The sequence below is a fragment of the Typopeltis vanoorti genome, chromosome 9, assembly GCF_054136105.1.
Source record: "Typopeltis vanoorti isolate ZY-2024b chromosome 9, IOZ_Tvanoo_1.0, whole genome shotgun sequence".
NCBI classification, from domain to species: domain Eukaryota; kingdom Metazoa; phylum Arthropoda; class Arachnida; order Uropygi; family Thelyphonidae; genus Typopeltis; species Typopeltis vanoorti.
The window spans coordinates 105,002,705-105,116,513 of record NC_143557.1 but is presented as its reverse complement, the minus strand read 5'-3'; the positions used below and the strand labels follow the sequence as shown (position 1 = coordinate 105,116,513).

General features: G+C 35.1%; 1 protein-coding gene across 1 annotated transcript; it reads right to left on the bottom strand.

Annotated features, from left to right (window-relative positions):
* Nucleotides 1–24,878: 24,878 nt before the first annotated feature.
* On the bottom strand, nucleotides 24,879–98,991 carry LOC150103375 (DLG-associated protein 5-like). Its single transcript, XM_090398234.1, has 6 exons — nucleotides 98,856–98,991; nucleotides 92,208–92,361; nucleotides 69,176–69,336; nucleotides 43,649–43,762; nucleotides 35,114–35,342; nucleotides 24,879–25,288 (listed from the first exon to the last, which is right to left on the bottom strand). The coding sequence occupies exons 2-6, from the start codon at nucleotides 92,323–92,325 to the stop codon at nucleotides 25,149–25,151; spliced, it is 762 nt and encodes a 253-aa protein (XP_090254360.1). The 5' UTR covers nucleotides 92,326–92,361; nucleotides 98,856–98,991; the 3' UTR covers nucleotides 24,879–25,148.
* Nucleotides 98,992–113,809: the final 14,818 nt, after the last annotated feature.

Sequence of the window (113,809 nt, the reverse complement as noted above, 5' to 3'; positions counted from 1 at the left end):
GATAATCTTGACACTGCGTTAGATCGCGGTGCATTTGTTTCATAATTTAAAGCGTTAATCGAACAATTCCAATTATTAACTACCCAATCAATGTCAAAACATAAGCTGCAACCTTGAACATGTATTGCATTTATATAATGTAAGCATTGTTATTATTTATATAAACAATTTTATTTTTTCGTTTTTTTTTCTTGGTGGCGCTGCAGTGCTTATGTACAAGCAGTCGTGGCTGTTCACCCAGCAACTGAAATCGTAAATCTTTAGCACATTTTTTTCCCCTCCTGGAAACTCTGCAACTTTTAAAAAAAAAAAAAAATCGGCTTGTAGCTCTATTGTCTGAAATAGTGTTATTGTTAAGGACAATGAGATGGCAGAAGTTGCCGACATACTATTCTCTCGATGCCTATTGAAATCATTGGTCTTCGACCAGTTATCTGTGAATGACTAAGAGACAAGCTGCCTTTCGTGTTACATAAGATAAGTCTACTCTCCTTTGGATAACAGTGTTAGCAGAATTGTTGATATATAACTTTTATCTGTCATATTTTTACATAGATTTATCTTGCACTTGCACTTGTTAAAAAGAAAAGCTATTATTTCCCATGATTGTAAACTTCGTCCTTTTTTTTCTTGCAAAAAATGTTCTTCCAATCTTTTGAGCACACGACAAAATAATGTATCTTCTTGTGGCGTCTGCACACCATGGCTCTTGGCTGCATGAAGGAAGACTTGGTTTCGAGTCTAGTCAGCGACTAGAGGAAATTTTTCTAAGCCTTTTTTTTTTCGACCGGTTCCCGAGTTAGTCGATCTCTGGCACAGGCAAGCGGGTTTTTCGTCCTGTTAACTCAAGAAAATCGACCGTAGAACCCACAGTATTTCAGACATTAAATATTGTGTTAGGGACCACGAGATGGCGGCACTTGTTGAGCCATTCTCTTCACTGCATGCCGCTTAAATAGTGATAGCCTTGGGCCAGCTATCTTTGATTGGGTACCAGTGGCGATTGAGCTGCCCACTCAGTCTCCAAAAGTTAGATAGGGCTAAGAACCAGCCTCGCCTACTCCCTATACGGGAATAAAAAGGCGTTAGCAGATTTTATTTTTTCAGTTTATCCCATCCAGTCGTTTGACATAAACATCACAAATATTGCCCATGCAGCTAATAAAAAACAGGTTTCCTTAATGTAACGACTATTAATACTATATAAATCACAAATCTTTCGATTTATTAAATACTGATTTCGCATTTTCGTTACTTTTTCCCCCTAAGTGCAAGTACTTGACTATACCTGAGCTACAGAAGAGAACAGATTGATTAATGCCCATATCTTACCAATGCACTATTGCATTTTCCCAGATTTAGTTATTGCTCATCAGAATAGGCATCGATAATTCCCTTTCTCTTTTATATAAAGATATAACATGCGTGAGCATTCGATACCGAGGACTGTCGTAAATCGAGCAACTGAAGCGATGCCTAGAGGTGGCAAAAACAGACTTAAATTAATAATTGGATATATTTGATTATTTTATTTCTTATTTTAAACATTCATATTGGTTTAATAAAACAATCGTTATAATAGACTCTCGAGAGAGTGAGAGTGTATTGATCATTCGAATAAGTTTATTTTCCCACAATAGTTTAGGATAATATATTTATTGAGGGACTTTGCAAGCCGTCACTAACATTTGTACTTAATGAGTAATATGATGTTTGTGTATGATATCCAGTGCCTGCTCTAGGGGTCCTAGCACCTCGATGCAATTTTAAGTTGAGTGCCCCTTACTTTTTTTAAATATATAGTCAAAAATTTAAAGGTTAAAAAAATCAAACCATTTTAATGTAAATTTGCGTACCTTGAAAAATACATATTCACCTCCTAAATGGCCAGGACGCCTATATAGGTCCAGCGAAATCTGGATTTGATGCATGCTATCTGTTGAAAGAACATGAATAAGAAGTGCAATTTGGTTTAGAATGTCCATTAGTAGCTGCCATAACCGTTTAAGCTGAGGAGAACACTTAACCAGATTAACTCGTGATCATGCCTGAGTCTCAGTTGCCTATAACAAGAAACCTCCATAGCTCAGTTGGCATAGACTTTGGTCGGAAAGACCTGGGTTCGATTCCCGTCAAAGACGTGAAGAACTTTTATCTGGTCTCTTTCGACTAAAGGTAAGTTAACTGGTTTTATACGGGGATAGGGTATTTTTTACGCAGAAACTCGGGATTTTCGTTCCCCAGAACAGACAAACCTCCTCAGTGAACACACATGTATATACAGTCATAAAATACATCCCTCATTGGGAGAGCTCAATCCATCCAAAGGGATGGGGGATGAACCCCAAACGCAATAACAAGAAACGCAGTTCCTTGTTCTATGCTGGATAATGGACTTTTAGTCCTGTTGGATTCACTAAAAATATAGAAATGTTTTTAGTTTTCCTTTTATTGTGCAATTTTCAATACCAGGACGAAATAAAGAGACTTGAATACTTTCTTCACTTAAATATTGCATTACCTTGGAGAACCAATGTAAGTTTTAATTTTTTTTCTGACAATTTTTTCTAATTGCTTAGTCGACAGTACATACATTTTATTTGTTCTCGAAGAACTTAATTCAAGATAATTAATTGAAATATTTTGGAAAAAAAAAGTGCCGACATTCCAGATTGTTATTTTATTTTTTGTTCAAAATCAAATTTCGTAGAATACTTCACAAATTGCTTGGAGGACGCGCTTTGCTTTATTATAGATAATGATTTGAAAATATTTAATCGTATCAAATGTGAAGTGTGCATACTGTGAAAAGTATGAAATACGAAATTGGAAGAAAGTAGATATTTATTATTACATGACACCTTCAGGGAGTCGAGGGAGGGCGCCTACTCTACAACTCTCCATTGCCATTCAATCCACCAATTACAACTACTTTCATCATCTACCGCCTACCACCACTGCCACTAGTATTTTCACAGACAATCACAAATATCTATGTCCACAGCGGGATTCAAACCCTCAGCCTTTTGGGTGGAGAGCGGATACGTTAACTACTCGGCTTAACTAGGCCGGCAACATCAAGGGGAGAATCATAATTCCATGACTATGAGCGGTCGTGGCAGCGGAAGGGGTTAGGAAACGTCTCAGATAATTTCATTATCATCATATATCTACTCTATATACAGTATATAAAAAAATAAGCCGGAATTTGAAACGTTTTTATGTCGCGTTTTTGTCTTACCAGCCCGGAACTCGGGGTGGGGGAGTGAGCTCCTCCCCCCTTTTTGTTGTTTACACCCACGAAAGTTATTTCACAACTGTAAAGAAACCGTTTCCATTTCATTATTATTGAAATGAGAACACTACAAATGACAATAATTAGTTTCGTTTCACAACTGCGAGTTTATTTCAAGTACTACTGAATATAATTTTGCGATACTTTAAAATTAGCCGTGAAATAATGCACTTGAACGTGTCTTGTTCATAAAAAAAGTTTCTCAAAACAGCAGCAGTATATCTTAATCTGTAAGCATAACAACGTGACATGCATATTTCCATATATACATCTGTAGTAGTGCAAGGTAAATTAAAAACTAATGTTCAAATCTTATTTGTTGCAATAAATTTTGCTTCATAGCATTTTTTCCCAAAATATTTTAAAACAATTTTTTTAACACGCGCGAAAATAATTGCCACAGTATTTTCTGTAACACATCTTCCACAATGAATATATATGCATAATATGTCTTAGAAACAACCCAAATGTTGATAGGGAATTTCCTAATGGAGGAAACTCCAGATAACACAGGTTCACTCGTCGAAGTCGAGAGGTTATAATCGTTACAAATCCGCTACTGTTAGTCATTCTCATTATTTCCGATATTCAGTTGACAAAAATAGCAAGAAAATAATCACGTGCACTTTCTTTTCAAAGAAAACAAAGAAAGTACGTTAAAAATCGCACTTGATGATGAAATTTCACTCAATGAAAAAGAAAATACTACAGATTTTTATTCTTATAAATAAATCAGCTAATGCCTGTTATTCCTAATAGGGAGTAGGCCAGGCTTTTATACCCAATCTAGCTTTTGGAGAGTGAGTGGGCAATTCAATCTCCAACGGTAGCCAATCAGAGATAGCTGGCCCATGTCTATCACTAATTATTGGCGGCTACTGATGAAGAGACCAACAAACAAGTGATGCCATCTCTTGGTGGCATCACTTGTTTGTTGACTAACCCTAACAGGATATGTTACTGTCTGAAATAATGTGGGTACTACGGTCGATTTTCTTGAGTTTACCGGACGAAAGACCCGAGTTTCCTGGAGGAAAAACCCGCTTGCCCGTACCAGAGATCGACTAACTTGGGAACCGGTCGAAGATATGCTTAGAAAAGTTCTCTAGTCGGCGACTAGGAAAAGACATTTACGCTAGTTTAGACAGGTGAAAAAGCAGCTTTACTTTTACTACAATTTTACATTAAAATGTATGAGTATGCTCCCCAAATGATTTATGTTTGTAACAAATCTTGTGAACGGTTTCACCCTGCTGATGTTTTGAAAAATTATTTCAAACATCAGCAGGATGAATGGGTGAGTGGTCTCTTCCCCTCTCTCCTCCCCACAAAAAAAATAAAAAGAAAAAAGCTGAACGCTTATGCAACACATGCACTTATTATTTTTTAATTCAAATCTTTCTTGAACTGCATCAAATAATTTATAAGTGTTCGATAAAAGTGAAATTGTGATTATTATAAATTAAGAAATTATTTTGACATAAATATTGTATCAGACTATTTAGGATATAATTGAAAAAGGAAAAGCAAGACAGTGCTGATGTATTATGTACTGCTGCTTGAGGATCTGTAGTGTGACTTCTGAAGAAGTGCTCTTTCTTTCTCAGTAGCACAGATTAATCTAAGCTTTTAGACTTTACCTCCAGCTGAGAAAATTATCGTCTAGTATTTCTAAGACAAAAGTTATTTCCAAAAGCAGTAAAAGTCATCATATTTAGAATTTTTTAAGAAAATAGAACTAACATTACTGAACTTTCTTTTTTTGTTGCATACATGTAACGGTTTTTATATGAGCTCGACTAACTCTGGAAAGTTATTTCCAAAAGCAGCAAAAGTCGTCATATTTAGAATTTTTTAAGAAAATAGAACTAACATTACTGAACTTTCTTTTTTTGTTGCATACATGTAACGGTTTTTATATGGTGAAAATATACAAAAGAATTTCTAAACCTTAGAAAAATGTCAACAGATATCTGAACAAATTATTGTAGATTACAAACAAATAGTCCGGAATTAGAAGTATCTGCTTCGGCAGATACAACAATATTATTGGCTTACTTCTTTTATCAAATAAAACGAAGTAATAGATATTGAATACTGTCTGTGAAAAACCAGAAGAAAATTAGATTTATAATTCAGTTCCAGGAGTTTCATTCTGAAATAAAAAATCGATTGAACAAAAAATTTAGTAAGACATAAAAGAAATGCATAATTTTTTTCTTTGATTTGTAAAGCCTTAGGTTGAATTTTGCATCTACTTAACTCAGTGCGAATCAACTGCACATTCACTGTGTGTTTAGCAATCAACAATTCGATGATTTACAAACAATGCCCAAATATCACTTCATAATAGTGTTTAAGCCTGGTACTCGTTCGCCTCAAGTCGAAACTGGCGAATGCGTGCTGCATGTTTAAAAAAAAAAAGTCGGTAGTAAGGACGAACCCTGTAACTCGACGCCCCGGGAGAACGCCCGTTTTGTCTAGTGTTTCCCTAGCTCTATACTACACTTAGCTAAAAACAACTTGCAGTTTTTGCTAAATGTTATTAAAAGTCGCAGTATTTATTACAATACATTTAGTGTATATCCATATTTAATGAACGCTAATGTTTTTTTTTTTCTGCTCACTTCAGCGCCCCTTGAAGAAGATACCCCGATGCAACGCGTCGTTTGGTTATCGGCCCTGATGATATCCTCTTGGCTACAGTCGAGCCTGTGTAGTTTAGTAGAAATCGTATGTGCATCCAACAGCTTACTTTTTTTTCAAGTCAGGTCCGGTGTTATTGATCTCTGGCACGAGCAAGCTGGTTTTCCTTTCCACAAACTCGGGTTTTTCGTCACGTAAACTCAAGAATATCTACCTAGAAAAACCACACTATTTCAGACAATATAGTGTTAGAAACCATGAGATGGCGACACTTTTCAGTCGCTTGTCTTTGTCTTGGACCAGCTATCTCTGACTACTGGTGGAGATTAATCTGCCTCTTACTCCTTATAAAATGCGTTAGCAGATTTATATACAACTACAAAATCCCTAGCCTCATCAGTCTCTTATAGTATTATCCCACTAATATAACAAGCGTTTGAAAATCTCATGTCGTCAAACTGCTAGCCTAATTGCTTATCTTCGCAACATCAACAACCGAACATGTCAGATCTTTCACAATGTGAATGACTAAGCAACAGTGGATTAAGGTTCATACCATAAAAATCATATGGAAGTCTCACACATCTTGTTCTAATGCTTAAGATGTCCTCTGATTTTGTATCCTGTATAAAAAATACTTTGTCGGGAAATGGCAGGAGTGTCTATAGGTAACTTTTACATACAGGTAATAATGCAACAGAAATCTTTTAGTGTTTATATTGTGAATAGCAAAATCATAACTCGGATAAAAACACATTAATTCATTTTTGAAATGAAAAAACTGTGCTATTTGTAATCAACATGACAAAATAATTTTCTTCGTGGGCAGCAAAAAAAAAAAAAAATAAAGGTGAGCCAATGTTATGTTTGGATTTTTTTCAAATATCAGCCTAGATTTGATCATCTACAAACTTGACCAAACCACTCATTTCTCTTGCTTATGAATGATAGAACAGTGAGTGTGTGAAACAGATTTCTAGTTCTGCATGTCTTCATGCAAATAGCCGACAAAATTTTTCTCAATACTTTTTCATATAAAAGTGATGCTTTTTATTATCTCTCTTTGCTGGCGACTATGTTCAACAACTATCAAATTCTGATGAGTCTCCATGGATGACAGTGTCATCAGCATGATGACACTGTCATCCAATGTGGTGACTTTACAGTTGCTGATGTTACAGAGATGCATATCAACATTGGGGAAGATAAACAGGAGGGGTTCAACATATTAAAAAACATGAATGTGGAGACAGCAGTGAAATTGGATAACATATCAGCCCGTGTACTGCGTGAATGTGCAAGAGAACCGTCATTGACGCTGACGAAGTTGGTCAATCTAAGTCTCAGCTCTTGCAGGGTTCCAAGGGAGTAGAATGAGGGTAAGATATTGGAAGTTTTTCCACTTGGTTATACTATAAATTAAAGATACCAAGAAATTATATACTTGATTTAATCCTTTATCGAAGTAATCAAACAAGTTTGCACCTGAACTATTTTCTGGAGTAGGCAATTCGTGTAAAGAGGCTAATGACTTCACATTACTTGCCTTAGTATCCCATTGCATATTACACTTAGATAAAGGATTAAACCAAGTGTATAATTTCTTGGTATCTTTAATTTATAGTATAACCAAGTGGAAAAATTTCCAATATCTTACCCTCTTTTTACTCCCTTGGAACCCTGCCAGAGTCGAGACATAGATTGAACAACCTCGTCACTTGCACATTCACATGGTAGCTACTCTCAAGCAATCTCTGACCACTTGCCATTCACTATTTATATTCTTTCATTGTAGCTTCTCAAGTCAAGACACTTCCAAAATGACTACTGAGTCTCTCAGGAGTCATTTTGGTTGAACATAAACTCCTTGACAGAGCACTCCAAGTTTGGCGACTTCCCAGAACATGCCCACATGGCCCAGTTCGAGACAGAGTGTCTACCTTGGTTATGGATACATCTGCTGATGCTGTTATCAGATCCAATACCCTCAGACCCCTTGCCTCTTCTAACATGTTTCATGTAATTATGCCTTCGCGACTGTATATATCCCACTTCCATCTTTTCCTGCCCTCTTTCCTCCCTCTAATCGTTGTCCCACCATAGTTAAACTCTCCCATGTAATTGTTGGGCCTACACTCATTCTGTTAATCTGCCAATACATGGCATCTACATCTTCCTGTTAATCCCCTGGTCTACAGTAGCACCTAACAACGTATTTGTCCTATTTGCCTCTATCTTACACCAGACAGCCTCAAATGAGCCATCTCTTTCAGACCAAATATGCTCTTTAACTTCTAATTTTTTGGTTGTAATCAGTGCTTTTTTTTGGAAAAAAGTGCTGGTACTCACCATGATGTTATTACAGCAACTGCCACACTTTTAACATATTCTCCGATATACCCTCATTGTCTGTAGATCGCTTTTTGCTTTTGGTGTCAACTGCAGAATGACGACCTCGGAGCAGCCATGAGTCCATATATTTGCTAGGGTTGAACTGAGTGAGAGGAGGTCCTAGTATCCTGATGAACATCTGTGCAGAAGTTGTCCGTACAAGCAGAGATGACCTAAATGAATTTACTATGAGATTCATCTGAGAGAAGCCCCTTTCACATTCACTGGAAGATATTGCAATTGTGCCCACAGTGTGCTTTACAGAAAGTAGTATGTCCGGGATTTATTTTCTTGAAGATATTCACGGAAACCACGAACTTCTCTTTCATTTAAGCGAAATTTGCGTCCTGACTTTTTAATTTCAGCTTCACCAAATATCAGATGCTTCCCAGAATTTTCTGGCTAATACTTGGAATCTAAAATCTTAGCACATTCGGGCAAATCAGCATCATTTCCTTGATGCTTTCCAACAGCTTCTTTCACTTTTATAGAAAGCAGATGAACTTACTGCAGAACTGTCTTTCATTTTTGTGGAGCTCTATCCCTTTAAACTTCATGTTCTTCTGACTTTGAAGAGAAATACTGTAGTATGGACCATGATTTTCAATTCTTTCTTCAAAAAGTTGAACTGTATTCTGTATTTTCCTGTCTGCTTTGCACAAGTCAATATTTCTCTCTTGCAAATCTTGACTAGTTCACTAAGTTCTTGGAGAGCATCACACACCCAAATCAAGAACAATCTCGCAAGACGTTATTTTTCTTAAAAGGACCTCATAAAGAAAGCGATCTGTTTTGCTTCTTCTGCTGTCTTCTTATGCCTCCAGAAGGTGATGGACGAGGGCTTCAAAGCCTTGTCACACTGCAAAAACAGTGCGAAAGCTGGATGTAACCCAGCGAGTGCTTAAAATTCTGCCAATTTTAAGAAGTTGAAGTTCTAGAGTCGCTGCACATTCCTGTAGTACCCTAACATTCTTAGGTGAAGCATGATAAGTCACATAAAGTTTGTCCATGAAATTTTTAAAGCGATTCACTCTTGCGCATTGTTCACTGTGTCACTAACAGTTCAAGGCGATGGCTAGCAGAATGCCAGAAAATAACACTAGGAAACTTCTCTTGCTTTAGCTTCCTTACACCATTACGCACAACAAAAAACATGGCTGCACCATCACAAGTTACAGACAATAAATACTCCTTTAAGTAATCTTCAGATAATCTTAAACATTCAACATGACTCATTAAAGAATTTAGAATTCCTGTAATAATTACATCTGATAATTCGATTAAATCTAGGAAAATACAGGAGCCGAAAGTTCAGGAAGAACTACACGAACAATAACAATTAATGTTGTGTTACTCACAGTTGTCGATCCATCAATAAGTAACGATATTTTGTTCTTGGAGTTCACTATATTGTCTATTACTATTTTTCTCATTTCATTTGCAATATGGATTCCAATGTTAATGCAAGCATTTGCAGAATGAAGAATATATCCGATGTCTGGGCCATTATGTTCTAGTAAATTTATTTCGTCTTCCAAGTTGTTAAGTGATTGATTTTTCCTCGCAACTTTGTAAGTGGTTCAAACACTTTTCCTGTTACATCTTTATTATGAGACAAAATATTTAGGAAAACTTTCTCTAATGTTACGTTTTTTTGCTTCAGATTTTCTTTTTTTGGCACACTTTGTGTGCTGCCCTCTGCTGATCGTAAATATTTTTTCTTAATCACATTAGCTGTTGATTAGATTCTCCAAAATGACTGATTTTACCATTTGCCCACTCTGCTGAAATTTTCGTTCCTATGTGTTTATAGACGGCAAGACTTCCGACATCACGACACGCTTTACAGCCCAACATTTTATTTTAGCCACTCGTTTCTCTCGCAGATGTCAATTTTCTGCAAGTGTCCAACATTCGAGCCAATCATCAGATTATGCTTCCTTTTGACCACGTGGATCTTCGGTCTTGGTTTCGTGATCCTCTTCAAGTGTATTTTCTGTGCTAGTTCTCTGTTTTACAAGTAGATTCAACAATTTCTGCTTCTTCAGCCTTCCTTTTTTACTCATTGGCATAAAGTAACTACTCATTTTGCACAACGATTGCACTGATTTAACTTCGATTAATTCAAAACTCAAGTGAACACCTGCCTGTTGCCGAGTGAATATAGAACTGATATTGGAAACAATCGGAAGTGAACACAACTTCCTGTTTCCGGTTGCGTACCAACCTATGAAACAGGAAAGCAGGGTACCAATTTATGAGTAATCAGAACTGAAAATTCAGTTCGTGAACACAGTACCATTTACCGGAATATTTATCATACATTTTGCCGTCAATAAATCGCAAATTTTTAAAAACTTAAGAAAAAAAATGGTGCTGGTACAGTGTAATACCGCCAGAAAAAAAAGCACTGGTTGCAATTCTTCAGCTATCATCAGCAATATCTCATCACCTATTCTATTCCTTCTATCCTCCCTATAAATACATAAATACAATATCCTTTGCATTCTATCTCTGTAACTATATCATTTTCAGTCAACCAGATGTCACTGATAATTTAGGTACTTTTGTTTCCGATTAGTAAATTTAAATGTATTAATCCCTTAACATACAAAGATGTCTGTGACACGTATTTTGTTAATGCACCAAAATTGATTTTGAATTTTGGTTTCACATATAAATACAACCGAATATACACGCTAGACAATCTTGTCTTGTGCTTATTTCCTTTCAGCCGAGAAAAGTTGCCAACGGCGTGTATCGGCTATTTTGTTTGCGTTTACACAAATTCATTATTTTTCAAATAATGATGAATTTGATCCAGCAAATCACCCTCGCCCAAAAAATTGGCAGAAAAACGACCGCTTTCTGATTTTTAATTGGTACGTTAAGATCTCGAATTTTTTTTTCTCGAGACAAGGAACATTAGAAACTTCTTGGGATAGAAACCCTAACTGCAACTGAACAAACTCAGCACGTATATAGGGTATCGATAAAGAGCCTATGTGCAACAGAGGCAGGGGCGTTTGCACTCCTGAGCACTAGGTCGCCTGAAGAAAGGGCGTTTCAAGTCCGATTCTAGTCAGACTGGAAGAATTTTTGTTAAGCCTGTCAACGACCAGTTCCCGAATTAGTCGATCTCTGCCTCGGGACAAACAGGTTTTTCGTCTGGTAAACTAAATTCTTCTTCCATTTAATGCTGTGGGGCAGAATAGTCTGCAGACTTATCATAACAGATAATTGAAAATGTAGTTATGTCCTTCAAGGTGGATGTTAACAGATCTACCAGCGTGTCCAAATAAGAGTTGGGCACAAGGAACTTTACACACTACAGAATTTGTAAGAAGAGTATGAAACTTATCGTTTAGAGCAGTGTATCTAAAGTGTGGTACACGTACCCCCCGGGGGTACGCGAAAGGTCGTTCGGGGGTACGTGGCAATTTTCGGCTATGCATAATTAAAGGAGTCGTATTTTTCAACAAACAGTGCAATTAGAGACAACCGGGATAAAACGGCACTAATGAATCGCATCCCCTCTCCAACAGAAACTGCCAAGTAAAACCATATGTTCCACCGGCAACATATGGTTTTGCTTGACAATTCCCGTCGTTAACGTGTTAAAACTAATAAATATATAGTGAATGTGTTTCAGATATTATTCAATTCGGTTGAAGGGAATTAGCATTTCAACTCAACTGTTGAAATGCTAATTGAGCTTCTTGGTAAGTCGCACCATTTTCATTTTTTTCCCGAAAACTTTAGTTTCCGAAAATTCCCGCACGTATCTCGCAACACGATTTTTTAGCTTTAATTTGGGAAAAAAGTTATATTCGAGTAAATAGGGTATTTTTTTTTTTAACTTTCAAATTCTTATGTATGGATCATTGATTAAAGATTGGATTTATAAAACCCCCAAAACAGAGCAATATAGCAAATATAAGTAGCTGTAAGCAACAAGAAAACGTTTATTTTGCATCTAGATCAAATGAAATTGATGAGTGTCATCTGACATCTCTAGAGAACCAAAATTTAAAAATAAATATTTTTTGTTTACATGAACATATAAATTCAAATAAAATAGATATTTAATTTTAATTATTTTAAATTAATTTATTAATTAATCAATGAATTTATTTTTAATTAATTAGGGGGTACTTGGTAATAATGAAACTTTAACAAGGGGTACGTGGATATCTGAAGTTTGAGAAATACTGTTTTAGAGAATAGATGAAGGTTGCTAACTGGATATGTAATTTGAAAGTGTCTTGGAGATTATGTGTGAAGAATTAGCTATTTTTCAGATGTATCCCAGATAGAAATGAACAGTTTTGCTGTAACATTGTGTTTTATGGGAGGGATACAAGTACAGAAAGTATTTTGTATATTTTAAAAGGATTATAGTCACTGGCTAAAAAGCATTGTAAAAAGTATCAGATTTCAGTAGTAAGAGCAGTGTCATTTGAACAAACGGCACTGGATCCATATGTGCTTTGAGAATGCTGTACTGTTAGGATGGATGATTGTGTACTTGCATATTTAAATACTTCCAGTATTGTGTCCAGGAAAGGTAGACAACTATTAATTTTTTTTTCCCCCTCTAGTGAAGTGTATTTCTGAATGTTGGTTGTTTAAATGCACTTGAACATATTAATTGTTCTATTCTTTGTATTTGGCATATTTTGGATATCATTTTTTTTTTTTAAATTAATAAAAACTTCTACTTAATTCAACTTGTTATAAAATGACAGCAGTGTAATATAGCAATGCACATGCAAAACTGAACTTTTTTTTAAAACCAAACTGATATTGCACTGAGCACTTGGGGTGGCCTCTAAATTAATATAATATGATAGTGTGCTAGCCATTGAACAATGGATAAGGATGAAATGCCAAACATAGAAAAGGATAGATCAATAATAGCAGTTGATTTTTAAACATTGCATTTGATCTTATTAAGCCATATATATATGGTGTCATTGAGCCTTTTTGTAAAGTGTTTAGGTGCCTATACTTGAAGCACTGCTGCTGCTGCATTTCCCCTATTCCTGAAGAAAAACTCACAAGCAAGGCATGTTTCACGCAATGAATGTGCACATTCATTCAATCGTCTTGTTCCTCTGTTTTTTATTATTATTACACCCTCCATGGAGTCGACAGATTCATCGTGGGAGGTTCATTCAACTTACAACATATTTATCATATAGAATCTTAAAATCCTTAACACTCCTTGCATTAACAACATATTCTGGTAATGCATTCCATTCATTTACAATTCTCTATGTAAAAAATCTACCCCTCTTCACCACTTTTATATAACTTCCAGGAATGACCTCTGGTTCTTCCCCCCTCACCTTCTACTCTTTTTATAATCCCCTCTGAATTAATCTGATAAAATCCTCTCACTAACTTAAATGTCTCTATCATATCACCTCTCTTCTTCCTATCCACCAAAACTCTGAAATCCACCTTTCTTCCTCTCCATAGCCAGCATTCGAAAGTCCTGACATCGTCTTAATAAAATAAAATAAAATAAACTATTATTTAGGTTACAGCAAAACTATGATATAAAACTAGCATTTAAAAAAGGTTTCCAGCATTAATTAACGATGAATCTCTAAGTTTCATAAGTGTCGTCAAATTAGACAGTCGCTAAGTTGACATTATATCACATTTGGTTCGCTAAATAGCCATTGTGGGAAAGAGAAACTTCAACTGCTGGGAAATAGCCAAGGTCATCTGTCATTACATCTGAAATTATGCATTTGAGATGGAAAGTACATGGCAAATTTTAATCCATAACGTGATTGTCATTTAACCAATTCTCATGTGTGTGTGTGTATATATATATATATATACACACACACACACACACACACTGAACATTCTGGATAGTATATGTTTGTCAGTGGAAGATATGATATGCTACTCACTGGAAGGAGGGGGAGAGGAAGCAAACTCTGAAAGAGCAGAGCCTGATTTAGTAACGAAGCTCACTGGTTGGCTAAGTGCTAAGCATATTTGCTTTCCAGCAGCATTGAGCAACTGATTCAACCCTCACTATCCTCATTTAATGGTCTACTATAGTGTCCTTTAATCAGTATATGATGTTGCATGCATAAAATAAACAAACAACACATATGTATAATGGTCTGTGATTAGAACAATGGTCATGTAAACCAGAAGTCATAAATTTCATCACAACCGGAGACTAATACTCTAGCTGAATTCCTCAGACTATCAGGATTGCTACAATAGTTCATAATTCAATACTGGGAAAGTTAACAGAGGTTCTATGAAATTGAAGATTAAAACTATACAATCATGGTTTTAATCTTCAGTTTCAACTTTCTTGCAGAAAAAGAAAAATGAGTTCTTTTATTGTTGAAATTTAGGATTAGGTATATTCATGATAATCATCCTAATTAGACAATTTTTTTTCTGCAATTAAGCAAAAAGCAGTAAAGACCCTTTATAATCACACTATAGAATCATATACTATTTGATATAAAGTAGGAAAACAATGTTGAAAATAATCTCCTCTCTTTTCTGAACTTAATAAAAAGAAAAAAATATTGCAATCATTTTTGGACAAGTAGCATATTGTTGCATTTATCAATTTTTTTTTCCTCATCTCTCTCTCTCAATCAGTGAGCATGCATCTATTTATTAAGAAAAAATGATGCATTCAGAAAAATGAACTCGTGGATGAATAAAAGAAAGTCTCTTGAACTGTACTTTTGTTTGAAATGTGAAATATTAGCTTTCTAAAATTAGTATAGAAAGCTTATATTTTAAAACAAATACACAAAAAAAAAACAGTAGAATAGTGTAGTTTTTGGCACCATTAACTTAAAAATTCACAGCTGTGCACTTTTGTGTGACAATTTTGATAACTGGCAAAACATCCAGTCAGTGGTGACTTCAGCAACTATCTGCCTCCCAATGCTATAATGTTCCTACACTGCTGCAAAGGAAACTGGGGGCCAAAAAACATAGATTTCATCTTCTTGCATTTAGTGAAGTGATAACAAACCAAAGTTTGCACTATGAAATGGGAAAATTTTCTCCCGATAGCACAACAATTACCACTGCCCACTCTGTATTTGTGCAGATGATGAAAACTTATAAAATGTAGTTCTGAAAACTACATAATCAAATACCTAATACATATCTTCAGAGGGTGCATAGGATAATTATGATAGTACTAAATGAAAAGTTACTCCATCACTAACAATTTCCCTCCAAATTAATCTGTTATCTGTGAGTCATATTTACACCTAATACCAAAGGAAGACATATTTCTTTTCCAAAATGCTAGGACTTTTTGCTTTTTTTATACTAAGTCATGCTTTTTCTTTTCATGATTTCTTCTTTAATTTTTTGTTTATCCCTTTATGACCGCTGATAAAGACAAATATAAAAATATATAAAAATTAATAACTTTTGTTTAAATGAAATTCACGATGCAGTGAAGGGCACTAGTATTGTGATAATGAAATTCAAATATCTGACACTGACACATGACCATGCTACTTTAGCATATGCTTGCATCATGAGAAAGTAACATTCCAAGGACTGCTAATATGTAGAAAATTCTACTATCTGAAGATGTCATTTCCCAGGCTATTCACATAACACAGAGTTCACTGTATTCTCCTCATGTCAACTCTAACTTACTTCCAAACTTTCTTAATGTAACTTGTAACTCCCTCACTGGACACACTCAAAATTAGTAGTACTTTTAAGCAGCTTCATAGCAACACAAAAAATGAGAATAATGCAACTCAAACCGTTAAAAAAATCAGCTAACGCCTTTTTATTCCCTTATAGGGAGTAGGAGAGATTGTTTCAGCCCTATCTAATTTTTGGAGACTGAGTGGGCAGTTCATTCTCTACTGGTACCCAATCAGAGATAGCTGGCCCAAGGCTATCACTAATTAAGCAGTACGCAGTGAAGAGAGACGGCTTAACAAGTGCCTCCATCTCGTGGTCCCTAACCCTAACACAATATATTTAATGTCTGAAATAATGTGGGTTCTATAGTCGATTTTCTTGAGTTTACAGGACAAAAAACCAGAGTTTCCGGGAGAAAAAACCTGCTTGCCCATGCCAGAGATTGACTAACTCGGGAACTGGTCGAAAAAAGACTTAGAAAAATTTCTTCTAGCCGCCAACTAGATTCGAAACAAAGACTTCCTTCGTGCAGTCAAGTGCTGTGGTGTGCAAACCACATCCAGTGAGCTACACAGGCTCTTACAGTTATATTCTGAAAACCTCACATAAATGCTATTCAAGAAATAAATATTTAAATTCTTTAAAAAAATAATTATAACACAAGAGGAAAACTCACATAAAATACTTTATTAATACAGAATTTTTGTCTAAGTATTATAGGCATCAGTACAACACAAAATGGCAACTGAGCATTACCTAAGTAGCTAATGTAAAATTAAAATGTCAGTAAATTTCCTATTTAAAAAAAAAACAACTATATATATTTAGACAAAATAAAGTTAAGAAATATTAGCTGATTTAAAAAGTACTATCTCACACAAAGGAGTTAGACATAGACTATCAGATCTGTTTAAATTAGAAAAAGTAAAATTTCACACGTTTCTTTATAAAGCCATTCTGATGAACTATGCTTAGCGTTGATAGCATGCTCTGCAAGTTCAGACTCATGATATTTATTTTAATTATTATTACATAACACCTTCAGGGAGTTCAAAGACTCATCTAGGGAGGGCACCTACTCTACAGCTCTCTGTTTCCACCAACTACCATTATCATCTACCACCCATCACCACCACTAGTATTTTCACAGACAATCACAAACATCCATGTCAAAGTGGGATTCAAACCCACAGCCTTTTGGCTGGAGGGTGGATACGCTGACCACTCGGCCAACCAGGCAGGCATTATTTAATGCCTGGTTGGTTGTGACCTGTGTTCTTCTAGCTCAAAAAAAAAAAAAAGCAGACCTTCCTGTTTGTCCGAAATAAAATAACCTACTGGAGCAAGGAATCTAGTAGATTCCTGGATAATTGAGAAGCGAGAAATGTGGAGATATATTTGATGGGGCAAAACGCAACAAAAACATTCAGTGGTTTTAAAACTTTTGCTATGAGCCTGAACAGTCTGAACTTGCAGAGAATGCTATCAACACTAAACACAGAGTTCAGTGGAACAAGACAAGAGTTCTTCATAAAATTCAGTTCCACATAGAAAGCTTCATAAAGAAACGAGTGAAACTTTACTTCGCTCTCCTAACTTTAACAGATCCAATAGTCTATGTCTATCCCCTTTGTGAGCGATTTTAAATCAGTTTAAATTTAAACTTTTTAAATCAGCTAATCTTTCCTAACTTTATGCTAGGAAATTCGTTGACCTTTTTAGTTATCTTATATTAGCTACATAGGTGGTGCTTTTTAAAATTGTCCATTAATGTTCAATTGCCATTTTGTGTTCTTGTACTGATGCCTATGATACTGAGACAAAAATTCTACACTAATAAAGTAATTTATGCGAGTTTTCCTCTGGTATTATATTTTAAACATGCCAATTCATGGTAATTCATTATCGAAACAAATATTCAAATTCTTTAGTTTACAGGAAAGTATCTTAAGTACATAGCATAGTGACTCTGTACGCTAATTCAACAGGGGAGAAACTTTATTACTTTATGCTCTGATGTTCAATATTTCCATGTACCTTTTTGATCAATCAGTTTTCCAGGTCATTGTGTGCATTTCTTGGATGAAGTGACACTATATTTCCATCAACTGCTAATTTTGCTTACAAGTGATGATTTAGTCTTTTACCAACATCATGAATGGACAGGCACTCTATCAGAAAATCCCTTAAAAATCTAAGTTCTACATAACATGTACAGTATACAAATGATTCTAGAGGGATGTTTGTTTGCCTTAATATATATATATATATACACACTCGGATCTCTTTTTATGCGGTTTTGAAGTTATGTGGTGCATATTTCATGCAAATTTGGGGTTTCCCCGTTGTACATAATGAAAAAAGTGTTGCAGCACATCCTGAGTAACATGTAAGCAGTGAGTGTCCGTGAAGTTTAATTTTGCATGTAAGTGTTTGTCTTTTCATTATCGTAAGTCTAAATTTTGCTAATTTTTATTTGAAAGATTTCATTTGGCCCAGTGGAGAAAAAAAAGCACCAAAGAAAAGCAATTTCTTTGGAAATGAAAATTGCAATTTTAGATTGCTTAGCAAAAAGAGAGGAATCTGCGGCGATTGGTAAACATTTTAATTTAGGCAAATCTACTACAAGAGCAATTAAAAAGAATGAAGTCGCAATAAGAAAATCTGTCATTTCTAGCACAAATCTAAGTGCCAAATTATCATCGTACTTAAGAGATGCTTTATTAGAAAAAAAGGGATGAGTGCTCGTAATTTGGATTGAAGAATTAACTCAAATTCCTATAAGTGGTTATTTAATTAAACAAAAAGCTCTTCGGTTTTATAATAGATGAAGCAATTGGCGCCATCTACTTCCGCTTCCCAGGCTGATAAAGAATTTTAGACTAGCAAAGGATGGCTAACAGGGTTTTTAAAAAGGAATGCACTTCATAACGTGAAAATTAAAGGAGGGTGCCGCAACAGCAGCAGATGAAGTAGCCAAAAATTTTGAAGAAAAGTTAGCCGAATTTATTGAAGATGGTGGATATTGTCCTGATTAAGTGTTTAACGTTCACAAAACAGGATTCTTTTAGAAGAAAATGCCTAGTCAAACTTACATTGCAAAGTCTTCGTTGGAAGTTTATTTTTTTTCCACTTGGTTAGACTATAATAAATTTAGTTTAATCCTTTATCCAAGTGTATGCAAACAAAATTTGCACCTGAAGTATCTTCAGGACTGAGGCAACTCACAGTAAAGGTGGACCAAGCTCTCATCACTCTTTGTCTCAGTATCTCCCATAATGCAAAGCACATCTCCTTGCAGACATGTATAATGCTATGCATTAAGGGAAGGGCCACTACCCAGACCAGTTTCGACCTTTATTGAGGTCTCGTCAGTGGGAGCCAAACCAGAATTGTTGATACTAGGCAGAAGCAATGTGCTTTGCATTATGGGAGATACTGAGACAAGGGGTGATGAGAGCTTGTTCCACCTGTACTATGATTTGCCTGAGTCCTGAAGATACTTCAGGCGCAAACTTTGTTTGCATACACTTGGATAAAGGATTAAACTAAATTTATTATTATTGCAAAGTCTGAAAAAAAAGCAAGTGGGTTTAAAGCAAGCAAAGATCGAGTAACGTTGTTACTTTGTAGCAGTGCATCAGGGGATCGAATGTTGAAACTCCTCCTACTAAATTGATCTCTAAGACCACGGGCTCTAAAAGGCAAAGATCTAAAACAGCTGCCGGTACATTGGATGGCTAATGCAAAGGCCTGGGTAACACTGCTGTATTTACTGAATGGTTCAATAACTGCTTTCTACCAGAAGTGGAAACCGACATGAAGCAAAAAGCTCTCGATTTTAAAGTTGTTTTATTAATTGTTGACATTGCACCAATCCACATTTAGATCATTGAAATGTGCAGGTAGTGTTTTTTTCATCCAATACAACAAGCATTATTCAGCCATTAGATCAAAGCATAAGTGCTATTTTTAAAAAATATTATATTAAGCACACATTTTAAATTTATATTGGATAAACCAGAAAATGAATTATTAACAGTACCTAATGTTTGGAAAAAAATTTCTATTTTGGACTGCTTAAATCATGTTGCGTCTGCTATTGCTGAAATAAGACCATAAACTTTAAATGCCTGCTGGAAAGCACTTGGCCTGGATGTGTTGCAAACTGTAACCATTCAAACATCTACATTATCAGCTGAAATCATTAGTTTGGCACATGAAATTGGTGGAGAAGGTTTTGATACTTTAGCCAGAATGATGTAGATGAATTGCTTGTGGATAAATGCCTTAAGTGACGATGATATTATTGGATATTGATTAACTTTAGATATCGTCGAAGATCGAGAAAACGATAGTGAAGCAGAAGAAAAAACATGTCCCCCTCACTGTAAATATAATTCAAGGTCTTGAACTGTGCAATAAATTGGAAAATCATCTTCAAATTCTGACCAAGCTTTTAAATTCCAACGTGAGCTGAAGAACTGTGTCTGGATATTGTGAGCTGTATAAAAATTTAGTAAAATCATCACCGCAAAGATGATGATTTTAGTAAAATCACTGATTACATTGTCAGAAGAAAAAAATCAGCACAGAACAAGGGTCAAGCTAATTCTGTTTGTGAAGAACCATTGCCCTTACCATACAGATCTGATGCATGGATTATCTCTTCTGGTGGTGAGTGATTTCGCACCAGTTCGCAAATGTTGCTGAATATTATCTAATAGCAACAATAATTCTGACGAAAAAATGTAAAAAAATTGTTACTTTTTGATAAAATTAAATGAATAAAGCTTTAAAACAAACTTAGACACTCTTATTTTCCTGAATTTCTATAAACTTTTTGATGACAACAGGAATACATCTATCAGTACGTTTTGCTCTGAAACAAAGAAGAAATCAACTTAAACTGACATACTATATATGAAACAACACTAGTTATTCTGATATCTTTTTTTGCCTGTGAAGTTTGAACATTAATCTTAATCCTGTAACATAATTTTGTTTATATTTAAGCTTGAGTACCTATTATCTGAGCTATGATCTTGCTTTTCCTTCTCCATGTACCTTCAATCCCACAAATGTTCTGCTTTAATGCATGCCTATTTTTTAGCTAATGAACAGAAAATGTGTAAACTAAAAAAATTACCTAATTTCCAAATTTTACATTTCTTTGCAAAAGCTGTATTTTTGAAATTGTAACATTTATTTTTCGATATATATTTTTTTTTTGACCAGTTCCAAAGTTAGTCGATCTCTAGCACAATCAAGTGGATTTTTTTCTCCCCTTTTTGGAAACTCGAGTCTTTTGTACCATAAACTCAAGAAAACTGACCCTAGAACTCTATTTCAGGCAACAAATAGTCATCCCTCGACTAGGCTTGCCAGAAGTCCTGTATTTTAACGAAAAGATAAAATTATAAATATTATTTTAAGCAATTATATTTTTCAATATTCTTTTTGAATAATCCAACTTAAAAACTGATTTGTAAGCCATAAAAACCTGACAATTCAAGGAAATTAATTGTGTTTGTAGTTTACGGCAGCGACAGTCCCTTCCATTGGTCACTTATTATTTAGTATAAGTATTTTATTTATAATTCTGTACAGATATATTGCATTTACTTATTCTCAAACAGTTCTTATGTGGACATTGTGCAATGCAGTATCGGTACAATACGTGGTTTTAATAATTATTGAAATGTTATTTCAATAATTATTAAAAAATAATATCTTGCCTATTTCGAATGTGCGATATTTGGTTAATACATAAAATATATAATTAAAGGTAAATTAATTTTCTTTATTAATTATACAAAGGTAAATTAAAATTTATTTCTTTCCTTAAGCCCTTAACAATGCGAAAACAAAAGTGCATTTTTAATGATTATTTGAAAGAATGGAATTTTATTGCAAAAAGAAAACATAACGACAAAGTTGAATGCAAAATCTGTAGACGAATGTTTAGTATTGTACATGGGGAACGATCGGATATCACACAACATATTAACATGTAAAATTCGATGCAGCGAAAATTTTCAAGGCTATTTGCATCGACTTTTACAGAGGTCACATCTAGAAAGCTTACAAAAATAACTTTTTTTGTTACTGTAAATATAATATTTTTTACTAAGTAATTTAAAGAAATTACAACGTCACTAGGATATACATTAAAATAAATTTTAATATACTTCAATATTTCCGCACCGTCACGTTGCCATTTTCAAGAAACTTAAGAACAAGATACGTGCACACAGGTACAACAAACAGTAAATGAGGAAGAAGCAGGAAGCTATTATTTCTCCTAAAGTCCTGATGGCGCCCCCTAGCGGGCAATGTTGGTATTCTTGGGCGATTGGGCTGAAGGTAGGGGGCACCATCAGGACTTTAGGAGAAATAATAGCTTCCTGCTTCTTCCTCATTTACTATTTGTTGTGCCCGCATGCACGTGTCTTGTTCTTAAGTTTCTTGAAAATGGCAATGTGACGTTGCCGAAATATTGAAGTATATTAAAATTTATTTTAATGTATATCCTAGTGACATTGTAATTTCCTTAAATTACTTAGTAAAAAATGCACAAGAATGTAAATATAATACTGAAAGGCTATGTATAAAGCCCAAAGGGAATTTGCTTACTCACTTGTATAAACAAAGGATGTCTAAATGTTAAAGCCAAGGGCAATGTCTATGCCATTGGAATATTATTTGATGTTAGTGCTCTGATTGAAGTATAAGAGAACTCTTTTGTTTATATGATCAGTCTAAGACTACCTTCAAGATCAGTGGTAAAAATGGCGGCGTGAATCAAACATAGTTCCGCAGTCCGGTAAAACGGATTAAAGATGCACTTAAGGGGAGAAAGAGAAGTCGGTGATAATAGAAGATCAAGAGAATCACGAGGAAATGTTCGGGGATCTCAATCATTAATCCAGGGTTCTGTGGAAGGATGAATATATGGCATGGATCTTCAACCACCGAGATCGACAATTTTCAGCTAGGACACACGGAGATCGGAAGGAGGCAAAGAGAAGGAAGTCGATTCACCGCAAGTCGTCCAAATCAGATGACGTTGTGACGGATGGTCACCAGAAGCGATTAGCCACGGAGGGAGTAGCTGTGCTGGACCAGAATGCTTTGCTGCTTAGACGAATCTGCACATGCTCCGATTGTTGAATCCTTCACCCGAAGTTCAAGATGCCGGAAACTTGCGTTACAGACCCCGCCAACCATTCTAAATGAGTACTCCGAGATCCTCTGAGGAGAAATCCAAAACCCAAGATGGAGAAGAAACTAAGGAATCTGAGATGAACCGTGAAGAAGTGCACCAAAGGGATAACGAACTCATGTGAGTTAATTGTTACATGTCATTTTGTATATAATGTAAGAGAACTATCTTAAATGGACTGCTAAGTTTATAGATAAGATATATGTAGTGTAAGAGTAATATGATACAAGTGAATAGTTGGAATTTGTAGGTGTATAGATCAGAGCATAATAATTTTCCAAGTTATTATTATTATTGATAACAGTGAATTCTAAAGCTTTATGTTGCATAGTTGCAGGAAATTGCTAAAGAGAGTTTTGTTCTATAATAGTTAGCTTAAACTAGGAGTTACATATTTTTGTTGCAGTGAATTTTGTAAGATCTGTTGCATAATTGCAGGAAATTGACTATAGAAGTTTTGTCATATAGAGCACAGCTTAATCTAAAGTTAGAAGAAGCAATTTCCCTATTGTATGAGTTGTCAGCCTTAGTAATTAATAAACATGTTATATATATATATATATATATATATTCAAGGGGTCTGATCTGATCTTTAATATGCAATGCACTGTTTCCAAATAAGCTCGATCGTGTAAGCGGGGAGTCTAAAATTAGCTACGACTGATTAGTGTTAATAAGGGACTAAGAGGGAGTTTAATAATAGCTATGATAAAGAGTGTATAAAGACCACGACTGTATATTAGTTGAGAAAGGATTAATGTTAGATAGAAACCTACTGGAAGTATTACTATTTCTTATACCATGATGGGACAATTGGTGGTGCAGCCGTTAATGAAAACAAATTTCTAGTGCTCTCAGATATAAGAAATAAAGAATTATTATTCCTTATAATTAAGGGACATGTTACACAAAATATCACGAAATATTTTTGAGTCATTCATGACTTCTTATTGCTCTGAAAATGAACTGAAGAGTATGCTTCTTAATGCTTCCTAAAATACACAAATAACATATTTCTCAAACAAAAAATCAACAAAGGAACTGTTGAAGACATGTGCTGATTGCCGACGGAGGTTACCACTGCACATGATGAATTGTTGCAATTCACTCGTGTTAATTGGTGTTAATTGTTAACTCGTGTTAAAAAAGGTTTCTATTTACTAAATAGAAACCTTTTTTACTTTACTCTAGCTGGCATCTTGTTCGAAAGTATAGTAGAAAATGTTTATTCCTTTATAGGATCACGGACGTATCGTTGAGTGGACATAAGTCGTGGGATGACTGTATAGTGTTAGGATTAGAGACCATTAAATGGAGGTGGCTGACTATTGTACAATTAGTTAGTATTATAACCAGCTATCTCTGATTGGCTATCAGGGAAGACCGAATTGCCCAATCAGTCTCCAAACGTTAGATATGACTAAACGGTCTCAGCAGACAGTGGAGTGGATCTTTCGTACTGCAGTTGTATACTTTTTTCAGTAACAGTACATGACTGTAACATGCACAAGTATCTTTACTTAATTCAGACAAGGGTTTGTATTATATAATTAGTATTTAAATTAATTGATAAAAAAGGAATAATTTAAAATTTTCACAGAAGTACAAAATCTATTATAAATCTTTTTTTTTATTTGTCAAATAAGTTTCAATATAAAATTGAGATGAAAAAATTTACATACATGCATACTTTTCATTTAAGATAGAAAATGCTAAAAGCATGTCAAAATACTGATATTTATCGAAGGATGTTTCGGATAATACTGTTTTCTAGAATCCAAAATTATAAATAGTACTTTATATAAAATTACTAAAACACTACTAATACTATTTTAAAACACTCGATTAATACATAAATAATTCAAAAAAAAAATACTGATAGTAAAATTAATAAATGTTCATCAATATACAGAAAGATTAATACTGTGCATTAATACTGGCAGAAAGTGCTCTTTTTGCAGACCGTGTTACACATGCCAGAGGAATATAGTTTTTTGAAGAAGAGTATTTTTTCCTTAAGTTTTTCCCATTCTGCAATTGATCTCGCTGCAGATTACCTAAAAGAATTATAAGCCAAGTTTGAATAATAATTTACCAACTTCAATCAATTTTAACTAAAAGAAATTTTCTATTACATCTACCCCACCCCCTCCCATTAGTATATCATTGTTTAAACAAAGTGGCATGAATAATACATAATGGGTATGCAGGAAAACTGAGTGTGACAGATGGAACGAACATTATAAAATTAATGGTTTGAGATGCTAAAAGAAAAACTGCACGGATAAATACCCCCAATTACCCAAGAATGGCAATTTATGAAGTTTTAATATGCTACTTCCTACAAATTAGATACTACTAAAAGTTTCCAACTTCTAGGAATTTCTGATACAGTAATCTCTCAATTATCTGACCTTTGAAATGACCAAACTTTTAAGTAACCAATGCTTAAATGGGTCAGTATGTTGTGATAGCACCTTCAATTACTTAGCTGGCAAACTGCTTTCTTCAATTATCTTTTCAGATCATTATTTAGTTTAATTCTGAATAATGCCTACAATCTCATATAATTTATTTTTACAATAACAAAGACATTGCCTGCTTAAATCACTTTTTATGACATGTGCCAAATTCTTCTACAGAATCTTCTTTCACTATGCGTTATTCCCGCTTCCTATGCAGGGTCCGTGTGTTACTTAGATGAGATTACTTGTTAGTACCACTCCCAACCGACCTGTCACCTAGTCTGCTGCTGGGGGAGGGGGGGTATATTTTTGGCTGTAGAAGCATATATTCACGGGGTCGGTTTGCCTGCTTGCGGGATGAAAAACGCCAGATAAACTGGCGAAAAAACCTTACTGCCAGTGCCCAAGATTGGCTAACTTGGCTATGCCTGAGGAAGATCCTCAAGTTCCTCACGTCTTTGATGGGAATTGAACCTGGGACACTCCTTCTCCAGGCATATGGTTACAAAGCGCAAAGCCATTAGACTAACCGCATGGACTAAATTCTTCAACAGAATATTATCAGTTATTTAATATCAAGGAATGAATACAAACAATACTTTCAATGTAACTGAAATTCTGAACATGAAGTGCTAAATGATGACAATACATCCTTATAAGTACACCACTGCCGCCACCCCAGTAATAGTTTCCAAAAAGAACTGGTTAAGGATCAAAGCTAACTAGGATCACATATTCACAACGCTTGTAAGGTGTGCAGAAAATCACATAGTCTTCTGACTCAATATTCAATGCTCACTTTCTTGTGGTTCACACAATTATAAGGTATCCACCTGGATACTAAAAAAATAAATGAGGTTGGGTTGGCAAGAGTGGGACTTAGCCAGACCAAGCTATATTCTGTACTAGCTTGACTTACATATAAAAACAGTATTACAATGGGGCACTGCCAAGTTAAATAAATCACCTGCTACTTTTCTAGCAGGTGATTTCAGAATCAAAGCAAACAGTGAAAAGCTGGCTACTGGAACAAACACATCCCCAGCAGAACTAAGACAGGTACCAAAAATCAAGATGTATCACTGAGAAAGAAGAATTCACAGAAGAATTAGAAAAGTTACTAAACATAATCAGTGCTATTTAAACAAAGAATAAAACAGGTAATATTCTACTAAAATAAGATGTTATATTCAGGCTAAATCAGGAGAAGGAAGGAAGGAATAGCTGTGGTATTTAATACTAAATACGAAGATAAATTTAGATAAAAACTTCAACTTAAATGTGTTTCTGCTATGGTCCCACAGAAGGTTCTACCCAGGAAGAAGTAGAGGAGTTTTTTGAGAGGACAGCTGACAAAAAAAAAAAAAAATTGTGTTTGATATCTAAACAGCAGAGTAGGAAATAAATTATATTCTTGTTTGCTCATAAAATATCTTCATAACGAAGTTATTTAAATATAAGAGATTGTTGACCTGACACATCAGATTGATGTTTAATTTTCACTTGAAAAATTTCACTAGGCAATTGCATGCATCCAAGTGTCACTGCAAAAAAAGATACAAGAACAAGGAGTACTTTGCTATAGTAAATATAATACTTATGCTATGAAGCATTAGCCAGGACATTTTTGATAAGCTGTTATATATTAGGTGAGTGCACCATAATGGAGTTTGCTATAATGAGAGTAGCTCTAGTACTGCTTTATATCATCATTGTCAAATTCCTGCTGTACCCTCAAAGGGTGTAGAGGATATGATAGTACTACATGAAAAATTTACATCATTACTAACTTCTTATCTACAATTTTCCTCCAGATCAGTCTGTTATTTGTCAAGACTCCAATATTATCAGATCTTATGTTTCTGTCGTCTAAGGCAGTTTTTACCGTATCAAACCACCTATATCTTGGTCTTCCTCTGGGTCTTTTTCCTGCCAACCTGGCAGAGAACACTTGTTTTGCTAACCTTTCCTCGCCTATTCTGTTTAAATGACCATACCACATGAGATTAGATCTGCTAACACATTCCTGGATGCTGACAATGTCAAGTTCTTTCCTAATATCCTCATTTTTTTTTATGATATTGCCATTGATGCCATCTATTCTTTCTCAGGACTCATATCTGCAGCCTCTAGTCTTTAGTCAAGTGTTTTACTTCTAAGCCAGCTCTCAGATCCATAAGTTAAAACTGGTTTGAACACTGTCTTATATACAGCTAATTTAGTGTTCTGACTAATTTCTCTCTTATTCCAAATGAATTTATTCAATTGACTTCATACCATACCAGCTTTATTGATTCTATTGTCTATTTCCATATTTAATTTACAATCTTCACTAAAAATCGTGCGCCTAAGTAGGTGAAATGTTTTACTTGTTCTACATTCAAAACACAGCTGACATTTTCAACGATTCTACCTATTTTCATTATCTTTGTCATTTTATTGCTGACCTTCATACCATATCTATTACAACAGTTATTCAATTTAGTCAGAGAATCTTGCAAACTTGTAGCAGATTTATTTAGAAGTATAACATCGTCCGCATAAAGCAAAGAGCTGACATTAACATCTCCAATTTTGATATCATGTTTAATAATACTTTCCTTCATAATGTGATCCATATAGATAATGAATAACAGAGGGGATAATGTACATCCTTGTCTCACATCAGATTTAACATTAAACCATCTTCCTGTACTTCCTTCAATTCTAACTGCTGATTTACAACTCAAATAAAGACTAAGTATTGTTTGAAATAATGTCCCATTGACATCATATAACTGTAGCTTATTGAATAGCTTCTCTCTTGGTACCTTGTCATATGCCTTTTCCAGATCGACAAAACTTAAATACAGATCTTTGTTATATTCCCATGCTTTCTCAACTATTTGTCGTAAAGTGAAGTTCTGATCCTGACAGCCTCTATTTAGCCTGAATCCAGCTTGTTCTTCACCAAGCTTTTCTTCCACAATTCTTCTCAACCGTTTCTGAAGTATATTTGCATATATCTTACCAGGAACACTCAGTAGAGAAATACCTCTGTAATTCTCACATTCAATTTTATTTCCCTTTTTATATATGGGTACTATGAGAGCTCTACTCCAATCAACGGGAATTCGTCCCTCTGTCCAGGCCTTCTGAACTATGCAGTGCAGCCACTGCAAGACTTTTATACCACTGCACTTCAGCATTTCTGGTCGAATATCATCTACTCCTGCTGCCTTTCCACATTTCAGACTTTTGATGGCTTTTTCTACTTCAAGTATGGATATGTATTCCTGACTGCATGCCTGGTCAGTGTTTTTTAGCACAGTGCTATCACTGCTTGTTTCATTTAGCAATTTTTTGAAGTAATTACTCCATACTTCAAGGATATCTTTTTCTCCTGTTTTCATGTCACCATTATCATCTCTAACTCCTTTTACAGCACTGTTTCCTCCATTTCTGAGCTTCTTCAACTACCTCCAGAATATTTTGCCACCTTCTTGATATTTATTTTCTATGTTCTTGCCAGAGTCCTCCCATGACTTTTGTTTACCTAGTTTTACACAGTGTTTAGCTTTCTTACATTTGTCTCGGTATTCTCTACGAGCACAAGCTGACTTATTTGCCAGGAACTTTTGATATGCTTTCTTCTTTTCCTTCACTGCATCTTTAACCTCTTGTGTCCACCATGGAGTTCTGATTTTTCTATCCTTGCAGACCACATGCCTCTCTGGCTGAATCAATCAGTTTTCTTCAAGGCTTGCCAAAAATCTCCAAGGTTTGGTTCCTGTTCTCAAACTCTTTCATTTTTTCTTCAATAATCTTTGTGTATTTTAGTCTACAGTTCACATCTGAGAGCTGCTCAACTTTTATCGCTTTAAAACTTTCTTACGTTATTCTTTTCGATATGAAATTCAATTTTATCCTGCTCTAGACTAAATAGTGATCACTTCCGATTTCAAATTCTCTGTACACTCTGGTGTCCTGCAACAGGGAGAAAACAACACTATCAACAATAACAATCAACGAGATTTTCTTATTTCTTGCCTCTTCTCTCCATGTGAATTTGTGCACATTTTTATGTTGGTACATGGTGTCAGTAATAACCATGTCCATGTCTTGAGCAGAAATCCAACAGGTATTGCCATTATTATTAGCTTTGCTCTTTTCTCCAAATTTTCTCAGTATATTTTTGGATGTCTGACAATCTTTTCCTACTCTGCTATTTAGATCCCCAACAAGGACCAACTTTTCCTTTTTCATTATGTCAGCTGCTTTCTCTAAATCCTCAAAAAATTCCTCTACTTCTACCTTAGTAGAACCTTCTGTGGGACCATAGGCACAAATAAGTCTCATGGTACAGTTCCCAATTCTGATATTTGCCCACATCGCTCTACTTGAGACTGCCTGCCATTCAAGATTAGTTTCGTATTAATGTTGAATACTATGGCTACTTCTTTTCCTTGTCACTGCCTGAATATAACATTTTGTATTTGTTGCTCAGAAAGATCTCACCAGTTTTTGTCTTTTTTGTTTCAGTCACCCCTATTATGTCAATCTGGTATTTATCTAATTCCTCAGCTAGCTCCATTTCTTTGCCATTCAGGCTTCTTATGTTGATAGTACTAATCTTTAACTCTGGTGTTGTTGAATTGGGATGTTTTTCAGATTTATATATATATATCTTGAAATACAATATGAATACAACAAGGTACAATACATCCAATCAGTGCTATCATGAATACTGAACAAATGATCATATGACATAGCTTCACAGCCCGTTGTCAAAAGTACAATATTCACCACTTAATTTTACGAATTTTAAAATTTGTTGTTCAGAAAAGAATAGTATGAAAACATACAATCTGTTTATGATGCATGAATGTACAAATCTAATTCTAAAAATTCAAAAAAGGTTAAAATTTCTGAAATTACAAAGAACTTGCACCCATTCTGCACATTTTTCTTTCCTTCTACCATGGATCTAATATGCATTTGATATGGTTTTAGTGTTGCTACGATGTTCGATCAAAACAACAACGAAATGACAAACACAGGTACTGCACATTAGCTATTATACATTCACCCATTATTAAGTAGTTTTATATAATGGAAATCCAAGGAATCACTGTCACTGATAAACAAAAAGTAGAAGTTTATCGACTATTTTCAGATCAACCCTTAGGGCATCCACAATACTACTGCACAATACATTACAATCTTTTGTGGGTGGGATGACAACAGAGAGGAACAAAATGCTCCATTTAAACAGATCATTGTGTTTTCATTTCTAGGTTATTTTGCAACATTGTTTTTGAATATGCCAAAGCATAACTAAGGCTCCAAGAGTACAGATATAATGTGTTTGTTAATTATGTATGTTCTCTGACCAATGTCTATTCTGAGAGCAAAAATCCTGCTGTTTCTATGAGATAAGTTAAGCTACCTTCATATAGCAAATTAAATGCCATCTGAAGGTAAATGTTTATGTTCCTAACAAAAGCAGTGGGATTTGAATGCAGATTTTTCCAATCCTAAATTGTGTTCTCTTCTAACTGAGCTACAGAGATATAATTCAGGACGAAAGTAATTTTGAATTTGATGACAGAATATTTATTATTATTACATAATGCCTCCAGGGAGTCCAAAGACTCATTGAGGGAGGGTACCTACTCTATAACTCTCCATCTCCACCAATCCACCAGCCGCAACTACCTTCATCAACCACACCAAAGCCATCTACCACTGACCACCACCACTAGTATTTTTCACAAACAAACATCCATGCCCACAGCAGGATTCGAACCTGCAGCCTTTTGGCTGGAGAGCGGATACACTAACCACTCGGCCAACCAGGCATATTTCATAATCAAAGTTGTAGAAATATTTCATTTCAAAATTGCTGTTATGTACCTAAACACCTTTAAATGCACATGTGCGCACGCACCCACAGTAAATCCCAGTTAATTTGAAGTTCATCACCATCATTATGATCCAATATTTGATATATGCTCTCAAGGTGTGTGTATGATCATACTATGTGAAAAGTTTACTAACTTCCTATTGATAACTTGTGTCAGGATTCAAAAACTAACTCCATTAATTAGCCTAGATCTTGTTCTTCCTCTCGGTTTTTTCCTAACATTAAACATCCTATTTTGTTAACATTCAGGAACATTCCTGAATGTTCTCTAGTCTTTAACTGTTTTATTTCTAACCCAGCTCTCAGATCAATAAATTAAAACTGGTTTAAAGACTGTTTTTAGTAATTTCACTCTTATTCCACATTGACTCTCCATGATGCCAGCTCTGCTTAATCAGTTGCTTGAATACAGATTCTTGTTGGAATTCCCATGATTTCTAACTGGCCTTAAAGTGAAAATCTGATTCTGATAACCTCCATTTGGTCTGAACCAATTTTGCTTACCCTCTTCTCAAATATGCTTGAATAAATTTTACTGGGAACACTCAGTAGGGAATTTTCTCTGTAATTATCACACCAAATTACATTTTCGTTTTTATATGGTACCATGAGATCTTGACATCATCTACAATTCGATATTCTGAATTATGCAGTGCAGCCTTCCATAAAACTTTTATTCCTCTGCATTCCTCTGGAATATTTTCTACCACTGTTCTCTCACTTACTGTTTTGTTAAGTTTAATAATCTTTCAAAGCAATTACTCCAGACTTCTCGATTATCTACATCTCCAGTTTTCATGTCATCTTTATCATAACTGATTCCATTTACAGTACCCTTTTCCTCCATTTCCAAGCTTCCGAATAGCTTCTGGAACATTTTGTCACACTCCTGATATTTATGTTCTGTTCTTGAAGTCTTCCCATGAATTTTATTTAGCCATTTTTAAACATAGCTCTCTTAATTTTTGTCTGCATTCTCTTACAGCACATGCTGACTGCCTCTTAATTTCATGAATAATGGAGTTATGATTTTTCAATCCTAACAGAGAACTTCACTACATGCCACCTTTGCTGAATCAATCTGTTTCTTCAGTCTCTTTGTCTCCAAGGTTTGATTTTTGCTTTTACTCTCTTTTGTTCTGGAATATTATTTGTATATCTGAGTCTGCAGTTCTCTTTAAAAATTCATGACTTGATTCTTTTTAAAATTTTCTTACAAACTTTTCTTTTCAATAAATATTATTGAATAAATGAAATTGAATATTATATTCAGGTTCATTCTGCTCAAAACTAAATGGTGATGAGCACTTCCTATTTCAAATCCTGTATCAAAAAGATATCAAGTTCAACAATAACATGATCAATAAGACTTTTGTTACTGTGGTGTCTTCTATCTGAATTTGTGTGCATTTTTATGCTAGAACATGTTAGTAATGACTAATATCTGACTGGTGCCACAATCACTGACCACAAGCTTGCTTCTCACTTTTCAAATTGGAAACAACATACATACATACATACATTTTGTATGTAGCTAACATGTACTTAATCATATATTGCACAATTTATGTTAAATTTAATATCTGAGAAGTGAATCTACCATGTACTGAGAATTGTACTTGTACTGAGGAAAAGAAAAGTTTGTACAGAATGCATAATGTTAAACATGGCGTTCATTAAAAAAATTTACATTATTATTTTTTCCATTTGTAATTTTTGTCATTGTCTTTTACTCATTTTTCATCACATTTAAATATGCATACTCAGTATACAACTGAATGGATTTTAAGTTCAAAACTTCAGATGAAATGTTTTTAATTCAAGGAATATGTAGAGTCATCTACAAAAATCGAGTAATGAAAGGAAAATACGAGGGTTGTGGTTTGTACAGCTAAATAAAATATAATTGTGATGTATTCAAATTAATTAGGTTGCCTATGTAGCCTTGTGCTGATGTTTGATTTTAGTTGTAGATGAAAGTATTTCCAGTCAGCTCCCAATTAAGCTGATCTTTATTATCACAAGCAAGTAGTTTTTCTCCCATTCCAGAAATCTGGATTTTTAATTTTACAACTCAGAAAAATTAATCATGGAAACAATTTCAGACAATAATATCAATTAGGCTTTAGGAACATAAGATGAAGCCACTGCTCTTCTTCCTCGTCATCATAAAAGCTCTGAACTCAACTACCAGTAATGACTAGTAGAACCCAGTTTCCAAAATTTAGCTGGGGCTTAAAGGAATTCTAACTCCTTCGGGAAATAAAAATGAATCAGAGGATTTATTTTATTTATTTAAATCATTAGGAGTCATCTTTAAATGTCTTTTTTTAGAATTGTCTCCCTTTTCAGAGTTCCCATCACAAAATTTTTGTTTTCCCAATCTTATCTAGGACATTTCTTTTTCTATGAAGGAGAGTTAGCTGATGTCATATGGAGATAGCAGGTTTTTCATCATGGACATCCCATGATCTCATAGCCTTAGTTGCTTTGGCCATAATTCCAAACAACCACAATTCTTTTTCCAAACAGTAAATCTAGTTTTGTTTTTATAACTTCAATAATCTTCATGATTACTGAAATTACAAATTAAATTTCAAAGTAGTAAAACTTAATCCAGTCTTTTTTTTTCTCATTCTTTCTAGTCTTGCTTGTTACAACATCTCCAAATTACCAGAAAAAATTCTCTTCTTTGGATAACTCTAACCTCTTGAACACCTAAAAAAATATTACAAACACTGTCTCAAGTGTCCATGAAATTAGATATTTATCTTTCATTCACAACATTACTTAACCCCTGAACATATATTAACCCATACAAATCACAAATTAACCTACCCACCCCACTCATTGAATAATCTTCTTACATATAGGATGGTAACTAAGAGTTTAAAGATACTTCTGTACTTGGTACAGAAGAGAGCAATTAGGTTAATGACCCATCTCTCAAGTCATTCCACTCTTTCATGCAGAAGTTCAGTTTTTTGTTGCTTGGATTTTCTACAATATTTTCATGGTCATCATTCATCAAAACTGGCATCATTAATTCTCCCAATCTTTGAAAAATATTACTGCAATGACTATTCATACCTCTACTTCCAACTCACAGAACAAATTTCTTTGTCATCATTCATTCCTTCTACCGTTGTTTTTTTGACACCATCTTCCTCTTTATGTCTTTCCTAAAGAATGCAATATACAAATAGAAACTGCTAACAATTTCAAAATCAAATGTTAGCAGTTGCTTTCATCTCACCTTTCTGACTATCCATGGTATTAATGTACTAAAAAGTGACTATAGGCTAAACTTTTTATTGTCATAAAAAATATCAGCATATAATATAGTTTGTAAATTAGATTAAATTGCAGAAAAATATTTTCCAATATATTTCTTAATTTTGTTCCTGAATAATACATCAGCTGCAAATAACTGTTTCCCTTAGCTTTAAGACTAACTGAAATTTCAGAGTTTATTCAAGTAATGAATAAAGTAAATATGAAAATTTGCATACCTTTCATATGTTTTTTGTTATGAGTTTTAATTGGACTGGATACAATAAAAAATCCTGGTGCTTCAAAGACTTTGACATTTTCTTTATTTTCTTCTACATCTTCGCTTGTATTACTACTACTACTAGAACTCCCTTGAGCTTTTGCTTCAGCAATTCGCTTTCTTGCAGCTAAAACAAAAGCTTTTGCTGAGGAATCAACCTTTGGCCTCTTTCCAGGTTGCTTCTGTTTCTGTAAGAACAAAGCATGAATGGTTAAGGGGGCAGGATTTAATATTTTGATTGTTATTTAACCTTGGAAGGTGGAAATCCAAAGAAACAAACATTCTGAAATATCATGTCATAAATCAGTTATTTAAATCCACTGTTTAAAACTCCAGCTTGAAACATTTATATTATTTACAGGGGATTAAACCCTTTGGAATTTCAAAAATTTTTTTTCCTATCAAATAAAATAATAATAAAAAGGTCTGTAGATACATTATCATCATCAAATTCCTGCCATGTACTCTCAAGGGGTGTACAGGATATGATAGTACTACATGAAAAATTTACATCATTACTAACTTCCTATCTACAATTTTCCTCTAAATCAGCCTGTTACTAGTCGAGACTCCAACATTACCAGATCTTATATTTCTATCGTCTAAGGCACTTTGTACCGTATCAATCCACCTATATCTTGGTCTTCCTCTGGGTCATTTTCCTGCCAACTTGGCAGAGAACACTTGTTTTGCTAATCTTTCCTCACCCATTCTATTTAAGTGACCATACCACCTGAGCTCTGCTAACGCATTCCTGGATGCTGACAATGTCAAGTTCTTTCCTAATATTCTCGTTTTTTAATATGATATTGTCATTGATGGCATCTGTTCACGCCTCTAATCTTTCTCAGGACTCTCATATTGCGGCCTCTAGTCTTCGGTTAAGTTTTTTAACTTCTGACCCAGCTCTCAGATCCATAAGTTAAAATCGGTTTGAACACTGTCTTGTATACAGCTAATTTAGTGTTCCCACTAATTTCTCTCTTATTCCATATAAGTTTATTCAGTTGACTTCCTTCATACCAGCTTTGTTCATTCTGTTGTCTATTTCCATATTTAATTTACCATCTTCACTAAAAATCGTGCCGAAGTAGCTGAAATGTTTTACTTGTTCCACAGGTTCTCTATTCACAACACAGTTGACATTTTCAATGATTCTGCCTATTTTCATGGTGTTTGTCTTTTTATTGCTGATCTTCATACCATATCTATTACAACAGTTATTCAATTTAGTCAGAGAATCTTGCAGACTTGTAGCAGATTTATTTAGAAGTATAACATCGTCCGCATAAAGCAAAGAGCTGACATTAACATCTCCAATTTTGATATCCTATTTAATACCACTTTCCTTCATAATGTGATCCATATAGATAATGAATAACAGAGGGAATAATGTACATCCTTGTCTCACACCAGATTTAACATTAAACCATCTGTAGATACTTGATAATTAAAACTAAAAACAGCCCACTAAAATAATACATATATCTCACTTAAGTTCACGTAAATGTATAGTTTTCTTTGTATTTAAAGCAATATTACTTGGCTTTTTTTTTTCTTTTTAAAATTTTTACTGAAATAGTCATTCAAGAAATCCAATTCTGCTATAAGCTAATTTTTAAGAGTTCTAAATGTTGATTTAAAAGTATTCATACTCTACACAGTTCAAGAAAAAATATAATTTTCTTTGAGTTTAAAAGCAATGTTAGTAAGCAATATGATTCTTCCCCTTTTAAATCATAAATCACATTTAAATATCATACAAGAAACCAAATTCCACTATAGCTGTAAAATTTAATTTAAAAGTAAGAGAATACCAGGTCTGTAGTTAATTTTGAAAAACTTCTTCAAAGATAAGAGTACATAAGAGAGAGAGAAATGCAAAATAAGAAGAAACCGAGGAAACAAGCTTTTGTTCTAGTAAACACTCCTCATCAAACTACTGACACACACACACACACACACACACATACATATGTATGTATTCTCATGGAGCGAACAGGATATGAAGCACTACATGCTTAAGTTTGCATCACTAGCTTTTCAAAAACATTTTTCTTACAAATTAATTCTATTTGTCGACATTCAGTCTTTGATGCACTTCTAAATGTATCAATCTACTAAGATCTTGGTCATCCTCTGGGTCATTTTCCTAACTTTCCCAGTATATCAAATACCTGTTTTGCTAGCTTTCCTTTTCCCATTTTGTTTAAGATCATATCTCCTTAAATTAGATCTCTTCCTACATTCTTGAATGCTATTAATATCAAGTTCTTTTCTAATTCATCATCATCATCATCATCGTCAAATTCCTGCCATGTACCCTCAAGGGGTGTACAGGATATGACAGTACTACATGAAAAAATTACATCATTACTAACTTCCTATCTACAATTTTCCTCCAAATCAGTCTGTTATTTGTCAAGACTCCAACATTATCAGATCTTATATTTCTATCGTCTAAGGCACTTTGTACCGTATCAATCCACCTATATCTTGGTCTTCCTCTGGGTCGTTTTCCTGCCAACCTGGCAGAGAACACTTGTTTTGCTAATCTTTCCTCTCCCATTCTATTTAAGTGACCATACCATCTGAGATTAGCTCTGCTAACGCATTCCTGGATGCTGACAATGTCAAGTTCTTTCCTAATATCCTCATTTTTAATATGATATTGCCATTGATGCCATCTGTTCACGCCTCTAATCTTTCTCAGGACTCTCATATCTGCGGTGGCTAGTCTTTGGTCAAGTGTTTTACTTCTGACCCAGCTCTCAGATCCATAAGTTAAAATTGGTTTGAACACAGTCTTGTATACAGCTAATTTAGTGTTCCGACTAATTTCTTTCTTATTCCATATGAATTTATTCAATTGACTTCCCACGATACCCGCTTTGCTGATTCTGTTGTCTATTTCTATATTTAGTTTACCATCTTCAGTAAAAATTGTGCCTAAGTAGCTGAAAAGCTTTACTTGTTCCACAGGTTCTCCATTCACAACACAGTTGACATTTTCAATGATTCTGCCTATTTTCATTGTCTTTGTCTTTTTATTGCTGACTTTCATACCATATCTATTACAACAGCTATTCAATTTAGTCAGAGAATCTTGCAGACTTGTAGCAGATTTATTTAGAAGTATAACATCGTCTGCATAAAGCAAAGAGCTGACATTAACATCTCCAATTTTGATATCATGTTTAATACCACATTCCTTCATAATGTGATCCATATAGATAATGAATAACAGAGGGGATAATGTACATCCTTGTCTCACACCAGATTTAACATTAAACCATCTTCCTGTACTTCCTTCAATTCTAACTGCTGACTCACAACTCAAATAAAGACTAAGTATTGCTTGATATAATGCCCCATTGACACCATATAACTGCAGCGTATTGAATAGCTTCTCTCTTGGCACCTTGTCATATGCCTTTTCCAAATCGACAAAACTTAAATACAGATCTTTGTTATATTCCCATGCTTTCTCGACTATTTGTCGTAAAGTGAAGATCTGATCCTGACAGCCTCTATTTGGCCTGAATCCAGCTTGTTCTTCACCAAGCTTTTCTTCCACAATTCTTCTCAACCGTTTCTCAAGTATGCTTGCATAGATCTTGCCAGGAACACTCAGTAGGGAAATACCTCTGTAATTCTCACATTCAGTTTTATTTCCCTTTTTATATATGGGTACTATGAGAGCTCTACTCCAATCATCGGGAATTCGTCCCTCTGTCCAGGCTTTCTGAACCATGCAGTGCAGCCACTGTAAGACTCTTATACCACCATACTTCAGCATTTCTGGTCGAATATCATCTACTCCTGCTGCCTTTCCACATTTCAAGCCTTTGATGGCTTTTTCTACTTCAAGTATGGATATGTATTCCTGACTGCATGCCTGGTCAGTGTTTTTTATCACTGTGCTGTCATCACTGCTTGTTTCATTTAGCAGTTTTTCAAAGTAATTACTCCATACTTCAAGGATATCTTTTTCTCCTGTTTTCATGTCACCTTTATCATCTCTAATTCCTTTTACAGCACTCTTTCCTCCATTCCTAAGCTTCTTCAACAACCTCCAGAATATTTTGCCACCTTCTTGATATTTATTTTCTATATTCTTGCCAAAGTCCTCCCATGACTTTTGTTTAGCTAGTTTTACACACTGTTTAGCTTTCTTACATTTGTCTCTGTATTCTGTAAGAGTAAAAGCTGACTTATTTTCCAGGAACTTTTGATATGCTTTCTTCTTTTCCTTCACTGCCTCTTTAACTTCCTGTGTCCACCAGGGAGTTCTGATTTTTTTATCCTTGCACACAACCTCACCACATGCCTCTCTGGCAGAATCAATCAATGTTTCCTTCAGAGTTTGCCACTGAATCTCTAAGGTTTGATTCCTGTTCTCAAACTCTTTCATTTTCTTTTCAATAATATTTCTGTATTTTAGTCTACAGTTCACATCTGAGAGCTGCTCAACTTTTATTCGCTTTAAAACTTTCTTACATGTTATTCTTTTCAATATGAAATTCAATTTTATCCTGCTCAAGACTAAATAGTGATCACTTCCAATTTCAAATCCTCTGTACACTCTGGTGTCCTGCACCAGGGAGAAAACATCACTATCAACAATAACATAGTCAATGAGACTTTTCTTATTCCTAGCCTCTTCTCTCCATGTGAATTTGTGCACATTTTTATGTTGGAACATGGTGTTAGTAATAACCAGTCCATGTCCTGAGCAGAAATCCAACAGATATTTGCCATTATTATTAGCTTTGCTCTTTGTTCCAAATTTTCCCAAAATATTTTTGTATGTCTCTCAATGATTTCCTACTCTGCTATTTAGATCCCCAACAAGGACCAACTTTTCATTTTTCATTGTGTCAGTTGCTTTTTCTAAAGCTTCAAAAAATTCCTCCACTTCTACCTTAGTAGAACCTTCTGTGGGACCAAGGCACAAATAAGTCTTATTGTCCAGTTCCCCATTCTCATATTTGCCCACATTACTCTACTTGAGACTGACTGCCATTCAAGAAGATTAGCCTCATATTTTGTGTTGAATACTATGGCTACTCCTTTTCCTAGATTGTCATTGCCTGAATATAACATTTTGTATTTATTGCTCAGAAAGATCTCACCAGTTCTGGTCTTTTTTGTTTCAGTCACCCCTATTATGTCAATCTGGTACTTATCTAATTCCTCAGCTAGCTTCATTTCTTTGCCATTCAGGCTTCTTACGTTGATAGTACCGATCTTTAACTCTGGTGATGTTGAGTTGGGGTTTGTTTTCAGATTTGTTCCAGTAGCTGACTTTTTGCTGTTCGCCCTGGTTCCCTGGCGAAAACAACGGGGGCCTTGTTTAACCGGGCCACGCCCCAGCTGACATGAAATTTTGTCATGTTGTACCATCATTTTTTATTTTGGTTTAACCAATAAGAATAAAATTTGGTCGGCTAAATCCCAAATTGCCAGCCCATCCTCGTTCATTCAGTATCCAAGTAGATACCCAACAAGGTGCACCACGAGAAGGTGAGGATTGGACATTAGGTCAGAAGCCCTGGTCGGTTCTCCGCATTCCTTTAAAGGCTATGTGGAGGTCTCCTCTCAGTTATACAGCTTTGACCCTTATTTTCTAATTAATTAATATTAATATTTAATCCTGCCACTGAGGCCATATGTTCATTTCCCTAATTTTTCTCATAATTGTCTATGGTATCTAGTCTTTGATTATTTTATTTTCTAACTCAACTCTCAGATTCAAAATTAAAATTGGTTTGAACACTGTACTGCACTGCTAATTCAGTATGCATATTATCAGTGCTGTTATGAATTCTCCTTTTCCTCTCTTATCTAAAATGAAGTCAATCCTTAATTGGTTTGAACCCAACTTGATCCCTGAGGCTTCTTCCCCAAGTTTCTCTTTCAGAGTTTTCTTAGGATTTTAAGTATGCTTTCATAAATCTTACACAGCAAGGAAATTCCTTTCTAACTAGCACATTGTTATTTCCCTTTTTATACATAACTACTATAAGAGGTCTACTAAAATCATCTAAAACTTGACCTTCTGACCTGCTTTCTCAATGCACTGGCCCACTGCAAAACGTTTCTGCATTTCTGGTCATATATAATGTACTCCAGCTCTATATTTCATGTTTTTTTAAACCCTCTAGTAATGGTATATACTGCCAATTGTGTTTTCCCCTGAATATTTTCTACCACTATTCTGTCACTGTATGTTTCATTTAACAATCTTTCAAAGTAATTACTGGGGCCAGTGGTCTTGAAACTACAAAGCCCTTGTTTTTAAATATTTCTACAGAACCTTCTTATTCAGTACAAAAGTCAAGCTTTCAAAATCAGATTGTCAGTTGCTTCTATTAACTGTATATTATGCATTTCAACTGCTTACAGTCAATACAATTTGGCATGACTTGACATACAGAAGCAAATGTTTCAAGGAGAATATAGTTTATGTGAATATCCAAATATTTTATCAAGAAAGCCTACTTTTAAGATTTTTGTAATAATTAACTGTAAACTGATTTGTTATAGCCAAAGCATTGAACTAAATATGGCACAATGAGCTGCTGTTCAAACTCCTGCAGGCCAAATTCTCACTAGGACTAGTCAAACTTAACAAATCTTAGCTCAGCAATCACAAACTCTGAGTGAAGCCACAGGGAATTAGATCATCTGAATGCAAAATTGCAACAATTTTCCTCCAGGGAACCTTAATTTCACTTCTGCTCTTTGCCATCTATGTGGATGATATTCCATGCACAGTTGCCACTACAACAGTCCTATATGCAGATGATAATGCAATAATGGTCCACTTCCTACAACCAAGATTACACAACATAAAAACCAAAATGCATCCTCGAAACTAGAACAATGGTTTAAAAAGTGGTGAATTGATGTTAACGAAGACAACAGTACTGCACCTATTCACAACAAGATGAGTGTCCCTGGAAGGTGAAGTTGTCATGTTTGGTGCTCCCATTGTCCACAGCAACCAGTATACTTAGGAGTACAACAAGATGAACGCTTCGTTTCATTACTTGCATTCATCATGTCTGTCAAAGGCAAATAGGGAAGCTATATCCATTAATGAATCATCATAGCTAGCTAAGCACGGAACTTAAACTGCTTCTATACATGATGCTGATCAGGCCAGTCCTGATGTATGGCTCATCTGCATGGATTCATACAGCAAATTCAAACATTAGAAAAATACTACAGATAATCCAAAAGAGTTGTTTATGAATAGCATTCAATGCACCATGGTTCATAAGAACTGTGAACAGTAGTCTAGGTGTGGTCATATCAAGGTTTTGACATGACATTGACTTTTTTTTTTATTGAAATAATACAATATCAACTATGAAATTACTGTATAAAGTAAAAAAGAATCTAGATTTGTCCTTTCATTTTCTAGTTTTAATACAAAATGTGAATAATTTTATGCAGTATATCCCCCAGTATCTGTGAAAATCTTCAGTTTGTACTTCTGTTTGCAATGAGACTACAGATCACAAAAATCTTCCACAAAAAATAAAACAAAAATCCTGATAAAATCAACAAAAATGTATTAAAAAAACATGTACATGCTTCATCAATATTTTAGCCTCAATTCAAACTTAAATGTGCTTCACATAAATGCACCAAAATTGATGTATTATTTTTCATAAAACCTCAAATACCACTGTCTGCCTCAACTATACAAACTACATTCTGAGAGCTAACATTCTTTCCTAGACATTACTAAATCTAATCCCCCCCCCGCCTCCACACACACACTTAAGATCTACTCTGGGTCAAAATTTCATCACACTTTGTAGCGCTTTCCTTTACTGCCTCTGCCTTTACCACTTTCCTAATTCCAATGACCACTCTGATAAATGATTACTTATCTCTGAATGTTGATTTTCTGAAGTCTATGAACCCAAATGGTGAGACTGTTTCTTCTGAGACTGATATTCATACTGAATTATGAATATTGAAGTCTTGAAGGCCAACAGAAAAGTAAAGTCAGTTTCCTTTTCTGTTTTCACAAATTAGGCTGGAGGAGATAACAAAATAAGACACATACTGTATCTATGAATTAGAATATGAGATAATCCTTATTATTCTCCTAACAAGAGGCTGGGTGCTTAGCATACCTGCTCTCCAATCAACAGGGCATGGGTTTGAATTCCACTGTGAGCATGAATGTTTGTAAACAGCTGCTCTCTGAACAAGCTTGTATAGCACCTTGAGTTTATAAGGCTCATCCTTTCACTTTTTTTAAGCCTTTCATTTTCTAGTTTTAATACAAAATGCAAATAATTTTATGTAGTACTTCCCACAGCATTAATGCAGTGTAATTTGGATTGGGAAATACTGGTTTAGAGCAATGTGCTATGGTTCAAAGTTTACACTTTACGCAAATGTTAGCATGTACAGAATATGATACTCAAACAATTCACAATTTTAAAAAATTTTTATCAAGAGAACTCACCACAGTCACAGTTTTTGGAAACCTTTGTACAGATGAATCTATGGAAGGTTCACACTGCCAACTGCTTTTCTGCAGGTCTTCTAAACCTTTGAACTTTCTGCCGATGTCTTCTACCTTATTCACATAAACAGTAATAAAATTAGGTCTTCATTATCTCACTCCTCTCTCTTTCTTGAAAATATAACTACTTCAAATGTTAAAACTTTACACATATAGCTAGCTTATCTATACTATTCTATAGGTGTCCAAAATTTCCTTAAATTACTGTGCTTTTTTTTATTTTTAATTATTGATAATTCCACTCATTAAAGGCTGTAGACATAGCTAACCATGGAGACTAAGAATAATACAAAAATCCTGCTAGTATGGTACTTACAATTTTGCAAAATGACTCTTAGTCCTTTGACCAGGCTATATAATTTGTCTCAGAACAGGGAAGATTCCACAGGAATGGAAAGAATGTATGGTAATTCCATTGCACAAGGGTGGTGCAAAGACCGATGTATCCGACTATCGACCAAGTAGTATTTCCAAGATTTTGGAAAAATTGGTTAGGGCATGCATTCAGAAATGGGTTGACAGTAAATCTCTACTTCGCAATGAACAGCATGGGTTTACTAAGAGAAGGTCATGTTTTAGCAACTTGCTCACATTCTATAATAATGTTACCATTGAACTAGACAAGAGGAACAGATACACCATGATACTTTTGGATTTTGCTAAGACTTTTGAGGGAATGCAGCATGGAAGACTGTTGCATAAACTGGAGAATATGGGATTGGATTATAAAATGTTAGAATGGATAAGAGGATGGCTGAGTGACAGATATCAAAAAGTGGTGGTGGGGGTATGAATCTGCAAGATTCAAGGAAACCAGTGGTGTGCCTCAAGGATCAGTCCTTCATCCACTGTTATTCAATTGCTACATTAATGACATTGGGAAGGATTCAACAGGCAACATACAGCTATTTGCTGATGATGCAAAGATAGGTAGGGTAATCAAGGAATGCTGCTGATATGCAGTACTTGCAGAATGATTTGAATAGGCTGGAATTGCGGACATGGGAAATTGGATGTCAGTAAATGTAAAGTTATGCACTTTGACATGATTAGATATCCAATATTGTATCATATTGGTGAGATTATGCTAAATGAAACTGATCAGGCTAGCAAGTTGAAGTTCAGGGGACCATATAACAAAGATTGCAAATACAACTCAAAAGATAATTACAATGCTAAAAAGAAGTTTCACATGTAAAGATAAGGATGTCATTTTGCCTCTTTACAAGGCCTTGATAAGACCTCACTTGGACTACTGTGTGTGTGTGTGCAGGTCTGGTCTCCTGGTTTCCATTGCGATTCTGATACAGTGAAGAGAGTGCAAAGGAGTGTGTTAAAAATGATATCAGGATTGTGGAATCATTGAGGGAGGGTGATATGATTCAGACTTACTTCTGAAAGGTCTTACAGGATTTCAGTTGATGGAATTTTTTATTTTATAGAAGGTGGAGAAAGGATAAGAGGGCATCCTTGGAAGCTAAGCATGAATGCTGCAAAGGGAGTGAGGGCTAGATTTTTCTCTCATACGTTGTGTGTGATTGGAATGGATTGCCACAGGATGTGCATGTGCAAGCAGTGTGAATGAATTCAAGGACAGTTTACGACAGCTGGTGCAAATAGTATGGCCTCCCTCAATGAGTTGCTGACTCCCTGAAGTGTTATTAGTATAAATTTTCACTCTTAATAATATATAAAATCAATAAAATAGAAAAAAAAATCCTTAGTCCACCTATGGTATGAATGTACTATAGGTTTACAATTAAACCTTTCATGAGTAGATGCAAAAATCTGGAGTTTGATGTCTTTAGAATGAACTGTTTGCTGAGAGTGTGGAAGTGGAAAGTCAGGGAAACTGGAGATGCTGAGGAGGGTGGGTGGGGGAATGCTGAAGATTGCATGTGCACACAGCCATGAGATGAGCGTGAGAATGACCAAGAAATGTCGAATCTGGTCTCTCCGATGACAATATTGAATAGGCAAATCAATACAAAGTATGAAGACAGTTGTGGGTTTGAAACTCACAACTATCAGAAGCATCTGATAGAATACCAGAAGCATAAGCAATAAGAGGAAGTTTTGGCACCGGTTAATATAATCTCACTAATATAACTGCAAAAGTTATAGCCATTAGTGAGACTGGGTTGTTGCTTGATGTAGTTATAGGGATAGAATGCAAGAGGGACATGGACAGAAAGAATAGTATGAAGGGAGGAGTGCTGCTGATGACAGCAGATAAAATCCAGCCATAAAGAGGAAATGTGGTGTCACATAGTATCCAACAAGAGAAAATACAGTTGGTTGCTGCTATAAGGGGTGCAGCAGAAGATATGGAAGATGCCACTGAAAAATCAGCATGAGTGCAGGCTGAGTAATTAGAATGGGGAAAGACAGATTAGAAGAAAATGCAATTTATTAGTATAAATTTTCACTCTAGAGTCAAAGGCATCTTCAATATGACTTTGAGATTAAACAATGAAAATATGTGAACTACACATACATGATATGAAAAATTAGGATTGAGACAGCAAAACAGTCTAAATACATTAAGGTCCTAATAAAATAACTAATTAAAAAGAGTTCATTAATTAAAAAATTAATTATTTCCAGAACTTGTGAAGAAGTACTATTTCCCATAAAAGGAACAATTTCAGTCCATCACTTTTGTTTAGATTCGGATGATGTAGCTAGTTTCACAACTTTCTTTATATAAGCATTTCATGATATAATCACTTGTATGGAGAATCTTAATTTTCTTCCAAAGGATTCAACGTTTGGTGGAGACAGTGTATTCTGCAAGTCCTGACTGTTCACAGGCTCACTGAATTTAATGTAGAGTATGTGTATGTTCATCATGATGCAAGGCAGCTGATCTACCTATATGGCCCACATTAGCAAGGAATTTGCTGACTCTAGGGTGAGCCAAAAGTTTATCTTTTGCAAAGCCTAGTAAAACAGAAATCCAGTTAATGTTAATAGGATGAAAGGACACTTATAAGCCAACCAATCTGAGTAGTTGGGCTACACTTTCAGACACTTTTAGCATAAGGAATGGTAACAAGATGGATCACCTATGTATCATCAATGGTGATGAAGAAACTATAATTATCAATGATTTTGTTGACAAAATTTGGTAAAGCCATTAGTAAGGAAGGTAGACAATGTGATTTATTTCATAAGAGTGCCAAGGGAGTGAGCTTGTTGTTGTTCCAGAGTCTTATGGTGTCAGTTTTGAAAATCTGGCACCATTAAGACTTCTGGCACCTTTCTTGCTAATGGCTTTACCCAATCTTATATCAACAAAATCACTGATAGTTATACTTGTCATTTGCTTCTCATTGTGGTGATGATAATACAAAGGTTGTCTATTGTGTTACCATTCCTTACATTAAGATGTCTCTGAAAGTATAGCCAAACTGCTTAGATCAGTTGGCCTACAAGTGTCCTTTCATCCTATTAACAAGAACTTCCAAACCCCTGGTCCACCCTGGAGTCTGTGTGTGGTTTTTCACATTTTAGTTTCATTCACAGGATGCACACACAAATTAGATTTTAGTGCACAATTATTAATGCAAAGTAATATAATAAATTATAAACAGCAAAGTTCATATAGGCATTCAACCTTCTGTAAGAAATTATCAAGAGATGATTGAACAGTGGCTTCTTTCTTTTCTTCATAATGCTCTCAATAGGCTAAAATCACTACCTATTTCTCTTTGGAATTTTAAGACAATGAGACATTAGGATCCATTCTCTCATTGCTTTTGTCCACTTTCATAGTGGTGGCATTAAAAACATCTTTAGCAGTGCTATCCAGAAATTTCATCATGAGAAAAGCATTAGATTATGGAATGGTTATGTTACAGAAGCATTATGTTGAAGAGTGTTGTGTGCACATATACAGAAAGGGGAACACGTGATAAATGTTTTAAATGCCTGTACCAATACAAAAATCAACTTAAACTTCTAAGTATATGGCAGAACACATTATGCACCTGATATAAACTTTTTAAAAGATAATTACCAAATAATTTTTTTTCTTTGTAATTTTTATATTCGTCTCTAGATCAATTTTAGCATATTTATACATGGGTTCCCTTTTTCCACTTCTACAGTATTATTATTGTACTCTATCCCAGTGCACACAAATACACAGCATGTCCATGTTCAATAGTAAGGAAGGAACACACATGCACTGCAAAGGCTGCTTGCTTTACAGACAAATGCTTTAAGTGACATGTGAGTAATTTATGTGTAGTAAGTAAAATTTTTACATCTCACATTTTTTTCATAGCCTTTTCAGAATAATTTACATCACACACAAGAGAGGTTGGAGGACCTCTAGCACACTGGTGATATTTTTGAAAAGCTGGAGGTTGTAATTGTTGGGGAACACTTCAAGAAAAAAGTTGTTTCTGAGAAAAGGAGATGGAATGAAAGATGAAGCAAGTTCTGTGGATCTAAAATCTGACTATAAAAGGATGTTGGATAGTTGCTTTATATTTTAACAAACTTAATTAAGAGTAGAAAAATAACAGAAACCAGTTCAGCAGAACAGCATCCACAACATGTTAAAGAGACAGCAGCTGAAATGAATCACTGAGAAAGGATCAGTGATTAGCTTAGAATCAACTCCTCTGTAAAGCATCAAAATTTTTAGAGGTTCTTGATACAACTGGCCTAAACATGAGAACAGTATTCTACATTTGGGAAGATTTGAGATTTATATTGAGTTGGTAACCAGGTGAGTGAAGAGTATGTTTTAAATGGAAAAGATGCCAAGCATTTTAAAGGCTGAGCAAATGATGTCAGTCTGGAAATCTGATTTTGTCTGGTGATTTATGTATTATCAAGGACAAGGAAAGGTGAATCGATTTAAGTTATCCTTAATCTGTCAAAGAATAGCATAAAGATCTACACTGGTTGTAAAAGTTCTTTAAGCATAGGATGTTTGTGCACTTTATGATGTTTCAAATGAGTAGAGAATGTAACGTATTGTTATCAGCAAAACTATAGATAGGGAGCCAATGAGAGGTCACTTATACATAGGAGAAAGAGTATAGACAACAGAAAAGAGTTCCATTCCTGAATTGGTGGATAATATCAAAGAGGAGAAGCCATCCCATGACCCATAGTAAATAAACAGAGAAAACTGGCTGGCTATTCCATTACACAGACTGAAAGAAGATTATTGATAATGACTGAGCCCCTGCAGCTCAGTTGGTATCAATGATGTCCACTGGTTGGAAAAAATTGGGTCTGAATCCAGTCTGGAATGCAAAGAATCTTTATATAGGCTTTTGAAATGAAGTGAGTTGGTCGGATCTCACATAGAAGTTGCAGAATTTTCCCTTCCTAGAAACTAAGGTTTTTCATTCTACAATCAAACAAACTGGTCAGGAAAACACATAGTTTATATACAAAAATATATTTATAGGTATAGGACCAACCACCTTATTCTATTAAATATTGTCATGCAAGCTGAAGTTACTTGACAGGTTGTGGATCCTAGGGATGCATAAGCACCACAATGGATGAATAAATAGAAGGTAAACAAAAGGATGCTATTTAGTTCAGACATACTACAATATTTTCCTTTAGATTATTATTTGTTTCACATATTTTACTTTCTTTAAGGGTCAAAGCCAAATAACTGGGAGACCTCCACATTGTCTTTCAGGAATGCAGAGAACAGACTGGGGCTTCTGACCTAATGTCCAATCTACCTTCATGTGGTGCACCCCATAAGTAGGTACCTATTGGGTACTGAACGAATCATGATGGACTGGCAATTTGTGACTTAGCCAACCAAACCACACTCTCTATTGGCTCAAACCACAAATGCATGATGATACAACATGAGATTTCATGCTGGTTGGGGGCATCACCTGGTTAAATAAGGCCCTGCTGTTTTCATCAGGGAACCAGAATGAACAGTGAAAAGTCAGCTACTGGAACAAGCTCCAATTCAACATCTAAAAGAAGAATAAACCCAATGTCAGAACTGAAGACAAGAATCATCAATATAAGAGGTATTAATGGAAAGGAAATTGAACTTGCAGAAGAATTGGGAAAAGTACCACATGGACATAATTGGTTTACTGAAATGTTGAAGACAAAAACAGGTGAGATCTTAATAAATAATAAGTACAGGCTATTATATTCAGGCAACAATGATCAAGGAAAGGAAGGAGTAGCAATGGCATTCAACACTAAACATGAAGATAAACTTATTTGTGCTATGATTCCACAGAAGTTCTAAGGAAGAAGTGGAAGAATTTTTTTGAGTCCTTAGAACAAGCAGCTGACAAAGAAAATGGAAAAGGCAGTCCTTGTTCGAAATCTAAACAGCAGAGTAGGAAATGAATCCCATCAGGTATATAGAAATATTTTGGAAAATTTGGAGAAAAGGGCAAAGCTAATAATAATAATAATGGTGAGTATTTACCAGATTTCTGCTCAAGGCATGGATTAGTCATTATTAACACCATATTCCAACATAAAGATGTGGACAAATTCATGTTGAGAGAAGACAAGAAATAAGAATAGCCTCATTGACTACATCATTGTTGATAGTGATATCTTCATGCTGGTTCAAGATACAGGAGTGTACAGAGGATTTGAAATTTGAAGTGACCATTAGTGCTAAGCAGGATAAAAATGTATATTACATCGAAAAGAACAGTATGTATAACGTTTGAAAAATAATTAAAGTTAAGCAGCTTTTACGGGTAAACTGTGGCTCGACTATACAAACATTATTGAAGAAAATGTGAAGCAGTTTGAAAGCAAGAATCAAACCTCGGAGTCTCAGTGGCAAACTCTGAAGAAGACACTGAATGCTATGGAGGTATGTGGTGAAGTTTTTGTAAGGATAAAAAAAAATAAGAACCCCGTGATGGCTACAAAAAGTTAAAGAGGCAGTTCTGGAAAAGGGAAAAGCATACCAAAACTTCCTAGCAAATAAGTCAGCAGATGCCCTAAAAGAATACAGAGAAAAATGTAAGAGAGCTATATGTAAAAGTAGCTAAACAAAAGTCATGGGAAAACTTTGGTAAGAATATAGAAAATAAATAACAGGAACGTGGCAAAATGTTCTGCATGCTACTGGAAAAAAAAAAAAAAAAAAAAAAAAAAAAAAAAAAAAAAAAATGTTATTTTTATTAACCGAATAACAAATAAAATTCTTTTAATCTGATATAAAAGTTGTAGAAAACAAAACAAGTATTGCTTCAATTTTAGCATACAGTAATTTACTTTTTACTAAAGTAGTCTTTTAGCATTCGTTGAACCATCCTTTTCTTCTTTGTCTCTTCAAGTACTAGATCTCTGTAGCATTTGATGGCATTATTGAGACTTTGTCTCACTTTGATGCTTCTTTCCAAATTCGGATCGGCATTTATGAAAGTCAGAAACTTCGTAATTTTTCTCACAAAAGTTGAAAGGTCAGCAAAGGAAAATTCTTCAACCATGACATCAGTGGGGTCATCTTCGTCTTCTTCTGCTTCATAGGCTCGTTGTTGTTCCAACTCCAAAAGGGTTTCATCATCCAGATTATTTGAATGAGAATCAATATATTCGTTCACATTATTACAACCGAAACTTATAAAACCAAGATCTTTGTCCATCTGCACAATTTCTGTTGAGATTTCTGTGTTACAAAAGCAACAAAGTCCTTTGAACAATGCGGCAAGATATTATGCCATACAGCTCTCATGTTGCTTTGAGTCACCTCTTGCCAAGATTCATAAATATTTTGAATGGCATCTTTTATGTTAAATTTCTTCCAAAACTCACTCCAAGTCCAAGAATCTTCTTCTGCTGCAGCTTTAATAGCTTCAGCAAAAGTTCGTCTTAAATAGTAAGCCTTGAAAGTGGAGATAATGCCATGATCCATCGGCTGCAGAATTGATGTTGTGTTTGGAGGGAAAAAATGAATCTTGACATTTTCATCTTAGTCAGTCAATACAGTTGGATGGCCTGGCGCATTGTCTAATAAAAGAAAAATTTTAAACGGGATTCTTTTTACAATAGCTTTTAACTTCAGGCAAAAACAAGTTTTAAACCAGTCTTCGAAAGTTGAACGAGTCATCCATGCTCTTTTATTCAAACGCCAATGAACAGGTAAATTTTTCTTTGTAAAGCCCTTAAGAGCTCTTGGGTTTTCCGCTCTGTACACTAGCAGTGGCTTCAATTTTAAATCGCCTGATGCATTACCTCCTAGTAAAAGTGTCAATCAGCCTTTTGACACTTTATACCCAGCTTGTGTTTTTTCCTTCTCTGCTAGAAATGTGTGCGATGGCATTCTTTTCCAGAACAAGCCAGTCTCGTCAGCGTTAAAAATTTGATCATCTGCATAGCTTTCCTTCTCAATAAGTTCCTTCAATTCCTTGGGAAATAATTATGCAGTTTTAGTGTCAGCACTTGCACTTTCACCTTGAATTTTTACGTTATGGAGTCCCATACGCTTTTTGAAATTGTAGAACCACCCGCAACTTGCTATAAAAGTTTCACTGGTTGTACCTCCTTCATTTTCTGTTATTTTGTCATATAGACTTGTTGCTTTTGCCTGGATTATCATTTGACTCAAAGGAATCTTTTTCTGATTACAATCTTCAATCCAGATCATTAGAAGGCGATCCATATTTTCATTGTAGAAGATCGATTTCTCGTGATCACTTTTGACATATAAGAAGCGGTGCTCATTCCATGTTGTTTAATCTTTTCTTTGCTCTGAATAATTGTTCGTACAGATGACTCATTCATTGAATTCTCATGTGCTATTTTAGCAAATTAAGTGCCATTCTCATGACATTTTATAATTTCAAATTTCTTCTCTAATGTCAACCACTTGTGTTTTTTTGTTACTCCAACAGTGTCTTGTTGGTTTTGTCTCTTTTCACTCATACTTAAATAATAAAATGTTGCGGGGAAAGAAAGTGTCTACGTGAGAGCCAATCGAATAACTACTGCATAAACGTGGCTCTCGACTGTCACTTGCAGCGCCTGGGAGTCGCCAGTCAGTGTTGACAATGTTAGTGTATGTAATAACAAAAACCACATTGTTCAAAACCACGCTATACAAGGTATTCCTGTACAGAGAAATACATAGTTTATATTTAAGTTGTAAATAAACAGTTGGACTGAAGGAGATACAGGAAAATAGTGTGATGTAAAATCAGGTGAAAGACAAAGATGCACATTAAGAAAGAAAGTGGTATTAGGTCTGACATTAGAATTGGAGATGTCCAACTTAGCTATTTGCTCACACAGATGTTACTGTATGGCCACTTGGAAGACCGAGGTCCAGGTGGATTGATTCAGTCAAAGTGCCTTAGAAGCACAAAATGTCAGACAAGACAATATCAGAGTGCTGCCAAGTAATAGACTAATTTGGAGGAAAACTGTGGACAGGAGATTAATGATAATGTAAACTTAATCGTGTAGTGCTGTCATAGTAGCCTGAACCCCCCCCCCTTAGGGTCCTGTCAGGTGTCTTCTCCCTCTAGGAGATTGTGTCTCCACCATGTCCTATTCTGCACCTCTCTGCTGCATTCCTCATATGAGAGATAGGCCCAGTCTTCTATATTTTTCATTCACTCCAGTCTTTGTCTTCCTCTCCTACTCTTTCCCCTCAACAGTTCCTTCGAGAAGCATCCTTTGTAGGCAGTTATGTCTCAGAATACTTCCAAAATAGCTGACTTTTCTCTTTTTAATTTCTTCTATCAGGCTCGTGTTTAGACCTACCATCTCTAGTACCTCTTCATTTGTCTTTTCATGATATCCTCATAATTCTTTGTAGCATCCACATTTCAAAAGTCTCCAGTTTTTTCACACTCAGATTGGAGTATTCATGTTGGACACTCCAATCTGAGTGTCCAACATGTTCATTGGAGATTCTTAGTCTTGTTTTAAGATTTAATTCTCTAGATGTCAATAGATTTTTCATATTGTTGAAGGTTGACCTTGCAATTTCAGTCCTTTTTCTAATTTCATCTTCTGTCCTGTCTTTCTCTGTGATCAAGTGTCTGAGGTATGTGTATGTTTGCACCTGTTATAATTTATTTCCTTTTATATTGGATATTTTTGGTATTTCATTTAATCTTGAAATTATCAAGATTTTTGTCTTTTTAAAGTTGAAACTGAGGCCATACTGTTTCTGTACTTGAGGGTTTCCTCTATAAGAGTCTTGAAGTCATATTTGTTTTCAGCTAGAAGAGCAGCGTCATCTGCATATCTTGGGTTATTAATAATAAATTTAGTTTAATCCTTTATCCAAGTGTAGCAAACAAAGTTTGCCTGAAAATATCTTCAGGACTGAGGTAAGGTGGTACATCCCTTGTCAACTCGGAGCAAAGATGGACCAAGCTCTCATCACTCTTTGTCTCAGTATCTCCCATAATGCAAAGCACATCTCCTGTAGACATGTATATTGCTATGCATTAAGGGAAGGGCCACTAACTAGACCGGTTTCGACCTTTATTGAGGTCTCGTCAGTGGGAGGCAGACCCAGAGTAGTGATACTAAGGCAGAAGCAATGGAGAGGTCATATTTACCTATATATGAGTTGCCAAACGGTGTACCACCTTATTATTAAATTACTCTGGATTTAGAGAAAGATGTTGGAAGTTTATTTTGCACTTGGTTAGACTATAATAAATTTAGTTTAATCCTTTATTCAAGTGTAAGCAAACAAAGTTTACACCTGAAAATATCTTAATATTTCTGCCCCCTACAGTGATTCCTTTGAGGTTACTAATTTTATTAAATATTTCATCTGTGTACAGGTTAAAGAGAATCAGAGACAGGACACAGCCTTGTCTCACATCTTTCTGAACTGGAAATTCTTCTAAGGTCTCTCTATTTATTCTCAAAGATGCAGTCAGTTCCCAGTAAAGATTAGTTATTAGCCTAATGTCTTTTCCGTTCCATGCCTATTTTTGAAAGGATTTCAATTAATTGCTCATGTTGAGCATTGTCGAATGGCTTTTTGTAACATATGAAGCAGAGGTATACACCTTTCTGCGATGGTTCTGACGTTGAAAATACCTTCTCTTGTACCTACATTTTCCTTGAAGCCACTTTGTGTATCATTTATTTTTCTTTTATTTCTTTCAAGAATAACATATAGGAGGACTTTTGATACTTGACTGATGAGGTTAATTGTCCTGAACTCTTCGCATCTTGTAGCTTTTGTTTTCTTAGGAATTGGAACAAAAATTGAGTGATTAATATCTTTGGGTAGAAATCCAGTCTCATATATCTTATTTACACAAAGTAAAATGGGTGGTCCCATTTTATTTTGTGTATTCAATCCAAAGATGGAAAGATGGATTGTGTATTCAATCCGTCTTTCCATGATTTCTTTTTTATCCATTAGAATATGGTCTCTTGAGTCTCTAATGACACTTGCATGATTTATTGTATTTGTCTTGCTTGTCATTTCTCTGATCTTTTCATACATTTCTCTGCTTCTGTGTTTTCTATATCTGTGCAGTTATTCTTAATCCATTCCTCTTTGGCTTTCTTGCATTCTATTTTTATTTCTTTATTCATGCTTTTATATTCAGGTTTGTTCTTTAACTTTTTTCTTTGTTCCATCAACTTTAATATTTTGTCATTTATTCATGGTTTATTCCTTTTTCTTTTTAATTGTGGGAATGTATTTTTGGCTGCTTCATTGATGTTATCCTTGATTGTTTGCCAGTTCGTGTTAATTTCATCAATTGGTGTTCTATTTTCTGTGTGAGTTGTGATGTCAGACTTGTTAAGGGATTTTGTGAATACTTTTATAAAACAGTCTTTAACTTCTTGGTTGTTAAGTGAGTATGAATTATAAGTTTCTCTTATGAATGGCTGGCTCGGTATCTTAAGTTTTATTTTGATTTTTGCAATCACTGGGTTGTGGTCCGATCCTATGTCTGCTCCAAGATATGTTTTTGTTTGTGTTATTGCATTTCGGAATCTTTCACTTATTATGATATAGTCAATTTGGTTTCTATAGATGTCCCCAGGGCTTTTCCATGTATATAGTCTTCTGGGAGGATGTTTAAATAGTGTGTTGGCAATTATTAGATCATTGGTTTCACAGAATTGAATTAATCTTTCACCTCTTTCATTTCTGGTTCCAAGCCCTTGGTTTTGCAAAATGAGATTTTTTCTGAGCCCACTTTTGCATTTAGGTCGCCCATCATTATAAATATCATCTGACTTAGCACTAGAGACTGCAGTTTGGATGTCTTCATAAAATTGTTTCAATGCTTCACCTGGGTGGCCTTGGGTTGGTGTATATGCTTGGATAATATACAAGTTGAATGGTTGTGCAGTTACTTTGGCTGTTATGATTCTGTCATTTATGGGCCAATAATCATGTGGAGATTTTGCAATTCCATTACTTAGGACAAGCGCTACTCCGTTAAGGTGTAAGTCACTGCCGGAGTAGATTATAGTGCAATTTTTTTCTTATTATTATTCCCATATCTATCCACCTCACTTCACTGATACCTGCAATATCAGCTTTCATCACTTCTAATTCCTGGATTAAGTTGTCTAATTTGCCTGCCTCATAGAGTGTTCTGACGTTGATGTTACTATTTTCAAGAGATTGCTCCTGGTTTTCAGACAAGGGACATCTGAGAATATCTTCCCCCGAGGGTTTGGGATATCATCTTCATACAATACCTTAGTAGTTCTTGTCTTACAATTCCCGGTTTCAAGTTCTTCTTCTCTGTAGCTATAAGAGCTGATGGTTGCAGGGGTCTCAACCACATCTCTAACTTCATATTGTGACATGGTGTGCTTCATGGTTGACAACGGATAAATACGTGGTGAGGCTCCAATCTCTTCCACAATGGCTGGCCACAAGTCCCTTAGATGTCAGGAGTGTGCCCTCGATGTGCCACACATCTTGATGTCATGCCGTTGATCAGTCAATGATGATTCTTCTGCCATTTTGGCCATTCCAGACTTCGTGCATATAAAGGTTGACATTCCCTATTTACAGCATTCTATTTTGCTGATACCCTTACTTAGTTTAGCCAGCCACCCAGCCGAGGCAGTTTACCGGGGTGTGGCCACTGGCGTGCACTACCAACTTCTTGGAGCCATAAGTGAAAGTTGAGTGTATGCGAGGACCCGAGCCCAATATTCTGACCCTACGATCAGCGGCTGACATCGATATTAAGGTGCTACCTCTCCATACACCCCTTGAGGGTACGTATCTGGAAATTGATGAAGTTTTGAGAGTAATTCACCGATTTTTTTTTTTTTTTTCAATTACTATCTGTATTTTTAAATCTTCATTCATGCACCATTTTATAAATTTTGAGTGATGGCTTTGATACCCCCCCTCCACCAACCCACTCTCACTCTCTATTATAATAATAAGATTATCTTTTGTATATCTAGTATAATAATACTATTGAGAGTTCTGTTAAAATATCTCTAGTTCTAAAATAATATTCCCTTTTTTTAAAAAAAAAACTACTCATTTCTTCTCTGTTTCTACTGTTTTAGAATTTACAGATACCTGTCATTATTTACCTATTATGTTTTCTGTTACTTTATCTGATTTAGTCCTTTTACATTTGCTGTTTGGTCATAAACTTTCTAATGCTGCTTTTGTTAATATTACTTTTGGATTTTCTAATTTCAATGTCATTTCATGGTTATATTTTTTGCATTTTTAAATCTATATATTTTTGATAGGCACCAAGTTAATGTCAGCACAATTCAAGCTGGACATCAACATAAGCATCATCATCTTCATCAAATTCCTGACATGTACCCTCAAGGGGTGTATAGGATATGATAGTACTACATGAAAAATTTACGTTATTACTAACTTCCTATCTACAATTTTCCTCCAAATCAGTTTGTTACTTATCAACACTCCAACATTACCAGATCTTATATTTCTATTGTCTAAGGCACTTTGTACCGTATCAATCCACCTATATCTTGGTCTTCCTCTGGGTTGTTTTCCTGCCAACCTGGCAGAGAACACTAGTTTTGCTAATCATTCCTCGCCCATTCTGTTCAAGTGACAATACCACCTGAGATTAGCTCTGCTAATGCACTCCTGGATGCTGACAATGTCAAGTTCTTTCCTAATATCCTCGTTTTTTATATGATATTGCCATTGATACATTGATAAGATTATAGGCATCTGTTCATGCCTATAATCTTTCTCAGGACTCTCATATCTGCGGTCTCTAGTCTTTGGTCAAGTGTTTTACGTCTGACCCAGTTCTCAGATCCATACGTTAAAACTGGTTTGAACACTCTTGTACACAGCTAATTTAATGTTCTGACTAATTCTCTCTTATTCCATATGAATTTATTCAATTGACTTCCTACCATACCAGCTTTCTTGATTCTGTTGTCTATTTCCATATTTAATTTACCATCTTCACTAAAAATCGTGCATAACTAGCTGAAATGTTTTACTTGTTCCACAGGTTCTCCGTTCAAAACACAGCTGACATTTTCAACAATTCTACCTATTTTCATTGTCTTTGTATTGCTGCCCTTCATACCATATCTATTACAACAGTTATTTAGTTTAGTCAGAGAATCTTGCAAACTTGTAGCAGATTTATTTAGAAGTATAACATCGTATACTTCTGCATAAAGCAAAGAGCTGACATTAACATCTCCAATTTTGATATCATGTTTAATACCACTTTCCTTCATAATGTGATCCATATAGATAATGAATAACAGAGGGGATAATGTACATCCTTGTCTCTCACCAGATTTAACATTAAACCATCTTCCTGTACTTCCTTCAATTCTAACTGCTGACTTGCAACTCAAATAAAGATTAGGTATTGCTTGACACTATATAACTGTAGCGTATTGAATAGCTTCCCTCTTCGCACCTTGTCATATGTCTTTTCCAGATCGAAAAAACTTAAATACAGATCTTTGTTATATTTCCATGCTTTCTCAACTATTTGTCATAAAGTGAAGATCTGATCCTGACAGCCTCTATTTGGCCTGAATCTTTTCTTCCACAATTCTTCTCAACCGTTTCTCAAGTATACTGACATAAATCTTGCCCGGAACACTCAGTAGGGAAATCCCTATGTAATTCTCACATTGTTTTATCTCCTTTTTATATATGGGTACTATTAGAGCTCTACTCCAATCATCAGGAATCCATCCCTGTGTCCAGGTCTTCTGAACTATGCAATGCAGCCACTGTAAGACTTTTATACCACCATACTTCAGCATTTCTGGTTGAATATCATCTACTCCTGCTGCCTTTCCACATTACAAGCCTTTGATGGCTTTTTCTACTACAAGTATGGATATGTATTATTCCTGACTGCATGCCTGGTCAGTGTTTTTTTACCACTGTGTTGTCATCACTGCTTGTTTCATTTAGCAGTTTTTCAAAGTAATTACTCCATACTTCAAGGATAACTTTTTCTTCCGTTTTCATGTCACCTTTATCATCTCTAACTCCTTTTACAGCACTCTTTCCTCCATTCCTAAGCTTCTTCAACAACCTCCAGAATATTTTGCCACCTTCTTGATATTTATTTTGAAAGTTTATTTTTCACTTGGTTAGAGTATAATAAAATTGGTTTAATTCTTTATCCAAGTGTGAGCAAACAAAGTTTGCGCCTGAAAGTATCTTCTGGACTGGGGTAAGGTGGTACAACACCAGGACAACAATGGAGCAAGCTACCAACACTCCTATCTCAGTATCTCCTATAATGCAAAACACATCTCCTTGCGGATATGTCTACTGTTATGCATTAAGGGAAGGGCCATTACCCAGAGTAGTTTCGACCTTTACTGAGGTCTCTTCAGTGGGAGCCAGGCCCAAGGTAGCTTGCTCCACCTTTGCAACGAGTTGCCCTGGTGTTGTACCACCTTACCCCAGTCCTGAAGATACTTTCAGCCGCAAACTTTGTTTGCTCACACTTGTATAAAAGATTATACCAATTTTATTATTATTATTCTTGATATTTATTTTCTATATTCTTGCCAAAGTCCTCCCATGATTTTGTTTAGCTAGTTTTACAGTGTTTAGCTTTCTTACATTTGTCTCGGTATTCTCTACGAGCACAAACTGACTTATTTGCCAGGAACTTTTGATATGTTTCTTCTTTTCCTTCACTGCATCTTTAACCTCTTGTGTCCACCATGAAGTTCTGATTTTTCTATGCTTGCAGACAACCTCACCACATGCCTCTCTGGCTGAATCAATCAAGGTTTTCTTCAAGGTTTGCCACCGGAATCTCCAAGGTGTGGTTCTTGTTCTCAAACCATTTCATTTTTTCTTCAATAATCTTTGTGTATTTTAGTCTACAGTTCACATCTGAGAGCTGCTCAACTTTTATTTGCTTTAGAACTTTCTTACATGTGATTCTTTTCAATATGAAATTCAATTTTATCATGCTCAAGACTAAATAGTGATCACTTCCAATTTCAAATCCTCTGTACACTCTGGTGTCCTGCACCAGGAAGAAAACATCACTATCAACAATAACATAGTCAGTGAGACTTTTCTTATTTCTTGCCTCTTCTCTCCATGTGAATTTGTGCACATTTTTATGTTTGAACATGGTGTTAGTAATAACCAGTCCATGTCCTGAGCTGAAATCCAACAGGTATTTGCCATTATTATTAGCTTTGCTCTTTTCTCCAAATTTTCCCAAAATATTTTTGTATGTCTGACAATCACTTCCTACTCTGTTATTTAGATCCCCAACAAGGACCAACTTTTCCTTTTTCATTGTTTCAGTAGCTTTCTCTAGAGCCTCAAAAAATTCCTCCACTTCTACCTTTAATAGAGCATTCTGTGGGACCATAGGCACAAATAAATCTCATTGTCCAGTTTCCCCATTCTCATATTTGCCTACATCACTCTACTTGAGACTGCCTGCCATTCAAGAAGATTAGCCTCATATTTTGTGTTGAATACTATGGCTACTTCTTCTTTTTCTTGATTGTCATTGCCTGAATATAACATTTTGTATTTATTGCTCAGAAAGATCTCACCAGTTTTTGCCTTTTTTGTTTCAGTCACCCCTATTATGTCGATGTGGTACTTATCTAATTCTTCAGCTAGCTCGATTTCTTTGCCATTCAGGCTTCTTATGTTGATAGTACCGATCTTTAACTCCGGTGATGTGGAGTTGGGATGCGCTTTCAGATTTGTTCCAGTAGCTGACTTTTTGCTGTTCGCCCTAGTTCCCTGGCAAAAACAACGGGGACCTTGTTTAACCAGGCAATGCTCCAGCTGGCATGAATTTTGTCATGTTGTACCATCATTTTATATATTGGTTTAAGCCAATTAGAATACAATTTGGTCAGCTAAATCCCAAATTGCCAGCCCATCCTTGTTCATTCAGTATCCAGGTAGATACCCAACAGGGTGCACCATGAGAAGGTGAGGATTGGACATTAGGTCAGAAGCCCAGTCGGTTCTCCGCATTCCTTTAAAGGCTATGTGGAGGTCTCCTCTCAGTTATACAGCTTTCACCCTTAAGCACCCCACCAACATAAGTATCAATGGAAAAGAAATCAAACTCAAAAGAACTACAGTAGTACCATGTGGACATAACTGGAATGAAGATGTTTTTGTCTTCATTACCGAGATGAAGATGAAGGAAACAAATGGGATCCTGAAAAATAATAAATAATGGATGTCATGTTTAGGCAATAGTAATCTGGGAACGAAGGTGCAGCCAAAGCATTCTTGATTGGCAGGCAATTTCAAGTAGTTATGTGGGCAAATTTCAAAATAGAGAATTGGACAATGAAATTTATTTGTGCCTATTTCCACAGAAGGTTTTCTTAAGAAAGAAGTGAGAGAATTTCACATCATTGGATACGGCAGCTGAGAAAGAAAATGTAAAAGCTGATTCTTAATAGAGATCTAAACAGTGGGTAAGAAATGATTCTCAGGTATCAGAAATTCCAAGAAATTCAATAATAACGATAAATGCTTGCTGAATTTCTGTTCAGGACACAGACTAGACCATGCTTCAACATAAAAATGTGCACAAATTCACATGGAGAGAAAATAAAAAAGAATAGCCTTATTGACTATTACCATTGGTAATGATTTTTCACACTGGTTCAGGATACAGGAATATACAAGGGATTTGAAATTAGTGGTGATCACTAATATAAAAACAGGATAATGATCACCACTAATTTCAAATCTACTACTCAAATCATACTGAAAAAACCTTTAAAAAGAATTAAAGTTGAGCATAGTTTACAGGTGAACTGTAGACTAACTATACAATACCAAACTTTAGAGTCTCACTACAAACTGAGAAAAAGTGACTGATTCAGCTAAAGTCATGTGGTGAGTTTGTTAGCAAAGATAAGAAAATTTGGTAAGAATATAGCATATAAATATGAAAAAAGTGGCAACATGATATGGATGCTATTGAAAGAGCTTAAAAGTGAAGCAGAGTATAATAAAAGTGACGTGAAAACTGAAGATATTCTAGATGCCTGGAGTAATTACTTTGAAACAGTGCTAAATGAAATCAGCAGCGATAGAACACTGGTAGAAATATTCAAGAATGCAATCAGGGGTATATATCAATACCTGAGGTAGAAAAAAAGCTATTAAAAGTCTGAAATATGTAAAAGGAGCTGGAATAGATGATCAACCAGAAATGCTCAAATATTGAGGTATAAAAGTTTTACAATGGTTGTACTGCTTAATTCAGAAAGAATTGTCTGAAGGTCAAATTCTGAATGATTAGAGTTGAAGGTCTGATAGCATCCTTCAACAACAACAACAAAAAAAAAAAAAAAACTGAATGTGAACAACATTATAGAGGAATTTGCTCTATTGAGTCTGCCAAGATTTATGTAAGCATATGTGAGAACAGGATAAGAAAAATTGCAGAAGAAAAACCTGAACAACGTGAGATTCAGGTCAAATAAGTTTTGTAACTTATTTGGCCTTAAGTTTTGCAGATTTGGTAAAGAACAGAACAAGGTTATAAGAAAAAAGCTTTTCAAAATGCTACAATTATATGAGATAAATGGAAATATAAAGAGCAATACACAATCATGTATATTTAAGTTTCAAGTCAGCAGCTTTTGGTTTGATGTAAAATCAGTAGTAAGATAAGGATGCACCCTATCTCCACTCTTATTCGTCATCTATACAGTTCTTATTATGAAATTAAGTGCATTAAACCCAACATCAAAATTGTTGATATCAAAACTTAGATGTTTATTTTATGCAGATGGCAATGTAAACAAAAACAAATCTGGTGAAGCTGAATAACATCTCTAACAAATTTGACATATTAGAAAATTAGTAATAATAAAAAGACCAAATCTATGAATATAGGCTGCAACATTCAGCTGCATTCTCAATGGAGAACCTGAAAATTAAATATGGAAATAGACAAGAAAACAAACAAAGCTGATATGACAGGGAGCCAGTTGAATACATTTATATGAAATAAAAGAAATTAGCACCCCAAATGAGTTTTGAGAAAAATTAGTAATGAACAGAGGGCATGAATGATGATCATATTAAAATGAAGATATTAGGAAAGAACTTGAATTATTAGCATTCAAGAATGTGTGAACAGAGCTAATCTGAGGTGGTATGGTTATTAATACAGAATGGAAAAAGAAAAGCTAGCGAGAAAAGACCTAGCAGAGAAGCTAAGATCTAGGATTGATTTAGTCTGAAGTGTCCTAGAACAGTGCTTCCCAAACTTCTGGATGTCAGGGACCCCTTTGAAAAAATTAAAATATTTCACGCCCCCCCCCTCGAAAAAAAATCATAATAGAGATATATTATTATAATATTTATTATATTTATATTCAATACAAAACATACACAGCGAATATTGCAAAAATCAAATGCATATATTACATTTTTTGCCTCTTACCGTTTGGTTCTGAAGATGATGCAGGCTGTTCTGGTAAAATATGAAATACTGTCCTTTTTTTTTTGAGTCTGTTTCTGCTTCTTCTGATTGTTCGCGGGAATTTTTTTTTATTTTTTTTATCCGCCACTCATCCATCTCAGGGTTAAATTTTTTAACGTAGAATAGATCAAATAATATCACCACTTACCGATACTGGCACACCACAGGCTGATAACATGAAATTAGTGAATATTACCTGAATAAGGGAATCCCCAGACCAGGAACACTTTTCTCTTTTGTGACTTTTCTCCCTTTACGGTAATTAAGCCTAATGCGAAACAGACAGCAAAGGCAGGTTATTAAAACGTGCATATGATTGGTGCGGTATTAACAAAAGATCGCGCAACCGAAAGATAAAAGCATAGCTGACAATTGAGTTGAAATGCTAACTCTCTTCAACCAAATTCCATATGTGAAACTGCCATAACATTCATTATATATATATATATATATATATATATTACTTAGTTTTAACACGTTCGGCTGAATATGGATACTGAATGAACGAGGATGGGCTAGCAATTTGGGATTTAGCAGACCAAATTGTATTCTTAATGGCTTAAACCAAAATGAAAAAATGATGGTACAACATGAACAGAATCTCATGCCAGCTTGGGCGTAGCCCGGTTAAACAAGGTCCCCGTTGTTTTCGCCAGGGAACCAGGGCAAACCAAAAAGCCAACTACTAGTACAAATCCTAAACCCCCACCCCTAACTCAACATCACCAGAGTCCAATATCGGTACTATCAACATAAGAAGCCGGAATGGCAAAGAAATGGAGCTAGCTAAGGAATTGGATAAGTACCAGATCAACATAATAGGGATGACTGAGACAAAAAAGGCAAAAACTGGTGAGATCTTTCTGGCAATAAATACCAAATGTTATATCCAGGCAAATGACAATCAAGGAAAAGAAGGAGTAGAAGGAAAAAAACTGGACAATAAGACTTATTCGTGCCTATGGCCCCAAAGAAGGTTCTACTAAGGTAGAAGTGGAGGAATTTTTTGAGGATTTTAGAGAAAGCAACTGACACAATGAAAAAGGAAAAGTTTGTCCTTGTTGGGGATCTAAATAGCAGAGCAGGAAATGACTGTCAGACATACAAAAATATATTGGAAAAATTTGGAGAAAAGAGCAAAGCTAATGTTCCAACATAAAAATGTGCACAAATTCACATGGAGAGAAGAAGCAAGGAATAAGAAAGTCTCATTGACTGTTATTGTTGATAGTGTTGTTTTCTCCCTGTTGCAGGACACCAGAGTATACAGAGAATTTGAAATTAGAAGTGATCACCATTTAGTCCTGAGCAGGATAAAATTGAATTTCATATTGAAAAGAAGAACATGTAAGAAAGTTTTAAAGCGAATAAAAGCTGAGCAGCTCTCAGATGTGAACTGCAGACTAAAATACACAAACATGATTGAAGAAAAAATGAAAGAATTTGAGAACAGGAACCAAACCTTGGAGATTCAGTGGCAAGCCCTGAGTGTTTTTTTTACCACTGTGCTGTCACTGCTAAATGAAACAAGCAGTGACAGCACAGTGTTAAAAAAAACACTCAACAGGCATGCAGTCAGGTATACATATCCATACTTGAAGTAGAAAAAGCCATCAAAAGTCTGGAATGTGGAAAGGCAGCAGGAGTAGATGATATTCAACCAGAAATGCTCAAGCATAGAGGTATAAAAGTCTTACAGTGGTTGCACTGCATAGTTCAGGCCTGGATAGAAGGACAAATTCCAGATGATTAGAGTAGAGCTCTGATAGTAACATATATATAAAGAGGGAAATAAAACTGAATGTGAGAATTATTCAGATTCAGGTATTTCTCTACTGAGTGTTCCTGGTAAGATTTATGGAAGTATACTTGAGAAACGGTTGAGAAGAATTGTGGAAGAGAAGCTTGATGAAGAACAAGCTGGATTCAGGCTAAACAGAGGCTGTCAGGATCAGATTTTCACTTTACAAAAGATTGTTATATTCCCATGATTTCTCAACTAAGATCTGTATTTAAGTTTTGTAGATCTGGAAAAGGCATATAACAAGGTGCCAAGAGAGAAGCTATTCGAAACACTACAGTAATATAGTGTCGATGGGGGTATTATATCAGGCAATACTTTCTTTGAGTTGAAAGTTAGCAGTTAGAAATGAGGGAAGTACAGGAAGGTGGTTTAACGTTAAATCTGGTATCAGGCAAGGATGTACATTATCCCCTCTGTTATTCATTATCTATATGGATCACATTATGAAGGAAAGTGGTATTAAACCTGATATCAAAATTGGAGATGTTTAATCTGAGCTCTTTGCTTTATGTGGATGATGTTAAACTTCTAAATAAATCCGCTACAAGTCTACAAGATTGCCCGACTAAATTGAATAACTGTTGTAATAGATATGGTATGAAGGTCAGCATTAAGAAGACAAACACAATGAAAATAGGCAGAAACATTGAAAAAATCAACTGCATTGTGAATGGAGAACCTATAGATCAAGTAAAACATTTCAGATACTTAGGCATGATTTTTAGCAGGTAAATTAAATATTAATAGAACAAGTTGGATAGAAAAGAAAACAAACATCAGAGTCAGATAAGAACTATTGTATAAAAAGACAATAATAGGAAAAATTAGAAAACAACAACTGAGATGGTTTGGACACACTGTACGCATGGACGCAGACAGACTTCCTAATGTTCTAATCAATACTTTTCCAACTGAAAAAAGAAGACCCGGAAGACCAAGAATTACCTGGCTGAAATTAATAAAGAACATCTCGGGATGCAGAACATATAAGGAACTTTTTTTGAACAGCAAGGAATAGAGAAGACTGGAAGATCCTGCTCAAGAGAAGACTCAACCTGTCTTAGAAGGAAGAGAAGAGAAATTAAATATGGCAATAGACAACAGAATCAACAAAGCTGGTATGGTAGGAAGTCAACTGAATAAATTTATATGGAATAAGAGAGAAATAGTGTTCAAACCAAATTTAACTCATGGATCTGAGAGTTGGGATCAGAAGTAAAACACTTGACCAGTGACTAGAGACCGCAGATATGAGTCCTGAGAAAGATTAGGAGCATGAACAGATGGCATCACTGGCAATATCACATTAAAAACAAGGATATTAGGAAAGAACTTGACATTGTCAGCATCCAGGAATGTGTTAGCAGAGCTACTCTCAAGTGGTATGGTAACTAAACAGAATGGGAGAGGAAAGATTAGCAAAACAAGTGTTCTTTGCCAGGAAAGAGGCCCAAAGGAAGACCAAGATGTAGGTGGATTGATACAGTAAAATGTGCCTTAGAAGATAGAAATATAAGATCTGATAATGTTGGAGTGACAGGTAACAGACTGATTTGGATGAAAATGATAGGAAGTTAGTAATGATGTAATTTTTCATGTAGTATTGTACTATATCCTGTACACCCCCCCTCTTGAGGGTATATATCAGGAATTTGATGATGATGATGATGATGATTGACATCCATTATGTTTTGCCCATACTGTCATCCTATTTATATTATTCTGCAAGCTCACCTTCATTAACTATTACCATACCCAACTTTGCGTCATCAGCAAACAACTGAATATCTCCCTTCAAATTATTTCATATAATTTATGTACAAATTAAACAGCAGCAGTCTAAGCACACAGCCCTGCAGACCACCACCAGTCACCTGTTTTCTCCTGGATTTTGATCCACCATATACAACTCTTTGGTATCTGTACATCAGCCATCTTGTTATCCATATAATCAGTTTCATATCCATTCCTGTTTGTTGCAGTTTGCATAACAGATTTTTCTTGTGATATATTGTCTGGCAGTATCATGTAGCCATCCTCTTTATCCAACTCAGCTGTCACCCTATTATAAAAAGTTAATAGATTACCAATGCATGACTTACCCTTCACAAAGCTATGATGCCCCTCATGGAGTATCATATTCTTATGCAACCATTCCTGAATTCACTTTTTGATCAACTTTTCCAGTACTTTTACTGCTGCTCCTGAGATACTGATTGGTCTATAATTTGCTACAACATACTTAGATCCTTCTTTATGCAAAGGAATTATTTTGCTCTCATTCCACTTTTGACTTTGCCAAAGCTGAGACTTAAATTAAACAACCTAGTCAAAGGCATCGCCAGTTTTACCTACTGCACATTCTCTTAAAATGTAAGCTGATCCCATCGAATCCCACAGCTGTATCTTAATCTCCCATTAACAGCATTCCTCAAAATTAGTCTATTACTTGTCAACACTCCAATACTGTCATATCTAACATTTCATGCTTCTAAAGCACTTTTGGCTAAATCAATCCACCTAGACCTTGGTCTTCCTCTAGGTCTCATTCCTGCCATCTTGGCATCAAACACCTGTTTTGCTAACCTTTCCTCAATCATTCTATTTAAGTTGCCATATCACCTTAGATTAGCTCTTCTCTCACATTCTGGAATGCTAAGAATGTCAAGTTCCTTTCTAATATCTTCATTTTTAATATGATACTGCCACTGATAACATCTTTTTACTCTGATATTTTAAATAATTAGTGGTACTGTTGCTACAGTTATTTTGGAAATATTTGAATTTTAGAGGAAAATTTACATTCTCAACAAATAATAAAACTATTATTCAGCCAAATAATTAGGGCTAAATGGCTTCACCTGCTCCCATTAGGAAATAAGTCATTAGTAGATTTACTTAAGTACTAAATTGTAACCAATCTCATGCTTTCTTTTATTTGAATTTCTTTTTGTCATCTATATGTGCATCAATGAGTGGTGAAGGTTTCAGAGAGTATTTTTAGCATGTCTGTCTGTCTGTATGATCAAGATCACACCAAACTCCCAAAAAACAAGAAGCAATGCCCACCAAATTTGTATGCTGTCCAGTTCATATTACCACACACTTAAGGTAAAACTAAACCCAGGTGGATTTTATCTAAAGAGATGGGACCCAAATTTGGAAAACCATCTCCTCTTATCATAACTTGAAGCAAAGTAAAGGTTTGGTTAGATCCTTTTACATGGAAGGAATCCAAACTCTTGTAGATTTTACCTACTGAGTAAGAGTTTAGGGCCACCAAATTTGGTTTAAAATTTTCTCATAATATAACAGCATAGGGTTTAATTCGACCCTTAAACAAATGGTTGGTGGATTTCAGTTAAGTGGTATGAGTTAAGCTGCATAATTTTAGTGCTACTTAAAATCATTTATATAATAATTAACATTTTGTTTTTGATTCCAATTTTAAATTTGTAGTTTCCTTTCAGAGATATTTCAGGGTGTAGAGTTTACCTATCTGCTAATAAATGCAGTTTGCTATATGCAAAATTTTGAGCTTCCACTGTTCACAATATGTTGTCTAAAAAGAGCATAACTGTTATGGGATTATTTTGGTCTATGAGTGTGAATGACTGCTGTATTGCTAATGGAAAGTTGTTTCTCAATTTTTTTTTCTTTTTTTTTCTTCAGACAGTAAATCAAAAAATGATAATTTCACAAGATCAAGATGGCTAAAGTTAGAATTATTACCTGAAAGTATATCATATCCCAAAACCCACAGAGATCCTCGCATGTAGTTTTCTTCTCACCTCTGTTATATTCACAATTGTCAATTAAACCAGAAAACTGCTGGAACCTTTGATTCAAAAGAAGTTCTGTTTGGCCTACTGTTGTTCGTATTTGACCTAGACCTTAAAAATAAATAAATGGTGCAATATAGAATTTTTCAAGAAGAAATCTGCATATAAAATATTACTATACTAAATCATCATGCAGTTCTTGGATAGTACTGGAGACTGGATAATGAAATGGCAATATACTCATACATTTTGCATGTATTTATTATATACTCTAAGGTTCTAAGGATGGCTGAACATACTAGAATTTGTACAGTACTAACATTTTTATTGTATTTTTTTATCAATTCATTATTGTCCCTAACTGTGGAAATCATTATTAATTAATTAATTAATTATTTTATTTTTATTTAGAATAGTGCCTGTGCAGCTCAGTGGAAGTGGTGTTTACACTCCTCAGTGCTAAACCACCCAAAGAAAGAGCATCAAGAGTTAGATTCTAGTCGCCGACTAGAGGAACTTTTTTCTAAGCCTTTTTTTCGATCGATACCCAAGTTAATCGATTTATGGCATGGGCAGGTGGGTTTTCTCTCACAGAAACTCAGGTTTTTCATTCTATAAACTCAAGAAAATCGACAGTAGAACCTACAGTATTTTACAGACATTAAAAATACTGTGTTAGAGTTAGGTACCATAAGATGGTGGCACTTATTAGCTGTCTCTTCACTGCATGCCACTTAATTAGTGACAGCCTTGGGCGAGCTATCTCTGATTGGCTACCAGTGGAGATTGAACTGGCCACTCGGTCTCCAAAAGTTAGCTAGGGCAAAAATGGCCTCGCCTACTCCCTATACAGGAATAAAAATGCATTACCCGATTTTTTTTATATTCATTATTACTTTATTATTATTAGCAGTAGTAGATATGCTAAGCATTATCAGCATTCGAATCCAGACATGTTTACAGTCATTTATAAACATTAGAACAATCTTGGTAGCTGATTTTTTTTTTTTTTTTTTTTTTCTGGTATCTCTGCAAAAAATTGCAGAGATACCAGAATTCAATATATAAAAAACAGGGGAAAATCCAAAAATATGACAGCACTGAGTTTAAGTAACCACCAAAAAATTATGGATTATACTTGAGCATGTTGAGAACTCATGGGAAAGGTCACTAAATATTAGCCAATGTACATTTAAACACACTCCTTTTGTTATAAGGGGGAAAAAAACATGATTTCTGGACTCTTAATTCATTTACCAGACAATATTCAGTGGCAAATCTTGAAGAAAATATTGATTGATTCAGCCACAGAGGCATGTGGTGAGGTTGTCTGCAAAGATAGAAAAATCAGAACTCCATTGTGTACTCAGGAATTAAAGAGGCAGTGAAGGAAAAGAAGAAAGCATATCAAAAGTTCTTGGCAAGTAAGTTAACGCCTACCCCCAGGGGTACGCGAAAGGTCGTTAGGGATACGTGGCAATTTTCGGCTATGCATAATTAAAGGAGTCATTATATTTTTCAACAAATGCAATTAGAGACCTGGATAAAACGGCACTAACTAATGAATCACATCCCCTCTCCATCAGAAACTGCTGTGTACACCAAGCAAAACTATGTATTGCCGGTGGAACATATGGTTTTGCTTGACACCACCCCCGTCGTCAACGTGTTAAAACTAAGAAATATATAGTGAATGTGTTTCAGATATTATGGAATTCGGTTGAAGGGAATTAGCATTTCAACTCAACTGCTGAAATGCTAATTTGTCTTTGGTTCGCGCAATCTTTTGTTAATACCGCACCAATCATATGCAGTTCTTCGCTGCTCTACGTATCTCAAGTCTTGTAAATTACTGGTAATTTTTGCTTGAAATAATGGGAAAGAAGATGACGCTATTTGGGTAGATGACTTTGATGATGCACACAAAGAAACTGTTCTCGATGCCAAGAGTAGTGATAGTGAGTAGAAGCTTCTTGGTAAGTCGCACCATTTTCAGTATTTTTTCTGAAAATTTTAGTTTCCGAAAATTCCCGCACGTATCTCGCAACACGATTTTTTAGTTTTAATTTTGGGAAAAAAGTTAGTTATATTCGAGTAAATACAGTATTGTTTTTTAGCTTTCAAATTCTTACGTATGGATCACTGGTTAAACATTGGATTTATAAAACCACCAAAACAGAGCAATATAGCAAATACAAGTAGCTGTAAGCAACAAAAAAACATTGATATTGCATTTGGATCAAATGAAATTGATAAAAGTGTGTCATCTGACATCTCTAGAGAACCAAAATTTAAAAATAAATCATATTTTTTGTTTACATGAACATATAAATTCAAATAAAATAGATATTTAATTTAAATTAATTCATTTATTTTTTAATTAATTAGGGGGTACTTGGTAATAATGAAAATTTAAGAAGGTATGCAGATATCTGAAGTGTGAGAAACACTGCCTTAATGCAAGCATTATACATGTCTGCAAGGAGACGTGCTTTGCATTATGGGAGATACTAAGGCAAGTGATGAGAACTTATACCACCTTTACCACGAGTTGCCCCAGTCCTGAAGATACTTCAGAAGCAAACTTTGTTTGCTTACACTTGGATAAAGGATTAAACTAAATATATAATTCATACCAGCTTTGTTGATTGACTATTTCAAAAATTAATTTACCATCTTTACTAAAAATCGTGCCCAAGTAGCTGAAATGTTTTACTTGTTCTATTCTATAGAACAAGTAAAACATATAAAACAAAAATATAGGTTCTCCATTCACAACGCACTGATATTTTCAATGCTTCTGCCTATTTTCATTGTCTTTCTTGTTATTGCTGATCTTCATACCATTACAATAGTAATGGTATGAAGATCAGCAATATTAATATTTAGTCAGGGAATCTTGCAGACTTGTAGCAGATTCTACTTCTAAATCTGCTATTTAGAAGTATAATCTGAAGTATAATTCATCATTCGCATAAAGCAAAGAGCTGACAATAACATCTCCAATTTTGATATCAAGCTTAATACCACTTTCTCTCATAATATAATCCATATAGATAATGAATAACAGAGGGGGATAATGTACATCCTTGTCTGACACCAGATTTAACATTAACCCATCTTCCTGTACTTTCTTCTGCTACTAACTGCTGATTTACAATTCAAATAAAGACTCTTGATATAATGCTCCACTGACACCATACAACATTAGTGTTTTGAATAGCTTCTCTCTTGGGACCTTGTCATAAGCCTTTTACAGATCTACAAAACTTAAATACAGATCTCCATTATATTCCCATGATTTCTCAACTATTTGTCTTAAAGTGAAATTGTGATCCTGACAGCCTCTATTTGGCCTGAATCCAGCTTGTTCTTCACCAAGCTTCCCTTACACAATCTTTTCCAAGTATACTTGCATAAATTTTATTAGGAACACTCAGTAGAGAAATACCTCTGTAATTCTCACATGCAGTTTTATTTCCCTTTTTATATATGAGCAATATGAGAGACTCCAATCATCTGGAATTTGCCCCTCTGGCCAGGCCTTGTGAACTATGCAGTGCAGCCACTGCAAGACTTTATACCTCCATACTTGAGATTTCTAGTCGAATATCATCTACTCTTGCTGCCTTTCCACATTTCAAGATTTTGATGGCTTTTTCTACTTCAAGTATGGATATGTATACCTAACTGCATGCCTGTTGAGTGTTTTTTTGCCACTGTGCCGCCACTGCTTGTTTCATTTAGCAACTTTTCGAAGTAATTACTCCATACATCAAGGATATCTTTTTCTCCAGTTTTCATGTCACTTTTATCCTCTCTAACTCCTTTTACAGAACTCTTTCCTCCATTTCTAAGCTTCTTCAACAAACTCCAGATATCTTACCACATTCTTGATATTTATTTTCTATGTTCTTTTCAAAGGTCACGAATTTTATTTAGCTAGTTTTACACAGTGTTTCGCTTTCTTACATATGTCTCTGTATTCTCTAAGAGCAAAAGCTAACTTATTTGCCAGGAACTTTTGATATGCTTTCTTCTTTTCCTTCACGGCCTCTTTAACTTCCTGTGTCCACCATAGAGTTCTGATTTTTCTATCCTTACAGACAACCTCACCACATGCCTGTCTGGCTGAATCAGTCAGTGTTTTCTTCAGGGCTTGCCACTGAATCTCCAAGGTTTGGTTTCTGTTCTCAAACTTTTTCATTTTTTTCTTCAATCATGTTGTTGTTTTAAATTGCAGTTCACATCTGAGAGCTGCTCAACTTTTATTCGCTTTAAAACTTTCTTACATGTTCTTCTTTTCAATATGAAATTCAATTTTATCATGCTCAGGACTAAATGGTGATCACTTCCAATTTCAAATCCTCTGTACACTCTGGTGTCCTGCACCAGGGAGAAAACAACACTATCAACAATAACATAGTCTATGAGACTTTTATTATCCCTTGCCTCTTCTCTCAATGTGAATTTATGCACATTTTTATTTTGGAACATTGTGATAGTAATAACTAGTTCATGTCCTGAGCAGAAATCCAACAGGTATTTGTCATTATTATTAGCGTTGCTCTTTTCTCCAAATTTTTTAAAATATTTCTATATGCCTGACAATCATTTCCTAAGTGGAGGTTTCTGTGGTTTAGAAGTTCATATGGCATATTCCGGTAATGGACCACATTTTTTTATTAAGCTAAAAGCACAATAAAGAAATAAAACCCGACAAGTTTCATAAGTCGTTTGACTTATGAAACTTGATTGTGAACAATATTGTGAAACATTATGATTGTGAACAATAGAACGTGGCATCTTCAAGAGTAAAAGGTAACTGAAAGTTAAAACAACAAAAAAGAGAAATTAACAGTTCATACTATACAGTTGTAGCTGTCTGACTGTTCATAAAATTAAAAAATCAGAATGCAGATTCAAAGCAGTGCTAAGTTTAAACAATACTGGATGATGCCACGTTCTATTGTTCACAATCATAATGTCTGAGGTCTGACTGAGGAATATTTTTTATCAAAGCTGACCAAACTTGGTGTAGAATTAAGCCTTGGTTTTTATTGCATTGTGTTGGAATTCTAAGCATGTTTGCAGCTTCTTTAAATTTCTTTATGTAACAGTTTTTTTTTATATAAGACGTTTGTTTTGTGCCAGAGTACATTGTGGCCGGTGGAAGTGGTATGGAAAGCTAGACCTGATTTGTGTTCTCTTCTGTTTTGCATATCCTTTTGGTGTTCGTTCATGCATATTTCCCCAAATCTTCCTATCTGTCCTATGTAGCAGATGCCGCAAGAACAGTAAATTTTATAAACACCTGGGTTTTTTAAAGGATGATGTGGAGGTTTCGGTTCCGATGCAGAGATAACGAAATCGTACCTAAGTTCATCCAAATCAAGCGTGCATTCCATACAAATAAAGCTAACAGAATTTACTGAAGAATGGAACTAACGATTCTGAGAGAAAGGATTTCAGCCATTAGATCAGAATTAGCACAAATTAGCCGAGATACATTTTCTCTACATAATGAGTTAGCCACATCTCTTCCGTCCGACCTGTGGAACAACATAGACACCATCACATATAACAAAGCTGCAGCAATTTTTGATTGGAAGAAGCATACTTTAATCAAAAAATTTAACTTACTTCTTCATGAAAAACAAAAACAAAAAAAACACCTAGATTATTCCAAAGTAGTTGTTAACCTTTATTTAAGAGTCCAATCAAGAACTGAAAAAAATCTACTAATGAAAGGTTTCAACTTTGCCTTAACGCCACGTTTCCTACCAAAAATTGACATAATCGCTCAAATAGAAAAGGAATAAGAAATTTACCTGGTGATACATCAGATCTCATCCGCATATAGAGCACAGCATTACTATTGCAAAGCAAATTACCTCAAAGGAACCTTCCTTACACGGAATACACATCCCTCAAAGAACTAAAATCAGACAAAAATATCATTATAATGAAAGCAGATAAAGAGAATGCAACAGTAGTTTTGAACTGAACTCTGAAGATTATAACAATAAAATGAAATTTCTTCTTGAAGATTCTAATACCTATAGACCTTTAGACAGAGATACCACATGGCGTGCTCACAATAAAACCAATGATCTTATTAAAAAGATGCCTAATTGGACTGAAGAACTTAAAAGAACTCTACAATCAAAACACCCATTAGTTCCAAGAATTTATGGTGTACCAAAAATACATAAGATAGGTATTCCCTTAAGACTGATAGTGTATGGAAGAGACTCTAAGACTTCTACTTTAGCAAAACATCTCACTAACATGATTTTACCTCACACAGGAAAAACATCTTCTTTCATCAAGAACAGTGCACATTTTATTGAAAAGTTAAAAGATATTTACATTGGTCCTTCAGACATCTTAGCAAGTTTGGATTTACAAATGTAAATTTGTAAATCCAAACTTGGAACAAATATTTACAAATGTTCCAAGAAACGAAACTGTGAATCTCCTTGAAGACCTCTTTCCTCCAGACATCATAGATCTTTATAAACATTGTATAAATAATACTTTTTTCATGTATCAAGACATTTACCTGGTGTAAATGTCTTGATACAAAATGAATTTTGGGAACAAAAAGAAGGATTGGCTATGGGCTCTTCCCTCTCTGCGGCTTTAGCTAACCTTTTTATGGAAAATTTTGAAAATAATGCTTTAATCAATTATCATAAAAAACCAAAAATTTGGCTACGCTATGTAGACAATATTTTCATCATTTGGCCAGGAACAACAGATGAACTCATTGCTTTCAAAGATTACCTGAATAATTTACATAAGAATATAAAATTTACTTTAGAACAAGAAGAACTTAGAAAACTTCCTTTTCTTGACATCCTATTAGAAGTCGATGAAAAAGATAATAAACTTTCTTTCTCAATATATAGAAAACCCACCAACACAGGAATATTTCTAAATGCAGCCTCACACCACCACCCTTTGCAAAAAATAGGTCTAATAAAAACCCTGAGGGACAGAGCTTATATTTCCAGCACAGAAAAACAGAGAAATGAAGAATTGGAATATTTAACACAGATCCTCAAAAAAAATGGTTATGAACTGTTGTGTCGGAAATAACTGGCCCACTCTAAGTCGGCCATTGTTTCAGACACAATATGACAGAATAGTATCTTAACATAAAGACATGCTTAAACTCTCAAGAGCAGACGCAGAGGTAATAAATAACTTGTAAATGAAAAGTGTATTAATTTAATTGATAATATTCTTGTAATATAATTCAAATATTGTTTTAATATAATTCAAATAATACCCAATACAGGGAAAATTATGTTAACCAATCAGCAGAAGGCCTGATCATTATGCAATAGTCCGTGACAGCAAAAAACCCGAAAAGTACTCCTGTAACTCCTGCAGTAACAGTTCCGTCGAGAAGACCGCTAAGAAAAGAACATGACCTCATCGTTATCCGACGAATCAAAGACAGCTGAGTGAGTGACGTAGACAGAGAGTGAGGGTGCTCGCCGCTGAGATATAAGGAGCGGCGTACACTTCAAACGCTCTCTTGTTTTCTGCACCTTTCTGTGTTCTAGAGAGAAGGCCGTGAAGGCTGAGGAAGCTTGTCACTGGTGTCCAGCAACCTTCCACGTTACTGTGGGACCCGATGTGTACAGGACGTCCAACTGAACAACAGGGAACCAGCAGACAGGGCCATTGGTGAGTTTGCTGTCAATGTGACGATAGTGAAGAACCCAACACTTCGAAAGGAATGAATAAAGAAAGACAGCGGAGCGACAAGGAAGGCTTGCCATGTCCAAGGATCAGACTTAAAACAAAAGGAACCACTTCGCTAAGAAGATTAACCGGTAAGGCAAATATCTCTTACCTTATATGTATAAGTGCTCTAAAACCACAGTGAACAAGGAAAAAGGGGAGAACCTTAAGCATAGCCCTGCTTGACCCGACTAGAAGATCCGTTTTTGGACTGAACGTCTTGATAGGACCTTCCTGTTGTAATTTGTAAATTTGTGTTTGAGTGAACTTATAATAGAACAGTTAAGAGATGAATTATTATATGAGATACAATGAATGAAGGTACTGCTCTGTACATTAAGCCTGTGACTTGCATAAGTCTTATAGCAAGGAATTTTCCTTTTTACAAGATTTGTAAAAAGGAAAATAAGATTGAGTGAACGTATCATGTGTAATTTGATTAATTTTGTATTGCCAAAACTTGCATAACAACTGGAGTATCATTTAATCTTAGTGCAAACCGTGGAAATAACACTGATTAATTAATGCTCCTGGATTATAATTGTATGAGCCAAGATATTAAGAAGTCTGTGAGAGGAATTGATTGAGCCTATTGCAGTTGCGTGGGCATTTGTGCAAGAACCTATTTCCTTTTTTTATTATTATTATTATTACATGATTTCCTGTATATGAATTTTAGTTGTATTAAAATGCATTATCTAAAATCAAAGTTTGTATGCTTCTGTTGTTTGAGACTGACCTACCACTTATAAAAAATTCGAAACTGAGTAAGTGTGTGTGTGTGTGGGGGGAAGACATTTGACGTAACATAAAGAGGGGAGCCGCAACTGCATACCATGTGTTCCCAATGCTAAGTAATAATGTCGAGATAGTTATTAAAGTAAGCTTAAGTATCAGGAACTAGTCACCGGCTGGTGCAGTCAATCTAAGATAAATAAATTTGTCGGAGGCTAACTTCTGGTACGAGTAAGACATAAGTTGTAAAATACACAAGAACGAGAAAAAGCAAAAGTAACGAGATATAACATGAAGAAGTAAAAGTAAAAATAACGAGATATAACAGAACCCAAGACTATCAAAAAAATCCTCCACACCTCTCCTACAAGCATCTCACAGAAACAAGATTTCAAAAATGCCATCACGTTTTCATATATCAAGAATGTTACAGTCAAGATGGCTAAATTACTAAACGAACATAACATCAAAATAGCCTTTCTGCCACTGGAAAAAATTTCAAGATTTCTATATCCCCAGAAACCTCTACATCATCCTTTAAAAAACCAGGTGTTTATAAAATTTACTGTTCTTGCGGCATCTGCTACATAGGACAGATAGGAAGATTTGGGGAAATATGCATGAACGAACACCAAAAGGATATGCAAAACAGAAGAGAACACAAATCAGGTCTAGCTTTCCATACCACTTCCACCGGCCACAATGTACTCTGGCAGAAAACAAACGTCTTATATAAAAAAAAACTGTTACATAAAGAAATTTAAAGAAGCAGCAAACATGATTTTTTATGTTTGCAGCATTAGAATTCCAACACAATGCAATAAAAACCAAGGCTTAATTCTACACCAAGTGGTCAGCTTTGATAAAAAATATACCTCAGTCAGACCTCGGACATTATGATTGTGAACAACAGAAAGTGGCATCATCCAGCATTGTTTAAACTTAGCACTGCTTTGAATCTGCATTCTGATTTTTTAATTTTATAAACAGTCAGATGGCTACAACTGTATAGTATGAACTATTAATTTCTCTTTTTTGTTGTTTTAACTTTCAGTTACCTTTTACCCCTGAAGATGTAAGTCAAACGACTTACGAAACTTGTCGGGTTTTATTTCTTTATTGTGCTTTCAGCTTAATAAAAAAATGTGGTCCAATTACCGGAATATGCCTTATGAATCATTTCCTACTCTACTATTTAGATCCCCAACAAGGACCAACATCTTTTTTCATTGTGTCAGTTGCTTTCTCTAAAGGCTCAGAAAATTTCTCCACTTCCACTTTAGTAGAACCTTCTGTGTGACCAAAGGCATAAATAAGACCCTTCTAGTTCTCCATTCTGATATTTGCCCACATCACTCTACTTGATCTTGCCTGTTATTCAAGAAGATTATCATATTTAGTGTTTAATATTATAGATATTTCTTTTTGCTGATTATTATTTCCTGAATATAACATCTTGTATTTGTTGCTTAGAAAGATTTTACCTGATTTTATCGTCTTTGTTTTGGTGACAGCTATTATGTACATCTGGTATTTATTTAATTCTTCTGCTAGTGCCATTTCTTTTCTATTATGCTTCTTATGTTGATGGTGTCAATCTTGATCTCTGCTGATGTTGAGTTTGGATTTGTTCAGTAGCTGACTTTGCAATGTTTTCCCTGGTGAAAACAACGGAGGCTTTGTTTAACCAGGCGATGCCCCCCCAGCATTAAATTCTGTCATGTTGTACCATAATTTTCTTATGGTTTAAGCCAATAAGAATACAATTTGGTTGTCTAAATCCAAAATTGCAACTCATCCTCATTCATTTAGTATCCAGATAGATACCTAACAGAGTGCACCATGAGAAGGTGAGGACTGGACATTAGGTCAGAAGCCCTGGTCAGTTCTCCACTTTCTTTAAAGGCTATATGGAGGTCTCCCTCTCAGTTATGCAGTTTTCACCCTTAAGCACATCAAATGGGAGAAAAAAACAACACAAAAACTGCATCATTACATCAAGTTCAAACAACGTTTTTGTGAAATCAGCAGTTGAAAAGCAAACCTATCCAAAATACAATTATATCTTGCTTATCACAAGTAAGATTTCGCTTCTCCTCAGACACTGCACCATTGTGTTACAGATTTTGAGTCCTCTTTTGTCTGGGAATGATATAAAAATAACTTGCCTTTAATAATACCCAGATCTTCAGTCAAGATTAGATTTTTGTTAAGCTAACTTACACTTCTAGCTTTTATATAGCAGAAAGACATCACATCCACAGCCTTTTAAGCCTCCATTCAAAGTTGCCTATACAACTCGTAATAAGTTCCTAATCTGCCCAACCTTAGAATGCTGATCTCACATTTGGTGTTCATCAAAAATCTTTAAGAAGCTTTATACTACCCAGAAGTCCTCTCTCTCTCTCTCACACACACATACATTCTAAAATTTCTCATACAGTTATTACTTTATGCCTTTTCAATCGGTATTTTCATGATAACTGCTCTGCTAACTGGTCATGATCATTCACAGCTTTTCAAGAAAAACATCAACACATCCCTGCTTTCAAACGATCACTTATATTCTATACACAGTACTAATGGGTAACATGTTCTTCCATATTGCTTATGTGTGGGAGTGATATATATATATATATATATATTATTAAGTACATGTTATTACTACTGGATGATTTAAATGCTTGCATAGGCTATATGAAAATTCAAAATCATGAGAATTTCTGAAGAATTAGTAAAAACAGAAACAGTCAAATAATAGTGATAAACCTCAAACACAAACATATAAATTTATAAGACACATGAATAACTTTAGAGAATTGATCAAGATCAATACTACTTTTGGAGGACTGACTTAAATACTATAAAGAATTATGGACAATTAATGACAACTTACTCTCAGAACCATTATTTGCAAATAATTCAACAGAGTCCTTAACACTTGAAGATTTAGAGTAAACACTTAAACAATGCAAGAGCCACAGAAGCCAAGGAGAAGATGGTATCAATATTGAACTTTTCAAATGCTCTGGAGACAACTTCAGATACAAACTACAAGATTCATGAATAAAATTAAAAGGCCAATTACCACAAGAAAATTGGCAAAATGCTATGACTGTCCCCAACTTCAAAAAAAAAAAAAGACAATATTAATGAATGTCAAAATTATAGAGGCATTAGCCTTTTAAATACCGGATATAAAATATATTCAAGTCTTTTAAAGACTAAATTAATCAAATATTATTGGAGAGGTACAAAACAGTATCCATAAAGGCAGATCCTGCACCAACGCCTTTTTTAATCTTAAGCTCCTGATAGAAAAAAGAAGAGAATTCAATTTAGAGACCCATCTATTATTCATCGATTATAAAAATTGCACACACTTGGATAAAGGATTAAACTAAATTTATTATAGTCTGACCAAGTGAAAAATAAGCTTTCAACATCTTTCTCTAAATCCAGAGTAATTTAATAAAAAGGTGGCACACCGTTTGGCAGCTCCTATAGGAGGAGATGACCTTGCTAATGCTTCTGCCTTGGTATCTCCACTTAGGCCTGGCTCCCACTGAAGAGACCTCAATAAAGGTCGAAACTAGTAGTGGCCCTTCCCTTAATGCATAACATAATACATATCCACAAGGAGATGTGTTTTGCTTTATGGGAGATACTGAGATAGGAATGTTGGTAGCTTGCTCCACCTTTGCAAGGAGTCGCCCGGTGTTGTACCGCTTTACCCCAGTCCTGAAGATACTTTCAGGCGCAAACTTTGTTTACACATACTTGGATAAAGGATTAAACTAAATTTATTATAGTCTGACCAAGTGAAAAATAAACTTTCAACAGAGGACCAATTAGAATTGGTCCTCTACCTTTAAATGAACATGTGCATCAACATGTTTTATAGAACAGGTTAATACATTCAAAAATATTTGAATGTATCTACAACTTATCTTATGAAAGAGAAAAGGACATGCAACATAAAATAACCAGTTATATTGGAATAACAAACTATTATCAGATATTCAATCCAAATTTAATAAGCAAGAAAACAAGAATATGAATCCATAACTCAATAGCAAAACTTATCCTAACATGGTTCAGAAGCACAGACTATAACTCAAGCAGAGTTATAGTCTAAGCTCCAAAATGAGATTCATGCACAAAACAGAAATAGCGATATCTTAAAGGAACTTGAGGTGATATCTGTTTTAGACTACATTGATCTTCATAGAGAGAGAGAGAGAGAGAGAGTGTGTGTGTGCATGCACGCGCACACACACAACAGTGAAATCTCTGAGTCTTTGGGCTCTATGGAGATCTGGTGATGATAATAATCAATACAACATTTTTGTAATTTTTTTAAAACATTATATTAGATATTTCAGTTATTGGCCAACACAGAGGATGATATATCTGCATAATTACAAGTTCATTAATGATTATAAATAATGTAGATAATAAACACAAGCTGCTTCCATGAAGTTCCTGACTGACATGGACAACATTAGAGCTGACAGCAGTTATTGCCATCACTAGATATTGTAATATTACTTGCCATCACTAGATATTGTAATATTGCTTCAACATGAAACGCAGTTGCTTGCCGTTTGCTCGGTAACCAGAATCTAAGTTATATCAGACTAAATACTTATGAGTTATATTCATTTTGCTGCTTGTTTTTATCATATAATTATAGTTTTTAATGTCAGCAAAATAAGAAATTCATTCATACTTTCTTCACTCCATATTGTATCACTTTGGAAGATCAATGTCACAATCAATTTTTCTGCTAATTATTTTAATCTCTAATACATTTTAAAATTCTCCAAGACCTTGATTGAAGATAATTATTTTTGTCAAACAATTATTTTATAAATTCATGAAAATCCAAATCTAAAAATGAATACAGCCTCCATCTGTTCCAAATTAAGGTTTCCTATTTTATTCATAATCTTAGTTCAAAGGTTAGTTATCATATGTAAATCTTGAATCATATCATGTAATGCATAATTTTTATAACGTAATCTGTAGGTTTTTGCATTTCAACTTTCTTGGTTTTCCCCCTAATCACTCACTACAAATCAAAATAAACAGTAGTTATGAAGTCAACTGTTATGTACATATTTTCGGCTAATTTCGATATTATGCGGCAGTTTTGAAGTAGCGATATTTTCCCTATAGTTTATCATTTGAAACGTGTAGGTGCATGCATCAAAATGAAATTTTATTTCCAAAATTTTCATAACAGAATTAATTCGCCTTTAATGGCTAACCCCCCCCCAAAAAAATTATCACCACACACACACATTCCTTTTATTTGAATTCGTTATTTTTCCAAAGTAATTGTACCGTGCAGTTTTCAACAAAAGACAAAGGCATAGAATTTCTGATAAAATACCATTGGATATAAATTAAAGACTCGCAATCGAAAACCCCAAGTAACATAGTTTAACACCATTTGTTGTTCATAAAAAAAATATAAAATAAAAATGGTTCCTGAAATTGAAATGTGCGACCCATATAATCTTATTTTGCAAGGAAAGGAAGCAAAATGTCATATTTATTTCAATAAATGTTATTTAAAAAATATAAATATTTGACATAATATTTCCAATGCAAACAAACATTTTGATTATTTATTTTCGCACATGTGAAATTCGTTTTTATTTGGGAAGAGACACAATAAGTAAATTGTGCAGCAAAAAAGGGTCAATCCAAGAAATACAGTGCACATAACTACAATAATCCGTTAACGGCAGGGGGGGGAGTTGAATGCATTTTAACAGATATGCAGATGAAGTTTCATCAGCATTCTGCCTTTTTATTAGGTCAAAGGGATTTTGAGTATATTTGCGAACAGATATATTCGACATAACTTAGCTAGTTTTGTTGTAAAAGCCGCATTTGAAGAAATATTAGTGGCATAATAATAAAATAGCAAAATTCATAATGCTTCAGAATAACTTGATAATTTTGATAATACCAAAAGAAGATGAGACACATCTGTAGAAATCTATTATTATTATTATTATTATTAGTCCTTTTAATTATGAACTCTATAAAGATATACTTAATAAATTTGTATTTTTGTGTTTTTAAATAAATAAACTAGTTTCATTTTGTCACAGATGATTTTCGCTGGACTACCTGGACTTTTAGACTATTGTTCTTATCAATTTTGTAAAAACTCGATTGCAGCTTAAATATTCCAAAGCACATTTACATCGATTTTTTACTTAGGTCAAGTCCCATAAGAATGTTGTAAAAAATAACCTTGTTTGCCTCTGTATATTTTGTATTAGATATATTTGTAAATAGCTCTTTGGAAATTAACTGTATATACTTCTTTAATAAGAATATGTTAGAGTGTTAAAAACAAAGGCAATGTTTTTCGCCAGAGCTGTATGTAATAGATCTACATGGTGGCGGCATTTGAAAGGTTGTTTATTAAATTTTGTGTGTATGAGAAAGGCTTACAAGCTCTGCACGTAAACACCTCCGAAGTCAGTCAGAAAGGTTCAAAGAACTTTCTGATGGTCGGCAACTTACAATCAAAAGAAGGCATAGAAGAGAACAAAGAGCAGGCCGAACTTGAAACTTAAGATGAAAGAATCATGCCGAATTCTTCGGTGGTTACAAACTTCGTGCGAGGTCTCAGAGAAGACATAATAAAAGGGACAGAGCCAAGCATATAGGGCTTCCCAGATCCAGAGGTCACTAAGGAGAAAGAGGGCTTCCCATTTCTAGAATTATCTTTTAATTATCTTTCTTACCATATTGTGATGAATTCATAGCGTTAATAGCTAAAAAAACAAGAGAAATATTAATATCAGAAATTAAGGAAGCTGCTTATTTTGCAATAATACTCGATTCAACGCCAGACATTGCCCATAATGACCAACTAGCTGTGATATTTAGGTATGTTGCTGCAAATTCTTACATCAGAGAAACATTTATCAGGTTCATTACACAACATAATTCCTTATATTTAGAAGAGGTAGTATTAAAAAAATTAGAAGAATTATCTTTGGATATAAAAATGTGTAGAGGGCAAAGCCATGATAACGCTGCCATTATGAAAGGTATCTATACAGGTTTACAAGCTGAAAAAATGTAGTCCCTCTGCACATTATATACCGTGCTCTAGTCATTCCTTAAATTTAATTGGCAACTATGCCGCAGAATCTTGTCCGGAAGCAGTACAATATTTTTGTTTTATTCAAAATGTATATAATTACTTTTCATCTTCAACAAGAAGATGGGGTATACTCCTTAAACATTTAGAAAAAAATCTTTAACAGTTAAAAGACTAAGTGAAACGAGGTGGTCCGCAAGATCTGAAGGCCATATTGGCTTTGAAACATGGATATAAACAAATTAAAGACGCATGACTTGAACTATCCATTTCTCCTCATGGAAAACCTATTTCTAAATTAGAGAGCTCATCATTGGCTGAACATTTTGACAAACCAGAAACAGCAATTTTAACAGTTATGTGGGACAAAATTTTACAATGAATAAATGCTACTAATAAATCTCTACAAGATCCCGATATGGATTTGTTTTTAGCTAATAATTTGTTACACTCTTTAGTTGGTTTTATTTTAAATATAAGAAATAGTTTTGCTGCTGTAAATGAAGAAGTTAATTTATTAACAGATGAGACAAAATTTAAAGATGAAAAGGAAAGAGTAAAAAACGAAAAAAAATGAGTGACGAAGTTTCACAATCTAACAATGAGATTATATTACATGGGAAAGAAAATTTCGCTGTGAACACTTTTAATGTCATTTGCGATAAGCTAATTTTGGAAATTAATGAAAGAACAAAAAGCTATTTCGACATATTAGATATATTTGACATTTTTTTGAAGGAAGATATAGATCAAGACAAGTACAAGATTAGTATTGATAAAATTTTACAAACTTATGGGACTGATATTGATCCAGAAAAATTTACTGATGAAGTTAAGCAATTTTTAATAATGATAAAGGAAGAAAATTCTTCAATTAAAAATATGTACAAATTTATAAACGATGGGTTAAGGTCTACTTTTCCGAAAGTAGAAAATATTTTAAAAATATTTTTGACGATGCCTATTTCAAATGCAAGTGCTGAACGCTCATTTTCAGTGTTGAAACGAATAAAAAATTATTTAAAAAGCAACTTGCACCAAAGTAAAACAAGTCACCTCTCGTTATTATGCATTGAATCAGATGTAATGGACTCAATCAATTATGATGACATTATAGATATATTTGCTAAAACCAAAGCCAGAAAAAAACTTTTAGTTATTAATTTTTTTATTTAAATTTGAACTGATTTATTTTTATACTTTTTTTAAAATGCAAATATATGTATACCAATGTTGTATTGTGTTATTAAAATGAGTTATTATGGAAATGTTGACTTTTATTTTCAATAAACTAAAAAAATGCCTATTTTTGAGGGCCTCATAATGATGTTGCGCCTCGGGCCTCCAAAAGTATAAATGCAGCCCTGACTCCAACAACAGTAGGGTGAGGTAAGTTTAGACTGTGGTGACCTATCTCAGTGTTCAATATACCATCGTCACTAAATGCCATAATTTTTATCTTAGTATGTAATGCAACAGGTTTATGTATCTTCTTATTTTCACTGGAAGCAACAGCATCCTTACTTTGAATTTTATCTGCCATTAACAATAAAGTAAAAAATAATAGTTATAAACAGTTTATAATTCATAGCAAAGCACAGAGAGATGCAGTGAGAAACAATGTCATAAACAAACAACTCATGAGAACTGCATGTCGGTTGATTCATGAGAAAGTCATGTCACTAAAACCATCGTATGAATGAATGTAGCATCGTATAAATAGGCATTAGTCATAAATGAAAAGTGTCATGTAAATCATTGTAAAGAGAAGTGTTGTAAGGCAGGATACTGATGTATTTAGAGTGTCTGCAATATTCAAAATGAGTCAATGAAAGAGCAAAAATTTGTTTAAGCTCATTCAATTGCTTCAGATCACTAAAATACTGAAGTCATCATCATCAGAAAGGTTCATTAGCACTACAATGAAAGAATGCTAGACTGGTCAGTCAAACATTAAGAGCATGGTGATTGTTTTCAGTGTGCATCAGAAATATGCAGATAAATTGTCGACCAACAGCATTATTTAGGTACATGCTAGTGCACTACTGTGACGAAGCAACTAGTTCACTTAAGTCACTTGTATAGTCAGTTTTGCTGAACACTTTCACTTAAATATTAAAGCGCTTAAATTAAAGCATGGTTTTGTGAAGGGTAGATCATGCCTCGGTAACCTGCTCAGGTTTTATAACACAGTGACGGCTGAACTGGATAAGGGTAATGGGTTTACATTGATACTGCTGGACCTGGCTAAAGCCTTTGACAGGATACCACATGGAAGTCTAATCTGTAAACTGCAACATATGGGAATAGATATAGGATTGGTGAGATGGATAGGAGGGTGGTTGATGGAGAGATACCAGAGAGTAGTTTACTCAGGAGTAGAGTCCAAAAGATGGCCTGTGACTAGTGGTGTGCTGCAGGGTTCTGTTCTTGGACCACTGCTGCTTAATTTGTTCATTAACGATATAGGGAAGGATCTGAGAGGAATGGTTCATTTGTTCGCTGATGATGCTAAGTTGTGTAGGGCAATAGTGAATGCAGAAGATGTCAAAATCTTGCAGGATGATTTGGATAGTTTGGAGGGCTGGGCTAAGAAGAATGGATGTCAATTTAATGTGGCAAAATGTAATGTTATGCATTTTGGGGTGAAAAGATTAGCAGCAGTATATCACATTGGTGGAACTGTACTCCAGGAGATTGATGAGGCCAGGGACTTGGGAGTGTTGGTGGATAGGGAGTTGAAGTTTAGGGGGCACATCGCAAAAGTGGCTAAATCAGCTCATCAAATCACTTGGATGCTGAAGAATACTCTGATGAGCAGAGATAAGCAAGTTATTGTTCCTCTGTATCGAGCCTTGATAAGACCCCACCTTGATTAGTGTGCCCAGATATGGTCACCTAGGTTTCTTCTTGATGGGGAGGAGGTTGAGAGGATCCAGAGGCGAGTGACCAAGATGATAGCAGGTCTATGGAATGAACCTTATGAAAACAGGTTGAAGATTTGTGGGCTGCAGAAATTGGTTGATAGGCAGAAAAGGGGAGATATGATTGAGACATTCAAATTGCTGAAGGGTTTCTATAGGATTAATTCAGAGGATATTTTTGAGAACAGGACTGGTGGTGGGAGGACCAGGGGGCATCCATGGAAGCTGGGCAAGAGTGTGGTTAGTAAGTGTGTTAGAGCTGGTTTTTTTTTACGTTTAGAGTTGTGAACAAGTGGAATAAGCTGCCAGAATCTGTTGTGGGTGCTATGACAGTGAATGAGTTCAAGGCAAAGTATGACAGATACTGTGCGAATGTCGAATAGTTGTGATGGACATGATGTTTAGGGCCTCCCTCAATGAGTCTAAGGACTCCTTGGAGTCGCCCGTAATAATAATAAATAGCTAAGCAATACTGTTAGATGACAAAAAATTGCCCACAAGACCAAATTCCTGATGCACAACTCCTCAGTCAAAGAAAAGAAACAGTCACGTTTTCTGGTATAGAACAACATAGTCCTACACCCTCTGTACTTATAGTACTCTGTGATTTTTTTTTTTTAGCTTAAAATTACAGCTTAAAGGAGATAGCCTTGAAAATGTTTCAGACACCCAGACTAGATCCAAGTGCAAAGCAGAGCACAATCTCAAAAGGAAAACTACCACCAACAGATGTTTCCAGTAATGGCAGAAGTGTTAGACACTAAGTGTATAAGAAGAATGGATGTCAATGCTTCATGACATCCAATGCTTCAACTATTTTGAAGCATGATATTACATGTGACAGTTCCATAGAGTCAAAGAACTCACTGCAAGACAGCAACTATACCACAAAACTAACCATCAACCATATTGATTCTACACAAACATACATACAATAGTGCTTGGCATGTTTAGGGCCTCCCTCAATGAGTCTTAGGACTCCATGGAGTTGCCCATAATAATAATAAAGAAATGGTACAGGTCTGTGAAATGATGGAGATTATAAAATATGTTATATATATTATAAACTTTTTCTCTAACTTTTATATTATAAAATATAAAAGTTAGAGAAGATGAGTCAGAATAGTGAATGTTGAAATCTCCAAGGAAGATAATTTCACCATTTGGATGATTACAATGTATGTGCCCAATTCTCAGATAAACAAAAAGGTCAGTATAATCAGAATTAAGAACAACAAAAGTAGTAAATGAAGACAAGAAAATGAGACAAGGAAATCTTGAGCCAAAGCAGATTATATAAAGGAGAATCTGGACCGATAACCTCTGGCATGGAATGCGAAATCTGACAAGTCTTCAAATCCATGAAATAATACACTTCCAGGTCTTAAGTCTGGATTTTGGTAAACTCTATGTGGAAGTTTCTTTTCTTTCTTTTTTTTTTTTCTTTTTTTTTTTTTGTTACATGAAGTTTTGTTGGTTTGGGGGGGGGGGGGGGTATATTTATTGCTTTTTGCAATTTTTTTGTCAAATATTGTTGATATTTTCTGAATAACTGCAATAACAGTATAATTTTTTGTTGTCTTTCATGTTAGAAAGTTGGAAAATTTATTGCATGAGGGCATGCACAAGATGGATGGAGGATTTTTGGACAACTCCCACACAGGTGGTGCATCCAAACGCAATCCATGTGTGGCCTTAGAGTCCTGCAAGCAGTAGCAAGATTATTCGTCAGCTGATCAGGGAAGTCTCTCAGGGTTGTAAACAGGTTCAGCCTATATACTATCTGGTGGATGGCCTGTTTCATTCACTCCACTAGTACAGGTTCTCAACAGAGAATATATCTGATGTTTTCCATGTTCCTGAATATTTTCATAGATTGTCTTTTTGTTGTTAATTTTATTTTGATACCAAACTTTTCATAGCAATATTCAACCTAGTTAAAGAATCCTGAAATCTTGTACAGGAGTTATTTTAGGAGCCTAATATCACCTGTCTAATGCTTTAAACTTCTTTTATTTGAAGTATATACTCCTGATTGCAATCCTCTTGAATCCTTATTACCACTGTTCTGTCACTGCTTATCTCATTCAAATCTTTTCAAGTAATTATTCCATACACCCAAATCTCTATCTCCAGTTTTTCTGCCATCTTTACTAACTTATTTTTTTTAAAGCATTCTTTTCTCCATTTCTAAGCTTTATTTCAGTAACCTTCAAAATATTTTGCCACCTTCATATTTATTTTACATATTCTTACCAAAGTCTTCCCATGACTTTTGTTTAGCTTGTATTTTTTTTCCATATTCTCTTTAGAGTTTCTTTTCTCAAGCACCTGCTAACTCACACTTTGGTAAAGGATTAAAACAAGAATATGATTTCTTAGCAAGTTGTAATTTTTTATAGCTAAGTGGTAAAACTTTCTACAACTCCAAAGTGTTTAATATATCAGAGTATTCAATAATATGCTGACACACCATTTTACATTCTACTTATATGTGAAAACGTCTGTGCAGTTAGCCTAGTGACTATGCGCGTCGCAACCATATGCCTGGGGAAGGAGTGTCCTAGGTTCGATTCCCATCACCGATGTGAGGAGCTTAAGGATCTTTCTCAGCCAAATTTACTCACTTCTTCAACTAGAAGAACTACTACATATATATATATATATATATATATATATATATATATATATAAAAATTCAGTGGATTTCAGAAGTAAAATTTCCGATCTGCATCTAGACAATTTGGAGATTATGATTAGTCTAGATGTTGTTTCACTATTTACAAATGTTCCGTTGGCAGACAGCATTGAATTACTACACCAAGAATTTCCTCCAGACATAGTCAAATTATTTGAATTTTTAATAAAGTCTGCTTATTTTTCCTTCAAAAACCAGTTATACCAAATCGAAGGAACAGCAATGGGTAATCCAATATCTCTTGCTATTGCCAACTACTTCATGGAGCACTTCGAACAATGTATCTTTGACAGCATTACACCCAGACCTAACCTGTGGTTCAGATATGTGGACAACATTTTTGCCATATCAAAGAGCACTTTGGAAGAATTACAACAGTTTCTCTCAAAAATAAAGGCACTTCATCCAAGTATCCAGTTCACCCTAGAAGTAAATAAGCAGTTAGCCTTTCTAAACCTCTTAATTCTTCACCAACCAGACTGTAACTTACAATTCACAGTCTATAGGAAGGAGACTCATACAGGCCAGTACATCCATGCTGAATCACATCACCATCCAATCAAAAGGCAGGTACCATAAAAACACTAGTTCATACAGCCCACTCCTTTTGTTCTTCAGAAGAACCATTACAAAAAGAATTAAAATATATTAATTTCTCCTTCATATCCAATGGTAATAAGAATTCCTTCATAAAAAGAGCTTTAAGTAGTCGTGCTCCAGCATCCTCTTCAAATACAGAAGAACCTACGCGTATACCTATCCCCTATGTACAAGGCATTAGTGAACGCATAGCTAAAGTGTTAAAACAACTAAATATTTGTGTGGCCTTTTGACCTGTCAGAAAAATCTCCACATTCCTCATGTCTCCAAAGGACAAGCTCCTACATCTCAGCTATCCAGGTGTCTACCAGATTCCCTGCTCTTGTGGGTTATCATTATTAGGTGCTATGATCCGGTTAGAAGAACATAAGTCATATATCCAGTACTTTGAACCTGAACCTGGACTTGCAGAGCATGCCATCAGCACCAGACAAAGTTCAGTGGAAGAAGACAAAAGTCAGTTCGTAATGGAACAGCTTTACAAAGAAACATGTGAAACGTTACTTCACTCCCCTAACCTAAACAGATCCGATGGTCTACGTCTTTCCCCCTTGTGGGAGATAGTACTCTATAAATCAGCAAATCTTTTCAATTCAAAATTAAGTGGATATTGAATACCACAGTTTCTTAATCGGCTGAGAAATAATATGATATTCAATATTCACTTAATTTTGAATATTTTACTTCGCCGAAGTGAAGTGTTGGCTCTTATTTCAGTAATAAATCTTTTCTAACTTGTAATTGTATACAACATATATATTTATATATATTAAAAAAAAAAAAAAAAAAAATTTTTTTAAATAAATTTAGGAAATTTAACCTTAGCTACTTAGGTGGCGCTTTGTGAATATAACAGTTATTAATAAGCCTTTGTACCTGTACTGATGATACCCATGATACTCAGGTGAAAATTCTACGAAAGAATAATTTACGAGTTAATTCCATTATTATAGTAAGTAATATGTCTACTCACGGTATTTCCTTACTGAAACATAAGATATTAAAACAATGGAGACTTCTATTAAATTAAATGTAACCATTTTGTTTGTTTGTAGCTATACATGAGACGTAAAACTTGATTTAAGTCAGGGGAATATTTACGAAGTTTCAAAGCAGCAGGACAGACAGCATACCATCATCTGGAATCCCTGGAACTTTTGCTTCAATTTGCCATTTTTTGCATAATGTAATGAGCCGATCGGTTTCATCTGACAACAGTTTTCTAAAGTATGGAACATCATGTTTCTCCATAATGATATGATTACCTTATCAACAATGAACACACTGCTGCAAAAAAAAAAAAACTATTATAAATAGCAAGTAATAGTTATCAGTCTTTCATATATATATGTATATATATATTATAACATAACAATGAACTGAAATGGTTACTCCATCCCTTTCCAATTAGTAATTTGTGGCCAATGGTAAAAATTTATATTTTATGTAAGTAATGCTACAGTTTCAGCTCAATGGCTTAAAATATTCACTCCTTTGAATGAATGATTTTCATTCAGAGACCATTAAAGATGTAGCTCAATTTTCACTGAGATGGCTGAAGTTTTAATTTTTAATTAAAAAAAAAAACATAATCCAGAAACCATGCTCTAGAGACAAAAAAGGGAACTTTTTCAAGCCTTCAGATGTCCAAATAAGCAGAGCAGTGGTCTAACACTGAGCAGTGAAATTCATCTTTGACCTAAAGGCATTACAAACATCCATGACCAAGTGAGATTCAAATCCATGACCTATAGGGTGGATAATGGAGGATCCACTTGGCCAACCAACCAGTGAGCACTTTATTACTTCCTCTACACTACTGGGATGATTTAGGGAAAAACAAAACGTGACTATGTTCACATGGAGAGATCAGGAATTTTTTCAAGCTAATTCAGGTCTCCAATAAGCAGGATGGTAATCTCACACTGGGTAACAAAATTTATCTATCATTCAAAAAACATCCATGTTTCAAAGCAGGATTCAAACACATAGCCTGTTGGTTGGAGAACAGTCATGCTAACCACTCAGACCATGCTAATGGTAATACATAATTCTAACCTATAGGAGTTGCCAAAGGGTGTGTAACCTTATTATTAAATTACTCCGGATTCAGAGAAAGATGTTGAGAGTTTATTTTTCACTTGGTTAGACTATAATAAGTTTAGTTTAATCCTTTATCCAAGTGTATGCAAACAAAGTTTGCACCTGAAAGTATCTTCAGGACTGGGGTAAGTTAGTGCAACACCAGGCAACTCGTTGCAAAGGTGGAGTTGCCTGGTGTTGCACTAACTTACCCCAGTCCTGAAGATACTTTCAGGTGCAAACTTTGTTTGCATACACTTGGATAAAGGATTAAACTAAACTTATTATAGTCTAACCAAGTGAAAAATAAACTCTCAACATCTTTCTCTGAATCCGGAGTAATTTAATAATAAGGTTACACACCCTTTGGCAACTCCTATAGGTTAGGATGACCTCTCATTGCTTTTGCCTTTGTATCTCCACTATTGGGCCTGGCTCCCACTGATGAGACCTCAATAAAGGTCGAAACCGGTATGGGTAGTGGCCCTTGCTTTAATGCATAGCATTACACATATCCGCAAGATGTGCTTTGCATTATAGGAGATACTGAGATAGCAGTGATGAGAGCTTTCTCCACCTTTGCAGCAAGTTGCCTGGTGTTGCACTAACTTACCCCAGTCCTGAAGATACTTTCAGGTGCAAACTTGGTTTGCTCACACTTGGATAAAGGATTAAACTAAACTTATTATACATAATTCTGTTTAAATTACCAGCTTCCATTCCAAATTAATAGGTTATTTGTTAGGTCTCATCTCTAATACTGTCAGATCTTACAGTCTGGTGTTCTAAACCATCAATCCACCTAGATCTCAGCCTTCCACTGGATCTTCTTCTTTTTTTAAATTATGATAGAGCTTATCTCCCAAGCCTGATTTCTTGTTGCTCCATATAAATTTAAACTACCTCCTCACCATTCCAGCCTTTTAGTTCTTACCACATCCAGGGATGCCAGCGACTCACTGAGGAAGAGCCCTGTAGGTCATACAATGTTTAAGTACCAATAGTACCTTTCCTTGAAAACAAAAAAAAAAAATTGCTGAAGACACTAATTAATTTAATGTATGCTGAAACTTATTCCATTCACTCATTAAACACCATGAAAAGAATGTGAACCTCACAAGCATCTTGACTATACCCTTACTTAGCTTTCAGGGATGACCTCAAGTTCTTCCTCCTACCTACTTACCATGAGCTGCAAAATTTCACTTGTTTATACTGTAAGACCCCTTTACTATAAATTAAAGATGCCAAGAAATTATATTCTTGGTTTCATCCTTTATCCAAGTGTAAGCAAACAAAGTTTGCACATGAAGTCACTTCACGACTGGATTACTTGTATATAGAGGCTAATGACTTCATATCAATTATCCCAGCCTTAATATCCCATAATGCAATGCACATATTCTTGTGGACATGTGCAGTGCTATGAATTATGGGAAGGACCATTACTCAGACCAGTTTGATGGGAAATCATTAGCCTCTATATGCAAGTAGTAGTAGTCATGAAGTGACTTCATGACTTTGTTTTGTTTGTTTTGGATCAAGGATGAAACCAAATCCTATCCTCTTCTCCTATTTCTCTCAAATTTTTTGAAAGTTACACTCTGTTCATTTAATACAAAAATTTCAACAAGCCAGATATTACCTTGGTGCTAAGAATCATCTTGAGTTCCTTCATCTAAGTGGAAATAAGATCAGTGCTGTTCAAAAATTATCTAGATAGCTCTTGAAGAACACCCAAGTAAAAGTAATGTAGTAGAAAGTAGTAAGCTAGTAGAAGCAATGTCTAAATGTATTCTGAGAATCAGAAGGTTATATAAAGCACGGTGAAATAGATGAATGCAGAGATTAAGCATGCAGTACAGAGGAAGAAGCTATTATGGAGGAAACAAAGATAAATGGTAATAGTTAGTTCCATGAGGAGTGAAAAGAACAGGCAAAGAGGATGACTTGGTTGGTAAGGAGAGAAAGAGTGCAGCATGAGCAGCAGTTAGTTAATGAAGCCAAAAGAAGACCCTAAGGAGTTTTCTTCTGATATGTAGCGAGCAAAAGAAAGAATGATTATGGAAGGATGACAATGATTAAAGAAAATGGTAAGAGGATAACTTGTGAATGAAGCATAATAGTTGAGATATTAAATTATTATTATCAACATCCCACCTCCATGGAGTCAGACTTATCATGGGAAATGAGCAGTTCATAAAAAATTGTATGAACTGTTCATAAATGAGCAGTTCATAAAGGTATCTCATTCTTGTGAATGTGACATCATGGGGAGTGTGAGAGCAGTGGAAGGGGAGGATGAGACTGACTGTGAGGGAACAGAAGGTATATGGGAAGCGGAGTCAACTTGGTATTAATAAGGTTTTGAGACGATGTATATCACCATGTTTTGAGACTTGATATATATTACCATGTTTTAAAAGGAATGTAACAGGGAGTTTACGTTGGCCTTGGCCTAAATATTCAATGTAAGCCTTACATTCGGTCAAGTTTCAAAGGATTGGAGGGAAGTTCAAGATTGTACCACTTCATAATAGAGGTGAGAGAACAAGCTTCAAATCATAGGCCAATCTGTGTGTCAGGTGTTGTGATCAGTGTTGGAGAGGTTAGTAAGAACAGTATCTAGAACTGTTAAAGGAAGGTCATGTTTTAGTCATCTGTTCACTTATTATAATAAGGTGATGTGCATTAGACAACGGAAATGGATACACAATAGTAAGAGTAGATTTTACAAAGGCTTTTGGTAGATAACCACATGATAAGTTGATAATTAAACTAGAACAAATAGGGTTGGATATTAAATTAGTGCACTGAATTGGAGATCAGCTGTCTGATAGGTATCAGGAAGTTGTGCATGGGGAAGCACTATTGTGGAAGAGAAAAATCACTAGTGGTGTGTGTGTGTTTCAGGACCATTGCTGTTTGACCTGTATGCTGATGATACTGAGGAAGGGTTTGAATGGGGATATTTAGTTGTTTGCAGATGATGCAAAGTTGGGAAGAACTATGAAGAATACAGTAGATGTGACTTTATAAGAGAGGATTGAATAAAGTGAGTGAATAGGCATGGGGTTGAGGTTATCAGTTCAATGTTGCAAAGTATAATGCAAAATTCAGAAGACAAAGATGGGATGTGGAGTGTAATGTAAAGTATACACTTGGTGGGAATACATTGGAGAAGGTGGAGGAAATAAGAGATATGGGTCTGATGGTGATATACACTTTACAGGACATTACTAAAATTGTGAGGAGAGCAGAATGAGTTCTGGTAATGATGCAGAGGCCGCTGATTTGTAGAAGTGAGAAGATTCTGGTTTCATTGATTAGGTTATATATGGACCATGTGCAGATTTCTTGGTTTTCAGAGGTGATTTCTGGTCTCTGGAATGTTCAGTATGAAGAAAGGTTGAGAAGATGAAATTGACCGAATCTAGCAGATAGGAGAAGGGATGAGATAATAGATGTACAACTTGTTAAGGACTTTTATCAAATTAATGTTGAACAGGTTTTTCATAGAATGATGGAAGAAAAAAAAGAAGTCATCCCTGGGAGTTATATAAGGAGGGTGTGAGCAAAGGAGTGAGAAGCAGGGTTTTTTTGCATGGAGAGTGGTAAATGATTGAAATGCATTGCCTGAGCGCATGCTGTCTACAGAGAATGTGAATATATTTAAGATACAATATGATGAGCTGTATGTAAGATGTCCAACTCCATGAAGATCAGAAGATAATAATCTCCACGAGGCCACTGATTTGTAGAAGCAAGAAGATTCTGGTTTCATTGAATAGGTTATGTATGGACTGCGTACAGATTTCCTGGTTTTCAGAGGCGATTTCTGGTCTCTGGAATGTTCAGTATGAAGGAAGGTTGAGAAGATGCAATTGACTGAGTCTAATGGATAGGAGGAGAAGGATAATACAATAGAAGATGTACAACTTGTTGAGGACTTTTATCAAATTAATGTTGAATGGGTTTTTTTTTTTTTATAGAATGATGGAGGAAAACAAGAAGTCATCCCTGGGAATTGTATAAGGAGGATGTGAGCAAAGGAGTGGGAAGCAGGTTGTTTTTTTTTTTTTTTTTTTTTGCATGGAGTGGTAAATGACTGAAATGCATTACCTGAGAGCAAAACTGTGTTAACAGTATCGTAGGACCCTGGGCAAAGCAATGCACTGGGACTCCTACATACCCACTATGGGAATAAAAATGTAAACGGTCAAAAAATTAAGCCTATAGATTTATTGTTACTTTTAACAAAATCAATGTTTAAACATCAAAACATGCTATAAAGCAAGGATTAATCAACACAAACTTTTGCAAAATTTCCTTGCGGAGAATTCATTTATAATTGGCTTAATGTCAATGGTCTTCAGGATGTCATTTTTTTCCAAGAGATCTTTCATGAACAATATGGCAGGATGGGACCCCTGGGCAACTGCCCAGTGTGCCCATACCTTAAGACAGCCCTGCCTGAAAGCATGCTGTCTACAGAGAATATGAATATATGTAAGGTACAGTATGATGAGCTGTATGTAAGATGAGTCCAACTCCATGAAGATCAGAGGACAATAATCTCCATGGAATTCAGATGATCATACTGAGCAGGGTGCTCCAGGTGTAGTCATATGTATTGTATAATATATTTCCAGTCCATACAGTTAACCTAGCGGCTATGCGCTTCACAACCATATGCCTGGGGAAGGAGTGTCTTAGGTTCGATTCCCATCAATGACATGAGGAGCTTAAGGATCTTTCTCAGCCATAGCCAAGTTAGCTGGTCTTGGGTGTGGACAGCAGGATTCCCCCCCCACACACACACTTTATCTGGGGGTTTTCATCCCACAAGCAGGCAAACTGGCCCCATGAATACACACACACAGGCTACAGTCATAGGATATAGCATTAGGAGGGCTCAACCAGTCCTAAGGGACAGTCGAGGAACAGGAGGAACCCCACACAAATAAAATAAGATCTAATTCCATAGTAATTTCGTCATTCCTCACTAAAAATTGTGCCTAAACAACTAGTGCAACTTTACAGAGAATTTATTGTTTGTTCTGTTATTATCCTACTTTCATAGTCTGTCTGGTTACTGCAAATTTTCAAAACAAATTTACATTGCAATTATCTGCCTTTATAATGGTCATGCACAGTCATTTCTATGTTTGTAATTTAACTAATTACTGATAATGGTATCAACACTATCTTTTGAAATCAGTGGATAAATCAATATTGAATTCTGCTGAATTCACACACACACACATTTTTTTTTCTTTTCAAGTTGAATGGGCTGCGCTCTGACTTCTTTGTGTTGCTGACTGGATTCCACAATAACTGAATTATTTCAATTACAAACTGTGATCTAAAAACATTAATAAATTGAGATTTAAGTCGATATCGACAACAGTTTATCAACATAACCTGGACAGAAAGCGGTAGAACATCACAGATAAATATGATTCAAGTCCGCTGTTGTTTCATAAATAAATAAATAAATAAAAATAATAATATTTGGAGCATAGGTAAGGGTAAAAATTTGCCCACAACCTGACATATAGAACATCTTCCAAACAGCTCATACTGACAAACCGTATTTAAAAACCAATTAAGGATTTTTTAATTTTCTTTAATTGATATAATAAAACAAAATTTGCAGATGACATCATCTCTACGGTATTAATGATTAGTAGTCTTACCTTAATAAACAACTTCCTTAAAAATATTAACTTAGAAAATTCCTTTAATACCACTCAAACTAACAACAACGTAACAAACACCAGTCATATTATCAAATACGCGCGCTCTAAATTAAAAATGACACATAAAAACAACATTGGTTCAAACCTAACAGGATGTATAGAACATGTAGCGCCGCATATATAAGCAACAAATCCCAGCGAAATGGGGCATATTTACGAGTGTAATATAGGATTTCATTAATTTCATAAAAAGGAAAGTAGCAAGTTAGAAACTATTTATCGGACTGTAATGCTTAGTAAGAACTCGAAGTAAGGCGTAAAACTAGTTTTACTGAGGAGGTGGTAGAGTGTATATTATTATTATTATTATTATTATTATTATTATTATTATTATTATTATTATTAATAGAAAAATAAAATAATCGGCTGATGCCTTTCATTCCCCCAGGAAGTAGGAGAGACCTCTTAACCCTAAATAACCTTTTTGAGACTGAGTGGGAAGTTCAATCTCTACCTTTGTTATTAATATTGCACGGGCAAATGCACGGAGTCCAAAGACTCTCGCCGGAGGCCAAAATTATCCCCGCAATCTATCATTCCGCTCCTTGAACCCATTAACAGAGAACGCCAACGACTGATTCCGGCAACTAATTCCATTCATTCACAACTCACCAAGCGAAAAAATCTAATAATCAGATCTAATAATCTAATCTAATAATCTAATAAAAAATCTACTGACCACACCTTCACTCAATTTATTAGGATGACCTCTTATTTTGCTCCCCCTCCAGCAAGTGTTGAAATGTTCCACCAGCATCAATTCTATAAACTCTTTAAGTAAGTGAAATGCTTCTATCATATTCCCTCTCGTTCGCCTATTAACCAATTTTTGCAGTCCACACAGTTTCAACCTATTATTATTATTAGTAGTAGTACATGACACCTCCAAGAAGTTCAAAGACTCATCGAGGGAGGGCATCTATTCTGCAACTCTCCATCTCCAGTGCATCATCTACCTCTACAGTAACGCCATCTACTGCCTTCCACCACTAGTATTTTTACAGATAATAACAAACATCCATGTCCAAGGCAGGATTCGAACCCAGATTATTTTGGTTGGAGAGTGGATACACTAAGCACTAGGACAAGCAGACTGGCTACCCTCATAGTGAACGTTCCGCAGACCACCCACAATCTTGGTTACTTGCCTCTGAATCCTCTTTGCAACTTTCTCATCTCAAGAAACCCAGAGGACGGACCTGAGCAATAAAATCAACGTAGGGACATAAAAAGGACTTATCAAGAGGAATAACGACTTCATTATCTCTACTTGTCAGAGTGACTTTCAATAGCCAAGTAAATTTATGAGGTATCTTAGCAATCTTAGGAGTACAGTTCCATCAACGTGATACACAGCTTGTAATCTATTTATCACAGAATGCATAACTTTGCATTTCTCCACTTAAACCGATCCATTATTTATTGTCCATACTGACGGGCTAATTAAATCATCCCACAAGCTCTTCACATCGCCTTGATAGAGTATTGTTATTTTTTTGCATCATAATTTTGCATTAGCAAAAAATAACTAACTACAATGTATTTCCTTTTCAGGTTATTTCTTATATCATTTATGTACAAATTAAATTGCTCTTCCATATATCACTTGCTGATATCTGTTCAGCAGCCACATTTATCCATATCACACTTTTAAATCCATCCCCCATTTGTTGCTGTTTGTGTAACAGACGTAAATGTAATATCCCGTCAAATGCCTTTGCGAAATTAAGAATCTAACATGTAGCCATTTCCTTTTCCAACTCAGCTGACACTCTATTATAAAAAGTTAGTAAATTAGTAAGGTGTGACCGAACCTTCACAAAGCCATTTGGCCACTGACAGAGTCTTATATTCTTATTCACCATTCTTGAATTCTCTTAGGACCAATTTTACAAATAGTTTTATCGCCACTCCTGAGATATTGATTACTCTATAATTTGTTACTGTAGTCTTAGAATATTGCTTATATAAGGGGATTATTTTGACCTTTTTCCTCTCCCTTGGCGTTCTGACTGAGCTTTTTTAAAGGGCCAAGTCGAAGGCATGGCAAGTGCCCTTGCACATCCCCCCAAAAGGCGAATTGACATCTCATCCAATCCCACAGCTCTAGTTAACTGAGTATCTGGAATGTCCCATGAGCCACAACTTCATCCATTTCAGTTCCCACATATGTCTCTGTTACGTATGTCTCAGCATTAACCTCATTAGTATGATAGTAAAGTATCCAATCAGTAACTCAATTATTTCATCCAATTCTCTCACCTCCTCATCATCAAAACTCATTAAGCTTATTCTTGCATAGTTACTCTTCCACTTACCAAGATAAGATAAGAGTGAAAGATAATATCTTTCACTTTTATATACTCTCCACAGCATTTTCTTTTTCTGCAACTTATGCTTAACGATATTACTCATCCATCTGATTCCTACCTGATTAACTCTTGTTACTTTAGGTATACAATTTAATATTGGTTCCTTTAGATGACCCTTAGCTATCTCTCATGCACGACTAACATCCTTTTCTTGCAGTGTTATATGCCATGGCACAGCTTCGAGATTCCTGCGAAGCTTGCCATCTAGTTCCACATATAAATTCTTTCTTGACCAATTATTCGTCATTTGTAAAATTTTTTCAAGTCATCAGCACACTCGCTTTCCCCAGTTGGAGGCAATATGGCCACCTTAGTTACTGATAGCTCTTCCGATCCTATAACCAGGTCCAGTACTCTTACACCTGGAGTCCTCTCCATCACATGTTGCCTCAAGTAATTACCTCTCAGTAGGTGTATGAATAATATTTCCTTTCTGCGATGTAGTCGTTCTTCCTTCCAGTCTATATCTCCATAGATTAAATCCCCCCCATACTAATCACTCGACCTTAGCTAATACATTAATTTTTACTAATCTGCTGATGCATGTCTTCCAGTCACCCCTGGAACTGATTGTCCTATAGCAACAGCCAACTATATATATTTTGTTTTACTGGCCTTGATCTCATATCACACTGCTTTAAATGAACAGCCACCATCCCATCTATCTCCTATTCCTTTTGGCTGCAATTCATCTCTTATCAGCAGCAGTAATCCGCTCTCCACATCCCATCTTGCCTGAATGTACTTAACCCATCACATTCTATCCCTGCAATCACATCATCTTCTCTTAGCTAAGTCTCACTAATGCCTGTCACTTTTGGCAAGGTTGCACTAACCAATGCCAAAAACTCCTCCCTCTTGCTACTGATATTTCTGGCATTAGTATATAAAAACGGCTGCATCTCTTGAGGCCTCCACCCACTTTTGCTTTTGCTTCCTGAATTGACTAATCTATTCAATATGTTTGTTTGAGAGACTAGATGTCATTCTCGCACTGATTGTGCACATAGGTGTCTTCACTAACATTCACCTGCAACTTCCCTAATTGCTTAAGTTTTCCTGAATTTGCTTCGGCATTCTCAGAGAACAAAGCTCTCTCTCTCTCGACACCTAACAGCAAAACCATTTTAATACAGCCCATCAGCGTTATATAAATCCTTTCTCTTAAACACAGGACATAGGGCCACAAACTGCATTATTCCTTCTACACAACCTGTGTGTTGATTCCTTTACTATTAACGCCCACCTCTTCCTACTCGATTTGCGTCTATCCTAGCGCAGCAGGAGTCCTAAAATGTTTACCTTCTCACTCTTCATTTTTGATTTGTCTAACAACTCCTTCAGATCCTCCCTCATAAAATACCTCTGACCTCTCAGATCATCAGTTCCAACTAGACAATTCTTTCTCCTTATCTTTTTTTTCATTCGGATGGCATGAATAATATTATTCATTTTTGCACTAGAGAATCATGATTTTGTTATCATTTCATTAAGAATTAATCTGATCATTGAGTTCCCGTATATAATTTTTTTCTTACCATTGTTTTTTTCGGTTTCTTTTGATGGAAAAACACCTGGATTCGATTCTAATCTTGATGAGTGGAGTCCTTATATGGAACTCTTCTGATCATTGAGTTCCCATATATAATTTTTTTCTTACCATTGTTTTTCGGTTTCTTTTGATGCAAAAACATCTGGATTCGATTCTCATCTGGATGAGTAAAATCCTTATATGGATTTTTTCAGTTGAAGATCAGTTAGCCGATCTCATATACGGAGGTATATGAGATCGGCTATATATTTGATGGTAGCAGTGTCGTAAGTAGGAGAATTAAGTTGCAGTAGAGAGGGTGAGATATATTTAGAATAGTCGAGTAGAATGTCCTCCCGCGAGGAGTCCTTGGACTCCCTGACAGTGTCACGTAAAAAAAAAATAATAATAATAATAGTTTTATGACCTAATCTCGTTTTCTAACATTGGATTATTTCCTGCTTTCCCCTCTCAACACTGCTAATCTCATGCCACTTCTGCATCTTTTCGTTTTTGCGCTTTGTTCTATTAAGGATAACATTCAAGCACATTATTTCCGTCTATTTCGTTCTCCTGTATTTCCACCGGCGCATATTCAATATTAATTCCTACATTAACGTTTTCCATTTTACTCTCGATGCTACTACTCTGCTAACATTCACTTCGTTCTCACAACCTATATTTGATTCTTATTCCACTCATGAACTGGAATAATATTTAAATTTTTTTTTCTATTTTGGAGGGATGATTTCTTTTGTTCCAAAAAAAAAAAATAATAATAATAATAATAATAATAATAATAATAATAAAAAAAAATCAGCTAACGCCTTTCTATTCCCATATACGGGTGTAGGCGAGGCCATTTTTTTATTTTTTTTTAATAATAATAATAATAATAATAATAATAATAATAATAATAATAATAATAATAATAATAATAATAATAATAATAATAATAATATTATTATTATTATTATTATTATTATTATTATTATTATTATTATTATTATTGAAAGATAGTAGACTGTGATAAAAAAATTATTAGCAGAACTTTCCGTTCACATTTAAGGTTCTGATCCTTTCTTTGATCAGTTCACCAGCCAGCCGGTCTGGTGAAAGGGAAAGTCGGTTTCCTGCAGGAAACTCGAGTTTCTTTTGTGTTTTTTTTTCCATTCCGTGAACTTAAGAAAATCGACCTCAAGACCCTATTACACTCGAATACGGACATGGTGGGATTTTGTCCTCTGATAAACTCGGGTATTCATCCCACAAAGCAGGCAAACAAACCATTAGAACACACACAATGAATTTGCATAATCACTGCCTCATAGCCTGAGTTGCTTCGTCTGTAAATCTAGATAAACCAAAACAAACTCTATCATAACACTGTTTCAGACAATAATGTTTACAGTTAGGACGATGTCGCGAGATGTCGGCACTTATCTTCCTCTCTGCACTGGATGCTGTATAAAAGTAATGATGGTTTTTGGCTAGCTATCTGTGATTCGCATTGATCGAGAGTGATCTTTCTCTTAGTCTCCAAAAGTTAGATATGTGGAAAACGGCCTTGCCTACTTCCTCTTGGGAAGAGATGGAGTTATCGGATTTCTATTTATATAAAGAATGGTAGTAATCACGCTTTCGATCCTCTAAAGCAGATCGTCCAAAGTTCTAATAAAGTACTAAAGAAGTTTTTCACTTGTGGATTAATATTCTAAAAATGTATCATGGTGTTCGTTTCACCTAGCTGAAAACATTGATCGCTGGTGATGTAGCAACCAGTGAAGGCAAGTTTACGATAGATGGAGGAAGGAAGTTCAACTGAATGAGAGCAGGAGATCAAAATATCGAAGAATTTAATTTACTCTAATTTTCCATTTCCATGATGAAGTTTAAATGTGGTGTACATTATTATTTTCTCCAGAAAAGCTGGTAATGCATCTTGCTTATGGGAACAGACGGCAAAGACGTCGTCGAAGTAGCGAATTGAAAAGGAACCTTGCGGATGTGTAGAAGAGAAAAGATTTCTTATAGGTGTTGCAGATAAAAATCCACATCAGTAGGATAGTTTCTAGCCAAGGTCCATTACAGTTGTTTTTAAAATATGTGTTGACAGATGAAATAACGGGCATGTATAACTAAGTCGAATAATTTGACTATATATGGAGAAGCCGCTTCTGCACCCAATTTATTTTATGTAGTTCCAACAAACGAAAGGTTATTAGAAAGCCTATGACGAGTCTGTACCGTGGGGAGGGGGAGGGCTAAGGATTTTTTTTTCATTTTTATCAAATATATATAGACTTTTGCAATTGTTTGTATTTATTTTTACATAGTCCAGAAATATTCTCTAGAGACCAAACAAGGAAGTTTTTAACAGGCGTTTAATAAGCAGGGCTATGGCCTCACTCCTATCTGATTCTTTAAAGATACTTGTGACATTAGGATTATAAAATATATGCACGTTTACAGAAAAATATTATTTAATTTGCTAAATATTTCAGTCTGAATATTACAGCCCATCTTCAGTGGCTACATAGGAATAGTTTTAAAAAAACAAGGTGGAATACGAACAATTGATCATTCACAAATAGATCGAGTCAAGTGAAGTCATATCGCTAAGTATTAAAAGCGTAAACATTTTTTATCAGCGTCATGATTAAATTAAAGATATTAATTCAGAAATTTATCTAATAACCTTAAATAAGAGTAGACTAATCAAAAAAAAAATCAGCTAACGCCTTTTTATTCCCGTATATACGGGAGTAGGCGAGGCCATTTAGCCCTATCTAACTTTTGGAGACTGAGTGGGCAGTTCAATCTCCACTGGTACCCAATCAGAGACAGATGGCCCAAGGCTATCACTAATTAAGCGGTACGCAGTGAAGAGAGACGGCTCAAATGTGCCGCCATCTCGTGGTCTCTAACCCTAACACAATATATATTTAATGTCTGAAATAATGTGGGTTCTACGGTCGATTTTCTTGAGTTTACAGGACGAAAAACCCGAGTTTCCGGGAGGAAAAACCTGCTTGCCCGTGCCAGAGATCGACTAACTCGGGAACCGGTCGAAAAAAGGCTTAGAAAAATTTCCTCTAGTCGCCGACTAGACTCGAAACCAAGACTTCCTTCGTGCGGCCTAGCGCGGTGGTGTGCAAACGCCACATCCACTGAGCTACACAGGCTCATTAAGAGTAGACTAATTTAATAATAATAATAAAATATTAATATTAATATGGGGTAAAGTGGTACAACACCGGGCAACTCCTTGCAAAGGTGGAACAAGCTACCAACATTCTTATATCAGTATCTCCCATAATGCAAAACACATCTCCTTGCAGATATGTATAATGTTATGTATTAAGGGAAGGGCCACTACCCAGACTAGTTTCGACCTTTATTGAGGTTTCTTCAGTGGGAGCCAGGCCCAGAGGTGGAGATTGCTTCTGCCTTGTAGCTCCACCTCTGGGCCTGGCTCCCACTGAAGATACCTCAAGAAAGGTCGAAACTAGTCTGGGTAGTGGCTCTTCCCTTAATGCATAACATTATACATATCCACAAGGAGATGTGTTTTGCTTTATGGGAGATACTGAGATAGGAGTGTTGGTAGCCTGCTCCACCTTTGCAAGGAGTTGACCGGTGTTGTACCACGGTACCCCAGTCCTGAAGATACTTTCAGCGCAAACTTTGTTTGCACACACTTGGATAAAGGATTAAACTAAATTTACTATAGTCTAACCAAGCGAAAAATAAACTTTAACCCTATGTAGCTTTTGGAGACTGAGTGGTCGGTTCAATCTCCATCTGTAGCCAATCAGAGACAGGTGGCACATGTCCATCACTAATTATAGCATCCACTGATGATGAGGCTGGCAAACAAGTGCTGCCATCTCTTGGTACCTAATCCTAACAAGATGTGTTACTTTCTGAAATAATGTGGGTACTACGGTCGTTTTTCTTGATTTTACGAGGATGAAAAACCCAAGTTTCCGGGAGGAAAAACCCGCTTGCCCGTGCCAGAGATCGACTAACTCAGGAACCAGTTATTTATTAAACCCATATAGGGAGTAGGCTAGACCGTTTTAGCCCTATCTAACTTTTGGAGAAAGAGTGGGTAGTTCAATCTCTACTGGTAGCCAATCAGAGATAGCGGGCCCAAGGCATTCATAAATTAAGTGGCACACAGTGCAAAGTCATAATAAGTGCCGCCTGTAGTGGGACCTAACCTAACATAACATATTTTTAATGTCTGAAATAGTGTGGGTTCCTCAGTTGATGTTCTTGAGTTTACGGGATGTAAAACCCGAACTTCTGGGAGAAAAAACCCGCTTGCCCATGCCAGAGATCGACTAATTTGGGAACCTGTCAAAAAAAAGCTTAGAAAAAGTTCCTTTAGCTGAGTGTAAACACCACTTCCACTGAGCTTTAGAGGTTCAGTTGTATAGTGTATAGTTAATCAAGACGATGTTGAGCATTATTATATCAAATGATTGCAAACTGTACAGAGCTCATATTCTTTTATCACAGGAAATTTAGAGGGATTTGGAATATGCATTCAAGTTTAGAGGGCATATTGCAAGGTAGCCAGAAAGTCAAGAACACACTAGATATTCAATTTATCATACCTCTTTATGTAGCCTTGATACATACATATTTGGATGATATCTATTCTCAGATTCTTGGTAACTTGTGTATCTTGGAACCAAGAAAGTGATGAACAGGATGTACAGAGGGCAGTGATGAGGGTTTGTGGGTTGCAATGGTTGGTTTGTAGGCGGAGAAAGAATATGAAAAAAATGTAAGTTAATAAATGGGTTTTGTAGGGCTGGTGTACAGTAAATATCTCAGCACTTGATTATGTGTGGCAGAAGTGGTGCTCCTGAAATTTAAGTAAGAGTATGGTGAATGAGGGTGTGAAGACGACATTTTTTTTTAAGTATGGTAAATGAGTAGAATAGTTTGTCAGATTCGACTGTCTGCTTTGAGTATCAGTGAGTTTATGAAGAGACATATAATATATTGTGTGGATAGTTTGGGAGAATATAAATTGTGTAGATAACAAAGAGGAGGATGTGCAATAATTTTTAATTTAATTTATTTAGCGTACAATTGTTTTCGTATCTACAATGAACAATACCTCAAGTTGCATTCCAGAATATTCTTTTAGAAAATCAAGAATAAAGTCTTGCATCTATTTTCCTTTTTCTCCAATAATTGTAAATTTTCAGCTATGAATCAATTTGTTTTAATAATTATACTACTTATTTAATTAAATTATTAATTAAGAATATCTATAAAATGTATCTTAAGATAACTACACAAAAAATATTGGAAATGGACCCTATATGTGTGATAATAATAATAATAATTATTATTATTATTACGGGCGACTCCAGCGAGTCCTTAGACTCATCAAGGTAGGCCCTAAACATCATGTCCGCACACCTATACGACATTCTCACAGTATCTATCATACCTTGCCTTGAATTTATTCACTGTCATAGCACCCACAACAGACTCTGGCAACTTATTACACGCATTTACCACACTAAAAATAAAGAACCCAGCTCTAACACCCCTGCTAATCACACTCTTGCCCAGCTTCCATGGATGTCCCCTGGTCCTCCCACCGCCAGTCCTGTTCTCAAAAATATCCTCTGAATTAATCCTATAGAATCCCTTTAGCAATTTGAATGTCTCAATCATATCTCCCCTTTTCCGACTATCAACTAATTTCTGCAACCCACAAATCTTCAACCTGTTCTCATAAGGTTCATTCCATAGACCTGCTATCATCTTGCTCACTTGCCTCTGGATCCTTTCCACCTCCTCCCCATCAAGAACAAACCTAGGTGACCAAATCTGGACATATATATATATATAGATGGGTGTGCCAGGTGTGCTGTGTTAATTCACGAAATATCAGTATCACCAATATTATATTTTTCCATTTATTCCTGTTAATGACTCCCCTAATTGTTTGCAGACTTCGCTCTATTCCTAAAATTGAATACAATATACTAATGCTTCATTGTCCTCTTCACGAAGGCAATAAAGCATCAGTGCTTCATTAAGAGGGCACTTTCGGACTAGTAAACACTGAGTCTCATTCGCGTTAATAGCCTGAGTATGCTTTCAAAATGCATACACCTTTGAGCTATTCAGAAAGATGTAAAGAGGGCGCAGTGGGTCAAATTCTTAGCGTTTTAGTATTTTTAAACCGCTGAGAAGGTGAGCTGGGTGAGTGAACATTTTGAGCTCAAGCAGCACCTGGCGGCTGTGATTGATTATTATGTCAACCAATCTAATTGGACCTTGTCACTTGTCATGAGTTGAGCGCTTTCTGTGTCCGTTGTCTGTATTACAAACAGGTGTTATACATGTTTTCTGGAACTGAAAATTTGAATGTGGATGTTAGGAGAAAAATGATAATTGTTTTTTCTGTTGCTTGTGCAGTGTAACATCTACTGAGGTTGTAAAGATTTTTAACAGTATAGAGACATTTTCATTGTAGTCTTCGGAAACAACAGACAGTAAAAAAAATCTATTCCTGAATAAAAATGAATATTCTGTGTATTATAAGACGTTGTTAATCTACAACAAAATACCAGCATATGTGAGATTGATAAGACAGAAGAACCACTGATACTAAAAAATAAAAAGCTAATGAATGTAGGTTTCCAGGAAGTGTGGATAATTCCAATAATTATTAGATGCTATGTATATTGAGTCTCAGTAAACAAAACGAAATAATTGGAAAACGGAGCGAAATATATACGAACCAGACAAATACACATAACATATGCAACAAATTTTACGAGATGATTTGCTGCTCCATCAAACCATATTTATTCCTGCAACACACTCTCTCTCTCTCTCTTCATAATTTTTTTTTAATTATGAAGAGAGAAATTTATGATATTAAACTATCATAAATTCACTTATTCAAGTTTAGACTTTATAGGAAGCTATTTGCGCTACCCAGCAACTTATAGGACACGCACATCACAAATGATAATTATTAATAATTCGTTTACCATTAATGAAAATGTTTCCTCACACTTATTCTTTCCTGTTCTCACATACCTTATAAATGACGGTTCACATATTTTCATCTTTGATTATTTCAAATATACCAACCAAATATAGCATTCTCCTTTATTGTTATTTTCTGATACATCCTAAAACAAACCGATTGTTCTCCCACTGCAGAAGTATTGAAAGTTATACTGCAATTAATTGAATTGGGTCAATTAAGATGAGCCTGATGCACTATGTACTATCAAAACTTTCATACATCGATAAAAATACAATCACCTGGTTATGGGCTTCTGCAGAAGGGGGAGGGCACATCCCCCCGTGATTGAGTAAAAAATTTCACAAATTATAATCGCAAAAGTGATTGAGATATGTAATCTTACACCATCGACTCTGGGATGCTTAGTCTGTCTTAAATTTTTTTATGGGTTGGCCTGTTTTGGCTCACAGAGACATAGCCATAGAACATCGAACACATATTTTATTGAGGCAATAAAACACCTGTTCCTGTTTTTGGTTCATCTTTTTCTGATTTGTGAAAAAAATGTTCTTCACTGTTGTGAACAGAGACCAGTTTGTTTGCCCGCTGTGTCTAGTGAATCACTGAATGAAGTGTGAATTGTAAATTTATAGTGAAACAAATTTAAACAGAAAATACATTTTTAAAAGGTGAGTGTATGTAATTTAATATTATTTTACTTGTTAGTTTTATGATTTTTTGCATTTAAGCTGAAATAATTTTATTTAGGATTTTGGGATTAATTAATCAGTTGATTTTTAATAAAATATGCCAGTCAATTTTTTTATACAGATGAAATTGTGCTAAAAACTGTGTTAATTCTGAATAATATTTCATCCAAGAATTTTAGATCTTGGATAAAATATTTTAATGGTCATTATCCAAGAATTAAAGATCATTAAAATCGATGTAAAATGAAAATAATGCATTTACATCGATAAATAATTACATTAAAAATGCTAAAAGAAGTTCATTGATGTAATTATTTAATTAAATCAATAATTATAAAAATTTATTGATTGTCCATGCATACGGTCAAATTAACGTGAAATTTGTAGCACGGGTTGTTTAACCCACAATAGAGCACACCCAACTGAAATGCCACTGATATATATATATATATATATAAATAAGACTAAGGAAAGTGATTCCCTCCACAAAGCTATGCTACCTCCCATTAGGATATCTTATTCTAGGAGGAGATAGTATGGCAATATACAAACATTCCTGATTTCTCTCTCTCTCTCGCTGATGAACCACCAATCCATAGATGCCATTTTCTTTATAATTTACAATGTGGTCTTGAAGTCTTGTTATTATTATTAGACACTTCCACGGTGTCCAAAGACTTATCGAGTGAAGGCACCTACTCTACAGCTGTCTGTCTTTACCACTTAATCCACCAACTACAAGGAACCACAAATACCATCATCTACTGCAACGCCATCTGCTGCCTATTTTTTTTGTCTGTGAATTGTGTGCTTTCTCAAGACTGATTTATCTGTAAAAAAGCCTCTTATGTAAAGTCATTTTTTTTCTCTCTTCCACTCTACTGAGACTTTATGACAACTAAGACTTAAGTTAAACAGCGTAGTCAGAGGCACTGCCAATTTATTTGACATACGCGAGCTGTTATTCCCAAATAATCTGACATCTCTATTTGCATTGAGCTTTCGCAATATCCTAAACACTTCTAATTCATCAATCTCTAAAATCAGTTTCTGTCACATTCCTCACAGCAATATCACCAGTTGAATGATAGACCCTTGCAAAGTAGTCGCTTGGTAACTATTTCGTCTGCTATTGTAACATGAGTACCATTAGCACTCCTTAATTCTTCGTCATTTATCCTTTCCTTTACCTGCTGCACAACGGAAGAACTCTTTTTTTTTATTTCCTTCAGCTTACTGGCTTAGTGCTTCTTATAATCTGACTTTGCCTTCCTTACCATGCTGGTTATTTCTTGAGTATTTATTGTTGCCCGAGTAGTGTATTTCTTGTGAACTTGTTGATCGTTGTTCTCTTATATACGCCCTCCAGATTTTCTTTTACTTCAGCTCCTGCTTAATGATACTACTCATCCATGTAATTCCTACCTGGCTTATATTCCTAAACTTAGATAAAACTGTGATACTGATCGTCAAGATTCCCCTTGACTATTTCACATGTACTGCTAATCTTTTCATTTCAGATTATTATGCCAACACAAGCTTCTCCTTGTCTTGTCACTAATAAAAGTAAACAAAAGTAAAAATTCTTTTACTTCCCAACCATAGTTGCTTAAAGTTAATTCTAAATAAACTTATCACAGAATTTAATATGCCTATAATATCGCTTGATGGCAGACTTTGCATTCTCATTCTCAGTAGTAAGAGTTGAAGCATTTAATTATAGTTTTCTAGTAAGAAATTTGCTTGTATAGAATTTTCAAGATTTACGAATTTAATTCAGTACTTTGAGCATCGAACTAAATTAAGGTATCAGTAATAAGTAATTTATCAATAAGCATAAGATGAATATAGATTCATCTTATGCTTATTCACTGTGATATCATTCGATTCGTCTATTAGCAAGCTGAAATTTTCATCTCCAATGTCCGCAATTAGATCTTCAAAATGCTCACTTAGAATATTCTTTACAATTGCAGAGCACTTAGCTCGGTACATTTTTCCCTTTGTCATAATTTGACTGTCTGGAATGATATTTTTGCAAAGCTCTACAAGATGATCGCAACTGTTGAATGATGAGTGACAACAAAGAAATAATGCTAACCTACTTTCAAAATTTGGGGTCTCATCAGACTTTTTCACAAGCATATTTGTAATTGGAACAGCCTTATATGGAACTGCAGCAAGATGTTTCTTAGTTTCGCTATGCTTTGCAAGCTGACAATATTTAGCAGCTATATCACATCTGCAAAACTTACGGTGGCCTTTTGTATAGTCACAAGGAACTTCACACAACCATTTAATAAACATTCCCATTTGCAACCACTCCCTCCTAAATTTTTGCTTGTGAGCTTTAGTTTTCTCTTTGCTCATTTTTGAAGAAGAGTATACAACTCTTTACTGCAACGAATTATGATCAGTCTTTGAAAACTTCCCACTTGTAATCGTAACTACCAACCTGAACACTGTGCAAAGACTAACTTGTAGCGGTGCTATCAACTTTAAAACGACAAAATGGCAGACTGTTGGGCCACGTGACTGACTGATGTCATCATGCATTTGAAACGTCTACGATGCTCGTACCAAATGTACAATATAATTCCTTATTATTATTATTATTATTATTATTATTCCTGACACCTCCAAGGAGTCCAAAGACTCATCATGGGAGGATACCTACAACTGTCTCAACCACTACACCGAACCTCTACTACGAATCATCTCCATCAACACTATCTACCACCCACCTCCACCACAACTAGTATTTTTTGTCTGTAAATTGCGTGTGTTCTGAAAGGCCGATTTGTCTGTATGCGGGATGAAAAACCCGAGTTTCCGGGAGAAAAAATCCTGCTACCTCCGTATGAGTTCGGCTAACTCACCTTCGATTGAAATCGTCCAGATAAAGATTCCTCCCGTCGCGACGAGAATCGAACTTAGGCCCGTTCCAATCGAAGGGCGCAATGTACCGTCGTTCTTCCAATTGCGCTATGAAGGCGCTATCAATTCGAACATCTGGAAAACTTTGAAAACAATTTCTTTCTCTAACAGTAAGTTATAAAAATAACTAAAAAGAGCTGAAACTAGTTCTGAAGGAGCTAGATTTGGAGCTAGGTGCTGGATTAAAATGTTTGGAGCTAGGGAAGAAAAAAAAAGAGCTAAAACTAGCTCCAAAAGTGCTAAATTGGCAACACTACTGGCAACTGTAGGAAATTGGCAGGACACAGTTTACAGACTTAATACGTTGATGTAATATCAAATAA

Excerpts from the sequence above, each read along its gene's own strand:
- LOC150103375 (XM_090398234.1), bottom strand. The coding sequence starts at position 92,325 with ATGGAGAAACATGATGTTCCATACTTTAGAAAACTGTTGTCAGATGAA. Across the intron at positions 35,343-43,648 it reads TTCCAAAAACTGTGACTGTG|AAACAGAAGCAACCTGGAAA; the intron begins GTGAGTTCTCTT and ends TTGTTCTTACAG. Across the intron at positions 25,289-35,113 it reads TAACAAAAAACATATGAAAG|GTAATCTGCAGCGAGATCAA; the intron begins GTATGCAAATTT and ends TAATTCTTTTAG.